Source organism: Ahaetulla prasina, chromosome 2, assembly GCF_028640845.1.
Source record: "Ahaetulla prasina isolate Xishuangbanna chromosome 2, ASM2864084v1, whole genome shotgun sequence".
Lineage (NCBI taxonomy): Eukaryota > Metazoa > Chordata > Lepidosauria > Squamata > Colubridae > Ahaetulla > Ahaetulla prasina.
The window spans coordinates 10,765,227-10,884,185 of NC_080540.1; the positions used below are offsets into that span (position 1 = coordinate 10,765,227).

The 118,959-nt window shown below is 43.3% G+C and overlaps 1 long non-coding RNA gene across 1 annotated transcript; it reads right to left on the reverse strand.

Moving 5' to 3' along the window:
* Positions 1-50,512: 50,512 nt before the first annotated feature.
* On the reverse strand, positions 50,513-91,678 carry LOC131193539 (uncharacterized). Its single transcript, XR_009153936.1, has 4 exons — positions 91,541-91,678; positions 89,016-89,165; positions 55,198-55,315; positions 50,513-50,606 (listed from the first exon to the last, which is right to left on the reverse strand). It is a non-coding gene; the product is annotated as an uncharacterized LOC131193539 (long non-coding RNA).
* Between the last annotated feature and the right edge of the window lie 27,281 nt (positions 91,679-118,959).

Below are 118,959 nucleotides of genomic sequence, written 5' to 3' on the forward strand. Positions count from 1 at the left end.
CCGCTACCAGTTCTCCAGAACTGGTCAGAACCTCCTGAATACCACCTCTGGTTTTAGCCTCCAGTCCCCTAATCATCTTTGTTGCTCTTCTCTGCACTCTTTCCAGAGTTTCAACAGAGTCTCAATAGGACAGGAACGGTAGGCACTTTGACACTCTGTCAACATGACACATAGACATCTCCTTCCTCTCTGCCTTGCCATGGCTCCCTCCGGGTGGTGTCTAAGAACTATGCCTAAGAGCACTTCTCTGTCGTGGATACAGATAGTCCTCGACTTACAACAGTTCGTTTCGCGACCGATCGAACTTACAGAGGCACTGAAAAATATGACTTGCGATCGATTTTCACCGTTCTGACCTTTGCAGCAGCCCCGCGATCATGTAGTCCAAATTCAGAGGCTTGGCAGCTGGTTCATATTTATGACCGTTGCTGCGTCTCAAAGCCAGGGGATCCCCTTTTGCGACCTTCTGACCAGCAAAGTCAACGGGGAAATCAGATTCACTTAAACAACTGGGTTACTCACTTATCAGCTGCAGGGATTCACTTAACAAACGTGGCAAAAAAAGTCGTAAAACGGGGCAGAAGTGTTTCGTTTAACAACAGAAAATGTTGGACTCAGTTGTGGTTGTAAGTCGAGGACTACCTGCAATGTTATCATATAGAGCATGGGTCTCCAACCTTGGCAACTTTAAGACTTGTGGACTTCAACTCCCAGAATTCTGGGAGTTGAAGTCCACAAGTCTTAAATTTGCCAAGGTTGGAGACCCCTGATATAGTAAAGAGTACAGATTCTCCCTCTTCGCAGGATGTGAGTGGAACAGCCTCTAAAACCTCATCCTTCTCTTCCAAAACTGATAGGGCTGCAGCATTATGTAGTCCTTGACTTACGACAGGTCACTTAGCAACCGTTGGAAGCTACAAAGGACTGAAAAAGAGGGCTTACAATGCAGACGTGAAGTTCTGACAGACACAAGACTACCCTTTGGATACTCAGCAAACACAACCGTACTTCTCACCCTTTCTTGAATCCTGTGGTCACATGACTGAATTTTAAAGCAGTTTTGTTAAAAACTGGCCCTCTTCTTGTTTTTGGCAAACCTACGTAGCGAATGATGAGTTTACTTAATGATCTTGGCATTCACTTAATAGCCACTGCAAAAAATATAATAATCATAAAATTGTGTCAGTCACATTTTTTTTTAAAATTTGAATTTATATCCCGCCCTTCTCCGAAGACTCAGGGCGTCTTACATTATGTTTATTTATTATTTATTTATTTATTATTTAAATTTTTATACCGCCCTTCTCCCGAGGGACTCAGGGCGGTTTACAGCCAGATAAAATGACAGTACTATTACAAAATAAATACTATTAAAATACCACTAAAAAACTTATTCAAATTGGCCGCAATTAAAATTTAGCAAATAATAAAACCCATTAAAAACCCATTCAAAACCCATTTAAAACCCCTTAAAAACCCACGAATTTAAAAAACTAATCCAGTCCTGCGCAGATGAACAAATAAGTTTTAAGCTCGCGACGGAAGGTTCGGAGGTCCGGAAGTTGACGAAGTCCTGGGGGGAGTTCGTTCCAGAGGGCGGGAGCCCCCACAGAGAAGGCCCTTCCCCTGGGTGTCGCCAGACGACACTGTCTCGCTGGCGGCACCCTGAGGGGTCCCTCTGTGAGAGCGCACGGACGGTGAGAGGTATCCGTAGCAGTAGGCGGTCCCGTAAGTAACCCGCCCTATGCCATGGAGCGCTTTGAAGATGTTCACCAGAACCTTGAAGCGCACCCGAAGGCCACAGGCAGCCAGTGCAGTCTGCGCAGGATAGGTGTCACACGGGAGCCACGAGGGCTCCTCTATCACCCGCGCAGCTGCATTCTGGACTAACTGAAGCCTCCGGATGCTCTTCAAGGGGAGCCCCATGTAGAGAGCATTGCAGTAATCCAGGCGAGACGTCACGAGGGCGTGAGTGACCGTGCACAGGGCATCCCGGTCTAGAAAGGGGCGCAACTGGCGCACCAGGCGAACCTGGTAAAAAGCTCTCCTGGAGACGGCCGTCAAGTGATCTTCAAAAGACAGCCGTTCATCCAGGAGGACGCCCAAGTTGCGCACCCGTTCCATCGGGGCCAATGACTCGCCCCCGACAGTCAGCTGAGGACTCAGCTGACTGTACCGAGATGCCGGCATCCACAGCCACTCTGTCTTGGAGGGATTGAGCCTGAGCCTGTTAAGCAATAGTCTTCATCCATTTGTATATTATATACAAAGTCAACTTTTATTGCCCCCAACAATCTGGGTCCTCATTTTACCTACCTTATAAAGGATGGAAGGCTGAGTCAACCTTGGGCCTGGTGGGACTTGAACTTGCAGTAATTGCAAGCAGCTGTGTTAATAACAGACAGACTTAGTCGGTTGAGCCACCAGAGGCCCTAACATGGCCAACCTGTTTTATGACCGATATGGCTTACGACTGATTTAGGACTTCCCTATTGTTGTAAATCGATGACCACCTGCATTCAGTAGAGCTACTCAGCTGAAGTGTACAGTGATTATACGTCCTTTATTATAAAAAGGACAGTCCTTTATTTCACAAAACGGTCCTTTAGAAAGACAGTTTTATTTAATTATTTATTTTCTTGATTTTGCTCTTGAATTTCCTATGTTTACCAAAGTTGTAAACCTGAACAATTAAAAACAATAATGCTTATGAACCTCTTTCAGATTTGTTGGAATTCATTGTTGGAATGTATTTTTATGCAACAACTACAGTAGCATTCTGTTGTGTCTCGCCCGCTTTCACCGCAGCCGGGGCCTTCTTATCTGCTTCCGAACGCTGAGGAATGTCCTAGTATGCCTCCTGGCCCCAGCCCTGGCTCCATGCCCAGACAGGCTGAGGAGGAAGAAGTATCTCCAGCCCCCAGCTCTGGCTCCATGCCCAGGCAAACGGAGCAACTAGACCCCTCCCCCTCCCGCACAGCATGTGAGCCTGAGGAAGGTCAATTACCAACAGCTGCAGACTGGAGTGACCCTCGCTTCAGAAGAATTGATAGGCGGCGGCGACAGAAGGAAAGGAGGGGAAGGCCTGGATAAGTGCTGAGTCATGGAGCCACACCCCATGGCCTATATAAAGGATCTGCTTTCTGGCATTCTCTGAGTCAGGCAAAGTCTACCTTATCTTGCTGAAGTCACTTTCTGGTCTCCTGCCTGCCTTGAGAACTTTGCTAGGACTTTGGCAGAGCTGCAGAGGCACGCCTGATTCGGATTTCCCTGTCAGCAGAGGAGTGGGACACGACACATTCAGCCAGTAGATGGCAGTGTTTACAACTATGGATCTATGGTATATACCCGTGATGGCGAACCTATGGCACGTGTGCCAGAAGTGGCACGCAGAGCCATCCTCCGGGCACGCAAACCATTGGCTGTTTCTCTTCCAGATTCCGGCGGGCTGACCAGCTGGTCTTCACGCATCTGGGAGCACCAAAAACCGGAAGAGCAGCTGTCTGATGTGCTTGCATGCGCCAGGAAGATGATCTTCCGGTTTCCGGGTCATGCATCCACACTGGCCACCTGGTCTTTTGGTTTCTGGCACACGTGCACGTGGGAAACCAGCTAACCAGCGCATGCATGCGCACCGGGCAGCTGCTCTTCCAGTTTTCCAATGCATACGACTGTGCACACGCGCTCCCATTTTGGCACTCAGTGCTGAAAAGGTTTGCCAAGCTGGTATATACTCTGTACTCTTTTGTTCTAAGGCGTCTCCTGATTCCTGTTACAGTTAAAACAGTTGAACAGTAAAGCACATGGTGACTGTGCTCTTTGTTAGCTCTGTGGTGCTATATATAAACAGAATTTCTATCAAGATTTGCCCCTTTTTCAGGTTTCTTTGTTTTTTTCAAGAAAATAAGGTCATCGTATTTATACATAATCATAAAGAAAGGAAAAATATTTCAAACGATTTTAGGGCCAGACATATGAAAACTATAATACTAATAAAGGAGAACAATTGTAGCTCAGGGTTGATATGAGGGGTCCTTGGTGCTCTCTAAACTGGGTTTTTTCTTTGCAGAGGTTTCATTACTCAGACTAGGAAACATCATCAGTGTCCTAGATGTCACTAGCACTGATGATGTTGCCTAGTTTGGGTAATGAAACGTCTGCGAGAAAACAAGAGAAAACATTGCTTGAGAGCCCTCATGAATACTATAATGTAATAATTTTTTCAATAAAGCTTAATTGAGTTTAAAGGAAAAGAAAGGCCCAGTGAGAACACGCCCCCCCAAAAGATACTGAAACTCTAGAAAGAGTGCAGAGAAGAGCAACAAAGATGATTAGAGGACTGGAGGCTAAAACATATGAAGAACGGTTGCAGGAACTGGGTATGTCTAGTTTAATGAAAAGAAGGACCAGGGGAGACATGATAGCAGTGTTCCAATATCTCAGGGGCTGCTACAAAGAAGAGGGAGTCGGGCTGTTCTCTAAAACACCTGAAAGCAGGACAAGAAGCAATGGGTGAAAACTAATCAAGGAGAGATCCAACCTAGAACTAAGGATAAATTTCCTGACAGTTAGAACAATTAATCAGTGGAACAACTTGCCTCCAGAAGTTGTGAATGCTCCAACACTGGAAATTTTTAAGAAGATATTGGATAACCATTTGTCTGAAGTGGTGTAGGGTTTTCTGCCAAGGCAGGGGGTTCGACTAGAAGACCTCCAAGGTCCCTTCCAACTCTGTTATTCTATCTATTAAAAATGCTGATTGGCCTCAATGTAAGAGGTCTGTAAGGGGTGTGCATAAGAGCACCAACGTGCCTACCGTTCCTGCCCTAATGTTCCCTTTGATTGTATCCAATTTCTTATAGTTATTACATACTTATGTTTTTATATATATGCTTATATATCGTATAGTTGTTTCATGCTTATGCTTATGTAGACCGTGTGACAAATAAAATAAATAAAATAAAAATAAATTTGCATTGCTCCTCGGCTTCCAGGGGTCCTTCCTTGTGCAGTCCTATAAATTGCCTACCCTCCAACTGGAGAGGTAAGCTGTCTTTGACTCCCTCTCTTGATCTTCAGGAGGGCTGGTATGAACTTGATGAAAACAAAGGATTTTCTTCCCACAACAAAGAACTTGGTTAATGGGATTTGCTGCTCCAGAATGTGATGACAGCCCTTGTGACTGAGAAGGTTTTAAAAGGGGATTAGATGAGTCCGTTTCCATTCAAATCAACATGAGGAGATCATGAAGGGAGTTCTCTAAAAAGAACAGGTGGCTCGGGAGTCTTAAGTGAAAGGAAGAGGTATTGAAAAGAGGAACACACACGTCGCTCTGGTATCCCGCACAAGACTGTAAGATAATTTCTGGGATTATTCAAGATCACGTGAAGTGTTAATACTACTTTATAATGCCTTGGTAAGGCCACACTTGGAATACTGCATCCAGTTTTGGTCGCCATGATGTAAAAAAGATATGGAGGCTCTAGAAAGAGTACAGAGAAGAGCAACAAAATGATTAGGGGGCTGGAGGCTAGAACATATGAAGAATGTTTGCTGGAACTGGGTATGTCCAGTCTAGAGTAAAGAAGGAATTAGGGCAGGGGTGGGATTCAGCCGGTTTGGACCGGTAGTTGTGACCTCCACGACATGCTGTTCTATTTAGCTGCATTTTTTAAGCCGCGTACATGTGTGCAAGTGTGTGTGTGAGCAAAGAGCATGCACAGAAGGCCGTGTACATGCTCACATTTTTGGTGCTGGGGCATGCCGGTTGTTAATTGCCTAGTTTAATGAAAAGAAGGACTAGGGGAGACATGATAGCAGTGTTCCAATATCTCAGGGCTTGCCACAAAGAAGAGGGAGTCAAACTATTCTCCAAAGCCCCTGAGGGTAGAACAAGAAGCAATGGTTGGAAACTAATCAAGGAGAGAAGAAACCTAGAATTAAGGAGAAATTTCCTAACAGTTAGAACAATTAATCAGTGGAACAATTTGCCTCCAGAAGTTGTGGATGCGCCAACACTGGAAATTTTAAAGAAAATGTTGGATAACCATTTGTCTGAAATGATGTAAGGTTTCCTGCCTGGGCAGGGGGTTGGACACGAAAACCTCCAAGGTCCCTTCCAACTCTGATATTATTATTATTATTATTATTATTATTATTATTATTATTATTATTATTATTATTATTATTATTATTATTATTATTATTATTATTATTTCATGTGCCACCCAACCATGACATGATAGCAATATTTCAATATTCGACAGGCTGTCATAAAGAAGAGGGGAGTCAAACTTATTCTCCAAAGTACCAGAAGGCAGGACAAGAAACAAGGGATGGAAACTAATCAAGGAGAGAAAACCAATATAAAAAGAGGGAGAAATTTCCTGGCAATTAGAACAGTGGAACCATTTGCCTTCAAAAGTAGTGGGTGCTCCATCACTGGAGGTTTTTAAGCAGAGACTGGACAGCCATTTGTCTGAAATGGTATAAGGTCTCCTACTTGAGCAGGGGGTTGGACTGCATGACCTCCGAGGTCCCTTCCAACTTTCTTATTCTCTTATCTCTGGTCCCTAATTTTATGAAGACTTGAACTTTCAACAACCCCATAAGAAATTAGCTACAGGTAATCCTCAATTTACAACTGTAATGGAGCCTCCAGTTATCACATGGACAATCTAATTTTATGACTTTTTTGGGTGGTTGTCACTAAGAGAATGCACCAGTTGTAGACCAAACCCTGTGGTCATTCAGCAAAGACCAAAGCTGTTCAGTGAACCCACTTGTCAGGGTTCCACGTAACACCCCCAACGAAAGAAGACTCTGAGACTTGAGTTTCCTCAAAGTTCCATTTTATTAGAGATGTCATATTGGCATATCTGAGAAAACCCGAATCTGAAAGTTTCCAGGTTTTCCCCACCCAAAAGAAAGTTCAAGTCCCTGCCCAGCACCCACATGTCCATCACATGATCCAATCAGACACCATCAAAAACTGGAGATGCCTCCCAGTCACCTCATCACAGCTGCAGGGCAAGGTGGCCTTGACTCTCGGAGAAAAGAATGTTGTTTTGACTATCTATACACTCTATACAATCCCCCCTCCCATTTCCCCACAATAGAAAAATGTGGCATGCCTGAAGGCCCAAATGTAAAAGATGGCTTCAGGTCTGACACCACTATTCACTATGGGGTATTTTTTCCCAAAAACTGAAAAGTACCGACTTTAGACTGGTAAGGCTATAGTCTGTGGAATTCCTTTTCAGATCCAGGAAACTACAGACCTATCAGTCTGACCTCAATACCGGGGAAGATTCTGGAAAAGATAATCAAGCAACGAATCACCGAACACCTAGAAGCAAACAAAGTAATAACCAAAAGCCAACATGGGTTTGTCAAAAACAGATCATGCCAGACTAATCTTATCGCATTCTTTGACAAAATGACAAAATTAGTAGACCAGAGGAATGCTGTCGATATAATTTACTTGGACTTCAGTAAAGCATTTGATAAAGTAGACCATAACCTACTACTAGATAAAGTAGAAAAATGTGGGTTAGACAGCACCACCACCAGATGGATTCGTAACTGGCTGACCAACCGCACTCAACGTGTAGTCCTCAACGGAACTACATCCACATGGAGGGAAGTATGCAGTGGAGTACCCCAAGGCTCTGTTTTAGGCCCAGTACTCTTCAACATCTTCATCAATGACTTGGACGAGGGGATAGATGGGGAACTCATCAAATTTGCAGATGACACCAAGCTGGCAGGAATAGCCAACACTCCAGAAGATAGGCTCAAGTTACAGAAAGATCTTGACAGACTTGAACATTGGGCGCTATCTAACAAAATGAAATTCAACAGTGAAAAAAGTAAGGTTCTACATTTAGGCCAAAAAAACAAAATGCACCAGTACCATATATGTGGTACCTTGCTCAATAGTAGTACCTGTGAGAGGGATCTTGGAGTCCTAGTGGATAACCATTTAGATATGAGCCAGCAGTGTGCAGCAGCTGTTAAAAAAGCCAACACAGTTCTGGGCTGCATAAACAGAGCGATAGAATCAAGATCACGTGAAGTGTTAGTACCACTTTATAATGCCTTGGTAAGGCCACACTTGGAATATTGCATCCAGTTTTGGTCGCCACGATGTAAAAAAGATGTTGAGACTCTAGAAAGAGTGCAGAGAAGAGCAACAAAGATGATTAGGGGACTGGAGGATAAAACATATGAAGAACGGTTGCAGGAACTGGGTATGTCTAGTTTAACAAAAAGAAGGACTAGGGGAGACATGATAGCTGTGTTCCAATATCTCAGGGGCTGCCACAAAGAAGAGGGAGTCGGGCTGTTCTCCAAAGCACCTGAGGGTAGAACAAGAAGCAATGGGTGGAAACTGATCAAAGAAAGAAGCAACTTAGAACTAAGGAGAAATTTCCTGACAGTTAGAATAATTAATAAGTGGAATGACTTGCCTTCAGAAGTTGTGAATGCTCCAACACTGGAAATTTTTAAGAAAATGTTGGATAACCATCTGACTGAGATGGTGTAGGGTTTCCTGCCTGGGCAGGGGGTTGGACTAGAAGGCCTCCAAGGTCCCTTCCAACTCTGATGTTATGTTATGTTATGTTAAGTTTCTGGAGCTCTTAAGTTTCAGAAAACGCTCTCTTTTTTTCATTGTGGTTTTAATTGTGCCTCTCGTGTCCTTTTAATTATGTAATTGTGCTTTATTGTAAGATGTGTACTATTTGTGGGATAGAAATACCGCAAATTAAATGAGCTCATTGATTTGATTTTATTTTTTTTTGGCTGCTTTGGCTAATTCAAATAGCCAATCCTTGCTCTGTCTCATTCTCTTACTTACTCACAACTACGCACACCCATGCAAACCCACACAAACACACCCAGATATTACATTCTTCGAAATGGAGGGTAACATCTTCTAAAGGCTTTTGCGTCCAAACGTAACTAAAGTACAATACGTCCAAGCATTTGGTCCTTTTACAGATAAAATCTTAGCTACTGACAATCCTTCTTAAAAAAAAATAAATAGAGAGGAGATGAAAATTTCATGGCCAGATTTGGCACTAATTCAACAAACCTCAGATTAAGTCAACACCAGATTAAAACAACAAGATTAATTAAAAGAGGCAGTACTCAGCTATTGCATCATTGCCTCTTTAATAGATTTGCTTTGTCAAAATTGTAAAAAACTATAAGTAGGAAGGAAATACCAGAGGTTACAAATCATCTAACTAAGCTTATTTTCATCCAACTAAGCCAGGTCCAACATAACTTTTAAGTCCAGCTTGGCTCAGATCCCACAGAGATTATAATTTATAGCAATTTAAAAACACTATTTTATTCAATGAATTAAAAAAAAAAACTAATAACAGAATTACAAGGAAAAGGAACAGCAGTGCCATTGGAAATCACAAACGTGAGAACTAATGCTAAATCTCACACGCCGACATCCTTTGACTTGCAGGCCAAGAAGCAGAGGTGGGTTTCAGCAGGTTCTGACCAGTTCTGGAGAATTGGCAGAGGAAATTTGGAGTAATTTGGAGAACCGGTAGTAAAAATTCTGACTGCACCTGCCCCTATCTATTCTCTGCCTCCTGAGTCCTGGCTGATAAGGAGGAAATGGGGATTTTGCAGTATCCTTCCCCTGGATTGGGGAGGAATGGAGATTTTACAGTAACCTTCCCATGCCACGCCCACCAAGCCACACCCACAGAACCGGTAGTAAAAAAATTTGGAAACCTACCACTGCCAACAAGGTATGATTGTACGTAGATAAGGTTATGTCATCCAGACAATGACTGAATAAACGTATTGCAGAATTCACTGCCTCCAGTTGTGGAGAACCTTAAAGATTTATGTGATCTTATTTAACAAACAGAAGATTTATCAGCAGCCAACAGCCAAGAATTTTTCAATGCAATCTCAGTGAATTGAGACATTGCTTACCTCTGAAAGAATCATGGACTTGAAGTGGCCTTGGTCTGAGTCAGCAGACATTCTGGCCATGTTCTTGCATCAATTAATTTCCCATGGCGGTTCTAGCATTACAGCAGTTTCTCAAATTTGGCCCCTTGAAGATGTGTGGACTTCAGCTCCCAGAATTCCCCAGCCAGCCATGCTGAATGGAGTCCAGTTGCCGTGATTGAGAACAACTGGATTAAAGTGACTCAGTTACCTCAGGGAGCAAATTTGGAGCCTGATTAAATACTACTTAGCAATTATTTCATTCATTAGAATAGAATAGAATAGAATAGAATAGAATAGAATAGAATAGAATAGAATAGAATAGAATAGAATAGAATTTTTTTATTGGCCAAGTGTGATTGGACACACAAGGAATTTGTCTTGGTGCATCCGCTCTCAGTGTACATAAATGAAGAGATACGTTCATCAAGGTACAACATTTACAACATAATTGATGGTCAATATATCAATATAAATCATAAGGATTGCCAGCAACAAAGTTACAGTCATACAGTCATAAGTGGAAAGAGATTGGTGATGGGAACGATGAGAAGATTAATAGTAGTGCAGATTTAGTAAATAGTTTGACAGTGTTGAGGGAATTATTTGTTTAGCAGAGTGATGGCCTTCGGGGAAAAAACTGTTCTTGTGTCTAGTTGTTTTGGTGTGCAGTGCTCTATAGCATCGTTTTGAGGGTAGAAGTTGAAACAGTTTACGTCCTGGATGTGAGGGATCTGTAAATATTTTCACGGCCCTCTTCCTGATTCATGCAGTATACAGGTCCTCAATGGAAGGCATTATTCATTCATTATTAGTTTAATGATTGAGGAGCAGTGGTGAAAGGTAAAATTTGTTACTACCAGTTCTATGGGCATGGCTTGGTAGGGGGTTAATGTGACTGGGTGGGCATGGCCAACTTTTTTTTTAACTTTTAAAAGTATTTTTTCTACAACCTCTTCAGTCAACTGAAGAGGTTGTAAAAAATGCTTTCAAAAGGCTCCTCTGACAATCCCAACTGAGCCGCGCGATCATCAGAGGCTTTTTTTTTATTTTTAAAAAACCTCTGATGATCCCGCAGCTCAACTGGGTATGGGGAGGGGGCAGGGATTTTTGCTACCAGTTCTCCGAACCACCCGCCACCATCGCTACCAGATCAGGCGATCCAGTCCGAACCTGCTGAGGAGGGAAGAGATGATGTGTCATTTTTCAGCTGCGGATGTCAACATAATTTGAGCAGCCCTGAGTACAGTTCAGTGGTGGGTTCTAACCAGTTTTACCACCGGTTCACATCACGCATGCGCTTTGAGTAAAAAAACAGCTGAGGCATGGCAATCCACTCTGCTGCGCCTTATAGCTGAGCTAAAAACAAAGGAATAAAGGTAAGTATAGCGCGGGGGCAAGTGGGAGGGCCCAACTGACATTAGGAGTGAACCGGTTCTCTCTCATATCAAGATTTCTACTACCGGTTCTCCTGAACCGGGGAGAACCGGTAGCAACCCACCACTGGTACAGTTTGAGGTACTATCTATCTCTGTCCTAGTTCAGAGGAGTCTTAGTATTTTAGGATATTTTAGCAAAACCTTTTCAAAGAAAAAAAATCAAGAAAGTCCAGTTGCCTTTTAGAAAAAGGATCTTTGAGACAACCATGACTGGGATGATTGAGAATCTCCACAGGCCTTTAGAATAGACTAGAATTCTTTATTGGCCAAGTGTGATTGGACACAGGAAGAATTTGTCTCTGGCGCATAAGCTCTTAGTGTACATACAAACAACAAAGTGACAGGCCATAAATCATAGTTAAAATGATTAATCATAAGATACAACAAGAAGTGATAAATCATAGATATCAATAGGAGAAGGTATTGGGAAAGATGAGAAGATGAGAAAGTTGAGAAGATGGGAAAGATAATAGCAATACAGCCTACTACTATGTGGGTAAATATCTTTAGGCCTAAAACAGTGTGGTGGGAATTAGGTATTCCACAGAGTGATAGCACAGGGGAAAAAACTGTGTCTAGTTGTTTTGGCATCCAATGCCCTATAAGCGGCATCCTGAGGGCAGAGGCTGAAAGAGTTTATGTCTAGGATGTGAGGGATCTGTAGCAGGGGTGCTATTCAGCAGGTTCTGACAGGTTCTGGAGAACCGGTAGTAGAAATTTTGAGTAGTTCGGAGAACCTGCAAATACCACCTCTGGCTGGCCCCAGAGTGGGGTGGGAATTGAGATTTTGCAATAATCTTCCCCCTGGAGTGGGGTGGGAATGGAGATTTTGCAGTATCCTTCCCCTGCCACGTCGGCCAAGCCACGCCCAAAGAACCGGTAGTAAAAAAAAAATTTCAATTCCACCACTGGTCTGTAGATATTTTCTCAGCCCCCTTTGTGGTTCATGCAGATCCTCAATGGAAGGCAGGCTGATTGTGATCGTTTTTCCTGCAGTTCTAACTATCCGTTGAAATCTGTAGCTGTCCTGTTTGGTTGCTGTGCCAAACCAGCCAGTTGCCTTTTAGAAAAAGGACCATGATTTGGATGAATGAGAATTTCCATAGGTATTTTTGTATTTAAGAGGCACATTCTTATGGCTGCTTCTCAGCACCTGAATCCTTCAACCCTACTTCTGGCCTCCTCTTAACTGTGAAAAGTACCTGGTTATTAGTCATTACCAGTTGGTAATGCTACCAATCTAGGACATGGGTCTCCAACCTTGGCTACTTTAAGCCTGGAAGACTTCAACTCCCAGAATTCCCCAGCCAGCAAAGCTGGCTGGGGAATTCTGGGAGTTGAAGTCCTTCAGGCTTAAAATTGCCAAGGTTGGAGACCCCTGATCTAGGAAACTCTCTTAAAATGCTATCTTGATCATCATTTCCACGGCTTCCACCAAGAACCACATATATATAACCTCTATAACTGTCTGGTTCGGTTCTGCAACCCAACAAGAAAAACACAGACTTCAGAGGATAATTAGAACTGCAGAAAAAATAATTGCTACCAACCTGCCTTCCATTGAGGACCTGTATACTGCACGAATCAAGAAGAGGGCCGTGAAAATATTTACAGACACCTCGCATCCTGGACATAAACTGTTTCAACTCCTACCCTCAAAACGACGCTATAGAGCACTGCACATCAGAACAACTAGACACAAGAACAGTTTTTTCCCGAAGGCCATCACTCTGCTAAACGAATAATTCCCTCAACACAGTCAAACTATTTACTAACTCTGCACTACTATTAATCTTCTCATAGTTCCCATTACCAATCTCTTTCCACTTATGACTGTGTGACTGTAACTTTGTTTCTGGCAATCCTTATGATTTATATTGATATCTTGACCATCATTTGTGTTGTACCTTGATGAACGTATCTTTTCTTTTGTGTACACTGAGAGCATATGCACCAAGACAAATTCCTTGTGTGTCCAATCACACTTGGCCAATAAAAATTCTATTCTATTCTATTCTATTCTATAATGACTTAAATGCTTTATCAGTCACAAGATTGAAAGAATCCATGGGGAGAACTTTCAAAAAGGTCAAGATGTTGGCCTTGACTGTGAGATTGAAACCCTGCCCTGCTTTGCGTGCTTTGCACACACAATGTGTGCATAAAAATAGGGACAGGGGTTTGATGGCCTGGTTAGGGCAGCCTCTTGCCTTTTTTGATTTCCATCTTACCTTAGCCTCTGCTTCAGCTGGCAGATGAGCTATTGAGAGATAATTTCTGCAATTTGCTGGGTTAGGCCAGGATTGGACCTGGAGCGGGTAAGTGTTGAGAAGGGTTAAGGGGATTTCTGCGGCTGCTATCCCCTCACACCGCTCTTGAAATGTGGTGTTCTTGAGGACTCTTGAGTGTTGTGACCTAGGCCCAAGTAGTTATTACCAGATACAATCAGTCCTAAACAAACATATTTTATTAGTACAGCTGAGAATTACTTCATTCTCAGCTTAGTCCAAATTAAGTCCAGAACCTTTGTCTTCTTTGGCACCCTGCCAAAGGCTTTTCTTGGCAAGAACCCCACAAAGTTCAGAAACAGGAGACGCCGACCAGAAACAATTGTAGCAATATTGCTTTCCTATAAAGAACTCAACAGCCGTTGCTGCTCTTTTAAGCCTTATGGGAGGGGCCAATCATCTCCTGGCCTTACTCCCGAGTTGTCCTTTTTGCTTTAGCTGCTCTTGCCTTCTGGCAGCTCTTTGCATGTGTACACTAGGAACAGGCTTCTCCTCTTCCTCTGCCTCTCTGCTGTCTGCCTCTGGATGCTCCGGAGTCCGCACATCGCTCCCAGACGGCCCTGTCTCCATCTCTGCCTCCGACGCAGAGCCCTCATCCGGGACTTCCCCTGACTCCAGGGCTTACCCATTGTCCTCCCCAGCCTCTTCACTGTCCGACTCCACTGCCAGCTCTGCAGGCTGCTGGTGGACCACAACACTTGAGAATCCCTTGGACCGTAAGACGATCCAATCAGTCAATCCTAAAGGAAATCAACTTTGTTCTTTGGAAATAGAGATACTGAAGCTGAAGCTCAAATACCTTGGCCACCAAATGAGAAGAGAGGACTCATTGGGAAAGACCCTGATGTTGGGAAAGATGGAAGGCAAAAGGAGAAAGGGACGGCAGAAGATGAGATGGTTATGTAAGGTTTTGGCAATACGCTTAAGCCAAAAATGAACCAAAATAATGACTTAAACGGAGGCTTGAGAACAAAAACAGACTTTTATTCTTTGATCAAAGTTAAAGTTCTGGGTAAGAAGTTCCTAACCCACGTACAAGGGACATGAGAGGGAAATTCTGCACACACAAGACAAAGCAGTGTTCTTTCTTATACCCAAGAAAGATCTTTGTGGTATTTTAATTACTTCATAGTAAAACATAGTAAAAGTCAGTAAATGCAATCTAACCCCTAGATTTATGTAGTAATACAATCTAACTAACCAAATAGTAAAGAATAGTAAAAGTCAGTGAATGTGATCTAACTTTGGATTTACATTGGGTCACACAATAGTAAAGGTCACTGCATGTAATCTAACTTCTTTCTGTGGTGTTATCTTTTCCGTTTGTCTTTCTAATTAGTCAATTAGTCCCCATTTAAGACAACAAAAGATGGCATGTTGATTGCTCTGATGCCTTCCAGATACTCTCCAGATGAGGTATATTCCACAGATCACTCTGATACCTTCCAGATATTCTCAAGATGAGACATATGCCATATATTTTCAGGGTGATAATAATCCAGGAATTTAGCCAGTGTGACCTCAATAACCATCCATGATGGCATATTTATGTTCTAACTACAAAAGGGCATAATATATGTGTCAGTGTTATGGGAAACAGATATTTACCATGTGCAGTTATACAAACAAGAGACCAAGCAGGTATACAAGACATCAAATATCATTAGCAAGTACTAATTCTAATATCCTAATATTTCAATATATCTATTGCAAGTACTAATTCTAATATCCTAATATTTCAATATATCTATTTCCTTACATTATCATTCCCTTCAGTTAGATAGTGTCATTAATGCAATGAACATAAATTTGGAAAACTCCAGGAGATAGGAGAAGACAGGTATGCTATGGTCCATGAGGTCACAAAGAATTGGACATGATTTAGCAACTGAAAAACAACAAACCCCTCCCCTATGCATGTATACATATGGAACATTGAGGAGATACAAAGATAGGTCCATTCAGAAAAATAATTGGGAAGAAATAATCCGGTAAGTCTAAATGAATTTAGCCAAGGTGTTGAACAGGATAAGGAAGTTAGAAGGGATCTTGGAGATCTTGTAGAATTCCAACCACTGCTCAAGCAAGAGACCCTATACCCTTTCAGACAAGTGGCTGTTCTATTTCTTCTAAAAACTTGCAGCACTGAAGCATTCACAACTTCTGGAGACAAGCTACTCCACTGATTCATTGTTTTCCCTGTCAGAATGAATGAATGAATGAATGAATGAATGAATGAATGAATGAATGAATGAATATTTTAATTTGTATACCGCCCTTCTCCCGAAGGACTCAGGGCGGTGAACAGGCAGATAAAATACAGATATACACAATAGTTAAAACATCCCTTAAAAAACTGATTAAAATTTGCCCAAATATTAAAATAACATACACCCCCATAAAATTACAAAACTTTAAAAACCCATCAAATTTAATTAAAATTTAAAGGTAAAAAATCAAGCTAGTCCAGCCATATGAAATAAATAAGTTTTAAGTTCGCTGCGAAAGGTCCTAAGGTCAGGTAGTTGTCGAAGTCTGAGGGGAAGTTTGTTCCACAGGGTCGGAGCCCCCACAGAGAAGGCCCTCCCCTGGGGGCCGCCAGTCGACACTGTTTGGCTGACGGCACCCTGAGGAGTCCCTCTCTGTGGGAACGCACCGGACGATGGGAGATAGAGGCCATGTCAGAAAATGTCAGGAAATGTCTCCTTAGTTCTAGGTTGGTTCTGAATAGAATAGAATAGAATAGAATAGAATAGAATAGAATAGAATAGAATAGAATAGAATAGAATAGAATAGAATAGAATAGAATAACAGAGTTGGAAGGGATCTTGAAGGTGTTCTAGTCCAACAACCTGCCCTGGCAGAAAACCCTACCCCACTTCAGAAAAATGGTTATCCAACATCTTCTTAAAAACTTCCAGAGTTAGAGCATCCACAACTTCTGGAGGCAGGTTGTTCCACTGATTAATTGTCCTCACTGTCAGGAAATTTCTCCTTAGTTCTAAGTTGCTTCTCTCCTTGGTTAGTTTCCATCCATTGCTTATTGTTCTACCTTCAGGTGTTTGTGTGGTTACAAACCCAAACAGAGCATGGATTTCTTCATCGAAGCATTTTGGTTTCTGAAATTTGGAAGGGGACAGAGGATCACAAGGATTTAGCACTGCCAGATTTTTGTGAAAATACGTCTTCCTGCAGCAGGGTTTCTCAATCTTGGCAACTTGAAGATGTGTGGACTTCCAACTCCCAGAATTCCTCAGTTAGCAAGTAAAAGTCCAAACTTCTTAAAGTTGTCAAGGTTCAGAAACAGTGGACTAAGGGAAAGTTTCTCGTGCTGCCTGGGGAATTCTGGGAGTTGAACATCACACAACATCAACACTGAGGTAGACCTAGTTAGCTTTCTTCTTTGGCCCCGACAGATTGATCCCATGCCTTCCCTTCCTAAAGCATGATTTGAAACCTCACCCCCCCACTCCCCCAACCTGACCTTTATGGCTTTTTCCAGACATTGGTAGACCCTCCCCTTTGCCCCTCGCTGGCCTACAGACTCTTTCACCCCCAACATCGTTGGCCATGGTGTTTTCCCCACGAAAAAGAATGAGATCACCGACTGGAAAGAGGGAGAGAATGTGGGGTGGTGGTGAAGGGGGGGGAGAGAGAGAGAAGTTTTGGACAGAGAGAAAAGAGGACGATGAGCAGAAGGATGGAGGAGAGCCAGTCTGTTCTATCACTTCCATCTCCTCCCAGGTCATTCCATTGCTTAAAACAACAGGACAGACTGCATTCTTTATAAGACTGGAACACATCTTCATGGTTGGACAACCACCGGAGCCAATGATGAAGAGGAAAGATTTCCCAGATACTGCTCTGAGCTGATCAGCTCAATAATTCACCCTAAAAATCTAGCCAAATTCAGCTTGAAATCAAATCACCACCACCACCAGCAGCATCTGATGATGACCATGGGACCTTCACCAACATTCCCTCAAGAAACTGCACAGCAGAATGAATGGGGACCTGCTCGCTTCCCGTGCAAAGTATGGGCGGACATTTGGGGCTTAGGAGATGTGGGGGAAGAGTCACAATCAAAGCTTGTAAAAAAAGGAAGGCCTGTTTAGCAACGGGAGGGATAAGAGAGGATGGGTGTTTTTTAAAAAAATCTTTTTTAAATCAAACCAGATTTGGATTGGCTTCAACAACGATCTAAAGCAGTGTTTCTCAGACTCAGTCGCTTTAAGATGTGCAGACTTCAACTCCCAGAAACCCTCAGCCAGCCATGGAAAATTCTGGGAATTGAAGTCCACACATCTTAAAGCTGCCAAGGTTGAGGAACAATAATCTAAAATCAAATAAAATAATCTGTCCTAGAATAGAATAGAATAGAATAGAATAGAATAGAATAGAATAGAATAGAATAGAATAGAATAGAATAGAATTTTTTATTGGCCAAGTGTGATTGGACACACAAGGAATTTGTCTTGATGCATACGCTCTCAGTGTACATAAAAGAAAAGAGACCTTCATCAAGGTACAACACTTACAACACTTAATGATAGTCATAGGGTACAAATTTAACACTTAATGATACAACACTTAACATTAGTCATAGGCTACAAATAAGCAATCAGGAAACATACATCTATACATCTGACACATACATCTATACATCTGACACTTGGGTCATCTCTTTGTCCAATGGGGGGCAGAAGTGGTATTCAGCCGGTTCGAACTGGTTTGTCCAAACTGATAGTAGCGATTTGTGGGTGGGCCACCCCGTCACTATGCTGTCCTATTTAGGCACATTTTCAAGCCACGCGCATGTGTGCAAGCCGCATTCAAGCAAAGCTCATGCATGGAAGGCCACGCACTCACATTTGTGAACCAGTAGGGAAACTAAGTGAATACCACCCCTGGATGGGGGTGATCTTCACCAAGTTCTGCCTTTGCACCGGTTCCAATTGTCTTCCTCCTCCTTTGAGAGGCATAGGAGATGCTCAGAAGCTTCCCAGGGAAAGTAAATCAGGATTCCCCATTTAGTAGCAAAAATGAAGCTTCATGGGAACTTTGCTGTACTCAAACCTTGCCAGGGTTTTAAAATCTGAAAAGAGAAACATAATCAAAGTGGAGAAACAACAGGTATTAAAAAGTTATGCAGGTAGTCCATGACTCATAACAGTTCACTTAGTGACCATTCAAAGTTACAACGGCACTGAAAAAGGTGACTTAAAATAGGACTGTTTTTCCACACTTCTGACCAGTGGTGGGATTCAAGTAATTTAACAATCGGTTCTCTGCCCTAATGATTTCTTCCAACAACCAGTTTGCCAAACTGCTCAGAAAGTTAACAACCGGTTCTCCCGAAATGGTGCGAACCGGCTGAATCCCACCACTGCTTATGACCATTGCAGCATCCCCTATGGTCACGTGATTTGCATTCGGATGCTTGATAACTGGCTCACATTTTTGATGGTCACGGTGTCCCGGGGTCACGTCGTGGTCCCCTTTCACGACTTTCTGACAAGCCAAGTCAATGGGGACTCCAGATTCACTTAACAACCGGGTGACTCATTGAAGAACTGCAGGGATTCACTTAACAAACGTGGCAAGGAAAATGGAACCCGACTCATTTAACAAATTTCTCACTTAGCAACAGAAATGTTGAACTCCATTGTGTTTGTTAAGTTGAGAACTGTATAAAGGTTGTTCCCGACTCTAGGGGGCGGTGCTCATCTCCGTTTCAAAACTGAAGAGCCAGTGCTGTCTGAAAATGTCTCCATGGTCATGTGGCCAGCATGACTGAATGCCAAAGGCACACAGAACGCTGTTACCTTCCCACCAAAGGTGGTCCCTATTTTTTTACTTGCATTTTTTTACCTGCTTTCGAACTGCTAGGTTGGCAGAAGCTGGGACAAGTAGCTCACCCCATTGCGCGGCACTAGGGATTCGAACCACTGAACTGCTGACGTTTCGATCGGCAAGCTCAGCGTCTTACCCAGTTAGCCACCGCGTCCCTTTGAGGACTGTATACGAGAGGCTAAATGAAGTGAAGGTCTTCTGCCAGAATATAACTGAGCGATCAAAGCCAACCAATATTCTCACGCTGAAATATGCGCCTTTCACTATTCACCCATTCACTGGCATCCATGCTGCAGCTGGATTATAATAACCGCTTGTCTGTTAACGTATACCGGACACGGATTGCAAACTTCTGAATCACACTTTGTGACTGAGACTCTGTACACTGTTTAATGGAAGAAGCTGTGGAGGTGTAGAAGCTGACCATTAATGGCTCTGGTGAGGTTTGTGCTGCGAAATTATATGCCCCATCCAGTCTTTATGTACCGCTGAAGAGTGAATTTTGAAAGATACGCTTTTTTTAAAACAAAATTCCTACACTCCCAGTTAGCAAACACTCATATTTGGGAAATTATATCTTTTCCTTTTTCAAAGAAAAAATAGTAAAAGATTTTCCCTGTTCAATCGTATGCAACTCTAAAGCGCACTGCTCATCTCCGTTTCTTGGGCGAGGGAGATGCAAGCTGTTAATGCAGGTTTATAAGAAAGTAGAATTAGCTCATAATAATAATAATAACAACAACAACAACAACAACAACAACAATGGAAGGGACATATTAATAATAACAGAGTTGGAAGGGACCTTAGTGGTCTTCTAGTCCAACCCCCTGCCCAGGCAGGAAATCTTGCACCACTTCAGACAAATGGCTATCCAACATTTTCTTAAAAATTTCCAGTGTTGGAGCATTCATAACTTCTGCAGGAAAGTTGTTCCACTTATTGATTGTTCTCACTGTCAGGAAATTTCTCCTTAGTTCTAAGTTGCTTCTCTCCTTGATTAGTTTTCACCCATTGCTTCTTGTTCTACTCTCAGGTGCTTTGGAGAATAGTTTGACTCCCTCTTCTTTGTGGGATCTTGTCGCCAGATTTACAAGGTAGCAGTGTTTCACTTCCCTTTTCCACTTTTAAAACACTGAAAAAGAGAGAAATGGGAGAGAGGGGGAGTGAGAGAGAGAGGGAGGGAAGGAAGGAGAGAAATTCCAGTACTGGTTTTGCTGTTCTGATGCATCCAAAAGATCCTGAGGCTCTCCAGAGATATTGGAAACCTATCCAGTGGTGTTATTCAGCTGATTCGGACCAATTCGGGAGAACCGGTAGTGGCGACCTGTGGGTGGGGCCGCCCACCCACCCCGCCACTATGCCGTCCTATTTAGCCACGTTTTCTAAGCCACACGCATGCGTTCAAGCCCTACGCACAATCAAAGCGCGTGCGTGGAAGGTGCACACTCACATTTTTGGTGTGCGGCGAACCAGTGGTAAAATTATGCGAAACCCACCTCTGAACTGATCTCTTTGACCCTTCAAACATTTACACAAACCTGAAGCTTTGTGGTTTTCTTTTCTCTCTCCTGAATTCCTGCCAATCACACCCTTTTAAGGGTGATCCTTCCTACAACAAAAGGATTGAATCTTCCCTTCCGTTCCATAATCTTTTCTCTAAACACACTTCCTTTTCATTGCAAAGCTTAGTTTGGCATTTCAAGCCCAGAGGTGGGTTTCAGCAGGTTCAGACCAGTTCTGGAGAACCAGTAGTGGAAATTTTGAGTAGTTCAGAGAACCGGTAAATACCACCTCTGACTGGCTCTGCCACCATCTATTCTCTGGCTCCTGAATCCCAGCGGATTGGGAGGGAATGGAGATTTTACAGTAACCTTCCCCTGGAGTGGGAAGGGAATGGGGATTTTGCAGTAACCTTCCCCTGGAGTGGGGAGGGAATGGAGATTTTGCGGTATCCTTCCCCTGCCACGCCCATCAAGCCACGCCCACCAAGCCATTCCCTGTCAGTGTTCCAGAAAACCCCCTCCTGCAGAAAAGGCAAACATCTTTCAAAGTTCTTTTACTAGCATAGGTAAGCTGGCACAGCTGGATGAAACTCCGAATCTGGAGATCCGGGTTTTTCCTCAGTAGTACAAAACCCCAGACCACCTGCCCTTGACTCCTCTGCCGATCACGTGCTCCAATCACCAACCGTCCCATCTTGAGGCATCACTCCGACCACTCCTTCTCCAGATGCAGTCTTGGCCTGACCTTGACTGGCAGGAAAAATGCTGTTATGTATAATAGCCCCTTGTACCACCACCCCCTTCTCCTACTTTCCCACATAGGAGAAAATGGCAGCGTGTGGAAGCCTTCGGCCTAGTATGGCTTCCAAAGCTGACAGGCTCCCCCCCCACCCCCAGAAGAAAACACACTGTGGAAAACAAAACAGACAAAAATGCAAAAGATGGGGTTAACGCCCAGTACACACTCTCCTAACCCCCTCTCCCCCCTCCAGGAGGACCTTTTGGTTTCTCGGGGAATTTCTCATGAAATTGCTTGACTAGAGCATCAGCATTCACATCCCAGCTTTTCACCCAAGTAGCTTCAGATAATGGGTTCCAGTGGACCAAATATTGTAAGCGACCCCTGTATAGTCTAGAGTCAAGGATCTTCTTAATTTTGTAATGGGTCTCCCCCTGGATTACCAAAGGAGGGGGGGGAGCAGCTGGTAAGGGCCTCAAGTTAGATCCCCTAGCTGGTTTCAATAAGCTACTGTGAAATAAGCTACTGTGAAATAAGCTACTTCAATAACTACTGTGAAATAAGTTTCAATAAACTACTGTGGAAAACTTGGAACTTTGTTGCCTTCGACAAGACCTAAGTTTAACTCATAGAATCATCTATTGTAATGTCCTTCCTGTCAAAGACTACTTCAGCTTTAATTGCAATAATACAAGGGCAACCAATAGATTTAAACTTAATGTTTTAATCTAGATTGCAGAAAATATGACTTCTGTAACAGAATCATCAGTGCTTGGAATACTTTACCTGACTCTGTGGTCTCTTCTCATAATCCTAAAAGCTTTAACCAAAAACTTTCTACTATTGACCTCACCCCAGTCCTAAGAGGACCATAAGGGGCGTGCATAAGCGCACAAACGTGCCTACCGTTTCTGTCCTATTTTTTCTTTTCTTCTTCCTATATATATATATATATACGTTTTCTGAGGTTTTCACGGGTGTTTGTATATAGGTCTTTGGTTGTTCGGGTTTTCTCCCGTGTAAAATTGGAAGTGTCTTGGCGACGTTTCGACGAAGTCTCATTCGTCATCTTCAGGCTTCAGCTTCGTGCTTCTGGGAGCAATGTGTGATCGCAGCTATTTCTTCCTTTTAACTGCTAGTGGGAGTTTGAACTGATTGGGTGGGAACTTGGCTGTGCTCTGATTGGCTGGGGGTTTTTCTGTGCTCTGATTGGCTGGGGGTGTGTCCTGTGTTGGTGGGGGCTTGGTTGTGCAGAACACAAGAACACAAGAACTCATTCAAAAAAGAGGAACCAACTTCTTCCCTGGTCCAACACTTTAAAGTCACAGGACATGATATTGACTTTAAAAAGACCAGAACTATCGCCAAAACTGAACACTTTAACAACAGAATAATCAGAGAAGCCATTGAGATAGAAAAACGCCCACACAGCATGAACAAACGAGATGACACCTCCCGCCTACCAGCCATTTGGAAACCTGCCCTTATTGACAAACGAGTCCCTAACACGAGGAATGACACCAGACCCACACTCACAAGGTCCACACAGGATGTCACCACCGCACATCCACCCAGAAAGCAGACCCAAACCCACACTGATCATAAAGCACGACCAAGGACCAGAAGCCAGACCGCAGCTGCAACATTAGCCATTTCAAACCCCTCCAATCCACTCATGCAGCAGACTGACACCCACTATGAAGATGTAGCACGACCACAAAGCCAAACAACAGCTATGCAGGTCACCAGCTCAAATCCCCCTGCAGCACAGACTAGACTGAGCACAACCAAGCCCCCACCAACACAGGACACACCCCCAGCCAATCAGAGCACAGAAAAAACCCCATCCAATCAGAGCACAGCCAAGCTCCCACCCAATCAGTTCAAACCCCCACTAGCAGTTAAAAGGAAGAAACAGCTGCGATCACATTGCTCCCAGAAGCACGAAGCTGAAGCCTGAAGATGACGAATGAGACTTCGTCGAAACGTCGCCAAGACACTTCCAATTTTACGGAGAAAACCGAACAACCAAAGACCTATATATATATATATATATATATATATATATATATATATATATATATATATATATATATATATATATATATATATACCTTTATATACTATATAACCTTTCTGTATGATAGTTACATATATTGTTGTGACAAAATAAATAAATAAATAAATAAATAAATAAATAAATAAATAAATAAATAAATAAATAAATAAATAAATAAAAATAAACACTGGGTGCACTTTCCCTAATATTCGAGGGAGGGTTGGGCCTTTCCCAACCCGGAAAGGGGGTTGAAGAGACTCCTGGCCTGAGCTTTATATTTCTCTGCCGATTCAGCCAAAGTTTTCTTAGCGTCCTCCCACTCCTTTTTCAATGAATTCATCCATACCGTCAGGGACATGGAAGTGGGAGGCTCTATAGGCAGCTCAGGCATCGATACAAAATCCCTGCCCGTAAGTTATCTGAAAAGGAGTGAACTCCGTGCTACTGTGTACTGCATTATTATATGCCACTTCTGCAAATGGTAACAACTCCGCCCAGTTCTCTTGCTGGTAGTTTACATAACACAACGGTTTACTACAGAACCGGTAGTAAAAAAATTTGAATCCCACTACTATACCAATGTAATACAATTCCCATAATCAAGAACTGTGAAGGACAAGGCTGATGTGAGTTGGAGTCCAACACATTGGGAGGGCACCAGGTTTGGGGGAGGCTGCCTGTGATTTCAATCAGAATAGTTCCCGAAGGGGCCTTGGAGGTCCTCTAGTCCAACCGCCTGCTCAAGCAGGAGACTGTACAATTTGAAAGAAGTGGCTGTCCCGTCTCTTCTTAAAAACCTCCAGTGATGAAGCACCTACAACGCCTGAAGGCAAGCCATTCCACTGGTTACTTATTCTAACTGTCAGAAAATTTCTCCTTAGTTCTAGGTTGTTTCTCTCCTTGATTAGTTTCCCTCCATTGTTCCTTATCTTGCCATCGGGTGCTTTGAAGAATAGGTTGACCACCCTCTTCTTTGTGGCAGCCCCTCAAATACTGGAAATTAAAATAATTTTATTTGTTTTTCTCTCTAGAAGTTCCTGCTTTTGCCGATGTATACATGGTAGAGATTAAAAACAAAGTTCAGAAAAGATGTAACTTTGGCTATAATTCAAATTAAACCGCAGGGGGAAAATTAGTGTTATTTTAGGAATATTTGTTGTGGTTACTTTTCAGACATCAGAATAACTATAGCAATGTAAATAATATGAGCCAAACAGTCAGTTCCTCCCCACCCAGCCCAAGGGGGGGCCTTCAGCAGGCTTTAAAAAAAAATGCCCATTTAATTTATTTATAATGCTGCCTATTCAGATCAAGATTAGATAGGAAAGAAGCATTACTTTTAAATTCGTGGCTTGGCATTGAACTGTGGGTCGAACAAGAGGTAGAAGTCTATTTTCTTTGTAACGGATGCTACATTTCATCTCTGCCTGCCAAATCTCTGCTAGCGCTTTTTATCCAAGCTGAGTGGGGTGGGGGGGAATTTGGGGGGAAACGTTGGCAAGATGCAGCTTTGGCATTTAGCCTCTGGGCCTTTGACAGCTGCTGGGATTGACATGCCCTGGCAGGCACATTGGCCAAAGGAACTGCTGCCTTCTTCTCCGAATTCCTTGCTGGTAGTGACCCCATTAGTGCTGCAAATCACCTTGCAATTTGGCTGGGTTTCCACTACGGCAATAGATCCGATAAAGAAACCAATCTCATGGAATTTGGGACTGCTGTTATTGTAACAGCTACAATAGGACAGAACGTCACTGATTAGGATAGGATAGGATAGGACAGGACAGAATAGAATAACAAAGTTGGAAGGTACCTTGGAGGTCTTCTAGTCCAACCCCCTGCTTAGGTAGGAAACCCTATACCAGGGGTGTCAAACTCATGATGACAGATTATCATCTCATGATGTATTGCAACTTTTTCCCCCTTCACTAAACACATCTGGACTGCAGGCCACAAGTTTGACACCCCGCCCTATACCATTTCAAAGAAATGGTGGTCCATTATCTTCTTAAAAATTTCCAGTGTTGAAGCATTCACAACTTCTGAAGGCAAGTTGTTCCATTGATTAATTAATCTCACAGACAGGAAATGTCTCCTTAGTTCTAAGTTGCTTCTCTCCTTGATTAGTTTCCACCCATTGCTTCTTGTCCTGCCTTCAGGTGCTTCGGAGAATAGCTTGACTCCCTCTTCTTTGTGGCAGCCCCTGAGATATTGGAACATGGCTATCACGTCTCCCCTAGTCCTTCTTTTCATTAAACTAAACATACCCAGTTCCTGCAACCGTTTTTCATATGTTTTAGTCTCCAGACCTTTAATCATCTTAGTTTGGGTGTTGGCAACCTGCGGCTTCAGAGCCACATGCGGTTCTTTCATCCCCCTGCTGTGGCTCCCTGTTGGCTGGCAGGCTCCACCCCTCACCCTCCCCTCCCAGTCACTGCCTGCATGGCCTGAGAAGGTAAGGGTGACGGCAGGGATGGAGACTCACTTCATATTCCAGAGTGGGAGGGAAGCGCCCCTGCACTTGCGTCTCATCTCATGGGCGCTTGTTCTGGCGCTTCTTGGTTCTGTGCAGACCTCGGTCGCTCAGGGAGGTGCATGACTTTTTCTCTGCCCTGAGACATTGGCCCGGGCCGGCTGTGGCTGATGCTCCATGTCATAATGGGCTCCAGGAAGAGGAGGGGATGCTGATTGTCTGAAAGATTTTCTCAAGTTACTTTCTTGACCAGGGGTGTTAGGTCTGGCCTTTGGGTTGCCCTGGAAACAGTGAAGGACTGGCCTCCTGCATCCCTCTGCCAGCGAAAATGGAGCTCAGGAGGGTCCATTTTCACGGGAATCCATTTTCACGGGAAGAGTGCTTGGGCCACTACAGGCATCCCAGTGGTAAAATCCAAATTTTTTTACTACCGGTTCTGTGGGCGTGGCTTGGTGGGCATGGTGTGGCTTGGTGGACATGGCAGGGGAAGGATACTACAAAACCCCCATTCCCACCCCACTCCAGGGGAAGGATACTGCAAAATCCCCATTCCCACCTCACTCCTGGGGGCAGGATATTGCAAAATCTCTATTCCCAACCCACTCTGGGGCCAGCCAGAGGTGGTATTTGCCGGTTTTCCAAACTACTCAAACTTTCCGCTACCGGTTCTCCAGAACCGGTCAGAACCTGCTGGATTTCACCCCTCTGGCATCCCAACACAAGTAACGTTTAGTTGGCCACACCAGAGATGGGTTTCAGGAGGTTCTGACCAGTTCTGGAGAACCGGTAGAGGAAATTTTGAGTCGTTTGGAGAACTGGGAGTAAGAATTCTGACTGGCCCCAGTCCCATCTATTCTTTGCCTCCTGAGTCCCAGCTGATTAAGAGGAAATGGGGATTTTGCAGTAACCTTTCCCTGGATTGGGGAAGGAATGGACAATTTACAGTATCCTTCCCCTGGAATAGGATGGGAATGGAGATTTTACAGTATCTTTCCCCTGCCACGCCCACCATGCCACACCCACAGAACCAATAGTAAATTTTGAAACCCACTACTGGGCTTCAATAGCTTACCGATAGTAAATTTTGAAACCCCAGAGGTGGGTTTCAGCAGGTTCTGACCAGTTCTGGAGAACCGGTAGTGGAAATTTTGAGTAGTTTGGAGAGCCAGTAGTAAAAATTCTGACTGGCCCCGCCCCCATCTATTTTCTGTCTCCCGAGTCCCAGATGATCGGGAGGAAATGGGGATTTTGCAGTAACCTTCCCCTGGATTGGGGAGGGAATGGAGATTTTACAGTATCCTTCCCATGTCACGCCCACCAAGCCACGCCCACCAAGCCAAGCCACGCCCACCAAGCCACACCCACAGAACCGGTACTAAACAATTTTGAAACCCACCGCTGCCCCACCCCCTGAGGTCAAACACAATCCTGATTTAGCCCACAATGAAATTAATTTTGATACCCCTGTTCTTGACTCAAGACTCAAGACTCTCTTCTCCGACCATTGGTTGTGGGGTAGTTCTCCCTCCTCTCCTTCAAGGCCATTCGCTCTTCCCTCTATATTTGCTAACCCCTAAAATAATAATTAGAAAAAAAGACTTTAGTAGGTGCCCCCTTTCCCATCTAGCCCCCTTTCCCATAGCCTGCTCCGTTGCTTCAATGAATTGACAGAAGGGAATTGATGTACTTTGAACACCCAGCCAACATAAAACTACAGATAGTCCACGACTAACAACAGTTCATTTAGTGACCATTCGAAGTTACAACGGCCCTGAAAAAAGGCATTTACAACCATTTTTCACACTTACGACCGTTGCGGCATCCTCATGTTGTTGTTTTTGTTTGTTTTTTACATTTATATCCCGCCCTTCTCCGAAGACTCAGGGCGGCTTACAGTGTGTAAGGCAATAGTCTCATCCTATTTGTATATTTACAAAGTCAACTTATTGCCCCCCCCCAACAATCTGGTCCTCATTTTACCTACCTTATAAAGGATGGAAGGCTGAGTCAACCTTGGACCTGGTGGGACTAGAACCTGCAGTAATTGTAGGCAGCTGTGTTTTAATAACAGGCTTCTTACAGCCTGAGCTACCACGGCCTGAGCTGGGAACCACCTATACCAGTGATGGCTAACCTTTTTGCCATTGTATGACAGGAGGGGGGAGGGGGGTCAAGTGTGCACGTGCCCACACCCATAATTCTATGCGCCCTGCCCCCACACATGCGTGACCCCCACACTCCCCCAGCTCCTGGCATGTGATGGCCCAATAGGCCCATTTTTTGCTGTCCCCAGCCTCCAGAGCCTCTCTAGGAGTCTGGGAATGGGGAAAACGGCCTTCCCCACCCCCCAGAGGCCCTCCAGGGGGCCAGAAACAGCCCATATGCCAATTTCCGGGGGGACTGAAAGGCTCCTTTTTTGCTGACCATAGCCTTCAGAGCCTCTCTAGGAGTCTGGGGAGTGCAAAAACGGCCTCCCCACCCCCCCCAAGGCACTCCAGATGCCTGAAATGGTAGGACCGGAAGCTGGCAAAGGGGCCATTTTCAGAGAATTAAGGAGAAACTTCCTAACAGTGAGGACAATTAACCAGTGGAACAGCTTGCCTTTAAAAGTTGTGGGTGCTCCATCACTGGAGGTTTTTGAGAAGAGACTGAACAGTCACATGTATGAAATGGTAGAGCAGGGGTTCCCAGTTTGGGATTCTACACACCTCCTGGGGGTGTGAGATGTTATTCCAGGGGGTGCGAAAACTTGGGTTTAGAAGTTTCAAAATTATAGTGTATATCAGTGGGAGTCAACCTGGTCCCTACCACCCACTAGTGGGCGTTCCAGCTTTCAGCCTTGAGCCACCACGGCCACACCATGGTCACACGATCCAAACTCAGATGCTGATCCACTGGCTCATAATTTATGACAGTTGTAGTGTCCCGGAGGGGGGGTCACGTGATCCCCTTTTGTGACCTTCTGATGAGCAAAGTCCATGAGGAAGCCAGATTCATTTAACAATCGTGTTGTTGACTTAACAACCACATGGATTCACTTAACAGCTGTCGTAAGCAAGGTTGTAAAATGGGACCAAACTCACTTAACAAATGTCTCATTTAGCAATAGAAATTTCGGGGCCCAATTGTGATCATAAGTCGAGCGCTACTTGTATTGGTAATTTTTTTTAACCTAAAGTTATTTCCCTAAAGGCAGTTCCTCAGTAGATGCCATGAGTTCCTTCCTTGTTCCCCTCACCTGGACCGAATACTTGGCAAGATCCTGATGCCGTGCAAATTTGGAAAATAAATCAGACACCTGGCATGGGCAGAAGCCAAGTTTGCATTTTCCTATGGGCCCATCCTGTCCGGCGCGGGCTCGGCTGGGTCTCCAGTTTGGCTCTCTATAGGGTGAGGAGAAGAAAGGCCTGAGTGAAGATGGAGAAAGGGTTCCTCTGTCCCCAGTGGCAGCCTTTCCAAAAATTGCCCTTGAAAGAATGTGGCGTTTGCTTTGGCCAAAGAAAGAGGTCAACCCAGAGATTTGGGGGCCTGTGAACCGGCAGTCTTCTGACTCGATCATCTTATAAACCGGAGAAAAGGAAGGTAGTATTAGTGGGGCAGTGATAATTATTAGCAGGGAGGGGGCTGAAGTGATGCAAAGTCCAAGGAAACAAATTTGGAAAAGCAATCTCTGGGGGGGAAAAATCCTGAATAATAACCTCCTTTCATCCTCCATTTCACTCCCTCCTGAATGTTCTTATTTCATTACCGACATCAAGAGAACTCAAGCGTCCAACTTTCCAATTTCTCCTCTCCAAACCCTGAGGGGTTTTCCAAAGACATCGTATGGAGCCTCCGACCATACACTAATCTAACTTTGGGTAGGTTCTCCAGACTTCTCGGGCTCGGCCGATGCATTGATGCTCTCCGCTTTTCATCAGGGACATAGATCCAACTGGAATCTTGTCAGCTGGACCCGGAATGCTTTCTCTAGTTCCAGATCCCAGGAATATACAACAGGAGCTGAAGTCATGGATAAAAATACGTCTACGGGCCTTCAGGGAAAAGGCGAGCAAGAAAACAAGAGTGTGAGAAAGGGAAAGTTCACTTACAGGCTGGAAAGGGAAGGGGGGGGCCGTAAGAATTGGGGAGGGGAGCGGTGGGGATCTTGACAAGGCAGGATGGAACCCAAAGTTTAAGAAGAGGCCAATGTTTAAGAATATGATGGACTGTTCCTCTTTGCTACTGAAAGCTCTGTAAACCTCATATTTATCTTGGTTATTCTTGGAATAGGAAAAGTACTTTAGACATGCCCAGGGGCACACTATTGTTTGTTCTTGATTCATACTTTATATATTTAATGCAGAGAACTGTACGATCAAAAGGTGTACAAGAAAAAGGGAACAACCTTGAAGGTCAGGAGGAAGATCTACTACCAAACCAATGGTCAGAAAAGAGGGACTTGAACCCAGGCCAAGACATCTTAGATACGTTCCTCCTTAGTTCACACAAAAATAACAGAACAGAAAAACAGAGTTGGAAGGGACCTTGGAAGTCTTCTAGTCCAACCCCCAGCTCAGGCAGGAAACCCTATACCATTTCAGACCAATAGTTGTTCTAGCTCTTCTTTAAAACTTTCAGTGTTGGAACATTCACAACTTCTAGAGCCGTGATGGCAAACCTATGCTACACGTGCCACAGGTGGCACGCATAGCCATATTGGTGGGCATGCAGGCTCAGCCCCGGCGCATGTGCATACACCAGTCAGCTGATTTTCAGGCCTTCTAGGCCCGCCTGCAATAGGGAAACAGGCTGTTTCCCACCTCTGGAGGGCCTGGTGGGGATGGGGTAGGCCTGTTTTTTGCTCTCCTCCTGCTCCAGAGCCTCTCTAGAAGCCAGGGAGAGAGCAAAATGGACTTCCCCCCCGCAGAGGCCCTCCGGAGGCTGGAAATGGCCCATTTGCCAACTTCCAGTCCCACAGGAAGTTGGCAAACCAGCTATTTCTGGCCTTCAGAAGACCTCCGGGGTGTGTGGAAGGCCATTTTGGTCCTCCCAAGGCTCCTAGAAAGGCTCTGGAGCCTGAGAAAAGCAAAAAACGGGCCTTCCGGTCCCACCGGAAGTTGGTAAACGGGCTGTTTTCGGCCTCCTCAGGGCCTCCAGGTACTTTGGTGAATAGCTTGACTTTGTCTTCTTTGTGGCAGCTCCTGAGATATTGGAACACTGCTATCATGTCTCCCCTAGTCCTTCTTTTCATTAAACTAGACATACCCAGTTCCTGCAACCCTTCTTCATATGTTTTAGCCTCTAGCCCCTTAATCATCTTTGTTGCTCTTCTCTGCACTCTTTCTAGAGTCTCAACATCTTTTTTACATCGTGGCGACCAAAACTGAATGTCAGAGCTGGAAGCCATCTTTTATATTTGGGCCTTCAGGGCCGTCACATTTTCTACTGTGAGAAAATTGGAGGGGGGATTGAATAGAGTATGCAGAGGTGGGATGTACAGAGGTGGGATAATGCCTTGGTAAGGCCACACTTGGAATATTGCATCCAGTTTTGGTCGCCACGATGTAAAAAAGATGTGGAGACTCTAGAAAGAGTGCAGAGAAGAGCAAAAAAGATGATTAGGGGACTGGAGGCTAAAACATATGAAGAACGATTGCAGGAACTGGGTATGTCTAGTTTAATGAAAAGAAGGACTAGGGGAGACATGATAGCAGTGTTCCAATATCTCAGGGGTTGCCACAAAGAAGAGGGAGTCAAACTATTCTCCAAAGCACCTGAGGGTAGAACAAGAAGCAATGGGTGGAAACTGATCAAAGAAAGAAGCAACTTAGAACTAAGGAGAAATTTCCTGACAGTTAGAACAATTAATAAGTGGAACGACTTGCCTGCAGAAGTTGTGAATGCTCCAACACTGGAAATTTTTAAGAAAATGTTGGATAACCATCTATCTGAGATGATGTAGGGTTTCCTGCCTGGGCAGGGGGTTGGACTAGAAGGCCTCCAAGGTCCCTTCCAACTCTGTTGTTATTATTATTATATCCCACTCCTGGCTGGCCTCGCCCACCTCGCCCCTCCCAGGAATCCCCACGAAACCTCTTTTGGATGCAAGTAAGTGCAGAGTGCACGTGGAGGCTTGGGGAGGGTGAAAACGAGCCTACTGGAAGTTCAGGAAGACCGGAAATGGGCCTCCAGAGCCTGGGGGAGCCATTTTTGCCCTCCTGGAGGCTCAAGGAAAGCCTCCGGAGCTCAGGGAGAGCAAAAATGCCCCCCCCTGCCGTGGTGCAGGAGGCTGACTAGGCCACACCCACCATGGCCACGCCCACCCAGCAACCGGGCAGAGAACCCCTTGCTAAAATATTTGAAGCCCATCCCTGGTAATATATAGTCAAAATAACATTCTTTTCTCCAAGAGTCAAGGCCACCTTGCCCTCCAGCTGAGAAGAGGTGACTGGGAGGCATCTCCAGTTTTGGATGGTGTCTGATTGGATCATGTGATGGACATATGGGTGCTGGGCAGGGACTTGAACTTTCTTTTGGGTGGGGAAAACCTAGAAACTTTCAAAATTCGGTTTTTCCCAGATGTGCCAATATGACATCTCTAATAAAATGGAACTTTGAGGAAACTCAAGTCTCGGAGTCTTTTTTCCTTGGGGGTGTTACTTGGAACCCTGACACTGATGCAGTATTCCAAGACATTATAAAGTGATATTAACACTTCACGTGATCTTGATTCCATTCCTATGCTTATGCAGCCTAGAACTGCCTTGGTTTTTTTGGCAGCTGCAGCACACTGCTGGCTCATATTTAAGTGATTGTCCACTAGGATTCCAAGATTCTTTTCACAATTGCTACTGTTGAGCTGGGCACCACCTATACCAGTGATGGCTAACCTTTTTGCCATTGTATGACAGGAGGGGGGAGGGGGGGTCAAGTGTGCACGTGCCCACACCCATAATTCTATGCGCCCTGCCCCTGCACATGCGTGACCCCCACACTCCCCCAGCTCCTGGCATGCGATGGCCCGATAGGCCCGTTTTTTGCTGTCCCCAGCCTCCAGAGCCTCTCTAGGAGTCTGGGAATGGGGAAAATGGCCTTCCCCACCCCCCAGAGGCCCTTCAGGGGGCCAGAAACAGCCCATATGCCAATTTCCAGGGGGACTAAAAAGCTCCTTTTTTGCTGTCCATAGCCTCCAGAGCCACTCTAGGAGTCTGGAGAGTGCAAAAACGGCCCTCCCACCCCCCCAAGGCACTCCAGATGCCAGAAATGGTAGGACCGGAAGTTGGCAAAGGGGCCATTTTCAGAGAATTAAGGAGAAACTTCCTAACAGTGAGGAAAATTAACCAGTGGAACAACTTGCCTTTAAAAGTTGTGGGCGCTCCATCACTGGAGGTTTTTGAGAAGAGACTGAACAGTCACATGGATGAAATGGTAGAGCAGGGGTTCCCAGTCTGGGATGCTACACACCTCCTGGGGGTGTGAGATGATATTCCAGGGGGTGCGAAAACTTGGGTTTAGAAGTTTCAAAATTATAGTGTATATCAGTGGTAGTCAACCTGGTCCCTACCACCCACTAGTGGGCGTTCCAGCTTTCATGGTGGGCGGTAGGGGTTTTGTCCGATACTGAAGCACTTTCCTTTTTTTTTTTTAATTTGCATTTATATCCCGCCCTTCTCCGAAGACTCAGGGCGGCTTACACTATGTCAAGCAATAGTCTTCATCCATTTGTATATTTATATACAAAGTCAACTTATTGCCCCCAACAATCTGGGTCCTCATTTTACCTACCTTATAAAGGATGGAAGGCTGAGTCAACCTTGGGCCTGGTGGGACTTGAACCTGCAGTAATTGCAAGCAGCTGTGTTAATAACAGACTGTCTTAGCAGTCTGAGCCACCAGAGGCCCAATTTAATTGACTTTAAAAAAAAAATTCATAGCATTTAAAAACATTTTCATTAGGTTTTCATAAAATTATCCGTGACCATTTAAATTTCTGAAAATATACTATTTGTATCACCTGCGCATAAGTTTAGTTCATGTTACATAAGTGAAACTAAATGGCGCAATAGTGCAACCGCAAATAAAAAAGAGCCTCGTCCCAGAATAGCTCGCGCATCTCCCCCCCACACCACCCAGCTGTAACAGACAAGCAGAGCTGGTAGACGGCGTCCCCCCCCAAACCCAATCCACGATGTGCGAGAGGCATGCACAGACGATACACGGCGCATTACTGTGGAACTGGTGGGCGGTTAGAAAATTTTACTACTAACAGAGATACAAAAGTGGGCGGTAGGTATAAAAAGGTTTACCCCTGGTGTACATGCATAATTTTATGCCAATTATATTCACTTAATAATAATTATTTATTTTTATAAGGGGTGCGAGAATTTATCAGAACTGTTCTAGGGGTGCAGGGTATAGAAAAAGTTGGGAACCCCTGTGGTAGAGGGTCTCCTGCTTGACCAGGGGGCTGGATTAGAAGACCTCAAAGGTCCCTTCCAGTTCTATTCCGATTCTGATTCTGAAGCTGAAGAAAATAAAGCCAGAGATAAGACAATGAAGAAGAAACCTAATTAAACCGATTAATTAAGCCCATTTAATTCACTCAACTTTTCCTACCTATCTGTTCTTCAAAGTTCAACTGCATTCCATTTGTTGCTTCATAACTCACCTTTTGCTTTTTAAGCTCAGCACCCCTCTCTCTTTTTCTGCTTCATCTATTCAAGATGTTCTCAAGCTTATTTCCATTCCTGCTGAGCCTTTCACTCTTCCATCATGTATTTATTTTGCAATGTGATCCTCATTCACTCGTTTGTTATAACCAAACAGCCTCAACAGCCTTCATTTCATACCGATCCCTCGGGTTTTGGATTCAGTCCAGATTATCTATCTAGCGACCACACAAACAGATTTTATCTCTGTTTCTACCTATGTGGTCTGTCCAGTGGTGGAATCCTCCCGTTTTAACAACTGGTTCCGTGATTGTGTGATTTGCACGCGTGTATGTGCTTTGCGCCCGCCCGCGCATGTGCGGTTTGAAGAAATCTTCACTTCCTGCTTTCTTTGGAGGAGTAACACAGCCGATTTGCGCGGCAATCCGCTCTACCACACAAATCAGCTGAGAAGATAAAGGTTTAGGAAAATAGCGCAGGCGGGTGGGTGGGCCCATCTGATCATGGGGATCAACCGGTTCGCTCCCAGCTGATTATCGGAGCTACCAGTTTGCCCGAACCGGTCCAAACTGGTAGAATCCCACCCCTGGGTATATCTAAAAGCTGGCGAGAGGATTCTGGGAGTTGGAGTCCACACTTCTTAAAGCTGCTAAGGTTGAGAAACCTTGCTCTACACCAGGGGTCTTCAACCTTGGCAACTTGCAGACTTGTGGACTTCAACTCCCAGAGTTCCTCAGCCAGCTGGCTGAGGAACTCTGGGAGTTGAAGTCCACAAGTCTGCAAGTTGCCAAGGTTGGAGACCCCTGCTCTACACACTTCTTTGATTTATTGCAATTCTTTGATTTATTAAATTTATCTCCTGCTACAATCTGAATGGATCCTCAGGAGCTTGGTATCAAGCAGCTTTTTCATAATCTTTCCTGCCTTTTGTTCCAAAGGAGCTTTTTTTTCAAGAACAAACTCGAGTTTCTGGTTTTTCCTCAAAGACGCTTCTCATCTAGGAAGCTTCTTCAGCTCTGACTGGATGATGGGGAATGGAAGGATTTATATTCCTTGCAGGCAGCTGGTCATTTGCATTCTTTTAGAGAGTCCTTGAGGCCACTTGGCGGTTTATCTGTGCATTTCTTGTGTGTCCAGTCAATTCCTTGTGTGTCCAATCACACTTGGCCAATAAAAATTCTATTCTATTCTATTCTATTCTATTCTATTCTATTCTATTCTATTCTATTTGCACTACTCAGGTGACCCCCAAGGACACCAATAAACTTCCAAGTGGCCTCAGCGTTAAATTTCTGTTGCTAAATGCGACCTTTTTTAGATACTTTTGCCCCATTTAATGACCTTTCTTGCCACAGTTGTAAGTAAATCACTTCAGCTGTTAATTTAGTAGCACAGTTAAGTGAATCTGGCTTCCCCATTGACTTTGCTTGTCCAAAGATTACCAAAGGGGATCACATGACCCCGGGGCACCGCGACCATCATCAATACGAGTCATTTGCCAAGCGTCTGTATTTTGATCACGTGACCGTGGGGATGCCGCAACGGTCATTAAGTGTGAAAAAACGGTCCTAAGTAACTTTTTTCAGTGCCGTTGGAACTGCGAACGATGTCAAGATGAACTGTTGTAAGTCGAGGACTACATGTAGATAGGATTAAGTGTATTTCATCCAGAAGAAGTGAGGATATAAGAGGACCCTCAACAAAGACTTTCGGTCTTGAGGGAAAATGTCCGCAGCCGAAGCCCACCAGTTTCCAAGCCTGTTTCCATGGCAACAGCAAGGCCACCGGGTGACAGGGGAGCAAGCTGTTTTCTGTTTGTCCAGACGGTTGTTGCCGAATGACCTTTTCCTTGCTCATCGTCAGCTTCCTGGAAGGCCAACCGTGTCCCTCAGAGAGACACCGACTTGAGAAAACCCGGAGGGAAATCTCATCTTTTATTGGTTTCGGCCAGCTGTCTGATAACTGTCCGAGGCTTCTGCGTTCCCCTTTCGGGGGATACCCCCACTGTAGGGGAAATGGACTTTTAAGCCAGCATTCCTGGCTTGGGCCTTTGGGAGCAGTCATAGCCTGAGTCTTTCCAAGAAGAGTCAGGAATTGGTGGAGCCGGACTAATGTTGACTGTTACTGAACCCAAGAGGCTGCGCATGCCTGGCGGACACCCAAGGAAGGGAGAGACGAAGCGTCGCTGACGCACATGAACCGTGACAGCTTTCCTAAGGCAGGAGAGGCTCCCTCTATGGGTCAAACTCACAACCAGTCCGACAAAGCTGCATTTGAAGCTGCAAGGCAGTTGTTGCCTGAATGTGTTGGTTGTTTTTTTTTTACATTCAGGGGGTTCCGGGGGGGGGGGGGGCGTTCGCTTTGTCTTTGAAGGAGCTTGTGGACAACTTCCTTATGTGAGATAGGAGCAGGGGTGGGCTGCTGGGGATTCGGGAGAACCCCTAGCTAAGATTCTGTGAGGTTTGGAGAACCCCCCCCAAAGCCCACTCCTGTCTGGCCCCACCCACTCCACCCTGCTCCTCCCACCCCACCCTGAACCTCCCAGGAGTCCCCACGCGGCCCGTTTTGGATGCAGATAAGTTCAGAGCGCGCACAGAGGCTCTGGGAGGGCAAAAAATGGGCCTACCGGAAGGTTGGGAAGGCTGGAAATGAGGCCGTTTCCGGCCTCCAGAGAGCCTTTGGAGCCTGGGGAGGCAGTTTTCGCCTTCCCAGAGGCTCAAGGAAAGCCTCCGTAGTCCGAGGAGGGCAAAAATGCCCCCCCACGCCATGGTGCAGGAGGCTGACTAGGCCACACCCACCATGGCCACGCCCACCCAACAACCGGGCAGAGAACCCCTTGCTAAAATTTTTGAAGCCCATCCCTGGCTAGGAGAGCTTCCTCCAGGGAACGTCTTTAGAATGACTTGAGGCTAGTACGACAATGGCAGAGTTTGTGCGAGACGTTTAACCCAGTCGCTGCATTAACCCTTTTTCTGGGTGCACCCAATACAGATAAGTCCTTGACTTGCAACAATTCATTCAGTGACCGTTCGAAGTTACAAGTGTTGGAAGAAATGTCCATCTGGGTTCAGTTCCAAGTGGGGAAAGAGACACTGGAAACATGGTGGCTGGTTGGAATGATGGTTTAATGGTGGATAGGACCACATGGTTTTGAGGTCCTGGGCAAAAAAGGCTCATGGGTGAGAGAGAGAGAGAGAGAGAGAGAGATTTATACCCTCTGTTGCGCTTTGAATTTGAGCTTGTATTCTGATTGGTTGTCAGACTCCCATGGGGCCATGCAGGGGTAACTTTGTAAGTTGTCTTTTGAGTCCCAGACTTGGTTGAGCCTTGCTGGGTGATGTAATCTCCCCGGGTGCCATGTAGTGAGTTCTTTTGCTAGATTGGTAGAGGGCTAATCCTACCTTTGTTGGATTTTGGGTGAGGGTATTTGCTTATGAATAGACCTAGCTATCTCTTATGTGGGGACATCTGCTGTGGGCTATTGAGGAGGGTGGGAGCTATCAAGAGTGAGTCTGCTTCCTGCTTAAAAACCATGTTTCTCCATTTCTCATCCGGGGAAATATAATATTCTGCCTTTTTAATATTTCATAGAATATTTCATTCTTCTAGGAGAAGGGTGGATGCTAACTTCCTACACAAGAGCACTGAAAAAAGTCGCTTACAATTGTTTTCATACTTCTGACCATTGCAGAATCCCTGGGGTCACGTAATCACATTCCGGAAGTTTGTGATCAGGTTTTGTGACTTTCTGACAAGCAAAGTCAATGGGGAAGACAGATTCACTTAACTTGAAATAGTATGTATGTCTGTCTGCACCTAATAATCTTTGTGAATTGTCACCATTTTTATTAACAATTATTAATTGTCTTTTTTGGCTCTTTTGGAAGAGCCAAGGATGACAAGAGCAGCTGTCAAACGCAAGGAACAAGAAGAAAAGGCTCAACAGGTTCAATCTGCTATTACCAAGACGGAAACAGTGGGAGGAGCAAGGCCCAAAGAAAGATATGATTTGCGGCTGGTGCTTCAAAAATATGGTGGATTATGCAGAACATTTTGAAAAAGAAGATCAAGTTTGTTCCACAGTTCTTTTTATTAGGAATAATCTCAGATTGCACTGTTATAGAGACAAAACTGATTCTGAATTTAATAACTGCTGCAAGATTATTGATTGCACAATATTGGAAGAAAGAAGACTTACCTACAATTGGAGAATGGATTAGTAAAGTATCAAATTTAGCAGAAATGGCAAAAATTTCTGCCTACTTGAAAGACTGTACACAAGAAAAATATATATTGGAATGGAGGAAGTGGATTGATTATATTCAAAATAAGTATCAGATTAAAAAATATCAATTAGTTTTTGAGTGAAGTTAGGAATTATTATGTATTAGTTTAAGAAAGAAGGGAATTGATAGTGTGATGGTGTGAAATGGAATATGTTTTATGTTATATTTTAGATTATGTTTGTTAGTTACAATACCCTGTATTCTGTTCTGGGAAGTCTCGGGGAAGGAGGTGGGAAGGGAAGACTATAAATTGATTGGTTGCCATTGTACAGGAATAATGGTAGAATTAAACAAGTTGGAATGGTGTAATGTCGGGACTGCTCGGCAAACACTCCCGAAGGGAAAGGGTAAGGAAAGAGGAGTAAAGAAGGAAGAAAGTAGGTAGGTAGGTGGGTAGGGAGGAAAGAAGGAAGGGAGAAGAAAGGATAGGAGGAGGAGAAGAAGGAGATAGAGGGTTAGAAAGGATGGTAGTGAGAAGTGGGAAAGAGGAGGGGAAGTAGGAAAGCGAGGAGAAGGTGGTGAAGAAGTTTAAGAAGGATGAGAAGGGAAGAAAGGATTAAAGGGGGGAGTGGCAGTCGAGCAGCCCTGACTGAGTATAATTTGAGTATAGGACTGATTGTTGGATAAGTGATTGTATTGTACACTGGTCAAATTGTGGGAATTATTATGGAAAAATAAAAAAATTTTGCAAAAAAAAAAAAAAAAAACAATTATTAATTGTGCCAAAAAAAGGTCATAAAATTGGGTGCACTTAGGGCCGTGGTGGCTCAGGCTGTAAGATAGCCTGTTATTAAAACACAGCAGCCTGCAATTACTGCAGGCTCGAATCCCACCAGGCCCAAGGTTGACTCAGCCTTCCATCCTTTATAAGGTAGGTAAAATGAGGACCCAGATTGTTGGGGGGGCAATAAGTTGACTTTGTAAATATACAAATAGAATGAGACTATTGCCTTACACACTGTAAGCCACCCTGAGTCTTCGGAGAAGGGCGGGATATAAATGTAAATAAAAATAAAATAAAATAAATAGTAACAGCCTTGCTTAGAGCCGTGGTGGCGCGGTGGTTAGAATGCAGTATTACAGGCTACTTCTGCTGACTGCTGGCTGTCTTCATTTGGGCAGTTCAATTCTAACCTGCTCGAGGTTGACTCAGCCTTCCACCCTTCCGAGGTTGGTAAAATGAGGACCCAGATTGTTGGGGGCAATAATGCTGACTCTGTAAACCCCTTAGAGAGGGCTGTAAAAGCAGTATGAAGCGGTATATAAGGCTAAGTGCTATTGCTATTGCTTGCTTAACAATGGAAATTCTGGTCCCAATTTTGGTTGTAAATCGAGGACTGTCGCTGATATTGTTTGAAACACCCTATGTAGGCTAATAACAACTGGAGGAAGCTTTTTAAACAGGGAAGCAGTGAAGGAGGATATTAACTCTCCACATGACTTTGGATATTTTTTAGAAGGCAAATTCCTTTTTAAACTCCGTTTAGAAGACAAACTTCAGAAAAAAACACAACCCAGCATTCCCCATTTCAAAAACTGCCCCATCTGAGTTTTCTTTTTTTTAATCCCCACACCATTTTTCCTTTCCTTTCCTGGCTGGCTGGTGTCAAAGGTGAACAAGCAACATCTTGATTGAAGATGAAGGTTCCTTTAAGGCTGAGTGAAATTTTCTGGACATTTTCACAGGCATTTGAAGGATCAACAGTTCGGTATCTTCACTGCCTCCCTGGAATGCAGCGGTGCTGCCTGAGTTTGAAAGGAACACCAAAAAAAAAAAACCCAGACTCCTTTCTCTGAATCTGGCCACTTTTTAAATCACTTTTCAGTGCGGTGGAGATATAAACACGAGGCCTCGGTGGAAGAGGCCAACTGGAAGAGGCCAAATGTCAAAAATCTCTCTGACGAGAATTCGGAAAGGTCAACGAGAGACGTATGGACATGAGAAGAGAAATGGCTCGTCTGTTGGTTGATTAGGAATAGGGACTGAGAAAAAAACTAATCCTCTCAGATTTAGAATCCTTGCAGAATTTTGGCAAGAATTTTCGACAAAGATTTGCAGAGATGTCTCTTTTGACAAGCTGTTGCAGCTGCACTAGGCCCTGCCTTCTCATACGAACATCAGGAAATGAGTAAAAAGGATATTTGACACACATTTCTTCCACTGATTTTTTTTTTAAATTTTATTCCTAGCATTTTCCTGCAAGGGCAGGGTCCACTTTTTTGCCTCAACCAAGGGGTGATCTGTTGGTTGCGACAGGAATTGACCAAACAGTTTGTCACCTTATCCTGTGGTTGTGGAGTGAGAGAGAGAAGGACTTACTCACCCAACTGACTTTCATGCCTAAAACAGGATCAGAATAGAATAGAATAGAATAGAATAGAATAGAATAGAATAGAATAGAATAGAATAGAATAGAATAGAATAGATTTTTTTATTGGCCAAGTGTGATTGGACACACAAGGAATTTTTCTTGGTGCATATGCTCTCAGTGTAGATAAAAGAAAAGATACATTCATCAAGAATCAAGAATCAAGAATCAAGAATCAAGAATCAAGAACTCGGAGTCTCCAGGTTTTTAGCCTAGAACCTTAACCACTAAGCCAAACTATCACCTTCCATTAATGTAGCTAATCTTTCTGTAAGGTCCAATATTAATATGTTTAAGCTCGTAAATGCCAAACAAGAAACTTAAACAGTGGCTTGAGTAAAATAGCATTTAATCTTGATCAAGCTTAAATGGTTAGCTGTTCCAAACACATACAAGATACATGCAGGGAAGAACTACAGACAAGAGAGGGAATCTGAATCCGTTTTATATTCTTTAGGAATGTCATAAACCTCCAATTCTGGCATCTTTGATTTATGTATCCTGGAAGTTGGCTTGCATATCCCCTGAAGTAGGGTAGAGCCTCATAATGAGCACCATTTAGCGTTATCTCTTCCTGATCATCTTCTTTGTGTTCACACTTGGCTATTTGGCCCCCTGGAGTGGAGGGAACTCAAAAGATCAAAGATGAGACACATTCTTAGGCAGGATGGGGAGAGATAAGGCTCTGATCAAACGGTGGGACATATAGTTTGACAAACTCCAGATACTTCACAAGGGACCCCAGTAACAATCCAGGAAGTTAGGCAATGTGGCATGTTTGTGTTATAACTACAAAGCGCATACTATATATGTCAGTGTCACAGGAAAGAAATTGTATTACAGCATGCAGGTATACAAAGACATCATATATCATACATATGTATGTTGCAAGATACAATTAGCAAGTTTCTACTAATTCTAATCTTTCAGTATATCTATTTCCTTACACTTCAAAGCGGGGATGTCAAACTCAATCCATTGCGAGCCCTTTCAGGATTTTGTTTGCCATGGGAGGGGCAGGGTGTGTGGCCTGATCGTTGCGGCCAACTGGGTGGGCGGGGCTGGGGTGGGTTGGGGCCAGGGCAGCACAGGTCGCTCCCTCACCATCTCTGGGACGGCCCCGCAGGACAACTCTGGGCCTATCACGGGCCAGATCCAGCCCAGGGGCCGCGTGTTTGACATCCCTGCTTTAAAGCCTCCATTATGGGTAGTCCTCAACGTACGACCAGTCCACTTAGTGACTATTTCAAAGTCATGACAGTCAGCCCCAAAGTCACTTACAACATGGTTCAAATCAATTCAATTCAATTCAGAATAGAACTGGAAGAGACCTTGGCGGTCTTCTAGTCCTGCCCTCTGCTCAAGCAGGAGAATCTATATTATTTCATGTAAGTGACTGTCTAGTCTCTTCTTAAAAGCCTCCAGTGATGGGGTGCCCATGACGTCTGAAGGCAAAGCTGTTCCACTAGTTAATTGTCCTCACTGTCAGGAAGTTTCTCCTCAATTCCAGGTTGCTTCTCCCCTTGATCAGTTCCATCGGCTGCTCCCTCCCTACATGTCAGGCGCTCAGCAACTGACTTTCCAGCATCCTTGTGGTTACATGAACACATTTTTTTTTAATATTTTGGTCAAAAATCAGCATTCACATGGGGTTTTCAGCAAAAATACTCCATTAGCGACAATGGGACCACTTTATAACCACAGGGTTCATTTTATGACAGCAGCGGCCATTTAACAATTGCTGCAGAAAAGGCAGTAAAATCAGGTCAGTCCAGAGGTGGGTTTCAGCAGGTTCTGACCAGTTCTGGAGAACTGATAGCGGAAATTTTGAGTAGTTCGGAGAACCGGTAGTAAGAATTCTGACTGGCTCCGCCCCCATCTATTCTCTGCCTCCCAATTCCCAGCTGATCGGGAGAAAATCTCAAGAGGGATCTTGGAGTCCTAGCGGACAACCATTTAGATATGAGCCAGCGGTGTGCAGCAGCTGCCAAAAAAATCCAACACAGTTCTAGGCTGCATAAACAGAGGGATAGAATCAAGAACACGTGAAGTGTTAGTGCCACTTTATAATGCCTTGGTAAGGCCACACTTGGAATACTGCATTCAGTTTTGGTCGCCACAATGTAAAAAAGATGTTGAGACTCTAGAAAGAGTGCAGAGAAGAGCAACAAAGATGATTAGGGGACTGGAGGCTAAAACATATGAAGAACAGTTGCAAGAACTCGGTATGCCTAGTTTAATGAAAAGAAGGACTACGGAAGACATGATAGCAGTGTTCCAATATCTCAGGGGTTGCCACAAAGAAGAGGGAGTCGGACTGTTCTCCAAAGCACCTGAGGGTAGAACAAGAAGCAATGGGTGGAAACTGATCAAGGAAAGAAGCAACTTAGAACTAAGGAGAAATTTCCTGACAGTTAGAACAATTAATAAGTGGAACGACTTGCCTTCAGAAGTTGTAAATGCTTCAATACTGGAAATTTTTAAGAAAATGTCGGATAACCATGGTGTAAGTGTAGGTGAAATGGTGAAATGGTGTAGGGTTTCCTGCCTGGGCAGGGGGTTGGACTAGAAGACCTCCAAGGTCCCTTCCAACTCTGTTATTATTATTATTATTAAATGGGGATTTTGCAATAATCTTCCCCTGGTATGGGGTTGGAATGGAGATTTTACAGTATCCTTCCACTGGATTTGGGAGGGAATGGAGATTTTACAGTATCCTTCCCCTGCCATGCTCACCAAGCCATGCCCCCAAGCCATGCCATGCCCACCAAGCCACACCCACAGAACTGGTAGTAAAAAAATTTCAAACCTACCGCTGGGTCAGTCACATGGGTGACCTGCTTTACAACTGTCACAACTGACCATAATGGGCAAGTTCCATTATGGTCGTAAACCGAGGACTACAATTTATTTAATGCTTTTTTTAAAAAAAATTCAGGTAGAATCACAATGGCTTTACAAATGCACCTTTTCATGCTATACAGTATTATTTCTGAGTAATTTCACCCTTTTCTGACATAATTGTTCTGTCATCCAAAGACACAGAGACCATGGATTAAAGTATCCCCAGAGTTGGACTTTATCATTAAAAAAATCAAGGTTAGCATGAAATTAAAACAAAAATCTTTACTTGTATAATTTCTTCTGAAAACATTTGCCGTTTTGCAACTTCAGAAGAATCTGGGTAAGTCCCATAATGCTGTCAGTCATCAATTATGCAAGGAACAACATCATTCCCCTAAAAGAAACAAAGAAACAAAAAGAAAATATATATATATACAAACATACATAATTTATTCTGACCACAGTTGGCTGTTGATGGCTATGGGATAGGTTGCCAAAATTAGAAACGGCAATAAGAAAAACGATTTGGAGAAAGGAGAAGCTAGAGAGGCTGTGAAGCAAAGATTTCAAAGACAAAACGGAGCTGCCATTCTAGAGTGGAAGCCTCTACAGCTGCTCTCCACTGGAAGTTCTTCTCTAGAGAATCTGCACTCTGAGTTTCTGGATTTATTCTCTCTATATTTCGAAGTATTACTCCACAAACAAGTGGTAGAAATGTTTAAAATTGTCTGAAACTTTGTTTGGAATCTAAATATAAGCCAGTCTGTCATCTCTATCCTGTCATTCTCTCTCTCTTTCTCTCTCTCTCTCTCTCTCCCCTCTCTCTCTTCCATCCATCTATCTCATCCATCCATCCATCTAGCTAGCTAGCTAGCTATCATCTATCTATCTATCTATCTATCTATCTATCTATCTATCTATCTATCTCATCCATCCATCTATCCCATCCATCCCTCCATCTATCCTATCTATCTATCTATCTATCTATCTATCTATCTATCTATCTATCTATCTATCTATCTATCTCATCCATCCATCCATCTATCCCATCCATCCCTCCATCTATCCTATCTATCTATCTATCTATCTATCTATCTATCTATCTATCTATCTATCTATCTACCATTCTCATTCTATCAATCTATCTATCATCTATCTATCTCATCATCTATCCCATCCATCCATCTATCCCATCCATCCATCCATCTATCTCATCCATCCATCTATCTCATCCATCCATCTATCCCATCCCATCCCTCTATCTATCTATCTATCTATCTATCTATCTATCTATCTATCTATCTATCTATCTATCTCATTCATCCATCTATCCCATCCATCCCTCCATCTATCCTATCTATCTATCCCATCTATCTATCTATCTATCTATCTATCTATCTATCTATCTATCTATCTATCTATCTATCTCATTCATCCATCTATCCCATCTATCTATCTATCTATCTATCTATCTATCTATCTATCTATCTATCTCATCCATCCATCTATCCCATCCATCTCTCCATCTATCCTATCTATCTATCTATCTATCTATCTCATCCATCCATCTATCCCATCCATCTCTCCATCTATCCTATCTATCTATCTATCTATCTATCTATCTATCTATCTATCTATCTATCTCATCCATCCATCTATCCCATCTATCCCTCCATCTATCCTATCTATCTATCTATCTATCTATCTATCTATCTATCTATCTATCTATCTATCTATCTATCTCATCCATCCATCTATCCCATCCATCCCTCCATCTATCCTATCTATCTATCTATCTATCTATCTATCTATCTATCTATCTATCTATCTATCTATCTATCTATCTCTATCCACCGGGACTTATAACAGTTCATTCAGTGAGTATTCAAAGTTACAACAGAACTGAAAAAAGTGACTTATGACCATTTTTCACACTTAACTACCGCTGCAGCATCCTTGTAGTGTTCAGACGCTTGGCAACTGGTTCCTATTTATGATGGTTGCAGTATCCCAGGGTCATGGGATCTCCTTTGGTGACCTTCTGACAAGCAAAGACAACAGGAAAGCCAGGTTCACTTAATAATCATGTTACTAACTTAACAACTGCAGGGATGCACTGAACAAGTGTGGCAGAAAAGGTCATAAAATGGAACACTTAACAAATGTTTCACTTAGCAAGAAAAAAATTGGGCTCAATTGTGGTCATAAGTCAAATTTTACCTGTAATAAAACATACTAGCCACTTCTATAACACCAAATTTATCTAATCAGCAAAGTCAAAGTTTTCAAGTTCTTTATTCCTTAAACCCCAAAAGAAAAGTCTCTGGTTTTATCTTTATATGTTAAGATGTGAATCCTACTCCAATATTTCTTTGCTTTATCACTAGTCCACCGTAAATGGTAAAAAATTCCTTCTTTACATTTACATTTCCAACATTCATTTGAAGAATCTAGACAATTTATCCAGTGTTAGAAATGTTGCCTTTTCTGGATAGATATAGTTGTTCTTCAGAAGGAGCCTTGCTTCTCCATCCCTGACTTGGGATCTGGATTTAAACTTCCAATTTATTTTTAGTAGTTGTGAATTTGATGACAGCCGCAATTTTCCTTTTCTATAATTTGGGATCCCGCCCTGAAATCTGTCACTTCATCAACCATTTTCTTAACAGATTTCCCACTGCTAGACTTTTGAGGACAGCTTATTTCAGCTTTCTGCTTTTGTCACAGCTGATTGGAACTTTTATCCTGGTGAGATGCATTATTTGAGCAAGCTTTAATTCTAATCCTGATCTAAACTGTTCGTCTCTAGGTCAAAGCGCTTGTCAATTATTTATAGATGACAATCAGATAGACCACAAGGAAGAACTGGCTACTTACTTTGAACTGTAAAGGTCTTCAGTTCAGTTCTTCAAATGGCCCACTCTGAATTTCACGATCTGCCTGAATTTGAGGATAGCCATCTTGGTGGTTATTAGAATTAAGGAACCAAGCTTTGGTTCTCAGACTGAGAAAAGATCCAAGAGTCCATTTTTAATATAACTTCAACAGTCTCCTTGATGGATCATGGGCTGTTAGAGAATTTATTTATTATTTATTTAGTGTATGGTGATGGTACATTAGCAGGAGACTACAGTGTTAATACATAGACTAGATTAGACTAGACTAGACTAGACTAGACTAGACTAGACTAGACTAGACTAGACTAGAATAGAATAGAATAGAATAGAATAGAATAGAATAGAATAGAATTTTTTATTGGCCAAATGTGATTGGACACACAAGGAATTTGTCCAATAAAGCTACTCTTAAAAATATAAACTCTTAAAAATATCACCGGCTATGGCAAACCTCCTTCCCCGGCTGAAGGTAATCAACAACTGGCAGATGACCTGAATGAGTTTTACTGCAGGTTTGAAAGGAAACTACAGCCACCTATCTCCACAACCTCCATCTCAGACACACCAACAACAGCCAAGCCTCCTACAACTGACCCCATTTCATTGGGTTCACAACCCCTAGTGATCACAGAAAAGGAAGTGCAGGACCTATTTCACAGACAAAAGCCAGGAAAAGCTCCAGGCCCAGACAAGATAACTCCTTCTTGCTTAAAAGTCTGTGCTGACCAATTGGCCCCCATCTTCACCCATATTTTCAATAAATCACTAGAGATGTGTTATGTTCCTTCTTGCTTCAAACGCTCTACCATCATCCCAGTGCCGAAGAAGCCCACCATCAAGGAACTGAATGACTACAGACCAGTTGCTCTAACATCTGTAGTCATGAAAACCTTTGAAAGGCTAGTGCTTTCCTACTTGAAAACCATCACGGATCCGCTGTTAGAGTCCTTGCAATTTGCATACCAAGCAAATAGATCAACAGATGATGCTGTTAATATGGCTCTGCACTACATCCTACAACATCTTGAGTCTCCAAAGACCTATGCAAGGGTCCTTTTTGTAGACTTTAGTTCAGCATTCAATACCATCATTCCAGACATTCTTCTAACTAAGCTAAACCAGCTACAGGTACCGGAACAGACTTGTAAGTGGATCACAAGCTTCCTAACAAACAGGAAGCAGCAGGTGAAGCTAAGCAAGATCACATCAAATACCTGTACAATTAGCACAGGGGGCCCCCAAGGCTGTGTGCTCTCCCCACTTCTCTTCTCTCTGTATACCAATGACTGCATCTCCAATGATCCATCTGTTAAGCTACTGAAGTTCGCAGATGACACAACAGTGATTGGTCTCATTCGAGACAATGACAAATCCGCATATAGACGAGAGGTCGAACGACTAGCCTTGTGGTGCAACCAAAACAATCTGGAACTGAAGACACTCAAAACCGTAGAAATGGTGGTAGACTTTAGGAGAAACCCTTCCATACTTCCACCTCTCACAATACTAGACAACACAGTATCAACAGTAGAAACCTTCAAATTTCTAGGTTCTATCATATCGCAAGATCTAAAATGGACAGCTAACATCAAAAACATCATTAAAAAAGGACAACAAAGAATGTTCTTTCTGCGCCAACTCAGTAAGCTCAAACTGCCCAAGGAGCTGCTGATTCAGTTCTATAGAGGAATTATTGAGTCTGTCATTTGCACCTCTATAACTGTCTGTTTCGGTTCTGCAACCCAACAAGAAAAACACAGACTTCAGAGGATAATTAGAACTGCAGAAAAAATAATTGCTACCAACTTGCCTTCCATTGAGGACCTGTATACTGCACGAATCAAGAAGAGGGCCGTGAAAATATTTATAGACCCGTCGCATCCTGGACATAAACTGTTTCAACTCCTACCCTCAAAACGACGCTATAGAGCACTGCACACCAGAACAACTAGACACAAGAACAGGTTTTTCCCAAACGCCATCACTCTGCTAAACAAATAATTCCCTCAACACTGTCAAACTATTTACTGAATCTGCACTACTATTAATCGTCTCATAGTTCCCATCACCAATGTCTTTCCACTTATGACTGTATGACTATAACTTGCTGCTGGCAGTCCTTATGATTTATATTAATATATTGACCATCAATTGTGTTGTAAATGTTGTACCTTGATGAACGTATCTTTTCTTTTATGTACACTGAGAGCATATGCACCAAGACAAATTCCTTGTGTGTCCAATCACACTTGGCCAATAAAATTCTATTCTATTCTATTCTATTCTACTCTACTCTTTGAGAAACCTACTTGCCTCAGAGGTTTACTTGCTATGGGTGTATTACTTGGAACCCTGACAGTATAGCAGTGCCTAAGACAGTCTGTTTAGTTCAATCTTGCATGTTATCCAGAGGTGCACCACAGGGGGTGCCACTCAATATGGCATTTTGCATATCATCTTTATGATTCTATAAACCCCCAGATAAGACAACTATTTCATTTCTACTTACAGTAAACGCCTTCACTCCTGCAAAACATGGCTAGCAGGATGAGAAACCCTGGACCAAATGAACAAAATTTGCCTTTCCCTTGAAAAATCCCACCAGTGGTTCTAAGTCAGTGGTGGGTTTCAAATTTTTTTACTACTGGTTCTGTGGGCATGGCAGGAGAAGCATACTGTAAAATCTCCATTCCCTCCCCAATCCAGGGGAAGGTTACTGCAAAATCCCCATTTCCTCCCAATCAGCTGGGACTCGGGAAGCAGAGAATAGATGGGGTGGGGCCAGTCAGAATTTTTACTACCGGTTCTCCGAACTACTCAAAATTTCCGCAACCGGTTCTCCAGAACTGGTCAGAACCTGCTGAAACCTGCTGAAACTGATAAGACAATCTGTTATTAACACAGCTGCTTGCAATTACTGCAGGTTCAAGTCCCACCAGGCCCAAGGTTGACTCAGCCTTCCGTTCTTTATAAGGTAGGTAAAATGAGGACCCAGATTGTTGGGGGCAATAAAAGTTGACTTTGTATATAATATACAAATGGATGAAGACTATTGCTTAACACAGTGTAAGCCGCCCTGAGTCTTCAGAGAAGGGCGGGATATAAATGCAAATAAAAAAAACGAAAACCCACCAGTGGTTCTAAGTGTGTCATATCTTCCGAACTTGAAACCGTGGGCCGCATGGGTTGCACATCAGCCTCACCAGTTAGTGAGAATGTAAATTCCTGAGAAATGGAAAAAAAGAAACCACCCTTGAACGAGGTGCCTCAGCTCTTTTTCTGAGAGAAAGGTGATGAAATGGTTTGGGATGTAACGGAAGAGATGAAATGCTAGAAGGAGCGATTAAAGGTTTGTATCGGAATAACAGAAATATGTTAAAAGGTTGGAATGTTGGCAAGAAAAAATAGTGCGGAAGAATGCAAGTTATGTGTATCTGCAAATCGTGCACACACACACACATTACGGCACCCAGATGAATTTGTGTATCTTGGCAGAATGTTTACTAATTATGAGGAAACGGAGGGGGAATTTTAAGACACGTAAATGCTTGTCGAAAGGTATGCATTTAGCATTTGTTGAAAGAAGCAGACTGTCTCTGCATTCCTGCCCACTTGGTTATATGGCAGCGAGAGTTGCGTATGTCAGAAACAAAATTCTAAGTAAGTAAACAAGTTTGTTTCCTTGCAGGTAACCCTCGACTTACAATTAGTGACCGTTTGAAGTTGCAACAGCTCTGAAAAAAAGTAACTTAAGACCAGTCCTCCCACTTACAACCATCGCAGGATCCTCAGGGTTACATGATTAAAATTTGAGTGCTCGGTATATCTACGATGGTTGCTGTATCCCAGGGCCACATGATCTACTGGACTACTGCAATGCTCTCTACATGGGGCTCCCCTTGAAGAGAACCCGGAGAATTCAGCTAGTCCATAATGCGGCTGTGCGGATTATTGAGGGAGCGATTCGGAGCTCCCACGTAACACCTATCCTGCGCAGACTGCACTGGCTACCTGTTGTTTTCCGGGTGTGCTTCAAGATATTGGTTACCACCTTTAAAGCGCTCCATGGCTTAGGACCGGGCTACTTACGGGACCGTCTACTGCCGGCCTCTATCTCCCAGCGTCTGGTGCGTTCCCACAGAGAGGGACTCCTCAGGGTGCCGTCAGCCAAAGAGTATCGACTGGCGGCCCCCAGGGGGAGGGCCTTCTCTGTGGGGGCTCCGACCCTGTGGAATGAGCTTCCCCTCGGGCTTCGACAACTACCTGACCTTAGGACCTTTCGCCGCAAACTTAAAACCTATTTATTTCGTATGGCTGGACTGGCCTGATTTTAAATTCTAAATTTTAAAATTTAATTGAATTTTGATGGGTTTTAAATTTCTGTAATTTTATGGGGTGTGATGTTATTTTAAATTTTCTGGCAAATTTGAATCAGTTTTTTAAGGGTTGTTTTAATTATGGTGTATGTTTCTGTTTGTATTTTATTTGCCTGTTCACCGCCCTGAGTCCTTCGGGAGAAGGACGGTATACAAATTAAAACATTATTATTATTATTATTATTGTTGTTGTTGTTGTTGTTGTTGTTATTATTATTATTATTATTATTATTATTATTATTATTATTATTATCATCATCATCTCCACTTACGACTTTCCCTGCTGGCTTCTGACAAGGAAAGCCAATGGGAGAAGCTGGTTCACTTAATCATCGCATAATTCGCTTCACAACTGCAATGATCTGGTTAACAATCATGGGAAGAAAGATTATAAAAAAATCACAACTGCCTTGCCTAGCAACACAAATTCTGGTCCCAGGTGTGACTGTAAATTGAGGATTAGCTGCATTTATTTGTTACAGGTGATCCTCGATTTACAACGCGTCACTTACTAACCGTTCAAAGTTACGACGACACTAAAAAAAGTGACGACCGTGTTTCACACTTACGACCTTTGTAGCATCCCCGTGATTACGTGATCAAAATTCGGAGGCTTGGCAACTGGTTCATACTTACGACAGCCACAGTGTCCCTTTTGGGATCTTTTGACGAGCAAAATTAATGGGGAAGCCAGGTTCACTTAACAACCGTGACACTAACTTATCAACGGCAGTGACTCTCTTAACAACTGTGGCAAAAAAAGTTGGCAAAATGGGGCAAAACCCACTTGACCAATGTCTCAGTTAACAACAGAAATATTGGACTCAGTTGTGGTCATAAGTCGAGGATGAGCTGTATTAGATTTTCATCATTTATTGCTTACGTCAGAGCAGTGTCATTCAGGAGAACAATCAATGCTATCTCAGTTCCCTATCCAGGTCTGAATCCAGATTAATCCATTTCCTCTAGGGCGGGGGTGTCAAATTTGTGGCCTAAGGGCCGGATGCGTCATGTTATTGTTATCACCTTTAAAACGCTCCATGGCCTAGGGCCGGGATATTTACGGGACCGCCTACTGCCACCATTAGCCTCTCACCGACCAGTGCGCTCTCACAGAGAGGGCCTCCTCCGGATACCGTCAGCTAAACAATGTCGGCTGGCGACCTCTAGGGGAAGGGCCTTCTCTGTGGGGGCCCCTACCCTCTGGAACGAGCTCCCTCTGGGGCTTCGTCAACTCCCCGATCTCAGGTCCTTCCGCCGCGAGCTGAAGACGTTACTATTTCGAAGAGCAGGACTAGCTTGAACGTAATTTTTAAATTGGGATTTTTAATAAAAGGGGTTTAAATGAGGTTTTAAAATTTATACTTATAGTTTTAGGGCATCAATTGAATTTAACTGTCTATTCTTTTAGCTGTTTATATGTATTATATGTTTTCTGTTGTTTTTTTGGCTGTGAACCGCCCTGAGTCCTTCGGGAGATGGGCGGTATACAAATATAATAAATAATAATAATAATAATGTGCTGGGCACACCCATGCCCGGTTTAGTGAAGGGGGAAAAGTCGCAATACGTCACGTGACACCGCCATGATGGTGCGAGTTTGACACCCCTGTTTATTTATTTATTTATTTATTTATTTTGTCAAACACAACAATATATATAAGTATAAGCACGAAATAACCATACAAATTGAATACAACCAAAGGGAACATCAGGACAGGAACAGTAAGCACGCTGGCGCTCTAGGTGTTCTAGGGTGACATACAGCTGATGCACCATCACTTAACAAGTGTATATTTAAGAGATTAACAGAGTTGGAAGGGATCTTGTAGGTCATCTAAATCAGGAGTCTCCAACCTTGGTCCCTTTAAGACTTGTGGACTTCAACTCCCAGAGTCCTCAGCCAGCAAAGTTGACTTCGCCAACTTCCTGACCTCCGAACCTTTCGCCGCGAGCATAAGACACATCTCTTTATTTGGGCAGGACTGGACTAGAATTTTAAATTTTGAATTTGGTTTTAATTGGGGTTTTTATTACTTTTATTGATATTTTAAATATTTGGCCTTATTTAATAAGTTTTTAATTGATGTTTTATTCTGTATTTATATGTATGTTTTTATCTGGCTGTGAACCGCCCTGAGTCCTTCGGGAGATGGGCGGTATACAAATATAATAAATAATAATAATAATAATGTGCTGGGCACACCCATGCCCGGTTTAGTGAAGGGGGAAAAGTCGCAATACGTCACGTGACACCGCCATGATGGTGCGAGTTTGACACCCCTGTTTATTTATTTATTTATTTATTTATTTTGTCAAACACAACAATATATATAAGTATAAGCACGAAATAACCATACAAATTGAATACAACCAAAGGGAACATCAGGACAGGAACAGTAAGCACGCTGGCGCTCTAGGTGTTCTAGGGTGACATACAGCTGATGCACCATCACTTAACAAGTGTATATTTAAGAGATTAACAGAGTTGGAAGGGATCTTGTAGGTCATCTAAATCAGGAGTCTCCAACCTTGGTCCCTTTAAGACTTGTGGACTTCAACTCCCAGAGTCCCTCAGCCAGCAAAGTTGACTTCGCCAACTTCCTGACCTTCGAACCTTTCGCCGCGAGCTTAAGACACATCTCTTTATTTGCGCAGGACTGGACTAGAATTTTAAATTTTGAATTTGGTTTTAATTGGGGTTTTTATTACTTTTATTGATATTTTAAATATTTGGCCTTATTTAATAAGTTTTTTAATTGATGTTTTATTCTGTATTTATATGTATGTTTTTTATCTGGCTGTAAACCGCCCTGAATCCTTCGGGAGATAGGGTGGTATAAAAATGTGAATAAATAAATAAATAAATAAATAATAAATAAAGGGACCAAGGTTGAAGACCCCTGATCTAAATCCAACCCCCCACCCAAGCAGGAGACCCTACACCATTTCTGACAAATAGCAGTCCAGTCTCTTCTTGAAAGCTTCCACAACTTCCGAAGGCAAGCTGTTCCACTGGTTGATAGTTTGCATTGTCAGAAAATTTCTCCTTATTTTTAGGTTGAATTTCTCCTTGATCAGTTTCCATCCATTATTCCTTGTCTGGCCTTCAGGTGCTTTGGAAAACAGCTTGACCCCCTCCTCTCTGTGGCAGCCCCTCCAGTATTGGAACACTGCTATCATGTCACCCCTGGTCCTTCTCTTCACTAGACTAGCCATGCCCAGTTCATGTAACCGTTCTTCATACTTTTAGTCTCCAGTCCCCTGATCATGTATGTGCTCTCCTCTGCATTTTTTCTAGTGCGTATACAGCAAAAAGATTCAGCATCAAAAATGAATGAATCAGTCAGTCAGTCAGTCAGTCAGTCAATCAATCAATCAATGCCTGTGAAGGTACAAGTAAGAAACTACAATGAAAGAAAAATAAGAAAATAACCTACATCACAGAGCATGTGAGACATGTTTACAGCTGTAGTCTATTTCCAGGTCATTTGTTCTGTTCACATGAAATTTGGAAATAAGTTCCACCACGTTCAATGGGGTTTGACTCCAGGCAGCCTGTAAAAGAGAACAGCTTCAATTTTATTTATTTATTTATTTATTTATGTATTTATTATTTACATTTCTATACTGCCCTTCTCCGAAGACTCAGGGCGATTTACAGCCAAGTTAAAAAGACATATACAAAAATTAAAACACAATATTTGAAATTTAAAAATCTGAATCCATAGGCCGAATATTAAAATAACAAATAATAAAACCACCCATTAAAAATTACCCTTAGGCCAACCCTGCTCGGTGAAACAAAAAAGTCTTGAGCTCGCGCTTAAAGGCCCGGAGGTCAGGAAGAAGGCATAGCCCCAGAGGCAGTTCGTTCCATAGGGTAGGTGCCCCCACAGAGAAGGCTCTTCCCCTGGGGGCCGCCAGCCGACATTGTTTAGCTGACGGCACCCCGAGGAGACCCTCCCTATGGGAGCTCACAGGTCGATGGGAGGCTATTAGCGGCAGTAGGCGGTCCCGTAAGTAACCTGGTTACCTGGTTAAGGCAGTAGGCGGTCCCATAAGTAACCTGGTCCCATGCCATGGAGCGCTTTAAAGGTGATCACCAACACCTTGAATTGCACCCGGAAGACCACCGGCAACCAGTGCAACTTGCGCAGGAGAGGTGTTATATGGAAGCTCCGAGACGCTCCCTCTATCCCCTGCGCAGCCGCATTCTGTACCAGTTGAAGTCTCCCGGTGCTCTTCAAGGGGAGCCCCATGTAGAGAGCATTGCAGTAATCCAGGCGGGAGGTAACGAGGGCATGAGTGACCGTGCATAATGAGTCCCGGTCCAGGAAGGGACACAGCTGGCGGATCAGGCGAACCTGATAAAAAGCTCCCCTGGTGACGGCCGTCAAATGTTCTTCCAACGACAGCCCTGCATCCAGGAGAATGCCTAAGGACCCAGATTGTTGGGGGGGCAATAAGTTGACTTTGTATATAAATATACAAATAGAATGAGACTATTGCCTTATGCAATGTAAGCCGCCCTGAGTCTTCGGAGAAGGGCGGGATATAAATGTAAAAAAAAAAAAGCTGCGAACCAACTCCCTGGGGGCCAGTGACTCGCCCCCCACAGTCAGCGACGGAACTAGCTGACTGTACCGGGATGCCGGCATCCACAGCCACTCCGTCTTGGATGGGTTGAGTCGAAGTCTGTTCGTCCCCATCCAGACCCGAACGGCTTCAAGGCACCGGGACATCACATCGACGGCTTCGTTGGGGTGATCCGGGGTGGAAATGTACAGCTGAGTGTCATCAGCGTACAGCTGGCAACTCACCCCAAAACCACAGATGATCTCCCCCAACGGCTTCATATAGATGTTGAACAGGAGGGGCGAGAGAACCGACCCCTGTGGCACCCCACACGTGAAGTGCCTCGCGGTCAATCTCTGCCCCCCCCCCCGCCAACACTGTCTGCAAGCAGTCGGAGAGATAGGAGGAGAACCACCGAAAAACGGTGCCCCCCACTCCCAGGCCCCCCAACCGCTGCAGCAAGATACCATGGTCAATGGTATCAAAAGCCGCTGACAGATCAAGTAGGACCAGGATAGAGGAACAACCCCTATCCCGGGCCCTCCCGAGATCATCAACCAACACGACCAAAGCCGTCTCCGTGCTGTACCCAGGCTGGAAGCCGGACTGGCACGGGTCAAGATAAACAGTTTCATCCAGGTACCGAGGGAGCTGATGTGCCACCACACTCTCAACAACCTTCGCCACAAAACGAAGGTTGGAGACCGGACGGTAGTTCGATAAAATAGCTGGATCCAGGGAAGGCTTGAATTTTCAAGCTTGATTGAATTTTCAAGTTGATTGAATTTTCAATCAACAGCTTCAATCAAACGAGAAACAATGGATGGAACAAACTAACGAAGGAGGGAAGCAATCTAGAACTAGGGAGAACATTCCTGACGATGAGAGCAATCAACCAAGGTATTGTAATAGCTTGCCTTCAGAAGTTGTGGGAACTCCATTACTGGAAGCTTTTAAGAAGAGATTAGAATGGACAGCCACTTGTCTGAAATGGTATAGGGGTCTCCTGCTTGAGCAGGGGGTCAGACTAGAAGACCTCCAATGTCCCTTCCAACCCTGTTATTCTATGCTCTTACGTTCTAAATTGTACGATTTAAGAATTCATTGGCTTCCCAAAGAGCTCTGTTTGGATTCACGTGCTAGCAAAATGCTGGATTGAATCTGAAGCCCTCTAACTGTCTTGGAAGAAAAACAAGCATTTTTGGCACATCTGGAGGGAACCAGGTTCATTCATGCTAAGAAAAGTAAGGTGCGGGTGATTTAGATCAAAGTTATGGAGCTTATCTTATGCAATAAATCTGGGGGAGGGAGGGTGGGAAGGAATGTGTGATTATTGAGTTTCTTCCATGTGGCCCTTTTTCCACTTAACTGTGATGCTGTTTTATCGGTGCCATTTCTAAGGAACGAAAATGGATAAAAATATATGACTTTTATTTGAACTTTGCTGGAGCGGCACCTTAAAACTGCATTTCTCAACCTTGGCAACTTTAGGACATGAGGACTTCAACTCCCAGCATGCTGGCTGGGGAATTCTGGGACTTGAAGTTCATGCAATAGAATAGAATAGAATAGAATAGAATTTTTATTGGTCAAGTGTGATTGGACACATAAGGAATTTGTCTTGGTGCATATGCTCTCAGTGTACATAAAAGAAAAGATACGTTCATCAAGGTACAACATTTACAACACAATTGATGGTCAATATATCAATATAAATCATAAGGATTGCCAGCAACAAAGTTACAGTCATACAGTCATAAGTGGAAAGAGATTGGTGATGGGAACGATGAGAAGATTAATAGTAGTGCAGATTCAGTAAATAGTTTGACAGTGTTGATGGAATTATTTGTTTAGCAAAGTGATGGCCTTCGGGAAAAAACTGTTCTTGTGTCTAGTTGTTCTGTTGTGCAGTGCTCTATAGCGTCGTTCTGAGGATAGGAGTTGAAACAGTTTATGTCCAGGATGCGAGGGGTCTGTAAATATTTTCACGGCCCTCTATCAATAAATATCAATAAACCCTATCAATAAACCCTGTATATAAATATATATCAATATAAAATAAATAAAATATATAAATATAATATATATATATATATATATATAAATGTAATATATATATATATATAAATATAATATATATATATATATATATATATATATATATATATATATATATATATATATATATATATATATATATATATATATATAATATATATATATATAAATATAAAATATATATAAAATATATAAATAAATATCAATAAACCCTACCAATAAACCCTGTGATAGCGGAAATAAGTGTAAGAATGATAGGATCAGGTCAGATGGCATCTGATGCAGGAATGTGTTTCACTTACCTTTGTTACTGGTTCGCTCGCGCATGCGCAGATCATATTTAATGACATCCAGGCGGATGGGCTGAGCCTCCTGCCACCACTGCTATTAGTTCGCCTGAATCGGGGCGAACTGGTAGCAATCCACCACTGATCTAATGTAACCTGGTTCAATGGGAGGCAACCGAACAAAGTTAGCACCAAAAGCAATAATCCCCTATTTTCCTTTTATCTCAGTTTTCCCATTTTACAATATGAAGACTATTAACTAACAATGTTGGTTTCTCCCCCAATTATTGACCACATATCTTTGTTTCTCCCCACTCAGGATCCAAATTCCTTTCCCAAACATCTGTATTTTTTTCCCTCCCCCAGATAGTGTCTTATTTTTAATTGATAGTTTAGAATGATTTTTATAGATTGTTCATTAAAGGTAAAGGTAAAGGTTCCCCTTGCACATACGTGCTAGTCATTCCCGACTCTCCGTTTCAAAGCCGAAGAGCCAGCGCTGTCAGAAGACATCTCTGTGGTCATGTGGCCGGCATGACTCAACGCCAAAGGCACACAGAACACTGTTACCTTCCCACCAAAGGTGGTCCCGATTTTTCTACTTGCATTTTTTACGTGCTTTCGAACTGTTAGGTTGGCAGAAGCTGGGACAAGTAACGGGAGCTCACCCCGTTACACGGCACTAGGGATTCGAACAGCTGAACTGCCGACCTTTTGATCGACAAGCTCAGCGTCCTACCCACTAAGCCACCACGTCCCTCTAGATTGTTCATTACCATGTAGGTATTTCAGAGGCTTCCCAATGTTGTGCACATAGTCAATTTGCAGCTGTAATCATATACAAATCATCTTCTGTTTATGACCACAAATGAGCACAACATTTCCGTTGCTAAGTGAGACAATTGTTAAGTCAGTTTTGCCCATTTTATGTCATTTCTTGGCACAGCTGTTAAGTCAATCACTGCAGTTAAGTTATTAAGGTTGTCAGTTGAATCTGGCTTCCCCATTGATTTGTCAGAAGGTCCACAAAAGTTGATCACGTGACCCCGGGACAGTGCAATCGTCATAAATATGAGTCAATTGCTAAGCAACTTTAATCCCGTGACCATGAGGATGTTGCTAAAATGGTCACAAGTCACTATTGTCAGTGCAACCGTTGTAACTGTGAACAATCACTAAATGAACTGTTGTAAGTCGAGGACGACCTAAATAAAAAAAATGACCTTCCGTGGCTTTTTTCTCATGAACTGGCCATTAATCCCATCAAAACAATAAATAAATAAAACCTGGTTCTTTTTTTTATCCGTTTTCCAAAGGGATTTTTTTGACCAGAATGCTGGCTTTTGTATTTTCTGGGTATGTGCTTGGTTCATTTTTCAGATTGCAGCCGAAATGGGCGATGTCAAAACCAGTTTCACATTTTCTTCAAGGTCAAAATATGTCCAACTCTCTCTCTCTCCTTTCCCATGTAGAAGTAGTATATGTCATTTACGCAGAGAAAACATGGAACTTTTCAAACAACACGCTGAGCTTGTCGATTGAAAGGTTGACAGTTCAACTGTTTGAATCCCTAGTGCCGCGTAATGGGGTGAGCTCCTGTTACTTGTCCCAGCTTCTGCCAACCTAGCAGTTTGAAAGCATGTAAAAAAATGCAAGTAGAAAAATAGGGGTGGGAAGGTAACAGCGTTCCTTGCGTTTTTGGGGTTTAGTCATGCCAGCCACATGACCACAGAGACGTCTTCAGACAGCGCTGGCTCTTCGGCTTTGAAACGGAGATGAGCACCGCCTCCTAGAGTTGGGAATGACTAGCAGATATGTGCGAGAGGAACCTTCACCTTTTATCCATTGGGCAGATAAAATAATCCTGGGATCTAAACTTCCTTCTGGTAAAACAGAATAGGGCCTAGAGTTACCCTATACAAGAGTCCTTGCAGGCATTCCAAATTCTTATCCACATACCAGATGTGAGACTTGTACATCAACAAGTACAAAACAAAGTTTGCGCTCAGGAATCATTGCCTAATTTTAAATTGCCCTTCTGGGTATACATTGTAGGAAGAGAACTGTTTCGGTCTGTAGTAGCCAAAAATCAGAAGGCGTCTGGTAACACTTTTTCAGACTAACACATGTTTATTAAAAGACCTGCTTTCTTGAACTACAGCTCCCTTCATCAGATGCATCTATATATAATATTAAAACTCTCCTGTCTGTTTGTAACTTTTAACTGGGTAAAACCGTCAATCATAGAGCAAGATTTATTTTTAAATCAAATCACCTCAAACGCATTAAAGAATGCATCCAAAATCCAGGATCTGTTACATCGCTGAGAACAATAAGATGAAGATAAAAACAAAATGCAGTTGTATAATAAAATCTCTCTACATTTCTACACCAGTAAAAATACCTAATGTTATGGTGATCAAAATCACAGCATTTCGGTTTTTAAGCCACAGGATTAAACCTGGTTTCATCGGATCTGATGTGGGAAAAGAACCAATTCAAAGGCTGAGAGCTGACAAATAATAATTAATTAATTAATAATAATAATAAATAAAATAAAATAATAATAATAATAATAATAATAATAATAATAATAAAATAAAATAATAATAATAATAATAATAATAATAATAATAAAAATAAATTAATAAGATTTAAGCCTAGCAATTTTAATAACAACAACAACAACAACAACAACAACAGAGTTGGAAGGGACCTTGGAGGCCTTCTAGTCCAACCCCCTGCCCAGGCAGGAAACCCTACACCACTTCAGACAAATGGTTATCCAATATCTTCTTAAAAACTTCCAGTGTTGGAGCATTCACAACTTCTGGAGGCAAGTTGTTCCACTGATTAATTGTTCTAATTGTCAGGAAATTTCTCCTTAGTTCTAAGTTGCTTCTCTTCTTGATTAGTTTCCACCCATGGCTTCTTGTCCTGCCTTCAGGTGCTTTGGAGAATAGTTTGACTCCCTCTTCTTTCTGGCAACCCCTGAGATATTGGAACACTGCTATCATGTCTCCCCTAGTCCTTCTTTTTATTAAACTAGACATACCCAGTTCCTGCAACCGTTCTTCGTATGTTTTAGCCTCTAGCCCCCTAATCATCTTTGTTGCTCTTCTCTGCACTCTCTCTAGAGTCTCAACATCTTTTTACATCATGACGACAAAAACTGAATGCAATATTCCACGTGTGGCCTTACCAAGGCATTATAAAGTGGTATTAACACTTCATGTGGTCTTGATTCTATCCCTCTGTTTATGCAGCCCAGAACTGTCTTGGCTCTTTTAGCAGCTGCTGCACACGGCTGGTTCATATCTAAATGGTCATATCTTCTAGCAGGAAGAACAGGGAAACAGTAAGTTCTAAGAACAAGAATCTATAAGCTCTGAATAATATTTATTGCAAGGGTTAAGTAGCTGTTTTTGTGAAAGTAGAGCATTTTATGTATTATGACAACTCATTTCAGAGAAACCTGGGCTGGCTCTCTGAAGAGCAACTTAATAATAGTGATGACAACTTAGTTAACTTATGTACAAATATGGGCCCTCTCTTGTCCTGCACTTGGCCAAATAAGGACGGATACATGGGGGAAGAATTATGCATGGCAAGATAACTTCTTCAGACTTTGGAGAGATTTTAGTCTTTGGAGAACCAGAATGGTAGAAACATTTTAGCCAATGATCGTTTCCTGGCTGAAGAAAGACAACAAGACATCATGGAAGAACAGGGTTTTTGCCACCTGCGTCCCAAGAAGTTCTGATGAAAATAAAACAGAATTAGATCACAACTGAAGTATCTCCAGCTGGTCCACACTGAAGCCTGCAACCTGGCAAGCACGACTTGATGACAAGGTAGACCCGAATGGGGAAAAAAAACATATGGTTCGTTCTTCAATGTCCAGCACTCCTGACTTTGCAAGCCATCGAACTATTGGTCCACCTGGCCAGGACCGAGGTTATCTCCCAGGAGAGGTTGGCTGGCTCTTCGTTGTGAAGTTCAAATGGTAAATAAAGTTCAGTCTGTTTATATGAGTGGTTGTGGAATAACACTTCGGCAGGAACCAAAACAAAAAATGGCTGCCGTTTGTGAATGCAGTTATATGCGTAAAAGCGTCTGTTTGGTATGGGTATTTTAATTGCTAAGTAATGATAGCTTGACTTGATGGTTTTGTGCACCACCCTGACTATTTAAATAGAAAAGGTGGGAAGAGGAGGGAGGAAGAGGAGGAGGAGGAGGAGGAGGAGGAGGAGGAGGAGGAGGAGGAGGAGGAGGAGGAGGAGGAGGAGGAGGAGGAGGAGGAGGAGGAGGAGGAGGAGGAGGAGAAGAAGAAGAAGAAGAAGAAGAAGAAGAAGAAGAAGAAGAAGAAGAAGAAGAAGAAGAAGAAGAAGAAGAAGAAGAAGAAGAAGAAGAAGAAGAAGAAGAAGTAGTAGTAGTAGTAGTAGTAGTAGTAGTGGAGTCCTAGTGGATAACCCTTTAGATATGAGCCAGCAGTGTGCAGCAGCTGCTAAAAAAGCCAACACAGTTCTGGGCTGCATAAACAGAGGGATAGAATCAAGATCACGTGAAGTGTTAATACCACTTTATAATGCCTTGGTAAGGCCACACTTGGAATATTGCATCCAGTTTTGGTCGCCACGATGTAAAAAAGATGTTGAGACTCTAGAAAGAGTGCAGAGAAGAGCAACAAAGATGATTAGGGGACTGGAGGCTAAAACATATGAAGAACGGTTGCAGGAACTGGGTATGTCTAGTTTAATAAAAAGAAGGACTAGGGGAGACATGATAGCAGTGTTCCAATATCTCAGGGGTTGCCACAAAGAAGAGGGAGTCGGGCTGTTCTCCAAAGCACCTGAGGGTAGAACAAGAAGCAATGGGTGGAAACTGATCAAAGAAAGAAGCAACTTAGAACTAAGGAGAAATTTCCTGACAGTTAGAACAATTAATAAGTGGAACGACTTGCCTTCAGAAGTTGTGAATGCTCCAACACTGGAAATTTTTAAGAAAATGTTGGATAACCATCTGACTGAGATGGTGTAGGGTTTCCTGCCTGGGCAGGGGGTTGGACTAGAAGGCCTCCAAGGTCCCTTCCAACTCTGATGTTATGTTATGTTATGTTATGTTATGTTATGTTATGTTATGTTATGTTATGTTATGTTATGTTATGTTATGTTATGTTATGTTATGTTATGTTATGTTATGTTATGTTATGTTATGTTATGTTATGTTATGTTATGTTATGTTATGTTATGTTATGTTATGTTATGTTATGTTATGTTAAGAAGAAGAAGAAGAAGAAGAAGAAGAAGAAGAAGAAGAAGAAGAAGAAGAAGAAGAAGAAGAAGAAGAAGAAGAAGAAGAAGAAAGAGGAGGAGGAGGAGGAGGAGGAGTTACAAGGGCAAATCCCTTCAGTTGTCATGGCAACATTTTCAGAAGCTGTTTATCCTTTCATCCTTCCTAGGGCTGAGATAAAATGACCTGGCCCAAGGTCATCCAGCTGGTTTGTCCCTGCCTGGACTAGAACTCACATCCTCCACTTTCTAGGCCGGTACTATGACACCAAACTGCCTCTCTCCCTCCTCCGTATATTTCCTTAAATAAACAAAAGAAAGGAGAAAAGGGTGAAAATGATTTTTGCTGAAGATCTTTTAGGAAGAATAGAGTCACATGTGGAAAGCGGAATGCCAAATGGATGGCTTCAAAAAAAAAAAAGGGGTGGGGGGAGGTGAGCAAAAAAACTAACCTAAGAGGGAGAATGGAGAACAAAAAAAAGAAGAAGAAAATATTGACTTTTGTGGTTGAGTCCTGCTAAGCCTTGTGTCGATTGTGTCGGAACATGGAACATATTAAGGCTGGTGGGTGGCCAAAACACCTAACTATTCTTCTGGGCCAATGAACCAGAAGCTACTGTAAGTGTTAAGTTGGGAGAATGAGGAGACTGGAGACAGACTTCAGACAACAGCTCTTCATTCAGCAACTATGTACAATCCAGCAGCCAGCCTCTCTGACAGCCTGTCCTTTTATAGAGAGCTGTCAGAGGGCTTAGCCAAACAGGTTTGAGAACCTTTCCCGCTCAAACTGCGGACCAGAGGGAAAACTACGTATCTTGTCAATATCTAACGGTAAGAGCTGACTTTGAAGAAACAGGACTGTTCAGAATGAGGAAGGGAGCGATACAAGAGTCCGTATGATCCCCAGGTAGCTTTAACTTTTGCAGCAAATATTTTATAGGAAGGGCAGAGGAAATGACAGCTGGAGTCAAGATGGGAGCTAAAAAACATAATAATTTGAGATACACAGTACAGGCCGCTCCGTTAGCCAAGAATGAAGACTTAGCAGGGCTCATTACAAAACAGAAAGTGAAAGTGATTAGCTTAATATTAAATATTAAGACGACAATGTCAACCAATGAACTCACAACTGGCAGTGAAGAAGTGAAGACACGGCTTGGTTTTATTGTTATTGGCTTGGGAGTAGATAAAAATGGACGATACGTTTAGAATAAAAGAGGAGAATAACCCCAGGAAAGAAATTACAAACTTGGACAAGACCTTGAAAATATTTCTGTGACAACAAAGGTCAACTGTCAGCATTCCAGAAAAACCCCTCCTGCAGAAAAGACTCCGAAGCAAACATCTTTCAAAGTTCTTTTACTAGCATAGGTAAACTGGCACAATTGGGGAAACTCCGAATCTGGGGATCTGGGTTTTTTCTCAATAAGACAAACTCCAAAATCACCACCTCCTTGACCCCTCTGCCGATCACATGCTCCAATCGCCAACTGTCCCATCTCGAGACATCACTCTGGTCACTCCTTCTTCAGATGTAGGCTCGGCCTAACCTTGACCAGCAGGAAGAATGTTATTATGTCTAATGGCCCCCTTCTACCAAATCCCCCCTTCTACTTTCCCGCACATGGGAAAGTGGCAGCGTAGAAGGCTCTGGCCTATTACGGCTTCCAAAGCTGACAGGCGTCCCCCCACCCTGCAGAAGAAAACACAATGTGAAAGTACAATAGTATACAGCAGCACTCCCCAATTTTTCTGGCTTTGTGGACTGGCGGGAGGGAGGGGAAGTTTCTCTGCAAGCAGTGGGCATGTGAGTGCACTCACACCAGGTGTGGTATTCACTTACTTTCCCTTCTGGTTCGCAAATGTATGTGTGCATGCGCAGAGCCTCAAAAATGTGGAAAAATGGGATGTCATGATGTCTGCGCAGGTGGGCGGGGCATTCAGCAGTCGCCCCTACCGGTTCGCATGAACTGGATAGAACCGGCTGAATACCACCACTGAGCTCCATTTGCGGAAACGGCAGGCACACATGCCTGCTACTCAGGCAAATGGAATTTTGCTTGCGAGCCTGTGAGCTGGCTGCTTGTGCAGCCCAGTTCCAAATGGGCTATGGTTCGGGGGTTGGGGACCCCTGCTATACAGGACTGTGTGCAGTAGAGTATTGTCGTGTCCCACTCCTCCGCTGACGGTCGGGTCAGGGAAATCCGAATCAGGTGTGCCTCTGCAGCTCTGCCAAAGTCCTAGAAAAGTCCTCAGGGCAGGCAGGAGACCAGAAAGTGACTTCAGCAAGATATGTTTAGACTTTGCCTGACTCAGAGAATGCCAGAAAGCAGATCCTTTATATAGGCCATGGGGTGTGGCTCCATGACTCAGCACTTATCCAGGCCTGCCCCTCCCTTCCTTCTGTTGCCTCCGCCTATCAAGTCTTCTGACACGAGGGTCACTCCAATCGGCAGCTGTTGGTAATTGACCTTCCTCAGGCTGACATGCTGTGGAGGAGTGGGAGGGGTCTAGTTGCTCCGTTTGCCTGGGCATGGAGCCAGAGCTGGGGGCTGGAGATACTTGCTCTTCTTCAGCCTGTCTGGGCATGGAGCCAGGGCTGGGGCCGGGAGATGCCCCCTCCTCAGCCTGTCTGGGCATGGAGCCAGGGCTGGGGCCGGGAGGCATGCTAGGACATTCTTCAGCGTTCGGAAGCAGATAAGCAGACCCCGGCTGCGGTGAGAGCGGGCAACACACAACAAGTATGAGATGGATCTGATGTCCTGGGTTGGTGGGCTGAGGGAGGATGGCAGGCACATTTATTTGTGCATACGTGTCGTGTCCCACCCCCCACTCCGACAAACGAGTCAAGGAAGTCCGTGACAAACTTGGCAACAAAGCCTCTGCAGCTTGCCAAGTTCCTTCGAGGTTTATCAGGGCAGGCAGGAGTCCAAGATGTGACTTCAGCAATAGGGTCCGGTATCAGCAAACTTGATAAGACTTTGCTTGACTCAAGGTTGGAATGCCAAAAGCAGGTTCTTTATATAGGCTGTGGGGTGTGGCTCCATGACTCAGCATTTATCCAGGCCTGCCCCACCCCTCCTTCTGCTGGTGTCGCCTCTCAGATCTCCGGAAGCGAGGGTCCTCCCAGTCTGAATTGTCTTCAGCTGGATCTGCTGGCAGCTTCTGGGAAAGGGAGGGGTCAGAGGGAGTAGGGCCGAGTAATTCCAGCACCTGGCTGACGTCCTGCTCTGACGGCTGAGCCAAAGGAACACACACTGTCTGAGTGAGGTTTATCAGGCTTGTCCTCCCACTCCTGGAATTCTCTCCGGGCATGGGGCCAGGGTCGGGGGCTGGAGGCATGACAGGCCATTCATCTTCATTATCAGACTCGGAGTCTGATAACAGGCCCGGTTGGAGACGGGAGGGGCCCAGCTGAGGAGAAGAGGGAGGACAAGTCACAACAATACGTGTGCACAAATGGGGCTGCGTGCATGTGTACAACACTCACGGCGATGGTAGCACCTGCGCAAACAGGGCCACAAGTGTGTGTGTGTGACACTTGCAGCGATGGTATCACCCACATGGCACTCATTGCAACAGTAGTGCCCACGCGGTGCCTGCAGCAATGCTGCAATGGTAGCAGCTGTGCATCACTTGTGGTGATGCTAGTGCCCATGCAACGCTCACAGCAGCGCTAGCATGAGTGGGAGGGGATGTGTGTGCCTGCATACGCACGCACACTGGCTAGCTACTCACGCAGCCATGTGGCCAACAGGCCGTGGCCCGGTAGTGGGCTGTAGCCCATAGGTTGGGGACCCCTGTCCTAGTGGACCACCACTTAACTATAAGCCAGCAGTGTGCTACAACTGCCAAAAGAAACAATGCAGTCCTAGGCTGTATCAGTCCTAGGCTGTATTTGCACCTCTATAACTGTCTGGTTCGGTTCCGCAACCCAACAAGAAAGACACAGACTTCAGAGGATAATTAGAACTGCAGAAAAAATAATTGCTACCAACCTGCCTTCCATTGAGGACCTGTATACTGCACGAATCAAGAAGAGGGCCGTGAAAATATTTACAGACCCCTTGCATCCTGGACATAAACTGTTTCAACTCCTACCCTCAAGCACTGCACACCAGAACAACTAGACACAAGAACAGTTTTTTCCCGAAGGCCATCACTCTGCTAAACAAATAATTCCCTCAACACTGTCAAACTATTTACTGAATTTGCACTACTATTAATCTTCTCATCGTTCCCATCACCAATCTCTTTCCATTTATGACTGCATGACTATAACTTGTTGCTGGCAATCCTTATGATTTATATTGATATATTGACCATCAATTTTGTTGTAAATGTTGTACCTTGATGAACGTATCTTTTCTTTTATGTACACTAAGAGCATATGCACCAAGACAAATTCCTTGTGTGTCCAATCACACTTGGCCAATAAAAAAATTCTATTCTATTCTATTCTATCAACAGAGGAATAGAATAGAATAGAATAGAATAGAATAGAATAGAATAGAATAGAATAGAATAGAATAGAATAGAATAGAATAGAATAGAATTTTATTGGCCTAGTGTGATTGGACACACAAGGAATTTGTCTTGGTACATATGCTCTCAGTGTACATAAAAGAAAAGATACGTTCATCAAAGGATAGCATCAAAACGAGAAGTGGTAGTACTGCTCAACACCGCACTGGTGAGACCATACTTAGAATATTGTATCCAGTTTTGATCACCACAATATAAAAAAGATGCTCAGATCCCAGAAAGTGTGCAAGTATACAGCGGTTGTTAAGTGAATCTTATTGTTTCCCCATTGACTTTGCTTGTCAGAAAGTCACAAAAGGTGATCACATCACCCTAGGACACTACAACAGTCATAAAAGTGAGTCAGTCCCCAGTTGTTGTTGTTTTTTTAAATGAAAATTTTATTTTTCCACAACAAAAAAAGAAAAAAAAATCATTCACGTCAAACAATTTCAATATGCTGAAGGGGTGTTTACATATCTTCTTGTGCAATCTCAAAATACACATCTCTTTCGTAAATATACCTTCTTTTCTAACATATTTTCCCATCTAACCAATTATAGAATAAATCCCATATTTTATAATATTGCTTATCATCTTGGTCTCTAATTTCAAATGTCAATTTACTCATCTCTGCACATTCCATCATCTTCCTAATTATTTCATCTTGCAAAGGTAATTTCTCATTTTTCCAGTTTTTAGCAAACACAATCCGAGTCAGTCCCCATTTTTGATCACGTGATCACGGGGATGCCATGACGGTCGCAAGGGTGAAAAGCGGCCATAAGTCACTTTTTTCCAGTGTTGTAACTTTGAACGGTCACTAAATGAACTGTGGTAAGTTGAGGACAACCACTACTGCCCTTTCAACAGAGTCTCTCACCGCTTTATAATCGAGAGCCTTGCCGGGGATGAAGCTGGAGGTTGTTTTGCTTCAAAAGGACGGAAAGATAGTTAGGAAGGAAGAAAAAGTTTTCCCTGACTGTATTTATCCACGAGCAAGCTGGTTGCTAGGGCAACCAAACATATGCATTATGCCTCCAGATGTTGCAGCATCCAAACCCCATAGCAATGGGATGAGGCAATGCCTAGCAGAGTCCCTGGGGTCTTTGTCGTTTAAAGAGCAGCACATGAAAAGGATGGGACAGGCCAGGGGACAAAAGATAATGGGAGCAATTGAATGACACCCCCCCCCAAAAAAAACCCATACCTGGATCATTCTTTTTTGTACCAACGTCAGATTTTCCACCAGCTTCCATCTTGCACCACGTGCATCATTTCTGACTGTATATTGTATAAACATGCAATGCATTTTTTATTTTTTATTTTTGCAGAGAAGAGTTGAGGAATGCCTGTTCTAAATTTTTTTTTTAAAAAAAAATGCTAGTGAACACGTTAGTACACCGAGGGAAATATGTCCAAAAGGAACAATGAGCTACTTCAAGTTTGTAAGGTCACCTTAATTAACCTTGGTGGCTGGTGGAGGATGGAACAAAGAGCTGCAATTTTATGCGGAGTAGAAAATGATTGGCTTAGCTTTTTTAATGTTATGATGGGCACATAGAGTTTCCATCCTCTGTCACCATTTTTACCCCTGGTCTGTGGACCACTGGTGGTCCGTGAGAAAATTTTGGTGGTCTGCAGAAATGTTTTTTGCATTTTTTATATTGCACTAAATCAGGGGTCCTCAAACTACAGCCCCTGGGCTGGATACGTGCAATGAACATTTATCTTGCTGTTCTCCCTTTGGGGTCTTTTTGTACGGGTCGGAGGGGGGGCAGAAATTCCAACTTGGGGTCTGCTTCAGTCTCCTGGTGTGGGGCTTTGGGCGAAGGCTGGGGGGAAGTGCCACTGGTGGCGAAGAGCCCGAGGGCCTCGTACCAGTGGGACTGTATCATGGCCTGGAACTGGCTGACCATCTCAGCCCGCTGAGCCTCCAAGGGCTGGTACCTGGCCTCGAAGTAAGTGACATTGAGTTGGTCACGCCCACTGAGTCACATGACCACCTAGCCACACCCACCCAGCTGGTCATTAGGCAGATTATATTAGTGGTACGCGGGATTTAAAATTATGAATTTAGTGGTCCCTGAGGTCCGAAAGGTTGGTGACCACTGCTACAGGGAATTCACCTGCAGGCAGTGTCTAGTCCCCTATCTATATACTACTATAACTCTCCTATCTGTTTGTAACTTTCAGTTAGGCAAAATGATGCATTCCCTAACCTCTGGGCCGCAGCCCACTATCAGGCTGAAGCCTATTCACAACTGGGCCATGTGAGTGGCAGGTCAGTGCGTGCACATATGTGCAGCTCCACTCGCACAAGTGATACCCCAAAGGCTTCACTCTTGCATGTGTGGAGCTGCACATGCACACGTGCCGGCCCGCACATCACATGCCCCAGTTTCCCTCTCCCCCACCCCTCCAGCCAGGCCACCAAGCCACCTGCTCCCAATGCTCCAAAAGCAGAGTAGTGAGAGCAGAGGCTGAGTGGGACGAGCAGGCCATGCTCACCCTCCCTGATTCATCAAAGCTGCCTGCACAGGACAGCCGATCCACTTTTGGAGCGTCAGGAAGCCTCGGCAAGTCTGAGGGAGCACGAGACCAAAGCCTTCTCCTTTCCACACCAAAAGCTTTTGCAAACAGGTGAAAGGTTTCGGGGAAGTGATCTCACGCTGCTTCAGGCCTTCGTCCCTTTGCAAATGCTTTTAGCAATAGCAATAGCACTTAGACTTATTGTTGTGACCTAGGTCCAAGTAGTTATTACCAGACACAATCAGTCCTAAACAAACATATTTTATTAGAACAGCCGAGAATTACTTCATTCTCAGCTTAGTCCAAATTAAATCCAAAACAAAGTCCTTCGGACTTATTACGAACCTTTGTCTTCTTTGGCACCCTGCCAAATACTTTTCTTGGCAAGAACCCCAGAAAGTTCAGAAATAGGAGACAGGAAACAATTGTAGCAATGTTGCTTTCCTACAAAGAACCCAAGAGCCGTTGCTGCTCTTTTAAGCCTTATGGGAGGGGCCAATCATCTCCTGGCTTTACTCCTGGGTCGTCCTTTTTGCTTGAACTGCTCTTGCCTTCTGGCAGCTCTTCGCATGCGTGCACTAGGAACAGGCTTCTCCTGTTTCTCTGCCTCTCTGCTGTCTGCCTCTGGAGGCTCCGGAGTCCTTGCATCGCTCCTAGATGGCCCTGGCCCCACCTCTGCCTCTGACGCAGAGCCCTCGTCTGGGCCTTTCCCTAAATCCAGGACTGACCCATTGTTCTCTACAGCCTTCTCACTGTCCGACTCCGCTGCCAGCTCTGCAGGCTACTGGTGGACCACAACAGCGAGTCCGAAGGAGCACGAGACCAAAGCCTTCTCTTTTCCACACCAAAAGCTTTTGCAAACGAACAAAAGGCTTTGGGGGAGTGATCTCACGCTGCTTCAGGCCTTCGTCCCTTTGCAAATGCTTTTAGCAATAGCAATAGCACTTAGACTTGTATATATATCGCTTTACAGTGCTTTACAATCCTCTCTAAGCGGTTTTACAGAGTCAGCCTATTGCCCCCAACAATCTGGATCCTCATTTTACCCACCTCGGAAGGATGGACGGCTGAGTCGACCTTGAGCCTGGTGAGATTTGAACTGCCAAATTGCAGGCAGTCAGCAGTCAGCAGAAGTAGCCTGCAGTACTGCACTCTAACCACTGCGCTGTGTGGAGAAGTCTGAAGGAACACAAAACTGGACCCCAAAGGCTTCTCTTCTCTCTTACATGAGGGGAGCTGTGTGTGTGCGCGTGTGCGCACTGGCCCTCCACTCATGCTGTCCGGTTGTTTCCATACTATTTGCCAAGCCACAAAAGTTAGGAGCCACTGTGCCAGGGGACTAGTTTTTTATATAAAAAAAAATACTTCGTATGTGCTAACTTAAAGAACGCATACAAAATTCAGGACCCATTATTCCCTTGGAATTGAAATATCCAGGATGTCCGGACAGTTTTATTTGCAAAGTTTCACCCCTTGACGCATCCGTGGGATTGGGATTTCCAAAGCTCCCTGCCATCTTCCCACAAGCAAAATCAATAGACAGGCTGGCAGGAAGTCCCAAATAACTTCCACTTCCACTGGTTTTGTTTTCTTTTCCCTGCTGGTGAGTATTCTGTCATCGTTTTAGAAAATTAAATATTGACAAAAGATGATCCAGTTAGTCCACAGGTTGTCTAGTGACAATTAAATCACCCTTGACGAATTCTTCTGCACATTGGACTAAAGGGCTATTGTGGAAGAATTTAAGCCATTTGAACATTAATAAAAAGTTTTTGCATGGAGCTCCTGAGCATAGTAAGAGTTCAAACTGCAGCAGTGAATGTCCCAAAGGTGTTATTTTTTCAAGAGGCAACTGGACTTTCTTGTTTTTCTTTTCAAGGTATTTTCGCTTCTCATCCAAGAGGCTTCTTCAACTCTGACTGGATGTCTGTAGATACTCAGTCATTCAGGCCATGGTTGTCCCAAAGGTGCTTTTTTCAGGACACAAGAAAGCCCAGTTGCCTCCTGAAAAAGGACTTTTGGGACACTGACTGACTGGATCAGGGGTCTCCGACCTTGGTCCCTTTAAGACTTGTGGACTTCAACTCCCAGAGTCCCTCAGCCAGCAAAGATTTGCTGGCTGAGGGACTCTGGGAGTTGAAGTCCACAAGTCTTAAAGGGACCAAGGTCGGAGACTCCTGGACTGGATGGTAGGGAATAGAAGGATTTATATTCCTTGAAGACAGCTGGTCATTTGCATTCTTTTTGAAAGTCGTTGAGACCACTAGGAGGTTTATCTGTGTCCTCAGGATCACCTGAGTAGTGCAAACTCACAAATAAATCTCCAAGTGGCCTCAGTGACTCTCTAAAAAGAATGACCAGCTGTCTGCAAGGAATATAAATCCTTCCATTCCCCCACCATCTAGTCAGAACTGAAGAAGCTTCTTGGATGACAAGCGAAATGTCTTCAGACAAATGGTTATCCAATATCTTCACCACTTCAGACAAATGGTTATCCAATATCTTCTTAAAAACTTCCAGTGTTGGAGCATTCATAATTTCTGGAAGTAAGTTGTTCCATTGATTAATTGTCCTAACTGTCAGGAAATTTCTCCTTTGTTCTATAGTTAGTTCTATATATAAAATCTCCATAGGCATGTAGTACTAAATTTTTAGCAAGCATTAAAAGCATAGATTGTATATTGGATCTGTGGCTAGGCATCAAGACAATACTTTTCAACTCTAGTCACTTCAAGATGGGGGGACTTTAATACCTATCCATGGCTGGCTGGGGAATTCTGGGAGTTGCAATCCACCTTTCTTAAAGTAGCCATAGTTGAGAAACACTGCTTCAAGAGAAAATTGGCCAGGTCAGCTGGGCCAACCAAAGCAGTGGCCTAACATTTAGCGATTGCATTTGGTGGTTTAAGTATAGCAACTGGAGTCTATTTTATAATGTTGTCTTTTTGCAATGAACTTGTAACTAATCGTGTTTATAATCTCGTGTTTCCTTGTTGCCTGATTAGAAATACACCCTGTGCCTCAAAGTACAAAGACTTGCAACGCAGGCCAGTAATAGTGACATCTTATTAAAGGTATTTTTGCAGAAAGAAGCATGCAAATAGCTGAATTTTGCACAGTCCGGTTCCCTGGAAATATTGTGGCGAATATTTCTACTTGGCTGTGTAGCTGATTTTTTTCCCCCTTTTCATTATGTCTTCTAAATCTTAGAACATTGTGTTGTTTCCATACATTGCTGGTATTGACATTCTATTAAAATAATTACAATATTGAGAATAGGAAAGAGGAAGAAGAAGAACGTTCTAACGATGTTAATTGCCATTTACGATAGCAATATTAACAATATTATTTAGCTTTTCCATCCAAACTTGAATATAGTATTCAAAAAAAAACAAACCCACTACAATTCACATTAAAATAATTGTTGTATTATTGGAGCTTTTGATCTTAAGTTGATCACTTATTAAAATGTCCCTTGTATTGTTACTTCATGTGTGTGTGTGTATGTGTGTGTGTGAATACCTATTAATAGGAAAACATAGATAAAAAGAGCTAATTGAACAAGAATTAATTCCTGAAAAACCCCACAAAATATATGTTAGTCAGGGGTGAAATCCAGCAGGTTCTGACAGGTTCTGGAGAACCAGTAGCAGAAGGTTTGAGTGGTTCAGAGAACCGGTAGGGCAAATTTTGAGTAGTTTGGAGAACCGGCGAATGCCATCTCTGGCTGGCCCCAAAGTGGGGTGGGAATGGAGATTTTGCAGTATCCTCCATGGCTCCATGGCTTAGGACCGGGTTACTTACGGGACCGTCTACTGCCAGCTTCTATTTCCCAGCGTCTGGTGCGTTCCCACAGAGAGGGACTCCTCAGGGTGCCGTCAGCCAAATAGTGTCGACTGGCGGCTCCCAGGGGGAGGGCCTTCTCTGTGGGGGCTCCGACCCTGTGGAACGAGCTTCCCCCCGGGCTTCGACAACTACCTGACCTTAGGACCTTTCGCCGCGAACTTAAAACCTATTTATTTCGTATGGCTGGACTGGCCTGATTTTAAATTCTAACTTTTAAATTTTAATGGAATTTTGATGGGTTTTAAATTTTTGTAATTTTATGGGGTGTAAGGTTATTTTAAATTATTGGCAAATTTGAATCAGTTTTTTAAGGGTTGTTTTAATTATGATGTATTTCTGTCTGTATTTTATTTGCCTGTTCACCGCCCTGAGTCCTTCGGGAGAAGGGCGGTATACAAATTAAAATATTATTATTATTATTATTATTATTATTATTATTATTATTATTATTATTATTATTATTATTATTATTATTATCCTTCCCCTGCCACGCCCACCAAGCCATGCCACACCTACCAAGCCACGCCCACAAAAACAGTAGTATATTTCACCGTGATGTAAGTGTGTATGTGCGTGTGTATACACAAATATATATATAAAATAACTATTGGTTTTCTGACTCCCCCTGTTTTTATAATCTGCCGTTTGGCAATATTTATAGACATTTGGGCCCCGTTATATAGCTCACTTGAGGTTTGTTTTTAATTTTGTGGGACAAACAAGTCTGCATTACTGCACAGGTTTATACAGATGGTTCTCAACAGAACATTTAGTGACCATTCAAAGTTATGAAGTCACTGGAAAAAAGAGACTTTTTAAAAAAATAAAAATTTATTAATTTTCTACTATTGCATTTAATTAGTACTTAATAAACATCGTGTTGTCTGGGTTGTTTTGTTTGCTTAACAATACACATTATATTCCTAATCTTTACCCCTTTTTTCCAGCCATTGATAAAATAAATTCCATGTTTGATAGCGTTCTCTTTCTGTATGATCTTCAATGTAAGTCTGTCCATTTCTGCACAGTCCAATATCTTCTTAATTATCTCTTTAATAATAATAATAACAACAACAACAACGAAGTTGGAAGGGACCTTGGAGGTCTTCTAGTCCAACCCCCTGCCCAGGCAGGAAACCCTACACCACTTCAAACAAATGGTTATCCAACATCTTCTTAAAAATTTCCAGTGTTGGAGCATTCACAACTTCTGGAGGCAAGTTGTTCCACTGATTAATTGTTCTAACTGTCAGGAAAATTCTCCTTAGTTCTAAGTTGCTTCTCTCCTTGATTAGTTTCCACCCATTGCTTCTTGTCCTGCCTTCAGGTGCTTTGGAGAATAGTTTGACTCCCTCTTCTTTCTGGCAGCCCCTGAGATATTGGAACAGTGCTATCATGTCTCCCCTGGTCCTTCTTTTCATTAAACTAGACATACCCAGTTCCTGCAACCGTTCTTCATATGTTTTAGCCTCCAGTCCCCTAATCCTCTTTGTTGCTCTTCTCTGCACTCTTTCTAGAGTCTCAACATCTTTTTTACATAGTGGCGACCAAAACTGGATACAGTGTTCCAAGTATGGCCTTACAAAGGCATTATAAAGTGGTATTAACACTTTTTTAAAAAATTTGCATTTATATCCCGCCCTTCTCCGAAAACTCAGGGCGGCTTACACTATGTCAAGCAATAGTCTTCATCCATTTGTATATTATATACAAAGTCAACTTATTGCCCCCAACAATCTGGGTCCTCATTTTACCTACCTTATAAAGGATGGAAGGCTGAGTCAACCTTGGGCCTGGTGGGGCTTGGACCTGCAGTAATTGCAAGCAGCTGCTGTTAATAACAGACTGTCTTACCAGTCTGAGCCACAGAGGTTCACATTTCGTGTGATCTTGATTCTATCCCTCTGTTTATGCAGCCTAGGACTGTGTTGGCTTTTTTGGCTGCTGCTGCACACTGCTGGCTCATATCTAAATGGTCATATCTTCTAGCAGGAAGAACAGGGAAGCAGTAAGTTCTAAGAACAAGACTCTATAAGCTCTAAGTTGCTCCTCTCCTTGATTAATTTCCACCCGTTGCTTCTTATCCTGCCCTCAGGTGCTTTGGAGAATAGTTTGACTCCCTCTTCTTTGTGGCAGCCCCTGAGATATTGGAGATGAGATATCTTCATCTAGTCGGTATTGCATGTATTAACAACAGGGAGGATCATATTTGCTCAGCATTGGGAAAATGAAGAAACACCACTAGATGATGAAAAAAAGAGACTTACGACCATTTTTCACACTTAACGACTGTTGCAGCATCCCCATGGTCACGTGAACAAAATTAGGATGCTTGGCAATTGGCTCATACTTATGACGGCTGCTGTGTCCCGAGGTCAGGGGAATCACCTTTTGCAAGCCCACGTCAGTGAGAAAGCCAGAGTCACTTAACAACCGTGTCACTAACTTAACAACTGCAGTCATCCACTTGACAGCTGTGGCAAGAACGGTCGTAAAATGGGGCAAAACTTGCTTAACAACCGTCTTACTTAGCAACAGACGTTTGGGCTCAGTCGTGGTCGGGAGTCACCCCACGTCGAGTTGTCCTTGGGGTAATATGTGCATAGGTTCATGCAGTTAAAAAATTGGGAAAGCATTAAAACGGCTTAAACAAGCCACAAGATCAACAATTCCTAAAAATTCTGCAGTGCTGGAATGTTAGACCAGATACAAACGTAAGCCTGTTTCTCAATTTTGTTCTCTAGAGTTTAATCACATACCAAACAGAATCTGGTTTTGATATACCAGAGACTAATCCTGGAATGATGGTATTAAGAAAAGGCTTAGTTTGCATTGCTAGGGATCACTGCAGAGAATTATTACAGATGCAACTTTTTCACACTGCAGCTATAAGCATAAACCAGCTGGATGAAATGGCTTAATCTTTCTAGATTTCAGCTCTTTCCTATTTATCATTTTCATTTATCATACCTAGTGGATTCCTTGAAGGTGGACAATTCTGCTCCTTTACCCTTTGGGTGGGAAGGGAGGGAGGGAGGGAGGGAGGGTGAAAGGATAAAAAGGGGAAGGAGGGAGTGGGAGGAAGGAAGGAAGGAGAAAGAGGGAAGGAAGGGAGAGGAAGGAAGGAAGGAAGGAAGGAAGGAGAAGGGGAGGGAGGGAGAGAAAGGAAGGAAGGAAGGACGGGAGGGAGGGAGGGGAAAGAGGAGGGAGGGAGGGAGGAAGGAAGGAAGGAAGGAAGGAAGGAAGGAAGGAAGGAAGGAAGGAGAAAAGGGGAAGGAGGGTGGGAGGAAGGAAGGAAGGAGAAAAAGAGAAGGAAGTGAGAGGAAGGAAGGAAAGGAAGGAAGGAAGGAAGGAAGGAAGGAAGGAAGGAAGGAAGGAAGGAAGGAAGGAAGGAAGGAAGGAAGGAAGGAAGGAGAAGGGGAGGGAGAGGAAGGAAGGAAGGAAGGACGGGAGGGAGGGAGGGAAAGAGGAGGGAGGAGGGAGGAGGAAGGAAGGAAGAAGGGAAGGAAGGAGGAGGGAGGGAGGAGGAAAGGAAAAGATGGATGGAAGGAAAGAAAGAAGGAGAAAGAGGAAGGAAGGAAAGGAAGGAAGGAAGGAAGGAAGGAAGGAAGGAAGGAAGGAAGGAAGGAAGGAAGGAAGGAAGGAAGGAAGGAGAAGGGGAGGGAGAGGAAGGAAAGAAGGAGGGACGGGAGGGAGGAAGGAGAAAGAGGGGAGGAGGGGAGAGGGAAGGAACGGGAAGGCGGGAAGAAGTGCCGAGGCAGAATCTAAGACCAGATCTGGCCATCAAGAGGATCATACAATCATACGGCTGGAAGGGACCTTGGAGATAACAGATTAACAGAGTTGGAGGGGACCTTATAGGTCATCTAGCCCAACCCCCTCTCAAGCAGGAAACCCTACACCATTTCTAACAAATGGCAGTCCAATCTTTTCTTGAAAGTCTCAAGTGATGAAGCTCCCACAACTTCCAAAGGCAAGTGAGAAATCCGTTGGTTGGTTGGTTGGTTGTTCTCACTGTCAGAAAGTTCCTCCTCATTTCTAGGTTGAATCTCTCCTTGGTCAGTTTCTATCCATTATTCCTTGTCTGGCCTTCGGGTGCTTTGGAAAATAACTTGACCCCCTTCCTCTCTGTGTCAGACCCTCAAATATTGGAAGACTGTTATCATGTCTCCCCTGGTTCTTCTCTTCACTAGACTAGCCATGCCCAGTTTATGTAACCGTTCTTCATATGTTTTAGTCTCCAGTCCTCTAATCATCCTGGCTGCTCTCCCCTGCACTTTTTCTAGAATCTCAACATCTTTTTTATAGTGTGGTGACCAAAACTGGATGCAGTACTCTAGGTGTGGTCTTACTAGGGCTTTCTAGCGTGGTATCAGTACCTCACTTGATCTTGATTATATTCCTCTGTTAATGCAATTTAGGATAGCGTTGGCTTTTTTAGCTGCTGTTGGACTGTCTTATAGTCCAACCCCCTGACCAAGGTACGAGTCCTTATAACATGCCAGAGAAATAGTTGCCCAATCTAGTACCTCGGATAAGTTCCTATTTCATGTGCATTAGGGAAAAAAAACCCAAAAAGAAGTTGATTACTTGGTGGATTGGCACCAGACAGAAAATTATGTTGTGCGTTCCTACTTTCAAAAATAGTTAGTGTAAAAATGAAGCAACATTGTAAAATAATAAAAGAAGAATCATTTAAAGAGTCTACAAAAGTATACATATGTATTATGGAAAATCTTCGGTTCATCAATTTCCTGGAGATAGATTTTTATAATGTTCCTGAATACAAAAAGAAAAGGAAAGAAACCTTTCAAGCCACCAGGGTTTTATGTATCATAATAACATATTGTAATAATTATCTGATAGTAATATATTATATTAAGTCACCTCCTAGAACAGACAGAAGTTCAAATCAGGAAGGGATTTGGTGGTGGCTACACCAAGGGGTCATTTATGACTCCAAAATAGGACATTTCCCATTACTTAAGAACACCAAATAAGCTACTGAAATCTGACCAGGGGATATTCTGCTGCTGCTGTTGCCAGAATAATAATAATTCTGAAGAGCGTTTCAAAATATTTCATTAGGCGCAAATTTTCTGTAACACTGATGGCATTCTTACAAAGTAGTTAATATCCTTCTATTCTGAATTGGAACTGACTTGGCTGTGGCCACTGAGGAAGTACATGGGAGAGACTAAACTTTTAGAACAGGATTTATGGTTGATAATAGCTTCTCACATAAAAGTTCATAGAATGGCAGGGCTGGAAATAATCTCAGAGGTCTCCTAATCCAAGAGTTTCCAACCCCCGGGCTGCGGCCTACTACTGGGCCACAGCAGGGGTAAAATGCTCCCGGTTCAGATGGGATCACCCAATCCGGTAGCGATGGCAGTGGGTGATTCGGAGACACCGGTAGCAAAAATTCCTCCCCCCATCCCCAGTTGAGCCGCGCAATCATCAGAGATGATTTTTTTTTTACTTTTAAAAGCATTTTTTCTTCGGCTGAAAAAATGCTTTTAAAAGTTTTTTTAAAAGCCTCTGATGATTATGCGGCTCAGCTGGGATCGTCAAAAGGCTTTTAAAAGCATTTTTTCTATAACCTCTTCGGCTGAAGAGGTTGTAAAAAAAATGTTTTTAAAAGGCTCCTCTGACAATCTCAGCTGAGTTGCCTGATCGTCAGAGGCTTTTTTTTTCTTTTAAAGGCAAAAAAATGCTTTTAAAAGAAAAGAAAAGCCTCTGACAATCAGACAACTCAGCTGGGATTGTCAGAGGAGCCTTTTAAAAGCATTTTTTACAACCTCTTCAACCGAAGAGGTTTTAGAAAAAATGCTTTTAAAAGTAAAAAAAGAAAAGCTGGCCATGCCTACCCAGTCATATTACCCCCCCGAGCCACGCCCACAGAATCGGTAGTAACAAATTTTATATTTCACCACTGGGCCACAGCCTGTTTGAAACTGGGCCACGGGAGAAATGGGCACACACATGCATGTATGAATCTCCACTCTTGCGAGCAGATGAGCACAAGCGCCCTCCCTGCACTCAAGCACCCTCCTTTCGTGTGAGCGGAGTTTCGCACATTTGTGGCAGTAGCTGCCTCTTGCACGAGTGGAGCTTCGCATTTGAGCACAAGCATCCTCCGCTCGCACGAGAAGCTCCATTTGTGCAAATGGGAGGGGCTTGTGTGCCGCTCGCACAAATTGAGCTGAGTGCGCGCACGTGAGCCTGCCACTCACATGCTCCCCCTGCACCGGGTGAAGCTGGGCCAGATTGCCTAGCTGGAAAGGTTGGGGATGACTTGTTAACCCTGTAGGGAACCTGGCTGAGGCCATCTTGAGCCTTCAGGGTTGCCACAAGGAAGGAGAAAGGAAAGAGAGGGGGGAAATAGCTAGCTGCGGGTTTGTAGTCAAAACAAGAAGTTTTCCTGTGGGAACCAAGGACATTCCAACAGGTGGCTGGGGAGAGGAGGAGTGAAGTAACCAAGTAACCGGCCAGCATCTCGATTGGACAATGAGACTGAGGACTTGGGGGAAGGGGAAACTTTTACTTTTTAATTAGGTGAAAACCGCAGGAACTTTCAGCGTCAGTTTTCACCAGTTGTGCCAATATGAAGTATCCAATAAATCGTTCCTTGAGGAATCTACCTGCCTCAGAGTTCTGCTTTCTTTTGGGTGCATTACTTGGAACTATTCTAGTCCAACCCTTTGCCCAAGGCAGGAGACCTTATTCCATCCCAAACAAATGGCTATCCAATCTTTTCTTGAAGACCTCCAGCAAAAAGGCACCCACAACTCCAGATGACATTTTCACCGCCTGTAACTTTTTCTCTGACCCTCCGTATTTTTTTCACTGGTGTTTTTTTTTCCAAGAATGTTTATTCCCCATCGTTTGCCGTGTTTCTGATTCAAGATTGGTGACTCTGAACAAAATATTTGAAGGGAGGAGACATCCACTTGTCCCAGGTTCTGTGTCCAGAGAAATGGGGAAGAGAGGAGCAAATTTTATTTTATTTATTGCATTTATTTATTAAATTTATCTGCCACCCATTTTCTCTATCAAGCAACTCTGGGCAACTTAACAACTGCGTGCAACTTCGGACCAGTTCCTCTCTCTCTCAGCTCAATAAATAGCAATGTGTAAGTTCAGTTGGATCCCGAAGGTGTAGGAGAAGACTAGGCAGAGCCAGGAGGTGGAGTTAAGCAAATCATCAGTCTAGAGTTGTTACATTCCCACAAACAGTCCTAAGCAGTGGTGGGTTTCAAATTTCTTTTACTACCGGTTCTGTGGGTGTGGCTTGGTGGGTGTGGCATGGCTTGGTGGGTGTGGCATGGCTTGGTGGGTGTGGTTTGGTGGGCGTGGCAGGGGAAGGTTACTGCAAAATCAACATTTCCTCCCAATCAGCTGGGACTTGGGAGGCAGAGAATAGATGGGGGTGGGGCCAGTCAGAATTTTTACTACCTGTTCTCCGAACTACTCAAAATTTCTGTTACCGGTTCTCCGGAACTGGTCAGAACCTGCTGAAACCCACCTCTGGTCCTAAATCCAACCCCTTTTGAATTTTGTTGACTCTTATCTAGCGCCAGTTTAGTATTGGATGTTGGTTCACTACATTCTTGTATGTGGGCTTAAGCAATAAATCTTCTTAACTGCAATTTCTGATGCTTCACATCTGACAGGGTGACTTAGTGCCCAAACTCTGGTTTTATTAGCTCTAAAGAGGATAGAGCTGGAGAATCACATTGAAAGGCTAGAATTAAATAGGTATCCTTTGTTGGAAACTCAGTCCTCAGATCCTTCTCCAAAAGGTGACCTTACCGTTTTGTAATTCAATAACGATACATTGAAAATTGTATTTTTCATGACCATTTAAATCCCACGTTTGCTTATTCTCATGCCGCTATTCAGTGGTGAAATTCAATTTTTTTTTACTACCAGTTCTGTGGGCATGGCTTGCTGGGCTTGCTCGGCATGGCTTGCTGGGCATGGCAGGGGAAGGATACTGCAAAATTCCTATTCCCCCCCCCCCTCCTGGGGGAAGGATATTGCAGGGAAAATTTAGTGTCCTACTTTTGTAAACACTCAAGTGATCTATTCGGGCAGATCAAGCCAAACCCGCCTCCTAGCCTAACTTTCTGTTCCTTGTACCAGCTGGTTTATTTATTTATTTATTTATTTGTCACAACATCGTATACAGGAACATATATTGAAAGGAACCAATATGACAGGAACGGTAGGCACTTTTGTGCTCTTATGCACGCCCCTTATAGTCCTCTTAGGAATGGGGTGAGGTCAATGGTAGACAGTTTTTGGTTAAAGCTTTTAGGAGTTGGAGAGGAGACCACTGAGTCAGGTAGTGTATTCCAAGCATTAACAACTCTGTTACTGAAGTCATATTTTCTGCAATCAAGATTGAAGCGGTTGACATTAAGTTTGAATCTGTTGTTTGCTCTTGTATTATTGCGATTGAAGCTGAAGTAGTCTTTAACAGGAAGGACATTGCAATAGATGATTCTGTGTTAAACACAGGTCATGTCGGAGTCAGCGGAGTTCTAAATTCTCTAATCCCAGGATTTCAAGTCTGGTGGAATATGGTATTTTGTCAGATGCCTCCCAGAACCACAAAAGTGGGACACTAAATTTTCCCTGCTTCAGATGTCAGTTGGGGCTACATTGGTGTGGAGAGATTAGGCAAGGGTTGGAAAAGGGAAACAAAATTCTGACCAACCTTAGCCTCAGGAAATAAGAAGATAAATTATAAAGACAGGTTCCCCTGTTTTTTTCCAAACCTGGCTAAGAATTGTAGCAGTTGTGATCCCAACTAATTTGGAAGATGCCTTGGAGAAGGCTGAAGCATTTGTTGGAGATGGGATTCAAAATCTTCTCCAGCATGATTGATGTGTTCTCTTATTCCCAGTCACCTGTCAAGATGAACAGAAAAGGAATAAAGGAGGAATGCTTTAAATCAGATGTGCTTATCTCTCAGAATCAGAGAAGGAATGGTCTTTGGACTACTGCAATGCTCTCTACATGGGGCTCCCCCTGAAGGGTACCCGGAAGCTCCAACTGGTACAGAATGCAGCTGCGCGGGTGATAGAGGGAGCATGGCATAGTAGCTCCCATGTGACATCCCTCCTGCGCAGTCTGCACTGGCTTCTGGTGGTCTTCTGGGTCCAATTCAAGGTGCTGGTTACCACCTTAAAGCGCTCCATGGCTTAGGACCGGGTTACCTACGGGACCGCCTACTGCCACCAGTAGCCTCCCACTGACCTGTGCACTCCCACAGAGAGGGCCTCCTCCGGGTACCGTTGGCCAAACAATGTCAGCTGGCGACCCCCAGGGGGAGGGCCTTCTCTGTGTGGGCTCCCGCTCTCTGGAATGAGCTACCTCCGGGGCTTCATCAACTCCCCGACCTCCGGACCTTTCGCCGTGAGCTGAAGACGCTTTTGTTCCAGCGTGCAGGGCTAGCTTAAATGTAGTTTTTTAATTGGGGTTTTTTTAAATTGGGGTTTTTAAACGGGGTTTTTAACTGTATTCTAATTTTTAGGCCATACATTGAATTAGTTTTTTATACTGTTTTTAACTTGTGCTATATGTATCTTCGTATTTTATTGGCTGTGAACCGCCCTGAGTCCTTTGGGAGAAGGGCGGTATACAAATTTAATAAATAAATAAATAATTTTTTAAAAAAAACACACACCAAATCCTGGTATTCTTCATGAAAGGCTTTATGTTGTATTGCTTAACTATCCATCTGCTGAGCTTCTAAGCCAACTCAATTGTCCAAGCGACTCTAGACAATCTGCAACCCATTAAAACAAGGAAGCAAGCAGAGACTGGCCATCATCATCATCATCATCATCGTCATCCTCCACCACCACAACAACAAAACTAAAGATACATTAGTTAGTCCATCAGGGAAGAAAACATCAAATGCCAAGGAACCAAATCCAAATTGTATTGGATTACAAGTCAACAGCTTCAGGACCTGTTAAAAGAGAGCTGTTTTAAGGGTTTTTTTTAAAAGACAACAGAGCAGTGGTGAGATTCAAATTTTTTTACTACTGGTTCTGTGGGCGTGGCTTGGTGGGCGTGGCAGGAGAAGGATAGTGTAAAATCTCCATTCCCTCCCCACTCGGAATAGCTCAGGCTGTAAGGAGCCTGTTATTAGAACACAGCAGCCTGCAATTATTGCAGGTTCAAGCCCGGCCCAAGGTTGACTCAGTCTTCCATCCTTTATAAGGTAGGTAAAATGAGGACCCAGATTGTTGGGGGGGCAATAAGTTGACTTTGTACAAAATATACAAATAGAATGAGACTATTGCCTTATACACTGTAAGCCGCCCTGAGTCTTCAGAGAAGGGCGGGATATAAATGTTTTAAAAAAAAAAAAACTTCAGGAGAAGGATACTGCAAAATCCCCATTTCCTCCCAATCAGCTGGGACTCAGGAGGCAGAGAATAGATGGAGGCGGGGCCAGACAGAGGTGGTATTTACCGGTTCTCCAAACTACTCAAAATTTCCACTACTGGTTCTCTGGAACTCGTCAGAACCTGCTAAATACCACCTCTGAAACAGAGTTTGGTCCTTATGACTGTGAGAATCTCAAAGGGCAGAGGCAGCCACTGGAAAAAGCACATTTCTGTGATCCAACAAGATGATGGTAGAAGTAACTGGAGAGGAGGAGGAGGAGGAGGAGGAGGAGCAGGAGGAGGAGGAGGAGGAGAAGGAGGAGGAGGAGGAGGAGGAGGAGGAGGAGGAGGAGGAGGAGGAGGAGAAGAAGAAGAAGAAGAAGAAGAAGAAGAAGAAGAAGAAGAAGAAGAAGAAGAAGAAGAAGAAGAAGAAGAAGAAGAAGAAGAAGAAGAAGAAGAAGAAGTATTTATGTCAGTGTTTCTCAACCTGAGCAACTTTAAGATAATGTGGACTGCAATTCCCAGAATTGAATTCCCATGCTGGATGGGGAATTCTGGGAATTGAAGTCCGCATTTTTTAAAAAAGTTGCCCAAGCCGAGAAACACTGCAATCTTGAAAACGTCATTGCAATGAAGTGTTTATGCTTTTAATACCAGCATTTGGGACTACATCAAATCTCAAGAGCTCTGTGGAAAGAAATGTGGCTTACTTAAGACAGCATCTTCCCTCTCATCTCATGATACCTATGAAAGCCAAAAAAGAGGGAATGTAGCATTGAGAAGGGAGGGCCGACGAAGGCTTCCAATACTAAAAAGTCAAGACCTGTTTTTCATCATTCCCGGAAAGCAGGAGAGAGAATAATGGAATTAAATTTCAGGAAGAAGGGTCCCAACTGAATGTTGGGGAGCGGGGGAATGAAAGGCCTAATGGTAAAGACAGTTTGACAGAGGAAATACTGACTCAGATGTCTTCGTGCAGATATTAAACAGCCATCTCTCTGGGGAACTTTAATCTTAATTCCTGCACAGAACAGGAATTCTGTTCTGTCCCTTCCAACTCTGTGATTCCAGGGTTCAATGGCTATAGGCTGCCTTTTAATACACCTTATAGGAATTGTTTTATGCTCATGTTCTTATAGTCATGTGATTTTCTTTCATTTCCCCCTCCTCGTTCTGCAGTGGTGGGTTTCAAAAATTTTTACTACCGGTTCTGTGGGCATGGCTTGGTGAGCATGGCATGGCTTGGTGGGCGTGGCAGGGGAAGGATACTGTAAAATCTCCATTCTCTCCCCACTCCAGGGGAAGTGTTGTGCCTCGTTCTCCCTCCTCTCCTCAGCCGGGCCCCTCCCATCTCCTCCCGGGCCTGCTATCAGATTCAGAGTCTGATAATGAAGAGGAACGGCCTGGCATGCCTCCAGCCCCCAGCCCTGGCCCCATGCCCAGACAGAATGTCAGGAATGAACAAACAAACCTCACTCCTACAGCGTGTGAGCAGGGAGCCAGCCACGTGCTGGAATTACCAGCAGCAGATCCAGAGGAAGAGAATTCACAGTGGGAGTATCCCCACTTCCGGAGATCTAAGAGGCGACGTCAGCAGAAGGAAGGGAGGGGCAGGCCTGGATAAGTGCTGAGTCATGGAGTCACACCCCACAGCCTATATAAAGGACCAGCTTGAGTCAAGCAACTTTGAGTCAAGCAAAGTCTCATTTAGTTTGCTGAAGTCACAACTTGGATTCCTGCCTGCCCTGAAAAATCCGAAAGGAATTTGGCAAAGCTGCAGAGGCTTCATGGCCACGCTCGATACAGACTTCCTAGACCCGGTCATCGGAAGGGGAGTGGGACACGACAGGAAGGTTACTGCAAAATCCCCATTTCCTCCCAATCGGCTAGGATTTGGGAGGCAGAGAATAGATAGGGGCAGGACCAGTCAGAATTTTTACTACCGGTTCTCCGAACTACTCAAAATTTTCGCTACCGGTTCTCCAGAACTGGTCAGAACCTGCTGAAATCCACCTCTGCCATTCTGGTATAACTGGAAATAAATGCTCATTGTGGTGAAACTGGATCTATTTGGTTAGAAGTGGCCTGCTTTCTTCCAGATTTACTTATTTATATAGTTCAGACAGGGCTACCACCATCTCAAAAGAATGAATTTCACCGTTTAGTTATCTTCTCTCTTACTCATTCTTCTCCTGGAAAGGCAGTATTTTAGACATGGGTAATGGGAGGGACGCAGTGGCTCAGGGGCTAGGACGTTGAGCTTGTCGATCAAAAGGTCGGTAGGTCAGCGGTTTGAATCCCTAGTGCTGCTGTGTAACAGGGTGAGCTCCTGTTACTTGTCCCAGCTTCTGCCAACCTAGCAGTTTCGAAACCACGTAAAAATGTAAATAGAAAAAATAGGGACCACCTTTATTTATTTTATTTATTTATTTATTAAATTTTATACCGCCCTTCTCCCGAAGGACTCAGGGCAGTGTACAGCCAGAAATAAAATACAAGATATGTACAGTTAAATATGTACCTTCCCTTTGGTGGGAAGGTAACAGGTTCCGTTTGGCATTGAGTCATGCCAGCCGCATGACCATGGAGACGTCTTTGGACAGCGCTGGCTCTTCAGCTTTGAAACGGAAATGAGCAAGGCCCCCTAGAGTCGGCAACGACTAGCACGTATGTGCGAGGGGAACCTTTACCTTTTTAATGGGAGGGATGTTAGATTCTGAGTCTCATTTACTCAGATAATCTGTTGATTATAGGAATAAAAAGTATTTTAAAATAATATTATATCAAAAGGGAGGAATGTAAAATAATGTTTTTGGTCTGAGAATTCATCAACATTCTAGTTAATTATTTCTCTTCTTTTGTCCTTTTCACTCCACAAAAGTTCATTCTACTTAGCTTCAACGATTCCCTTTCAATTTCTCTTCTTTCAATTCCTCTCCTCCTCTTCTCTTCCTCCTTTCCCTTCCCTTCCCTTCTCTCCTTTCTCTTCTGTTCTCTCCTTAGCTTTCTACCATTTTCCTTAAAAAGAAAAAGAAAAAAAACACAAAACCCAGTCCAGTTAAACTTTCAGTTGATTTCCACTAAATTCTTCCATTTCGTTATCATATAATAAGCACTTTTAAATATAAAACTATTCACCCAGAAACTCATCACAGTTTGACTCTTAAAACATATTTCTTATGTAAAGGTAAAGGTAAAGGTTCCCCTCACACATATGTGTTAGTTGTTCCCAACTTTAGGGGGCCTTGCTCATCTCTGTTTCAAAGCCAAAGAGCCAGCGCTGTCTGAAGATGTCTCCATAGTCATGTGCCGGCATGACTCAATGCCAAAGGCGCATGGAACGCTGTTACCTTCCCACCAAAGGTGGTCCCTATTTGTCTACTTGCATTTTTACGTGCTTTTGAAACTGCTAGGTTGGCAGAAGCTGGGACAAATAATGGGAGCTCACCCCGTTACGCAGCACTAGGGATTCGAACCGCTGAACTGCCAACCTTTCGATCAACAAGCTCAACGTCTTACCTACTAAGTCACCGCATCCCCTCTTATGCATTTCTTATGTATTGTGCAATTATGGATCGCATATGATGTATCCTCCTCTGACTTGGCACCTTAACCTTATTTTTCTTTGTTTTCTTTGGAAAGGTGTGGCATTCCACCTGCAGGATTTTTTATCAGAGATTCCTGCTTCCCATCCAAATAACTGCAGGCCTCATCAGCCAGTCACATCACCTACTTTCTTTCTTCAGGACATGCATCTCCGTATGGTTGGGAACATGTGGGCTTCAGTCAGCGATGGGCAGGTGTCCAATCCCATTCTTCAGGTAAAGGAAAAATGCTGCCCATCCCTGCAGCATCCTTGGCTCGGATACAGCGCATTCAATTCCTGTTGAATTGTTTCAGGAAAAATTTTCTCAATGTACGAGTTGTCACTCAGCAGAACAGACTGCCAAACAGAGTCGTGATTTGCTCACTAGAGATTTTCAAACAAATGAATGGCCATCCCTCAGAGATCTAGAACCGCAGAGTTTGAGGAAACCTTGGGGTCTATGAACTATAGTCCAGGGGTCTCCAACCTTGGCAACTTTAAGACTTGTGGATTTCAACTCCCAGAATTCCTCAGCCAGCTTTGCTGGCTGAGGAACTCTGGGAGTTGAAGTCCACAAGTCTTAAAGTTGCCAAGGTTGGAGACCCCTGCTATAGTCGCTATTTCTTGGAAGTCCAGTTGCTTGGGAAGCAATAGTGGGGAAAGAACAGTTGCGTTGTGTTCATGCTTTCTGAACTTTCAAAGTCATTTGTTAAATTGTGTGGCATAATGCCACGGAAAGCTCCAGCCTGACGTTGTAAGGTTCTTGAGATGTTCTTAAGAAAGGGTGAAGGAACTGGACACGTTTACTCCATGACAGCCACCTATGACATAGCTTTGGGGCTGGGAAGGGGGACCGTGCGTAAGCCGTTGAGTCATTGTTGACTCCTGACGATTGCATGTAGAAATTCATGCAATTTTCTTGGCAGGATTTTCAGAAATGGTTTACCTTTCCTGTCTTCTTCTTAGGGTTGAGAAAGAGGGACTGATCGAAAGTCTCCCAGCTGGCTTCATATAGAATATAGAATAACAGAGTTGGAAGGGACCTTGGAGGTCTTCTAGTCCAACCCCCTGCTTAGGCAGGAACACCACTTCAGACAAATGGTTATCCAACATCTTCTTAAAAACTTCCACCTGCTTAAAAACGTCATGCCCAAGGCAATGACCAGAAGTCACAATTTTTTGCTGCATTTAACCACCAAACTGATTCTCATGACATAGTTCAGGAGTGGGGCTTTTCTGCAAGGATTGTAAGATGGTTAATGATCATTTTTTGTTTTGATGTCTATGGAGATTCTCAGTCACTCAGGCAGTGGTGAAATCCTAATTTTTTTTACTACTGGTTCTGTGGGCGTGGCTTGGTGGGCATGGCAGGGGAAGGATACTGCAAAATCTCCATTCCCTCCCCACTCCTGGGGGAAGGATATTGTAAAATCTCCATTCCCACCCCACTCTGGGGCCAGCCAGAGGTGGTATTTGCCGGTTCTCTGAACTGCTCAAAATTTCTACTACCGCTTCTTCAGAACCTGTCAGAACCTGCTGGATTTCACCCCTGCACCTAAGTCATAGTTGTCTCAAAGGTGCTTTATCAAAAGGCAATTGGACTGGTTTTTTTCTCCTTTGTTTTGATGCTTTCGAAAGTCTAGAATAATGGGCTATAGCACATTTTTGTCCAAATCATTATTTCATGTACTCTTATTGTAGCAGTTTCTTGATACCCTTCAAGTACAATTTGGTCTGATTTCAGTTCCCAGAATTAGCCATGTTAACTGGGGGATTCTGGGAATTGTACTCCAACACAAGTTGCAAGGTTGCATTTCCTGCGTCGGATGAGGAGAGCACATCTTTCTCCTTCTGTCCTGGCCACTTTTTACAGAGGCACAATTGAGAGCATTTTAACAAACTCCGTCACTGTTTGGTTTGGTGGCAGCAGTGCCCCAGAGAGAAAGCCCATACAGGGAGTGGCAAGGACAGCCGAGAAGATTATAGGAAACTCACTTCCTGTTCTTCAGGATACTGCTTATAAGCGCTATGTGCTTAGAGCTCGAAGCATTGTTAGAGACCCCACAGACCCGCTCCACGGTCTGTTTCTGTTACTCCCCTCTGGGAGGAGGTTTCAAAGTATCTATAGCAGGACTACCAGATTCTGTAACAGCTTTGTTCCCTATGCCATCCATCGGGTAAACTCACAAGATTCATTTTTCTCACCATGTACCGGGGTGGAATCCGGTTCAGACCGGTTCATGCGAACCGGTAGGGACGATTGGCATCGGTTTGCCGAACCAGTAGCAATCATCACTGGTGGCCCTGCCCACGCCCACCCACTTGCCTCTTCCGGCTTGCTCGCCCCTTCTGGCTCACTTCGAGCTTCCGGCCACTCGGGGCTTCCGGCTGCTCAGCCTACCCACCCAAACCCACCCTATAGAAGTTCCCTTAACAACGCAGCCCAGCTACTCGCCTTGCCAGTCGCCTGCTCAGCTCACCAAAGGTAAGCAATGCATGCCCTCCACTCGCCCTTCGTGGCCGGGGCCCAGGACATATGATTGCCCAAGGCCCCAGAGCCGCCGTCTGCTCACTGCCCGCCTCGACTGGGCTGGGGAATGCATCATTCGCTGGCTCTGGCCTTGCCCCAGAGCCACTGCCCGCTCTCCCTTCACCACACAACGCATCCTTACCTTCCTCCCATGGCTGGCTGCCAGGGAAGTCAAGCCAGGGCTGAGCCATCACAGCTGGGCTCCCTACCAGCCCACATCTCGCTCCCCCTTGTCACAAGATGCCTGCAGCCACAGCCTCATTTTTTCGGTATGCGTGGAGGCGCTTCTTGCGCCGAAAGATGCAGCGGCTGCAGGTTTCTTGTGGCACTTTTAAGAAGGGGAGTGGCTCTGGTAACTTTCGCTACAAGAAGCCTGCAGCTGCTGCATCTTGCGGCACAAGAAGCGCCTCCAGACATACTGAAAAAAAGAGGCTGCAGCTGCAGGCATCTCAGGACAGGGGAAAATAGGCAGAATAGAAATTAAAAAAAAATTCCTACCAGGTTCTGTGGGTGTGGCTTGTTGAGAGGTCATGTGACTGAATGGGCATGGCTGTGAGTGACGTTGAGTTGGCCACACCTACTCAGTCACATTACCCCCACCACCAAGCCACGCCCACAGAACCAGTAGAGAAAATGTTTAGATTTCAACATTGCCATGTACATGTATACATCCAAACTAGACTGTTGATTATCCGTATCATATAATATATATGGGTATATGCATAATTTTGTATTGATTGATTGATTGATTGATTGATTGATTTTGTCATGTTTATGTGTTGTATATTGGAAGTGGAGACACCTTGAGAGCTGTTGGCAGGGAAATTTCATTTTAATATGTGCCGATTAGTGTACATTCAAAGTGACAATAAAGTTATTCTAAGTCTATGACAGAGGTGAAACACTCCCAGTTCTGACTGGATCTCGCGATCTGGTAGCGATCGTGGCCGGTAGTTTGGCAATCCGGTAGCAATCGCTGAACCACCGGCAACACCCGCCGCCCAGGTATCATTACTTCCTGGTTTTAACCAGGAAGTAAAGTGTTTTTTACCTTCTGCACATGTGCAGAAGATCTGTGCATGCATGTGACATGTGCGTGTGTGAACTTTCGAGTCGGTAAGGAAGGTAAGTAGATTTCACCCCTAGTCTAAGGCAGCCTTGGAAGAGGTAGCCCTAAAATACTGTTTTAATTAATGTGTGTTTTTTTTAATTAAAAAGTTGAAAATTTGATTTAATACTATTTTCTTTTTTTTAAAGGACAATTAAACTGGAGCTCAATACAAAGTTTATTCTAAAGATGGTTTAAGCTGCTACAGCTAATCCTTAGCTTATGATCAAAAAAAATTGTTTGTTTGTTTGTTTATAAAAATTATAAAAATGTATTGGCCACCCATCTTACCACAGAGTAACTTTGGGTGGCTTACAGTCATAAACGTATATCTATACATATACAGGTAGTCCTCAACTTATTGCTGGCTCATATTTAAGTGATTGTTCACTAGGACTCCAAGATCTCACTGGACAATCATTTAAATATGAGCCAGCAATGTGCAGCAGCTGCCAAAAAAGCCAACACAGTTCTAGGCTGCATTAACAGAGGGATAGAATCAAGATTACGTGAAGCGTTAATGCCACTTTATAATGCCTTGGTAAGGCCACACTTGGAATACTGCATTCAGTTTTTGCCATCTGTGTTCTCTGATCCTCTGAAATGTCACTGAAAAAAATACAGGAAGATTGATAGTGACCTTTGACCTTACTAGGACAGAACGGGTGTGACAAAGCCATGGTCATTCTATAATCTGCATCTTCTTTGCAAGCAGCCAGAGTTTATCAACATATATATATATATATATATATATATATATATATATATATATATATATATATATATATATATATATATATATATATATATATATATATATGTTTTCTGAGGTTTTCGCGGGTGTTTGTATGTAGGTCTTTGGTTATTGTCTGAGTTCACAGAATTGGAAGTGTCTTGGCGGCGTTTGACGAAGTCTCATTCGTCATCTTCAGGCTTCAGCTTCGTGCTTCTTGCTCCCAGAAGCACGAAGCTGAAGCCTGAAGATGACGAATGAGACTTCGTCGAAACGTCGCCAAGACACTTCCAATTTTACGCGGGAGAAAACCCAAACCAAAGAGGGTTTTGATGTAGACATGTTCTGATTTTGGAGTCTGATTTTCAACAATTCTTTGCTGATGCTGTGCATAGATTAAAAACATCTGACTGTTCCAGCTTTATATCTCAGCTGACTATTTTATCTCAGTTGTTTTCCAGTGTTTGTTTATCATTACTACCACATTTTGGAGCATTCACAAAAGACCATCATTTCTCAGATTGCCAATTTAGTTCTATCACTCCTTGCAGTTGATTAGAACAACTGAAGCTTCTTTTAGAGATATCAACACTAAATCCGTTCTGGACATGCTGATAGAAATAGAATTAAAAATAGAATCATAGGGCTGGAAGGGAATTGGAGGTCTTCTAGTTGAACCCCTTGCCCAAAGGAGGACTCAAAGAGCGGAGGTGGCGCAGTGGTTAGAATGCAGTACTGCAGGCTACTTCTGCTGACTGCCGACTGCCTGCAATTTGGCAGTGTGAATCTCACCAGGTTCAAGGTTGACTCAGCCTTCCGTCCTTCCGAGGTCGGTAAAATGTGGACCCAGATTGTTGGGGGCAAGAGGCTGACTCTGTAAACAGATTAGAGAGGGATGTAAAGCACTGTAAAGTGGTATATAAGTCTAAGTGCTATTGCTATTGCTATCCTTATACCATCCCGGACAAATGGCTGTTCAATATTTTCTTGAAAGCCTCCAACAATGGAGCACCCACAACCCCAGGAAGCAAACAGCTCCATTACAGTTCTCGGTGTCAATCAAGCGCCTCCCATTCTGATTTTGCAAATAATATTCTTAAATGGCAAGCATTTCTTTGCATTGCTTCCAACCATGTGCATACTCCCTTTATTTATGCATTTTGGCATGTGAGTCTTGATGATGGAGGGGAACAGTATTGCAGTCATCAGAGAAATATATAAAAGCCAAAAAAAAACTGTGTTTCAGTTTTAGATTAAATTATTGATCAATTTCTTCCACCCTTTGTATATTGATTTTGCTCCTGGGAGTTATTTTTGTCATCCTTTTTTTTTTCTTCTTTATCCTAAAAATCAATCCTGTGATTTGTGATAAATTCATTTGTTATGTTCATTCTGGTACTTTGTGTGTCAAGTGAGCTATTGATAAATCGAAACGAAACAAATCTAACAGAACAGAACAGAACAGAATATTCTTTATTGGCCAAGTGTGATTGGATATTTCACATTTCCAATCCCATATTAGATATTAGATCTAATCAGAGGTGGGATTCACTTACCTTCCCTACCGGTTCGCAAATGTGAGTGCGTGCGCAGGGCCTTCCGCGCATGCACAATGCTTGCACATTATGTCCGGGCAGGTGGGTGGAGCCTCCCACAGTCACCGCTACCGGTTCACCCAAAATGGACAAAACCAGCAGAATCCCACCTCTGGATCTCGTGTGTTAGATACATGTATTTCTGACATTTGATTTTGCAAACTAACATATATCCAATTTTGCCCAGGTCCTAGACTCAACACTGACTTGAAGGCACACATTGTAAAGACATGACATCTCCAGTACTTGGCAACTTTAAGACTTGCGGACTTCAACATGGCTGGCTGAGGAATTCTGGGAGTTGAAGTCCACCGGTCTTAAAGTTGACAAGTTTGGAGAGCCTTTGCTCAAGGCTAAGAAAAAGAATGTCACTTTTTTGGCAATTTTTCCAAGATGACTTCTTTATTGTTTCACATTTACAGACAGTATCTTGCCAGATGGAGGCCTCTACAATCCATACCTACAATTATAACTCTGGGAACTATTAAGGAGGGGCTGTCTTCACCCTCTTTCTCCCACACATAATACCTGGGCTGAGTTGCCTCTTATTTCTCTGGACTGCAATTCCTTCCTCACTGCAATATTCCATCTCTCTCTCTCTCTCTCTCTCTCTCTCTCTCTCACTCACTCTCTCTCCCCCCCCCCTTTCTCTTCACACACACACACACACAAACACACGGAGCCAAACATTACTTCTCAGGCCACAGGGAGTCCTGCTTAGTCTGAAGATATGATTGTTTTGTGAGAAAGGGTAGGCCAGCCTCCCAATAACCCTGGCTGTACACAGGCTGGTTCTCTAAGATGACTCCTTCAGATTCTGTTTGGCCCCAGCCCTTCCAAAAAGGGTGCTAACGTTGCCTACAAAAGAAGAGAAATGGGAGAACAGCTTGTACTGTCTGCTCTTTCTACGGTGACCCCGATGAAGCCATGTAAGAGAGAGGAGCGGAGGGACTTTGACTCATGAATCAGTTCTTGGCAAGCTGCCCCGTTCTCGCTTGCTCGGGTTTTTTTCCTCCAAGAACATAGACGAATTCCACAGCCTTTGAAACTCGGCGGCGGCTGCTGCCGCTGCTGCTGTTGCGATTGTACCAAAAAATTAAGGCCGAATTCAAAAGAGAATTCCTAAGTCCTTCGCTAATGAGAAAACAGAGAAGGTGAGGCCAAGGCTGAGGAATGAAAGATGACTGCGAAGGGAATCAGATCTCAGCATGGAAGAGCTGTTGCAACAAGTCGGCCTGCCAAGGCTCTTAGGCCAGTTCCAGAGGCATGCCAGGCCAACGTCCAACAGGTACAGCCAAGCACCAAAATGCCTTTGTCCTCTATCTATCTATCTACTGCATATCTCTCTCTCTCTCTCTGTCTATCAATCTATCAATCTATCTCTCTCTTTCTCTATCATCTATCTATCTACTGCATCTATCTCTCTATCTCTCTATCTATCTATCTATTATCTATCAATCTATCAATCTATTTCTCTATCTATCTATCTACTGCATCTATCTATCTATCTGTCTATCTATCTATTATCTATCAATCTATCTCTCTATCTATCTCTCTATCTCTCTATCTCTCTATCATCTATCGATCTATCAATCTCTCTCTCTCTCTATCTATCTACTGCATCTATCTATCTATCTATCTATCTATCTATCTATTATCTATCAATCTATCAATCTATCTCTCTATCTATCTCTCTATCTACTGCATCTATCTATCTATCTATCAATCTATCTATCTCTCTATCTCTCTATCTCTCTATCATCTATCTCTCTATCTCTCTATCTCTCTATCTATCTATCTATCTATCTATCTATCTATCTATCTATCTACTGCATCTATCTATCTATTATCTATCTATCTATCTATCTATCTATCTATCTATCTATCTATTATCTATCTATCTATCTATCTATCTATCTATCTATCTATCTATCTATCTCTCTATCTCTCTATCTCTCTATCTCTCTATCTCTCTATCTTATCTTTATTTATTTATTCTTATTTTTTAACTGCCCCTCTCCCTCAAAGAAGGGTTTTTTCCCCCATTTTACCTGTTTGCCTGCTTTTTATTTACTTATTTATTTTAACTGCTTGGGTTGTATCTTAGCAGCTGATGTTTTCATGTAATATCTTGAGCAGGGGTCTCCAACTTTGGTCCCTTTAAGACTTGTGGACTTCAACTCCCAGAGTCCCTCAGCAAAGCTAAGGTGAAGTTAAGCAAGATCACATCAAATACCTGTACAATTAGCACAGGGGCCCCTCAAGGCTGTGTGCTCTCCCCACTTCTCTTCTCTCTGTATACCAATGACTGCATCTCCAACGATCCATCTGTTAAGCTACTGAAATTCACGGATGACACAACAGTGATTGGTCTCATTCGAGACAATGACGAATTCGCATATAGACGAGAGGTCAAACGACTAGCCTTGTGGTGCAACGAAAACAATCTGGAACTGAACACACTCAAAACCGTAGAAATGGTGGTAGACTTTAGGAGAAACCCTTCCATACTTCCACCTCTCACAATACTTGACAACACAGTATCAACAGTAGAAACCTTTAAATTTCTAGGTTCTATCATATCACAAGATCTAAAATGGACAGCTAACATCAAAAACATCATCAAAAAAGGACAACAAAGAATGTTATTTCTGCACCAACTCAGTAAGCTCAAACTGCCCAAGGAGCTGGTGATCCAGTTCTACAGAGGAATTATTGAGTCTGTCATTTGCACCTCTATAACTGTCTGGTTCGGTTCTGCAACCCAACAAGAAAGACACAGACTTCAGAGGATAATTAGAACTGCAGAAAAAATAATTGCTACCCACCTGCCTTCCATTGAGGACCTGTATACTGCACGAATCAAGAAGAGGGCCGTGAAAATATTTACAGATCCCTCACATCCAGGACATAAACTGTTTCAACTCCTACCCTCAAAACGACGCTATAGAGCACTGCACACCAGAACAACTAGACACAAGAACAGTTTTTTCCCGAATGCCATCACTCTGCTAAACAAATAATTCCCTCAACACTGTCAAACTATTTACTAAATCTGCACTACTATTAATCTTCTCATAGTTCCCATCACCAATCTCTTTCCACTTATGACTGTATGACTGTAACTTTATCCACTTACGATTTTTATTGATATATTGACCACCATTTGTGTTGTAAATGTTGTATCTTGATGAACGTATCTTTTCTTTTATGTACACTGAGAGCATATGCACCAAGACAAATTCCTTGTGTGTCCAATCACACTTGGCCAATAAAAAAGTCTATTCTATTCTATTCTAAACTAAAAGACCTCAACTTTTTTTGTGTACAAAGATAGAAGTAACAGTAACAGAGTTAGAAGGGACCTCGGAGGTCATCTACTCCAGGGGTCTCCAACCTTAGTAACTTTAAGGTTTGTGGACTTCAATTCCCAGAGTCTGGGAGTTGAAGTCCACAAGCCTTAAAGTTACTAAGGTTGGAGACCCCTGATCTAGTCCAACCCCCCCACTGCTCATGCAAGAGACCTATACGAGGGATTCGAACCGCCAACCTTTCTGATCGACAAGCTCAGCGTCTTAGCCATTGAGCTACTTAGGGAGCCGCCAAGATAATAATGCACACGGACACACAGATTTATAAAATATTAAATAAATATTCTATTCATAATATATTCTTTTCTTAATTTTAATCTAACACATAATCAAGTGTCAAAACTGAATCAGCACAATATTTGAAAAACCACAATATTTTCGTGGTCAAATCCTAGTTATTCCTCAAATTCCTCATATTGTGGTTGTTGGGGAGGCTTCACGGCACGACATGTTTACTGGACCCGTGCCCTTCCTGGCTGGTACTGGCCACTCAGGCGGTGACACGAGGCTGGCTCCAGAGGATTATCAACGCTTCTTTGTTGGATGGGGTTTTCCCTGCCATCTTGAAAGAGGCGGTGGTGAGACCCCTCCTTAAGAAGCCCTCTTTGGACCCAGCTATTTTGGGTAATTATCGTCCAGTCTCCAACCTTCGCTTTGTTGTGAAGGTTGTAGAGAGTGCCGTGGCGCGACAGCTGCCCCAACACCTGGATGAAGATGTCTATCTAGACCCGTTCCAGTCCGGCTTCCGACCCGGATACAGCACGGAGACAGCTTTGGTCGCATTGGTGGATGATCTCTGGAGGGCCAGGGACAGGGGATATTCCTCTGCCCTGGTCCTATTAGACCTCTCAGCGCTCGATACCATCGATCATGGTATCCTGCTGCGCCGGTTGGGGGGATTGGGAGTGGGAGGCACCGTATACCGGTGGTTCTCCTCCTATCTCTCCGACCGGTCGCAGACGGTGTTGACAGGGGGGCAGAGGTCGACCGCAAGGGGCCTCACTTGTGGGGTCCCACAGGGGTCGATTCTCTCGCCCCTGCTGTTCAACATCTACATGAAGCCGTTGGGTGAGATCATCAGTGGTTTCGGGGTGAGATACCAGCAGTACGCTGAGGACACCCAGCTGTACTTTTCCACCCCGGACCACCCCAATGAAGTTGTTGAAGTGCTGTCCCGGTGTTTGGAGGCTGTACGGGTCTGGATGGGGAGAAACAGGCTCAAGCTTAATCCCTCCAAGACGGAGTGGCTGTGGATGCCGGCACCCCGATTCAGTCAGCTGCAGCCGCTGGCTGTTGGAGGCGAGTTACTGGCCCCAAAGGATAGGGTGCGCAACTTGGGTGTCCTTCTGGATGATCGGCTGTCGTTTGAAGACCATTTGACGGCCGTCTCCAGGAGGGCCTTCCACCAGGTTCGCCTGGTTCGGCAGTTGCGCCCCTTTCTTGATCGGGATGCCTTATGCACAGTCACTCATGCGCTCGTTACCTCTCGCTTGGATTACTGTAATGCTCTCTACATGGGGCTCCCCCTGAAGTGCGCTCGGAGGCTTCAGTTAGTCCAGAATGCAGCTGCGCGGATGATAGAGGGAGCTACATGTAGCTCCCATGTAACACCGCTCCTGCGCAGACTGCACTGGCTGCCTGTGGCCTTCCGGGTGCACTTTAAGGTGTTGGTTATGACCTTTAAAGCGCTCCATGGCTTAGGACCTGGGTACTTACGGGACCGCCTGCTGTTACCATACGCTTCCCACCGACCCGTACGCTCCCACAGAGAGGGACTTCTCAGGGTGCCGTCCGCCAAACAATGTCGGCTGGCGGCCCCAGGAAGGGCCTTCTGTGGGGCTCCCACACTCTGGAACGAGCTTCCCCCGGGTTTACGCCAAATACCTGACCTTCGGACATTTCGTCGCGAACTCAAGACTCACCTTTTTTATCCGCGCGGGGCTGGCTTAAATTGGGATTTTAATCTTAAATTTATTAATTTTAAACGGGGTTTTAGTATGGTAAATTTTAATCATTGGGCTAATTTAAATAAGTTTTTTAAATCGTATTTTAAATCTGTATATTGTATTGTCGGTTTTTTATTATGCCTGTACACCGCCCTGAGTCCTTCGGGAGAAGGGCGGTATAAAAATCAAATAAAATAAATAAATAAATAAATAATAAATTCCCAAGTCAGACATTTCCCCTGTTGGATTTCTGCCTGCAGAAGGCACTTCAACGCCCACACCTGAGGTTTTGAAGGGAAATGCTTCTGTCGAGGAAACGGCACAACATGCTGAACGGAAACAGGATTTCTGGTTGCGAGAAAAGCTTTAAAAAAATCCAAGCAGACGTGAACTGCCAATTAATAAATTTAGTTTACAGATTGGACAATGTCCTGCAGTCATCGGAGAAATTATGATTTGGCAGAATGCAGCTCCAATACAGCTGCTCTGCAACAAATCTAATTATTTCGCTATACTGACGTTAATTGCAAACATTCCCATCCCACGCTGTGCATATTTTGCCAATATTTTCGTCTAGCCTAGAAGTAAAATGCAAAATGGCGCATGTTCAGATCTTGAGGACTAGTCCTAGAATAAGAAGAAAAGGTTCAATTACTCTATTGGTAGATCAATGCAATGTTACATTATTACACTGGGTGACTGATTCATATTTATGATGGTCGCAGTGTCCCAGAGTGTCATGTGTCAGGGGAAGATCCTTCTCTGTGGGGGCTCCTACCCTCTGGAACGAACTTCCTCCTGGCTTGCGCCAAGTGCCTGATCTTCGGACCTTTCGCCGCAAGTTGAAAACGTATTTATTTACTCGCGCGGGGCTGGCTTAAATTTTTAATTTTAAATTGTTAAATTTAAATGTCTAGATGAATTTTAAGGGTTTTTAGATTTTAAATGTTTTTAAATCTCGGCCAATTATTTAATAAGTTTTTAAATTTTGTTTTAATTGTACATTGCTTGTGTTCTTATTTTTTGGCTGTAAACCGCCCTGAGTCCTTCAGGAGAAGGGCGGTATAAAAATCTAAATAATAATAATAATAATAATAATAATAATAATAATAATAATAATAATAATAATAATAATAATAATAATAATAATAATGTAATTGCCTTTTGTGACCTTCCAACCAGCAACGTCAATGGGGAAACCAGATTCATAATAACCGTGTTACTAATTTAGCAGTGATTCACTTAACCCAGTGGTCTGCAAACTTGGCTCTCTTAAGACTTTGCTGGCTGAGGAACTCTGGGAGTTGAAGTCCACAAGTCTTAAAAGAGCCAAGTTTGCAGACCCCTGACTTAACCAATGTGGCAAGAAAAGTCATAAAATGGGGCAAAACACACAATTTTTTCACTTAACGACATACATTTTGGGGTCGATTGTGGCCGTAAACTGAGGATTGCCTGCATCATGTTAGTAGGAGTTTCATTCATTCCTTTGATTGTGTCTGCCACCCACCATGGGTCAAAAACATGGGATGAAATCTAAAGTTTCCATCACTGCCAGGATCGCCATTTTGAATCCAAAGAGGCTTCACGGTTTCATTTGCCATTTGGAGAAGAAGCAAACTGGGATATCCAGTTCTGGATCTTACACTGTCATGTCTAATTTGGTCCTCGGAGTACCCCAAAAATGTGATGGATGGAATGTTGGGAGATGGGACGGAATGTTGTGCTATGGGACGGAATGTTGGGAAACAGGATGGAATGTTAGCTATTATTATGCTGGGAGCTAATCAGATCCATGGCTCCAAGCTATCCTAAAGCAGAAGTACACCAATTTTTGCTTCTTGGAGAAAAATCATGCAGTCTGGAAAACAAACAGATTAACTGGCAGCCCACACCCATTTATCCTCTTGGCAGTGTGTTTGTTCTACTAATTGCAAGGCTGAGTTCATAGGATGGGTAAGTGTTCCATTATGACAACCAAAAAAACAACAACTCACATTTGTCTAAAACAAGGGTATCAAACCTGATTTCATTGAGGGCCTCATCAGGGTTGTGTTTGACCTCGGAGACCCGGGAGGATGTGGGGCGTGGCCATGATGGGTGTGACACGCGACACGTGTTGGGAGCACCTGTGGTGGCCAAGTGCTAAGGCAGGACTTCCCTAGGAATGACTACTTCAGCTTCAACGGCAACAATATACAAGCACACAATAGATACAAACTTAAAGTGAACCGCTCCAAACTCGATTGCAGAAAATATGACTTCAGTAACAGAGTTGTTAATGCCTGGAATGCACTACCAAAATCTGTGGTCTCATCCCAAAACCCCCAAAACTTTAACCTAAGACTATCTACTGTTGACCTCACCCCATTCCTAAGAGGTCTGTAAGGGGCATGCATAAGAGCACCAGCGTGCCTACCGTTCCTGTCCCTTTAATTGTATTCATTTTATGTATTCAATTCATGCTTATACCTATATATATTATCTAATATGTGCTCGACAAAATAAATAAATAAAACTAAAATAAAATAAGACCCTCCCCTACTCTCATTATAATCTCCCTCCCTCCCTCCCTTCCTTTCTTCCTTCTTTCCTTCCTTCCTTCTTTTTCCTTTCCTCTTCACTCTCCTTTCTTCTTCCTTCCCATCTTTTCTTATTTTTCCGTCCTTGCTCTCTTTCCCCTCTTTCCTTCTTTTTCTTTGTCTTTCCCCTTTCCCTTTCTCCTTTCCTGTCCCTTCTTGCATGCTCAAATGCAAAAGGGGGAAACGTTTCTCCTTTCACAGCCCCCCCTCCCCCAAACTCCGTTTTCTTTGGCAGAGGCACTGCGTTTTACGACTTTTCTTGCCACACGTGCTAAGTGAACCACTGCTGCTGTTCAATTAGTAGCACGGTTGTTAAGTGAATTTGGTTTCCCCATTCATTTTGCTTGTCAGAAAGTCACAGATGGGACACTGCAACTGTCATAAATGTGAGTCAGTTGTCAGGCTTTGTCGTGTCCCACTCCTCCGCTGACGGCCGGGTCAGGGAAATCCGAATCAGGCTTGCCTCTGCAGCTCTGCCAAAGTCCTAGCAAAGTCCTCAGGGCAGGCAGGAGACCAGAAAGTGACTTCAGCAAGATATGTTTAGACTTTGCCTGACTCAGAAAATGCCAGAAAGCAGATCCTTTATATAGGCCATGGGGTGTGGCTCCATGACTCAGCACTTATCCAGGCCTGCCCCTCCCTTCCTTCTGACGCCGCCGCCTATCAATTCTTCTGAAGCGAGGGTCACTCCAATCGGCAGCTGTTGGTAATAAACCTTCCTCAGGCTCACATGCTGTGGAGGAGGGGGAGGGGTCTAATTGCTCCGTTTGTCTGGGCATGGAGCCAGAGCTGGGGGCTGGAGATACTTGCTCTTCTTCAGCCTGTCTGGGCATGGAGCCAGGGCTGGGGCCGGGAGATGCCCCCTCCTCAGCCTGTCTGGGCATGGAGCCAGGGCTGGGGCCAGGAGGCATGCTAGGACATTCTTCAGAGTTCGGAAGCAGATAAGCAGACCCCGGCTGTGGTGGTGAGATCGGACGAGACACAACAGGCTTCTGAATGTAAATCACGTTACCGTGGGGATGGCTATAACGGCCGTAAGTGTGAAAGATGGTCATAAGTCACTTTTTTCAGTGCCATTGTTAACTATGAACTGTCACTAAACAAGCTTTTGTCAGTCAAGGACTACCTCTAGTTGAAAAGATAAGTATTTGATTTCCACCAAGCAACTACCCCTGTCAATTGTTAGGCTATGTTGAAACATAAAATGTCTTTGAATATTAGTAGCTCGGGTTGGTAGTTAAGTTGTTGGTTTGAGCTCCGAGCTTGGCGATTTGGTTGCAAATATTTCATCCCCATTCAAGGAGATATCTTTTTTTTTCTTCCTCTGTTTAAATATTTTTTTTTAATAAAAAGTTTTATTTTAACATTCATATCCAATAACATATTTAATGTACCATCATATACAATTAATCGGACCTGCCCGGTCACCACCCCCTTCCTACTCTCTTCTCTTCTCTACCTTCTTCTACTTTCCACAACCATCCTCCCCCTTTCTTATCTACATCCTCTCCTCCTTCCTCCCTACTCCTTTCTTCTCCCTCTTCTATCCCTCTTCCTTCCTTTCCTCTTCCTCCTCTTCTCTTTCCTACCTCCTTCTCTCTTCTACTTCCTTCCTTCCCATCATTCTGAAATGATAGCCAGGCAGCTCCAATCTTACATTGATTATACATCTTCAATCATCTCTGTACATTAACCATCAATCCATGTTTAAATAATTTTTTATTAAACGTATTTCAACCTTTACACCACGTTTCCACTCTTTACAGCGTTCCAATATTGGTATCACTCATATTTACATAGTTTCCAATTTTTATAGATTGCCATTCTATATATTCTATAATTATTTCATCATATAAATTTAGGATTATTTATTTACGTACATATTTAATTCCTTTTACCTTTAAATTTTACCTTTAAATTGTAGCAGTATTTACAAATATATACAATATTTTTCCATTTTAATTTAACTTTTAAATAATCTTTATGTGTGGACTTTACATCTATTTTCTAGCCAATTGTACCATATATTCCAAATCTTGTAATATTCCGTTTCTTCTCTGTCTTTTCGTTCCATGGTTAACCTGTCCCTCCCTGCCCAATCAAGCCCCTTTTTTATTATCTTTACATCAGAAGGAATGTTGTCTTGTTTCCAATTTTGAGCAATTATTATATTATTATTATTATATGGAGTATAATATATATTGAAATTTTTTGCATAGGCTTTCTCTTATTATGCACAATAAAAATAATTCCGGTTTCAGCTCAGTTTTTTGTTTCGTAATTTCTTTTATCCAGTTCTTTATTTTGACCTAGTATTGCCTAGATTTTGGGCAAGTCCACCACATATGGAGGACAGTGGTGGGTTTCAATTTTTTTTACTACCGGTTCTGTGGGCATGGCTTAGTGGGTGTGACATGGCTTAGTGGGTGTGGCTTGGTGGGCATGGCAGGGGAAAGATATTGTAAAATCTCCATTCCCTCCCCAATCCAGGGGAAGGTTACTGCAAAATCCCCATTTCCTCCCGATCAGCTGAGACTCGGGAGGCAGAGAATAGATGGGGGCGGGGCCAGTCAGATTTTTTACTACCGGTTCTCCAAACTACTCAAAATTTCTACTACCGGTTCTCCAGAACTGGTCAGAACCTGCTGAAACCCACCTCTGATGAAGGAATGTTAAAATCCACTTTGGTGCAATCCAAAGTCCACTGAAGATGTCTCCTCGATTGGGGACGAAACGTTTGCAACCAAATCGCCAAGCTCGGAGCTCAAACCAACAACATATGTTGAAACATGGCTTCAGGAAAGTATACACATATTTAAAAGCCTTTCCCACTGTACTAAGAGAATAACAATACAATAACAGAGTTGGAAGAGACCTTAGATGTCTTCTAGTCAACCCCCTGCTCCTCCAGCACCCAGAGGGTCTGAAGTAGTCCCAGCTGCGGAAAAAAATTAGCTATCTCTCTTTGTTCCCACTGTCAAAATAGTCAGGGGAGGCAGTGGGAAGAAGACATATGTGTGACAGCCTAACCTGGCCACTAGAAGCTGGATATTGTGCTATTAAAATACCTATTCGGGATCTAAGCAACCAGATCTATCTTCTTCCTATTTTTTTCCCTGTATTTGGTTTTTACCCACATAGCATTCTATGAGCACAGGTAGATTGAAAGTTGCAGAAGTGCTGTTTAAATATTTGAGTATAATCTCATTAAGTAGAATATTTGTAGCTCAGGGTTGAAATGAGGGGTCCTTGGTGCTCTCTGAGCTTGGTTGCTTTCTTGCAGATGTTTCATTACTAGGTAACATCATCCATGCACGATGGGTAAGTATTTCATTATGGCAATCAGAAAAACAAACCACGTGTATCTAAAACAAATGGAACAGATCGAACACTCAGAGAACTCCAAAGGCCTTTCATTTGTATCTGTTATTGAGAAATTTATTTATCTATCTATCTAGCTATCTATCTATTTATTTATTTATTTAGTCAAGCATGTATTTTATGACAGATACCAGTGTAAACATAATTATAAATACATGTAAAGAAGACGAATAAACAAAAACATTAGGACAGGGACGGTAGGCACGCTGATGCGCTTATGCACGCCCCTTACAGTCCTCTTAGGAATGGGGTGAGGTCTACAGTAGACAGTCTAAGCTTAAAGATTTGGGGATTTGGGGAAGAAACCACAGAGTTGGTAATGCATTCCAGGCGTTGACAACTCTATTACTGAAGTCGTATTTTCTGCAGTCTACTTTGGATCGGTTTACCATGAGTTTGTATCTATTGTGTGCTCTTGTATTGTTTTGGTTGAACCTGAAGTAGTCATCAGCTGGTAGGACATTGTAGCAGATGATTTTATGAACTATTTATTTTATTTATTTTTATTATTTTATTTTTCAAATTTATATACCGCCCTATCTCCCTAAGGACTCAGGGCGGTTCACAGGCAGTTAAAATACATATAAATACAGATTAAAAATGACAATTAAAAAACTTATTCTATTGCCCAAATTTAAAAATAATATAAATAATAAAAACCCCTTAAAACCCATAACTTTAAAATCTAATCCAGTCCCGCGCAGATGAATAAGTGTGTTTTAAGCTCGCGACGAAAGGTTCGGAGGTCCGGAAGTTGACGAAGTCCTGGAGGGAGTTCGTTCCAGAGGGTGGGAGCCCCCACAGAGAAGGCTTAGGTCCTAACTATGCTTAGGTCAGACCGAACTTAATAACTGCATTGGTTCACTTACAACTGTGGCAAAAAAATCTATCTATCTATCTATCTATCTATCTATCTATCTATCTATCTATCTATCTACCATCTACCGTATCTAGCTAGCTAGCTACCTATCCATCCATTGTCTGTCTGTCTGTCTGTCTTCTGCCTGCCTGTCTGCCTGTCTATCTATCTATCTATCTCTCTATCTCTCTATCTATCATCTATCTACTGTATCTAGCTAGCTATCCATCCATCATCTATCTGTCTGCCTGTCTATTATCTATCCATCCATTAGCTATCTAGCTATCTAGCTATCCATGCATTATCCAGCTATCAAGCTATCTATCCATGCATTATCTATCTATCTATCTATCTATCATTCTATCTATCATCGATCATCTATCTATGTATCATTTATATCTATCTATCTATCTATCTATCTATCTAATAGATGGCTAAATAGGTAGGTAGGTATAAGTGTGATTCACTTACAACTGTGATAAGAAAAGTCGTAAAATGGGGCAAAAGTCATTTAACAAAGGTCTCATTTAGCAACAGAAATTTTGGGCTCCATTTTGGTTTTAAGTCAAGGACTACCTGTAGTTTCAAAATTTGTTGCTTTAATTGCCACTGATATCCTATAACAACACCAGTCTTCACCCTTGTTTTGAGGCTATGTTTTCAACCTGTATAATGTTTTATATCTGGACTTTAAAAACAGGACTTAAGGAAGCCATAAATGGGCAAAACAATTCCCAGCTAATCAGCAATGAGGAAAAGACAAGCTCTCCTCCCTTTTGATTAGATTAGCTGATAACTTGGAATGCCTTTCTGCCTTTTTCTTTTTTTTAACAAGCATATCTCATGGTTCATTGGCTTTGAAAGCATCTGGATCGGTTTTAAGGAAGAATTGCTGGATTCTTAGGAGCCATGTGGTTCATCTCTAGGTCAAGAATGGAACTTCAAGTCTTCTCTCCTGGCAGTTGAGCTGTTAAAGCAAGACTGAAAAGTGTCCATCAGGGATGAAGAAATATAGGTCTTGTTAGTTGACCATTCTTCACCACTTTGTGCAGAGGTGGGCTTCAAAAACTTTAGCAAGGGGTTCTCTGACCGGTTGCTGGGTGGGCGTGGGCGTGGTGGGTGTGGCCTAGTCGGCCTCCTGCACCACGGGGAGGCCTTTTTGCCCTCCCCAGGCTCCAGAGGCTTTACTTGAGACTCTGGGAGGGCGAAAACGGCCTCCACAGGCTCCAGAGGCCCTCTGGAGGCTGGAAACGGGCCCATTTCTGGCCTTCCCAAACTTCCGGTAGGCCTGTTTTTTGTCCTCCCTGAGCGTCCCTGCACTTACCTACATCCAAAACGGGCCACGAGGGGACTCCAGGGAGGAGAGGGGTGGGTGGGGCCAGCCAGGAGTGGGATTCAGGGGTTCTCCAAACTGCAGAGAATCTTAGCTAGAGGTTCTCCCAAACCCCTGCGAACCCCCAGCAGCCGACCCCTGCACTCTTGCAAATTCCCTCTGGGAATCATAGAATATGATTAGAATATGAGATTGGAATATGATTAGAATATTAGAATATGAATAGAACTGGAAGGATCTTCTTGCTCAGTGCTGGAAGATCGCCAAGAAAAGGATCTCCAATCTGTGCCTGAAGGATCACCCTTCTGAATGATCGGTTCTGCTATGACACTGTTGTCAACATCAAGATATTTATCCTAAAACTAAAATGCCCCCTACTGTAATCAAAGTCTATGGTGTATAGTTGTCTCCTACACAGCAGTAATAAACCAATTACTTTCTGTATAATAACCATATTTGAGTTATTGGACTAGCACCTGCTAGATCCAAGTTGAAGTCCATCCATGGCCTCCTTTGGTGGCTTTGGGTTAATTGTCCCAAAGGTGCTTTTTTCAAGAGGCAACTGGGCTTTCTGGTTTTTCTTTGAAGACATTTCACTTCTCATCCGAGAAGCTTCTTCAGCTCTGACTGGATGGTGGGGAATGGAAGGATTTATATTCCTTGCAAAAAGCTGGTCATTTGCATTCTTTTAGCAAGTCATTAAGGCCGCCTGGAGATTTATCTATGCAGTCAGGGTCACCTGAGCGGTGCAATGGGTGTGGAGCCTTCCTGGAACTGTTGGAAGGACTGTGTAGTAGACTGGAGATAGATAATATAATATAACAACAGAGTTGGAAGGGACCTTGGAGGCCTTCTAGTCCAACCCCCTGCCCAGGCAGGAAACCCTACACCATCTCAGCCAGATGGTTATCCAACATTTTCTTAAAAATTTCCAGTGTTGGAGCATTCACAACTTCTGCAGGCAAGTCGTTCCACTTATTAATTGTTCTAAATGTCAGGAAATTTCTCCTTAGTTCTAAGTTGCTTCTTTCCTTGATCAGTTTCCACCCATTGCTTCTTGTTCTACCCTCAGGTGCTTTGGAGAACAGCCCGACTCCCTCTTCTTTGTGGCAACCTCTGAGATATTGGAACACTGCTATCATGTCTCCCCTAGTCCTTCTTTTTATTAAACTAGACATGTCCTATCTGATGATGTCCTATCTCCCATCTATCTGATAGATGATGTCCTATCTCCCATCTACAACACAGTCCTTTCAAGAGTTCCAAGAAGGCTCCACATCAGGGGTATCAAACTTACAATGACATGCTGTCGTCACGTGCCGAAAAGCAACTGGGGCTTTTCATTTTACATGGGGCTCCCCTTGAAGTGCACTCGGAGGCTTCAGTTAGTCCAGAATGCAGCTGCGCGGGTGATAGAGGGAGCTACTCGTAGCTCCCACGTAACACCGCTCCTGCGCAGACTGCACTGGCTACCTGTGGCCTTTCGAGTGCACTTTAAGGTTTTGGTTACGACCTTTAAAGCGCTCCATGGCTTAGGGCCTGGGTACTTACGGGACCGCCTGCTGTTACCACATGCCTCCCACCGACCCGTACGCTCTCCTAGAGAGGGACTTCTCAGGGTGCCGTCCGCCAAACAATGTCGGCTGGCGGCCCCCAGGGGAAGGGCCTTCTCTGTGGGGGCTCCCACACTCTGGAACGAGCTTCCCCCGGGTTTATGCCAAATACCTGACCTTCGGACATTCCGTCGCGAACTGAAGACACATCTTTTCATTCGCGCGGGGCTGGCTTGAATTGAATTTTATCAATTTTAAATTTTTCTATTAACTAATTTTAAATGGGGTTTTAGTTTTTATATATTTTAACTTTTCAGGCTAGTTTTAAAATAAGTTTTTTAATTTGCATTTTAAATTGTACATTGTATTACCTGTTTTATTTTTGCCTGTACACCGCCCTGAGTCCTTCGGGAGAAGGGCGGTATAAAAATCAAATAAATAAAAATAAATAAATAAATAAACTTTTCTCCCCTTCGTTAAACCGGATGTGGCCAGTGCGCCCACAAGTTTGACACCCCTGCTTGCACTACTCAGGTGACCTGGATGACACAGATAAACCTCCAGATGACCTTAACGACTTGCTAAAAGAATGCAAATGACCAGCTGTCTGCAAGGAGTATAAATCCTTCCATTCCCTACCATCCAGTCGGAGCTGAAGAAGCTTCTCAGATGAGAAGTGAAATGTCGCCAAAGAAAAACCAGAAAGTCCAGTTGCCTTTTGAAAAAAGCACCTTTGGGACAACCATGGCCTGGATGACTGAGAATCTCCATAGAGTTGTTTGGGTCTGTTGTTCTTTCTCTCTGTCCTACCTACTTCATAGGTTCGGTGGATGTTGCCTTGAACTGCTGAGTTGCGGAATTAAGTAGTAGATATGAAGAAGGCAATAGGAGCATAGTTTCCAAATCAGAAGAAGGAACAAGAGCCAGATTGGTCTAGTAGTTAAGGCAGCAGGACAAAAACCAGAAAACTATGAGTTTTAGTTCTGTTTCAGGTATGAAAGTCAGCTGGGTGACTTTGGGCTACTCACTCTCTCTCAGCCCAAAGCACCTCATTCAGTTGTTGTTGTGGGAAAAATTAGAGGAGATAGGGACATTAGGCATGCCACCTTGAGTTGTCTATAAAAATGATAAAGGCAGAATGAATATAAATAAAATAAACATTCCCATTCTTCAATACTAGACCAGGGGTCTCCAAACTTAACAACTTTTAAGACTTGTGGACTTCAACTCCCAGAATTCATCAGCAAGCAAGAGGAATTCTCGGAGTTGAAGTCCACAAATCTTAAAGTTGCCAAGGTTGGCGATCCCTGCACTACAAAATAGTAACCTGGGTATAGTGCTTCATTCGAGAGACCGTATCTTAAGTAGGATTCCTACATAGCAGAATGGGTTCAGGAAAAGACAATAAAGATTGTTGAAGATTGGAGATGAAGTCCCGGGAGAAGTGATGTAGGGGAACTGGATATTGTTAAACATAACAAGACTAAGGATCTACAACAACATCCTGCAGATTTCAGAAGGGGCATCACAGAGAAGAAAGCCATGCCTTTCTCAGAGGGCAAAACCCCAGGAACAATTATCCAAATTTGCAGGGGCAGATTCCAAGTGACCGCTAGGAAAATTCAACCGTAGAGCCAATTTTCCAGAGGGATGGCAGGCCTCTTCATTTGGAGGCATTCGAGCCATGGCTGGACACCTGATCTGTCTGGGATGCTTTCGTTCGGCTTTCTCCACTGAACCATCGGATTGGACTTGATGGCCTCAATTGCCTTCTCAACTCTCTGATGCTACGATCATCTGTCTTGTCAATTTTTCCTCTGTTGAACTTAATGATTTATACTACCACCCCCTTTTTCTTTTTTTGTAACAAGGCTGTTTTTCCATTTTCACAGCGATTCCTCTGAATCCATTCCAGGTTGTCTATCATTCAGGAGGTAGACCGAGTCTTGTGCACAGAACTCTCTGTCCTCTGTTGGAAATAACAATCAAATCCAATTGACCCCCGCCTAAAAAAAAAAAAAAACAGCTAGCTTGTTTTCGTTACACTTCTTTCAAGGGGGTGTGGCTGGCAAAAGTCTTTGCTGGAAAAGGATTATGGATTCTTTTCAGAGCTTTTATTTTTTTGCAGCAAGCATGAACTGGAGGTGTTTTCTTCCAAGATGGGGAGAACTTCAAAATGGCTGCCAACAGAAATGGTTCCTTTCCAGTGGTGGAATGTAAAATTTGTTACTACTGGTTCTGTGGGCGTGGCTTGGGGGTGGGGGTGGGGGTAATGTGACTGGGTGGGCGCGGCCAACTTTTTTATTTTTTTACTTTTAAAAGCATTTTTTCTACAACCTCTTCAGCCGAAGTTCTGACAATACCCGCCCCTGGTGACATGATCTGATTTTGTGAGCTCAGCCACCAGCCTGTATTTACTGCCATTTGCAACGTCCTGCAGGCACATTTTTTTTTATTTGCATTTATATCCCGCCCTTCTCCGAAGACTCAGGGCGGCTTACACTGTGTTAAGTAATAGTCTTCATCCATCTGTATATTATATACAAAGTCAACTTATTGCCCCCAACAATCTGGGTCCTCATTTTACCTACCTTATAAAGGATGGAAGGCTGAGTCAAGCTTGGGCCTGGTGGGACTTGGACCTGCAGTAATTGCAAGCAGCTGTGTTAATAACAGACTGTCTTAGCAGTCTGAGTCATGAGACATGACCCCATTTTACAATGGTTTTGCCAAAGACCAGTATTTACCATATTTTTTGGAGTATAAGACGCACCTTAGTTTTTGGGGAGTGAAAATAAGAAAAAAGCTGATTGGCAGGTGGATTGCTCTCCCAGAATATCCCCAATCAGCTGTTCTCAGAGGTGAATTTTAGCAACAGGTTCCTTGGTTGTGAGCTCTGTGCCTTGCTTTTTTTTGCTTTTTTTTCTGCCTCTTAAACTTTTGAAACTCCGTTTCAGAAAAAACTTTTTTCTGCCTCTGAAAGCCTCCGAAACAGCTTCAGAAAAAAAGCCTCTGGAGCTCTGTTTGGGGGCTTTTTTTTTCTGAAGCTCTGTTTGGGGGCTTCTTTTCTGAAGCTCCATTTCTGATGTTTTTTTTCAGCCTCTGAAACCTCCTTTTGAGAAGCTGGGCGGGGCTACATTTGGAGTATAAGACGCACCCAGATTTTCACCCACTTTTTTGGGGGGAAAAGGTGCGTCTTATACTCTGAAAAATACAGTACTTCCCAATTTTTGTCAAAATTAGACAATGGTGGACTATTGGCTTGCTTAACAACCGTGGGGTTCGCTTTCTGACTGCTGCAGAAATTTGTAAAATTGGGTTGATCGTGTGGATGATCCACTTTATGACTGTCATGACTTATGACCATGTTGGACGATCTCCATTATGGTCATAAGTCAAGGACTACTCGTAGACTCACTTCTACAGATAAACCGGTAATCCTTGACATACAATCGTTTAGCGGGAAAATATATCCAGTGGGTGAAATGAATTCACTTAATAGCTGCAGTATTAAGGGGCCGCGGTGTGGCTCAGGCTGTAAGAAGCCTGTTATTAAAACACAGCTGCCTGCAATTACTGCAGGTTCTAGTCCCACCAGGTCCAAGGTTGACTCAGCCTTCCATCCTTTATAAGGTAGGTAAAATGGGGACCCAGATTGTTGGGGGGGCAATAAGTTGACTTTGTAAATATACAAATAGAATGAGACTATTGCCTTACACACTGTAAGCCGCCCTGAGTCTCCGGAGAAGGGCGGGATATAAATGTAAATTTTAAAAAAAAAGTATTCATTTAACCACCACTACAAAAATGCTGAAAAATTGGGTCAGGTCACACGATGTCTCGCGTTACAACAGCAACAACTTATAACTGTAACTTCATTCTCAGTTGTAAGTCGAGGATTAGCTGTACATAGAATCAAGATCATGTGATTACCACTGTATAAATGCCTTGAAATTCTGCATCCAGTTTGGGTCCCCACGATGTAAAAAAGATGTTGAGACTCTAGAAAGAGTGCAGAGAAGAGCAACAAATAGGATTAGGGGATTGGAGGCTAAAACATATAAAGAACGGTTGCAGGTATTCAGTGTGCCTAGTTTAATAAAAAGAAGGACCAGGGGAGACATGACAGCAGTGTTCCAATATCTCAGGGGTTGCCACAAAGAAGAGGGAGTCAAACTATTCTCCAAAGCACCTGAGGACAGCACAAAAAGCAACGGATGGAAACTAATCAAGGAGAGAAGCAACCTAGAACTAAGGAGAAATTTCCTGACAGTTTGACCAGTGGAACGACTTGCCTCCAGAAGTCATGGGTGCTCCAACACTGGAGGTTTTTAAGAGGAGATCCATTTGTCTAAAATGATATAGGGTCCCTTGCTTGACCAGGTGGCTGGACTAGAAGATCTCCAAGCTTCTCTTCCAACTCCATTATTCTGTTATTCAGTACACATACGCGCTATAGTACTGTAAGAAGAAATGTCTCTCATCGTTCACATAAGTCTTTTTGCATCTGTGTTAAAATGAAATCCAACATCTTGGGAGAATGTTCCACTTGTCTTCCATAGCATCGTGTCTAAATTAACCCTAGAGGCCATGGTCAACAGCTGACTGTAGGAACAGTTGAATTATTTTCCTTTTTAAGATGAAAAGCGAAAGAGGGCTTTCATCACTGAACTGAGCTTCTGAAATAACTGCCCTCCCATCTTGAACTACCATATTTTTCTCATTTCTGTTTTCATATCATATTCGGCCTGTTTCTTTTCTTCTCCACCACCCAAACTGGTGACGGACAAGCCAAATGAAAACATCCCACAGTTTCAAAACCACTGGCCAACATGTGATTTTTATTTATTTATTTTAAATAACGTACTTCCAACACGCCTCTAAAAATTGGCTTTGAAATGTGGCTTTGACAGATCGTCATAAAGTGCTACTGTTTTCCCCCAAGTTAATGAATTTTTATTCCCACCCGCTTGAAATGCCTTCTGCAAAAGTAACGGGACAGCAACTCTCAGGATCCCAAAGAAGAGAATATCCGAAGGTCAGGGTTGAACTGTGGAGCTCTTGATGCACTTGAGCGGGGTTGTTTGCTTGCAATTGTTACATTACCACACTACATCACATCTTCAGTACTAGTGAATGTTTCCTGTTTATATACATTAGCTTGCCTACCAGTATTTACAGATGTAGTTTTCTCTTTGGTGGTTCCTTGATTAGGTTGTTTTCTGCTTAATTGTTTTTCTGGTGTTAATCCCTGCTTATCTGGGTGTAGGCTGCCAGAGACAGTGTGTTCCGGTCTTTTTATTTCTTTCTTAGCTTTTTTATTATCTCTTTTGAATGGTGTGTAAATGTGGTTTAACTCTGTGTGTCTAGTGATGACTGATTTGTCCAAATGGTAAACTTCAAGGAATATGTTGTTGTTGCTGGTAACTCTAAACAGATTTTTGTTGATCAAGACTGAATGATGAGGTTTTAAAGATTTGTTTAAAGACAAGAATATGCGATAAAGGGATCTTTTGTTGCATTTTCAGAGAAAGTGATGTTGGAAATTAAAACCCAAGCCTCTCCTAGAAAACTGAAATATTTTAGAATATACTAAAAAGGCAGAATATTTCCCCTAAAAGAGAAATAGAAACTCAGAGAAGCAGAAACTCATCCCTCCCCCACTTTTGTCAATGGGCCATTAAGGCTTTAGCATCCCATCTGCAACACAAAGGACCAATATAGTAACAGAAACTCACCACATGGCACCTGGGAAGATTACATCATCCAACAAGGCTAGCTAAGACCTCCACCCGCTGGGAGTCTGACAACCAATCAGGATGCTCTTCCTGTGCCCCAGGAAGTTCTAAGCCCAGAGAGGGCCTAAAACCCAGGAACTATCAGCATCTTATCCCTTTTCTGTTCAGGAACTCACACCATGTGATCCTGTCCACAATTAAACCATCTTTCCAAGCAGTCTCCATGTTTCCAGTGTCTTTTTCCCCCACTTGGAACTGAATCCTGAAGGACATTTCTTCCAACAGTGATAAATTACTGCATTAAAAAAAAGGAAATGAATATAAAGTTTGTTTATTTGATTATGGTTAAAATAGATATGCTGTTATTTCTGGTAACTTCCAGTGGATGTTTGTTAATTAGGACTGAATGATGTTTATAGGTAAGAGATAAGATATGGGAAGAAGAGATATTTTACTATAGTATCAGAGAAGGTGATAAGTTATTGAAATTATTTGTACTTGGACTTGATGAAAAAGGAAGTCATTTCTTTACATATCTCCTTTTTTCTTTACTATATTTTTTCTTTCTTTTCTATTTTTTTTCTCTGCCCTTTTTCTTTCTTCTTTTTATATTTAGTAGTTTGTATTAGGTTTTAAAGCACTGTACCTGTAAACTTTAATAAAAATGATCATTCAAAATCTAAGTTTTGATGTTGCTATTTTTACATGATGTAATACATATTCTACAATATCGATTTTCATTGTCAATATGGTAAATATCAATAAATATGGGCGGTTGGTTTAACATTCAAACACATTTCATCAATAAATATAAGCCGCATACAAATAAAAATTCTTTTGGGGTCCTCCATCATTTATAACAATGGAAAACAGTCCTGAGAGCAAGAACTTTAAGAAACACTGATTTAGAGGAAATGCACTTTGCCCTGGAACTGGAAGTGCATCATTCTCTATGGTGCTCAACCTTGGTGACCTTTAATACAGGTAAACCTCAGCTGAGGAATTCTGGGAGTTGAAGTCCACAAGTCTTAAAGTTGCCAAGGTTGAAGACCCCTGCTCTACAGGGTATAATTTTCTTTGGGATTTTAGACATCTTTTTATTCCAGGTCTCAGAGGTGAGTCTAAGCAGATCTTAATAAATAAGAGTTACCTGTTATATCATGGTCTCTTCATAAATGAACCGTCCAAGCAGGGGGGTACACCCATGGTTTGGGAGAGCCAGGTACCTTGCAATTGCCGATTATAATCCCCTAAACCAGTGGTAGTCAACCTGGTCCCTACCGCCCACTAGTGGGCGTTCCAGCTTTCATGATGGGCGGTAGGGGTTTTGTCTGATACTGAAGCACTTTCCTTTTTTTTAATTTAATTGACTTTTTTTAAAAAAAATCATAGCATTATTTAAAAACATTTTCATAAGGTTTTCATAAAATTCCCCGTGACAATTTAAATTTCTGAAAATATACTATTTGTATCGCTCGCGCATAAGTTGAGTTCACGTTACCTAAGTGAAATTAAATGGCGCTATAGCGCGACCACATACAAAAGAGCCTCGTCCCAGAATAGCTCGCGCATCTCCACATATACCACCCAACTGTAACAGACTAGCAGAGCTGGTAGCTGGTGCCCCCCCCACAAACCCAATCCACGATGCACAAGACGCATGCGCAGATGACGATACACGGCACATTACTGTGGAACCGGTGGGTGGTTAGAAAATTTTACTACTAACAGAGATACAAAAGTGGCGGTAGGTATAAAAAGGTTGACTACCCCTGCCCTAAACTGTGTGCTCTCCAGATCAGATTCCAACTCCAAATTTCTTCAGATCATTTTTTTCCTTATGGTGGTGGGATCTCATTTTTTTTAGAATTATACAGGTAGTCCTCAACTTACAACCACAATTGGAACCAGAATTTCCATTGCTCAATTGAGCAAGCTCAGTGAGTCGCTCCCAATTTTACAATCTTTATTGCTATGTGTTTCTGTTATGTGCTATGTTATTGCGCCATGTGTTTGTGTTAAGTGAATCACTGCAGATAATTGTTAAGTGGATCTGGTGTATCCCAACTGACCTCATAAATATATGCTAAGTGCCTGAAATTTGATCATAGGGATGCTCCAACATTCATAAGTGCAAGGATCAGTTGTAAGTCATTTTTTTCAGCACTTGTTGCAATTTCAAACTCTCAAAACGAATGGTTGTAAGTGGAGGCTACTTCAGGGATGAAATCCAGCAGCTTCTGACAGGTTCTGGTAGTGGAAATTTTGAGCAGTTCAGAGAACTGGCTGGCCCCAGAGTGGGGTGGGAATGGGTATTTTGCAATATCCTTTCCCTGCCACCTCCACTAAGCCACACCATACCACGCCCACCAAGCCATGCCCACAGAACCGGTAGTAAAAAAAGTTGGATATCATTGCTGGGCTACTTGAATGCAAAAATTCTTTCGGAGAAAAAATAGCAGTTTTGGGGGTACGGGTAGTGGAGCAAAGGGGCACAGGAGGGAAAGAGTTAATTTCACACCCTTGCCTCATCCAGATTTGTAAGCATACACAGAAACACACATACATGCAGTTCTCTCTTGTTGATGGCTCCAATTCACATATTTCAAATGTTTATCTTCTGCCTCGTTCCTGCTTGGTCCACAGAGGCCAGATGCCCTTTCGGATGTGGTGGATCAAAGCAGTCACTCCATCCTAAATGAAGTTGACTCATGCATTCTTGTAAGAAATCAGCTCGAGTCATAGTCACAACCAGTCACTCCTGCGGGTAATTACTTCCAGCAGTTAATCGTGCCTCCCACAAGCATTTTCTTCATCCCCCCCTCCTTGCCTCCTTTTTCCGGTGTCCTTCGTCTCGGGTGGCGACACCCAGTTCCAGGATTATCAGAGCAGGAGAAAAACAACCCTCCTCCTTGTTTGTAATTTAGGAAACATCTATCAGGCACCTTACTCCGTTCTCTATCATTATTTTATTATTAGCTTAAAACACACTTATTCATCTGCGCAGGACTGGATTAGATTTTAAATTTATACTGGTTTTTAATGGGTTTTATTATTTATACTGCTTTTTAATAATTCGGCTATGTAGAATAAGTTTTTTAATTGTATTTTAGTTTGTATTTATATGTACTTTTTTACTTGCCTGTGAACCGCCCTGAGTCCCTAGGGAGATAGGGCGGTATATAAATGTGATAAAATAAAAAATAAAAAAAATTTACATATAAAAAAAAAGACACACTGAGCTACAAAAAGCTACAAGTCCTTGACTCATCAAGAAGGTCTCCTATTTCGGAGATGGCCCCACTCCTGCTCTTCTTTGACCTCTCTTGGGTTTATGATGTCATTCTGGAGACAGGGAAACT